Below are 141640 nucleotides of genomic sequence, written 5' to 3'. Positions count from 1 at the left end.
AGAGAGAAACATGCTCTGAATTGATTAGTGCCTTAAATAGTTTTCAGCTGGTAGTATTGACCACGTGTTTTCATCTTGCAGGGACTTGTGGACTGTGTCTCAAATGCCTGCAAAAGTTAACCGTTACAGCAAAGCCAATCTTGAATAATGTGGATGTGTCCCTTTTTGCCCTGGCCCTGTGTTCTCACCACTTTCCTTATATTACATCAAGGCAGACAGGGAGTCAGTTCAGCTGGCTGACCTGGCAGAACATTTTTCCTGATGCTTTTGTTTTCCTATTGGATTTAACTGAAGCTGTTTGACTTACCCAAGGATTGTAAGATCCAAAACAAAGGAGAGGGGTGGCTGGACTGCCCTTGCTAGTAGTTTGTTGCTAGATCACTTCAGCTGTCATGGGAAAAAGCACTAAATTTGTTTTACAGCACATTTCCCTCCATAGGGAATACTTTTAGGCGTTCATCTATAAAAGGAGGGAGGGAGGAAGGGAAGTTGCAGATCATTGGTGTAGAGCTGAGGTGGATGGCTTTCGTTTGGCTTGTGACCGGCAGAGGGCATCTTTGTATAACGTTATCTCCTCTGTGCCTTGGTATTTTTTCCATCTATCTATCTATTTATTTATTTATTTTGCAGGAACTCAAACATGACTTCAGCAAAAAGATGGCTTAACTGTTTGCATATGTCCCAACTTGCTCTGTCATTTGACCTTTACTACCCTGCCAGATGTCGGAAAGCAGAGGGCTGGCAGGAGGAGACAACTGCGTCTTGGGGTTTAAAACTGGAGAAATCTAAGGGAGGAGGTTATATGCTGTTTCTAGTCCCACAGTAAATCAAGGTGCTGCTTCTGTCTTTCAGTGCATGTCTATGTGTCTTGTGTGTCTTTGTACTGCTTTAAGTGGTTTTCTGTGAAAGAGATGGCTCTTGGGGATGGGAAACTACCCATTACATGCAAGAGAGGTCTCCCAGGAAATTGCACCTATCTTTGGAAGTTGACTGCAATTTCTGCCTGAAGGACGTGTCTCAGGAGAACTGAGCTTGAACGTCACTTAGATTCAGGGAATCTGTGTCTTGGCAGATGTCTTTCCATCTCAAAACAGACAAACTTTCCATTCGGGATGCAGGTGCTGGGAAGAAGGGACTCTTGCAGCCCCTGTAAGTCAAGGTCCTTTTGAGCTAGATGGGCCCACAAGGCAGAAGTCACTGAACCCCAGCAACATGATTGAGCTCACAGGCCAACCATATTGCAAGCAGGAGCAGGGAACACAGACTCAACCTAGGTTTAGTACAGTGCTTTTTAGGGCACTGCATGACCATATAAATGTGAGGAATCATTCCGGATCCTGGGCCCACCTCAAGACACCTGGATCGGTCCCTTCCCCTAGCAAGTGTTCCTCTTGCTCCCTTCCCTGCCCACCTACAAAATTTCAACCAAATAGGTAATAGCTTCATGGGGCCCTGATGCAGGGTAGGATCCCCAGGTGCTGCATGCACCCACAGATACAGTAGAACACCTGTGCTGATAAGAAATGCAGAAGGGATGGAGGAAGGGAAGGGAGTGGGAATCTCTCCAAGGTCTCTTACTTCTCAGCCCAGTGACCAGGCTATACTGTTGCTTTGCCCAGCTTCCATCCATTTAATTCAAGTTTTCAGCCCAGTGAAAGGATTGCATGTGTCTGTCCCAGTCTGCTGTCTCTCGTTTCACCTGGGGAATGTCTCTCATGCCTACCAGTCACATGTGAATTGTTCTACAGAAGGAGAAACCAACTAAAGTTTGAAGGAAAACATTACTCTAAGAATTTTTTCACCCTTGTACATTGAGATTACTTTTGACATAGTTGCAATTTATACTTTCCTAGAGTGGTTTAGTACTTCAAAGTTCTTCTTTACCATTGATCTAAAGCACAATTAATTGCTGTAGATGCACTTGCAGGGGCTGGGGACACTTCAAGGAATGTGTTGCAGACACTTTTTATTACTTTTTAGTTTAAGGGAAGCTAAAGGATAAAAGTGTAACATCACTGCATTATTTTCTTGCATTAAAATCTCCCAGTGGCAGGAAGTTTCCAGAACCAAGGCCCAGAACCACAACCTATGTCTGCTTTGTGCCTGTGCACTCAGATGCATGGCATGACACCTCCAGGGTCCAGAGTGAGTGAGTGAATCCCTTTCCCTAGCCCCCCCCTTGCTGGTCTGAGCTGGTGTTTGCCAGTGTTAGTTATTATTTATTTCTTTCAGCTTCCTCCCAGGCATGGCCAGTGCCTCCACCAGCAGCTGGTTGCCTGGTGGCTCAGCTCTGGTGGCAGTGGGGTGGGGAAGGACACGTGCTGTGGGTTTGGCGTGGAGCTGGATGGCATGTGGTGGCACGGCTGGCCTTGGAGCCAGCAGTCCTTGTGGCACTTGCTCTCTGCCATACTGGCAGGCAGGACTGGCGGTGTTGTGCCCACAGAGGAGAACTCACAGTCTGTCTTGCTGTAAACCAGGCTGCTCGTCCTTGATGTCTAGGCTGCAGCTTATGCTATCCACAATCCCGTAGCTGCTCTGCTCCCCTCTCCCGGCTCTGTTGAACTGTCTTTTGGTTAAAGCCTGCTTATCTCTGAGCCAGACAAGGAAAAGTTTCTACCCACAGCCAGCCGGGAGGTTCATGCAGATACCTCAAGTTTCAGCACCCATCTGCAGGGCTGCAGCCTCCCAGGCCTCCCCTCCACCATTCGGTGGGGGTGCAGGGGCTGGACACTGCTTTAAGCTCTTTCCTGCTGCAAAAATGACTTTGCAGCTTTGGGTGGAAATTGTCTGCAGTGGCAAACTGTGGCCAGCCCGAGCTGGCTGCAGAGTGTGGTGGGAATACATGCTGCCCAGAGCGAGAGGAGCAACCCTTCACAAAGCCTGCCCGGAGCCAGTCTGCATCCAGCGGAGCAGTGATGTCCAGGCTGGGGACTCTTCCCCTCCTGGTCCCTGCCCTGGGCTTTAAGAAATGCCTCTAACTGTCCCTCCCAGCAAGAAATCTTTACGCTAGGCTGCTGTGCTCTACCCGGCCATTAGTGTCATTTAGAGCCCCTATAACTTCCCTGCGTGCGCAGCATGGCAGGGGCTGCCCATAGCCCCTTTCCTGAGGTGTCCCTGCCACTTGCTTTCCAATGGAGACCGTGCATGTGCTGGGTTTGTGGGCTTTCATTCCTGGTGGCTTGTGGCATTTGATGTCCTGCTCCTCACTCGCTGTTCCAGAGCAGAGGGGACAGAGGCATAACAAGTCTGCATGGGCCACCTGTCTCTGGTGCCATACCTGAGGGTGCTGATGGGATTGAGCAGTTGGGAAAGCACCAAGAGCTCCCGTCAGCCCTGCTTCAGACTTCCTCCAGTGGCCCCAGTGCTCAGACCCTCCCATCGCATCCCTCTTCCTTTCCCCCAGCCCTGTGGAGAAGGGAAGGGAGCTGCTAAGGTTTCTTCTCCAGCTGAGAGGAGGGAAGCACTGTGATGGTTGCTAACCCCAGCACTCCAGGCACATTTAGTGAAAATACAAAGAACTGGGACAATTCCTATTAGAGCAGGGCTGGAGGATGACACCCAAGCTGCGGCTTGTTTTCTCCAGCAAAAGCCCAGTGGGGCAGCATCGCATGTGCTTCCCCATCAACCTTGCAGGCTTATCGGGGAACAGGGTGTTTCGGCCAGACCAGGCGATCTGCAGAATGCTCTCGTTCTGCCTGCTTTCCTTTCCTCTGGATAAGATAAGGTGTTTGGGGAAGATGACCTGCTGGTCCTGCCTGCAGGACAGCGAGCACAGGAGGCTCTGCACCGATTCTGAAGCAGTGGCTCTGCAGGAGCACAGGATGCCTCCCAAAAGGCTACCTCTCCCATGAATATGCAGCCAGAGCTGAGTAATGACACCCTGTGACAGTCCTTGCTTTGGTGCGTGGGTTGCATTTGGGCTGATTACAGCTGAGCTAGGGAAGTTAAAGAAGGATGATCAGTCTGAACAGAGCAGCAGACCTGCAGGGTGGCTGTCCGAGAGGCTTATGGAGAAGCTTTGGGAGAAAAAACAGCTCTTTCACAGAGTCTAAAAGGATAAGACAGTCAGTATCTAAGCATAGTCTCTTTGCTCCACCACTGCCCAACTTCAAGATCTTCAAAATCTTCGTTCATCAGGTTGCCCTGAAATTGGCTCCTAGGTTGCATGTCGTGGAGAGGGACCCCAACAAGCCCGCACAGCTAACGTGGTCACAATAATTTCCACAGTAAACAATATGCCAGACACTGTGAGGCCGTTTTCAGACAAGGAAATGCTCAGTTTGCAATGCAAACAGGAAAGGGTGGCACTTTTTGGAAAAGGAGCTTTCCTGTACCACAGACACCCTGGCTCTGCAGGACATCCCAGTGACCTGCTGGAAGAGGGATGTGTCAGCTCTTCCAGCTGCAGGATGAGCAGCTGGTGAGGTGCAGTTCAGTGCATTGCCATCCATGAAGATGTCCTCCCAGCAGCAGGAGTTCACTTCTGACTTCTTCACGAGGTTCTCAGCCCAGCTCCAGCTGAACTGTGAGAGTCCGTGAATTGCCTCTAACTGCAGCACCAGTAAGAACTGGGCAAACCCAGAGGGATGGGCTTTAAAGGTTCTTTTGTTTCCCCTGCCTCAAAATTATCTCCCCCCCCCCCCCGGTTTTTCCAACAGAAGGCATTTGCTTTTCTCACCGATCATTGCCCTTCTTGTAGTGCTGCTGTGCTTCTGGGTGTCATTTTTCACCCAGTGTTACCTTCCCCTTCTTTTTAAACCAAAATCTGATTTCAGTGGAAAAGTCTACAGCCTCCAAAGCCCAGTCCTTTATCCACAAAAAAAAAAGCTGCCTTGGTCATCCCAGAGCCGCCTTAAGCACCACTGGCTTTTTGGTGCTTTCTAATTACCAGATGACAGGCACGCGATGATTTTAGCCAAAGGAGCAGTTGTACTCAGTTGAACCACCCAGTAAATGAGAGAATTTCCAAAATAGCACCGCAAGCTGCACAAAGCAGACGAGGGATGGGAGATCCCCCTCGGTGCCTGCAAATGGTGATCCCTGATGGCTTGGAGACGTAAATTGCTGTGAAATTTCAGGGTGGGAAAGAAGGGTTCAGTTTGCAACAATCTCAGGAATTCCACAGGCGTGTCGTGTCTCGGTGTTAAGACTGTTACACAGGGGATTCATTACCAAGAGATGGGGATTTTCTAGTCTTATTCTGCTGTTAAATGTTTGCTGTAAGAAACAACCCGCCTTAGGCTTCCACCTTCGCTCGCCTGCCTGATCCCAGCCCAGGCACAGCAGTAGCAGAGCTGGGAGCTGGATGAGCACCATGACTGATGTTTGACTTGCAGGCAGGATCATACCCCCACGCTTTTGGGATCAAAACCTGCAACGTTGCCCCGACCAGCTGCTTTTTGAACTAGGGCCATGCAGCTGGACCTGAAGGTCCCAGTTGCACTGGGCTGGGTGTCCACAGTCACAAGCATCACCCTAAGTGATCGTACATCTCTGCCTATGGAGGCCAAGCATGATGAAACAGACTGATAATGTGGTCCCTTGGAGGGACTCAAGCTCCCAGGCTGGCTGGAAGAAAGCTTGGCAGTCTTTCTGCATTAAATGTGCTGGTCTTGCATCTTTTCAATATGGTCTACAAAGACCCAATCTTCCTTGTCGTGAGGCCACAGCCAGACTGAGGCCACTCTGTAATGGGTGATGTGCTGAGCTGTCCTGATGCTTGCTGCACTGACATACAGAGCAACACCAAAGGCCCTTGCTGGTTCCCACTCCCCTGCCAATACACGCAGATTCCCTGTGTGACCATCACAGGCAGCTTTCCACACTGCAGCTTCCAAAACAGCAAAACACATGGGGACCTGACAGACTCCCCCTCCAAGACTGTGGCAGTGTAAATAGGAAAAAAAAACCACAAACAAAAAACAGGCTTAATTAAGGACTTCAAGAGCAGGAAATGTGTACATGTGTGCTAGCCAGAGCACAAATATTTTCTTTCGGAGCTGCTTTCTCCAAGGGTTCAGCAAGGTGATCAAGGCTGGGTTACAGAGCGAGGGCAGCAAACAGTTCCCAGCCCCTCCGGAAGGCAGCAGCCACAGGGCACTGCTGTTCTGCCTCCTTCCCTGGTGCTCCCGCTTTTGGCTTTAGCCTCCCACAGTATATACTGAAGCTATTCAACCATTTGGCTAAAAGCAGATGGGGAAGGAGAGAAAACAAAGTCAAATGAGAGGGAGAAAGGCAGCTTTTGTGCTGCCTCTGTTTGCAAAAGACAGCCCAAGCCCCTTTCGGACTAAGGTTTAATTTATTGGACCCCGGAGAGCTGAGGTTCACAGCCCCACAGCTGCTGCAGGCGGTGGCATTTTGGGGCAGCGATAGGGAGCAGGGAGAGAGCCAGCTTTCACGAGCGAGCAGCTCCCTCAGAGGTGCTGTGGGATGCACGGGACAGGATACAAGGTCCCTGGCTGCTCTGGGGAGAGCAGATCTGCTCTGTGACTGTTCTGCTCCATGGACCTGTCCCAGGTCACCTGGAAGAGACAAGGGAAACTGGTCTGCGTAAGCAGGAGCCTTCAGCCTGGCCCTTCCTGCTATTGTCCCTCTGCTCATCATGCCTGTTCCTAAGCACCTTCCGAAAGACTGCTGGGTGCTACATAGCTGGGTTCCGGTTTCCTCTTCACCAGTCCAGGCCAGTGGGTTACTGTGCTGTCACTGGGGCAGGGCACAGCCAGAAGAGAGATGCTGCAGCATTTCAGACTTCCCCACAGTTCCCAATTGGTGTGAAATTCCCCGAGCAGCACCATCTCTGTCAGCCCAGCTGAGACCTGCTCACCCGTTTTCAACAGATGGATGAGAAAATGTTAAAACAACAAACGCAGCTCATTCCCTTGTGAATGAAAGGAGACGCTTGAATGGAGCAGAAATCCACTGTGCCCGAGTACCCTCCTGCCCCATTTCAGATGAACCGAATTCCCCCCCCGAAGCTCCTGCACGGCCGTGGGCAGAGCTTGGCCCACAGAAGCCAGCGTCAGCATGGTGCACAATGCCCAGCAATCATAACAGGGGCCGCTGGCTTAATCTGTTGTGCACAGCTTTTAAAAAAACCAACCCACACAGCTATTGTCGGGGTGATCCCGCCGATTGCATCAGAAGTCTGCATGGGACACGGGGCTGTCTCGAGGGCGGGCAGTGCTCAGTGGGGGGGTGCCTGGGGTGCTGCCTGCTTGGGACAGCATTGTAGGGAGCAGTCCTGGTGTCCCTGGGGCTGGATCTCCCAGGCTTGGCAGATGAGCCACAGGGCAATCTTGTGCTGCGCTGCTGACCTACAAAGAGAGCTAGGGCCCTTTGGCTTTTGCCTTGCCTTTGTGTCTCAGCTGAGCTGGTGGGGGTTAGTTCTTCATACCATCCCCACAAAGGCATGGGGCAAAGAGCTTAGGGTTTCCCTTTGGTGGAGAAAACCCAGATACCAGTATTTGTAACTATATTTCGCTTTATTTTTCCCTTCCCCACTTCCCCTGCCTCTGACCAGTGCTAAATGCTTGTGCCCTCCCAGGAGCAGCCAGCAAAGCAGGCGGCTTGGTGGGAACGATCCAATTTCCAGGGCAACCGGGACGGGACTGAGTCCAGAGCGTCCTCGACTCACAGTGCCGCTCTTATTTCTTCACGGTTTCCTCTCCATTTGCTTTCTTAATTCAGCCTGTCCTTTGCCAGGGGAGAAGCCAAAAAAGCAGAGATGTGGCACATCCAGAGTCCTCCCCACTGGCTTTACAACTGCTGGGGGATTTTTAGCTTTCCAGTTTCAGTCACAGCCCTCCAAGCTTGCCCTGCCCCGAGGTCAAAATATGTCAGAGTATGGTCAAAGCAAGAGCATAGGAAGCCAAGAGGCCAGCTCTGACTCTTTAAAGGCTCTGTGCTGAGCTGTTGGCTTCTCACCAAGGGTCCACGTGCTGAAGACAGGGACATGTAAGCCCAAGTAAGGATCACCGTCCTTTGCCACTAGCACTGGCCACCCAGGGCCATCTCCACCATGAACCTGCTGAGGACAGCTGGAACTACAATTCCTGGCGTGTCCAAAGGAAAACCAGAAAGGTGCGGACCCTGTGTCCCACCTATCATCTCAGGTAAGTGTCTCCAAACCCCTCTTGCCATCCACTTGCTTCCCTTCTCCCTGGCAGAGCCAGTCTGTCCACAACTCCTCCAAACAGGGTCTCAGCATGCCAGTGGAGCGCTGGGTGCTCAGCTGTGTGCCAGGCAGCTCAGCAGAGAGGCTGTGTTAGCAAGAAGCCAGCAAACCTCCGTGAGCTGCCCAGAGCGCCAACGAACAGCAGGAGCTGCACTTGGGATAGATGCTGGAAGAGCCACTTTGAGGCAAAGGGAGCTGGGCACAAACCAGCACCGTGCTCTGCCAGGGAAAACAATAGACCCAACCCCATGCAACCCAACGCGGGAGGGTTTTAAAATTCATCTCTAGAGTGGGATAACACAGAAAAACCTCCAGCTGTTATTTCCAGATTTACAAACCTAAGAGAGGAGCTGCCAATTGCCACCAGAGAAGAAAACTTGTTTGGGTGTGTGTGTGCATAAAAATGAAAGCCAGGCGTTGCTCCCCACTCCTGACATTGTCTCTCTGGCCCCCGACTGGGCAGCGGCTAAGCCCCACAGCTCATGGGAGAGTGGGGAGGGAAAGTGTCCCTGTCCCACGCTGAAATGGGTCCTCCCAGGTTTGCAGAGCAGAGCTTGCTCCCAGGCTGGGGCCAAGCAGCTGGAGCCCGCTCCCCAACACATCAGCCTGGGACCACGCTCCAGATGCGGCCATTGGTAGGTGCAAAAAAAAGGGGGCCAGGAGAGGAAACCTCACTCCCTGATAGTCCCTCCCTTCCTTTCTTCTACACAGAGTTCCAGCAAGGTCAAGGGGAGGGATGCACTTTCTGACTCCACTGGAAAAGGTTGAACATAGAGGGATTCGGGGAAGGGATGGAGAAAGAGATGTCCCCTCCCGTCCAACCTTTTCACACCCCCCCTTTCCATCCAGAAGCAGCACAGATTCCCTCAGTACCACTCACTATTTCTAATTTCTTGGAGGAAGAACAGCATGGGGGGGCAAACCTCGAGCAATATGACATCAGTGTCAGCCCAGGCACACCTCAGGCAGCGAGGACCTTCGCTCTTCAGCGTTAACTGCGGGGAGAGGAGCAGGAAAGGAGCCCCTGGGCACAGCGGGAGCCAAGCTCCCTTGCCCGCTGCAGGGATGCCCTTGCTGTCCACAGCTGCGTTGGCCTCTGTGTGCATTAGAGAAGGAATAGCTGAATATCCCCGCGCAGGTATGGTGCGAGCTGCCTGGATCCAGACGGGTCACCACCCGTAATCCCAAAGCACAGTGTGGTCTCCCTCCTGTTTTGCAGCTGGGTATCTCCAGAGAGGCCCAGACAATTCCTTGCACCATCCCACTCATCGAGAAAGCTGGTATTCCCCTAATGTCCCAGCTCCCACCTTTTCCCCGAAGTGAACGACAGAATTTTTTGGAACATTCATGCCATTAAAAATCCACTCCATTAATCCTGGTAATAAATCCTGGGTGAGATCTCTCCCCGGGGTGGCGTGGGCAGACAGGTTAGTGCAGGAGAGAGGATGCGGCGGGCACCTTTGGGCAAGTCTGAAATTAAGGGGCTGGGGGGTGACATCGCCAATGCTCGTGTCTCACCTCTGTAATTTTCTGGTTACTCTTTGCAGATACCTGATACAATTAATGTTCATTAGCAGTCTCAGCATCACACAGGAAAGAGTCCAGGGGCCTCTCTCCAGGGCTCCCGTTTCAGGGAAGAACATTTTCCATCAGTTTTTTCCCATAAAAGAGAAGCTTAAAAGGGAGTTCTCCAAGTCTGATGTTTTTTTAAACTGTGGTTCTGGTCCCTCCATCTCCTTAAACAGCTGCCGATAACAGATGCAGGGCATACGACGTGGAGAAACATTGCTAATTTTAGTAGAAGGTCCCAAGAGAGGGACCCAGCTCTGGGCCAGGCACAGGATGGAAAGTCACAGCGCTCACTCAGGGCCCCGCACGACCTCACTATTTTGGGGCTGACCATGTTCTACCTTGCCCCAAGCCCACAGACGTGGTGCAGCATCAGCCCCGAGCCTTCCCACAGCCCAGCTATTCTTGCCCGCAGTGCCGCTCCTGCCCACAGCACCGGCTCCTGCCAAACCCCGGCCAAACTGGATGGTGGTTTTTGAAGGGAAGTAAACAAGTTTCAGGGCTAAATCGAGATCCCCAGAACTCATCACACTGAAGCAATGATGGACGGGGTATTTTCTGCATATGCCCTCAGATGGCAGCTGGATTTTCATCCAGCTAAGGGGGTTGTGTCCTCTTGGGTTTCTTTTGCCCCCTGATCAGTGAAATCCCATCAAACTCCAGACAGATGAAGCAAATGATTCCTCCACTGACAGGCTCTTGCAAGGAGCAGAATATTTATGCATATTTATGAATTGTTCAAGGTAGGAAGATTTTAACGGACCTAGACTCCCCAGGATAAAATCCAGCCTGGGCAGGGGAGTTTAAAGGGGCTCAGAAATGCACTTGGAGATGATTTGGAGGGAGCCAGCAAGCAGACATGTTAGGGAGGTCAGTGCTTTTGCTGTTGGTGTTGGCCTGGAGCGGCTGTGTTTATAAATCACAGTCATCAGATGCTAAAATCCTCGAACAGTTGTCAGTAGTGCCCCTACCAGCCTGACCTACCCTGTCCCAACAGCCCTTCAGGCGGCTGCTTCACAATAGGGATGGCTCAGTCTCCCAAGATATCCTGCTCCAAAGCCTTGCTATCAAAAAGCACTTCCTACTGTCTCCCCTGTATCTTCTTTTCTTGCTTCTAAGCCTATCTGTGACTGGCTTCTTCCTCTGTACGAGATCCTCCCAAATGCATGTTGCCAAAATAAATCTCATTTTGTCTTGTTTAAGGGACACCCTGTTTAGGGACCCTCCTGCATCCGGCAGTCTGGCTTGTTCGTCCGGTAAATCTCAAGCCAGGGCTTGTTCTGAAGTGAGTTAAGCTTGAGCAGAAAGTGTCAGAAAGATAGATTGAAAAATGCGGATTCTCAGGGTGGATATGTGCAGGTTCAGCTGGGGGTGGCCTGAGCACGCCAGGCACACCAGTTGTGCCCTGCCAGCTATGCTGGGATGCAGCTGCAGCTCCAGCACAGTCTGATTCCCATCCAGGGATGCTGTAATAGCTCATCCATGAGCAGTGCTGGAAAGGACATGGCCTCTTGGGATCCCTCTGCACAGTGTGAAGCTGCATTTCCCGGCTTAAACAACAGCAGGACGGCCGGGGCTGTACAGCTGGCAGGGGATGGAGACGGTGCTGGGAGCACCGAGCCATACACAGACTGAATTGCTGTGGGGCAGGGCTGGAAGGAGGGAGGATATTTTGATAGGGTTTTGCCAGCGATGATGGTTAATAGGAGGACAATAAAGTCCTGTTCTTCAGCCTCCACAGGGAACTGCTAATTTTTCCAGACTTTAATTTAACAAGCAGCCCAGCATCCTGGTCACCAGTGTGCCTTGCCCTCCCCAAGACCGTCTTTCCCTGCTCCTCTTCACTTCCAGCAGTGCACAAGCCTGGAGCGAAGGCAGCCATCGTTTAAAGCCCATGTTCTCAGCTACCATGCTCCTGCAGCCAGCAAATTATGCTGTGGACAACACCAAGCCCTGCTGCCTGCTTTGCCTCAGCCATATTCCCAATCCATGGCAGCTCTGCCCCTTCCCGCTCAGCCCCACTGGACACTCACCAGTCTGCCCACTGCATCGTGTCCCTGGCAGGGGAGCCGGCTAAATGGCCTCCCAGCAAATCACCAAGGGGCTCCCAGCAAAGACATGGCCCAGGAAAACCACTGATTTCACTCCAAGATGTAAGGTTGTGGAGCTGATTAAACGAAATTGAAAGGGGTGTGGTTATCAGTGATTGTGGAGCATGTAGCCAATTAATCTGAGAATCAAGCTTTTCTAAGAGGACCTCGTGCTCATAAGCCAAAAAAGCAGAGGCAGCTGGCCCCAGAAAGCCTTGTGAACCCTGGCATTTGCCTTTCGGGTCTTTTCCTCAACCATGGTTATTCCCCCTGCTTTCCAGATGGCATCTGGATGTCCTGGAGCTGGCACAGCTTCACCTGGGTATTCCCATCAAGGCTGCCTTTTAGGAGAGACTTTAAGGCTGTGTTTATCCATGCAAAAGAGCTGCCACTGCAGCCCAGGAACTTCCCTCTGCATGTCCCAGGGGCTTGAAGGTGGATTCCTGTTTATTTCCTTAAGCAGCTCTATTCATAGCCTTCAAAAGCTGCCAAGCCGCATCTGTCAGGCCCAAGAAGACTCAAAAGTGCATCTTAGGTAAACACCAGGAGCAACGTGGGACTGCCTGGATTTAGCAGTGTTTGCTGCACTTCTCCCTTGGAAGCTTTATTGCATCTTCTGCAAGTCATAGGCACATCTCCAACACAAGGTCTCGAGCAAAAGCAAAGTCAGGCTAAGACACCAGACTGTATTTCAGGCACACAACATCCCTGTGTTTAGGATTAATAGAGAACAGCCCCCTGCAGCAGGGGACAAGTCCTTTTAGGAAAAGCAATGAGGTCCTTTGGATATTGGAGGTATTGGATTGGGACCAACTCAGTCAGGCTGGATGTGCCCAGACCACTCATGGGAGCTTCAAAGCAGCTGAAGACCTGTCCCATCTGCTGGTGCATGGTGTGACGGCTCCAGGCAGTGCTGCAAGGACTCTGCTGCAGGGATGCAGTGGGGGGCTATGGCCAGAGGGCTTATATCTACCACCCACTCTGGCAGTAGCTGGGGGCATGTACAGCTGCGACGTGCAGACCTGATGCCTGCGAGAGGCATCCAGGGCAGTGTAGGGGTAACTGTGGCACACAGAGCTCCCTATTTGCACCACAGCTGTGGAAGGTGATGGATTTTTTTTTTTTTTCCCCTGCTTCTTTGGATTCAGTTTGGTTTCAGGGAGGACAGATAAGCTTCTCCCAAGCCTGCAGCCCCACACGTGTCCAAGCAAGTGAGATGATCTTTGCAGGGGTAGTTTGAAAGAGGTGGGGGAAAGATCCCTCCCATGGGGCATGGAAACTGCCTTCCTTCGGAGACCCCAGGGGACAGCTGTGAGAGCCCACGCACACCATGGAAAGAGCAAGCCATCCCACAGCAAGCATGCCCTGCCTCCTGGCTCCGCAGCCTGCTCCCAGGTTGTGACTCACCGCAGAGCCATGCACAGCTGGATTTCCACCCGCTGCCCTGGAGGACTCTGGTTTACAGCTGAAAATCTGCAATGACATCCACTGCTCCTTCTCCGCCTGCTTCTGACAGAGCCAGCACCCCATTTGCCTGCATTGCCTCACTGAGCCAGCTCACCCCCAGTCCATCTGCAGAGCACTGAGGCTCAGGCTTTCCCGGTCCAGGCACTGGAAGAGACCTTGGCTGGGTGTTAGTCTGCTCCATCTGAACCAGGCATCAGTCCTACTGCTGAGCCTGGGGGGGAGAGTCCCATCCCACTGGGAAGAAATCCTTGCCCCATGTAGGACAAAGCCACTCTCAGGCAAGTTCCCAGGACAATTTGGGTTCATCCTGCCATGTGCAGATGGTGCTTCCAGTGGCCATGCATCTGCTTAGTGTGAGTCTAGAGAGAACACCCTTTCTACCTCTGATCTGCTTCTGAAATGGAAAAAAACAGAAACCCTCCTGCAGGACCTGCTGACACACTCCCAGATAGCAGGGGAGCTGGGACATTCCTGGGATAAGCAGATTCCTGTCTGCTCTGCACTTACTTGTCTCACTCGCCTTTTCCTGAGCTGGCTGCTGGGCTCCCACCCCAGCGGCCGTTGCCTTTCCCCATGCTGCCCTGTGCCCGTGAGGAGCTCAGCCTCCAGCCACACACCCAGCCATGAAGACTTAGTAAGTGACATTCCCGCAGTGGTTCCAGGGCATCCTGTTTATTTATATGCACTTTGGGTTCATTGTTTTGCAGCAGCATCCACCAGCAATTAATGCAGAAACATCCTCTCCAGAAAAACTCATTAGAGAATCCCTCCCAGAGTAGAAAGAAGGAAAGGCTCCTTAGACTAACAGATTTGTCAATAAGGGACAGCAGGATTATTAATCCATACTTGTATTGCTTCTACCAAGCTGCTCACTTGCGTTTCTCTCCTCTTGCACAGAATTGTTCCCCTTTTAGAGGGCACTGGGGTTTTCTCAACTGCGCCAGCCCAGATCTGCTTGACCCGGCTTGAAATGGGATGAAGAAATTTGGATTTTGAACTGGGGTTAGCTGGAGTTCAAACCTCAGCCCTGCAAACCTATTGGCTTTGCTGTAAACTGAGTTCAAGCCTTGAGGGGTCTTGTCCTGTTTGCTATTTCCATCAGAGTTTGTGCCGTCACTTGAGCTGGGAGCGAGTGCCGGGAGCCCTGGGGTGCATCGGCCGTGCCCGAACCACCCTGCTGACTCGTGGTTGACGAGCCCGAGGTGGCCTGCGAGGCCAGCAGCACTGCAAGGGCTCCCGGGGCTGATGAGACCCCTTGGGCAATCTCCTGCCCATCCAGTGCTGCAGATGGCATAAGATGACCTTCTAAGCATGTGTGAGGTCTAGTTTTCCTCCTGGCAGCGTAACACCAAAATCTCCTCTTTGATGACCCCACTAAGCCTTGTAAGTGTGGAGAGGACTTTTCAGCACTTCCTTTGCAAGCTCTCAGTCATTTCTGGCGCTTCTTAAATCTGCTGAGATCGAAGAATCAGCCAGTTGCTCCAGGCTCTTGTTTCCCTCTCGGTGCGACCCCCCTCCATCCCAGTGCTGACGACGCACACCCCGGCCTGGCAGCGTGCCCCTCCCCAGATGCAGGACCCGGCTTTCCCCACCATGTGCACGGAGGACGGCGAGGACCCCTCACTCCCACCCACCCGGGCTCACCGCCGTGAGCTCGGGGGCCATTTCCAGATGTGACTGCATCACTGCAGCAGGTTGGTTTTTGCTTTCTTTCAAAACCAGGGTTTAAGCCGCCACGTATATAAAGAAATCGCTGTTATAATTATCTTTCTGGCACTATTATTTGTCTAAGCCCTTAGAAGAGGGCTTAGCTTCAGGCTACAGTGAAGAGCACTAAGCAATTGCCACGTTGTCAGTTAGAAAAGACGTGGTTTCTTTTCTGTTTTTTTTTTCCTCCCTAAAATTTTTTCCAGATGTCTTTTTTTTTTTCCTTAGGAGAAGTACCAGCAGCTGTACGATTTCAATGTGAGCCGTGACTAATCCAGCGCAGAGAGCATTCAACGAGAGCATGCAATTCATTGGGGTGCGAATCAAGCAAATGAAACTTTGGCTTAGGGGTTGAGTGACCTCTGGAGCCAAACTGGACCTACGCGTGGCACTGAGCTGCATGTGGGAGCTATGGACACTTGTGGTGGGAGGAGAAGGTGCTCCAGATGCCACAGGCAGTTGGCTGTGTTAGAAGGACCCATGGGGTCTTAGACATGGTCACAAAGGTGTGTAGCCAAGTAAAGAAATGGGTGAAGAAGACTTTCTTCTCTTGTTCTTTCCTACTGGCCTCCCAAGCTGCCTGATCACAGAGATCAACCATCTCACTGGGAAGTGATGATGGTTTCTCACAGCCCCCTCCCTTATCTTTCCCCTCCCCTTTCGCTTTCTGTTTTATTTTTTGTTTCTTGTTGGCCATATGGATGTTTAGTCTTACATCTGTTTCTTTCACATGCAGCAGACGTGCCGCGAGGCCGGATAAGGAGCAAACTGATAAAGAATCACAAATCACGAAGTAACAGGCATCCTACAGAGCAAGGAGCCGGCACGGCCCGGCAGGTCATGGCAGGCCAGTTCCTATGTTGATATCTAAATCCTCAGCAACATGAGTGGGATGAGTTAAGCACCCGATCGGTGTCTCAGCCCCTCTCAAAGATAGCATGTAATCATGAGGAATGAACCCAAACCCCAGGCAGCCAAGACAAAACACGATGTTGCATTTTCTTATGGTCTTGGGTGTCCTTCACCCAGCATCTGCAATCAGACTGCTAGTGCCCAAATGACTTGTTCTCAGTCCTGCTGGCTACAAGAAACACCATCTTTCCAGCAGCCCCTGGAGAGCAACCTTGCATCGCCCTGGTTGGGGTGAGGGTCGGCACCACAGCTGGATCACAAGCTTCAAAGAGCTGGACTATCTGCAGTGCTCAGGACAGCCCTGCATGTCATGGAGACACTCTTCAGGGACGCCTAAATTCCAGCAATTTGACAAGCCTCTTTTTTTGGCTGCTGGTTTTACTTTGCAATGCAGTGCCGTGACCATGCTGGTGCACAAAGGCTGTCTGGTTCTGCCAGGGGAGCAGATGAACCTTAAATCCTCTCAGTCATGGTGAGATGCAAGGAGAGAGGAGCTGGGTTTTCACCCTGAGCAGAGAGAGGAACAGATGGGGAAAGTGAACTCCAACAGCTTTGCTGTCTGGCTGCTTCTGGCTGGGCAGCTGCCTCAGCTAAGTTATGATCTGTAAGGTCAAAATATTTAGTGATGTCTGAAGAGACTGTCAGATTCAACTGATCGGCAATTTTGACGGCGAGTTTTGCTCAATCAGTCCAGATCTGCTGGACGATAACCGCAGCAGAGAGACCAATTTGCTGAGGGTCACATCTACCAGCCCAGCATTTCTCTGCCTACTTGGAGCATATTTTAGACGTGTCATAACTCTCCACATTCTCTGGATCATTCTTTCCTCACCCTCCCCGCAAGGCAGTTCCAGATGGCAGCACTGTTAGGAGAGAGGATAGAGAAGTAAGGACTCTCTTGCCTTCCTCTGCATCTCCCTGAGGACGGGAAACACCAGCTCAGGGACTGAACTACCCCATTGTGAAATGACAGCATTTAACATTTTAATTGCAGTAGACCAAGGCGCTAGGAGCTGCACAGACCAAGCAGAGAGATGGTATTCCTCCCTCCTCCCCCCATGCTGTTAGTCCAAGAGAGCCAGAGAACTGACAAACTCGTTGCAGCAGTGCAGGCAACCGCTGCGACAATGACTCTGCTGGGAAGGTTGCGCTGGGGGCCGATCCGTCCCTGCGAGAGACCCCCTTGATCTCCAGCCCCGCTTGATTTCTCTGGTCTATCCTTTGGACCCAGGCTGTGCCTCAGCCTGTCTTTCGGGCGGGTGGGACTGCCCACTGGGGAGCGAGGGAGAGGAAGAGACCGATTTGGAAAGATAGCGAGGAGGAGGAGGAGGAGAGGCAGCGGGAAACCCAGCCCACCCTTTGGCTTCCTCCTGCCTCCTTCTAAAACCTGCAGATTCCTCCAGCCTGTCCAAGCTCCTGAAGTTTCCTCAGCCCTGCTGCCGGGACTGCGAGGTATGGCCTGAGACCTTCGCGTTTGCCTTTGCTGTGCTATTTCTCCCGGCGTGGGGGTCCCGTTAGCCCCACTCGGGAGGGTCCCTGGTCCGTGGCGTGCAACCGGTGCTGGGCACTGCATCGGTCAGGGTGGGAAGGTGGACGCTCCCCACCCCGAGGAATGCATTTAGAGACCCCTCCTGACTTCTCTTTCTCCTCTTTGCAGCATCTCCGCTCCTAAACTGAGTCTGTTACTGTATTTCGCTGCCAGATTACTGGCTTTAACACTTTGGTGGCATCTGACCCTAAAAGTTTAACCTGGCCTAATTTTTCTCCCTCCTCCCTTTTTCCCCTCTGGGTTTTCTGTTGTGGGGTATTTCCTTAGCGAGATGAGTGAGACCAAAGTCTGGGCACATCAAAACAGTCTGCAGAGCAAATCAGATCTAGTTACAAACCAGTCCCGATTACACCCAGCCCGAGGTGCGTTGGCAGGTGATGTTTTACTCACCAGAATATCTAGAGGAAGAACAAAAGAGCTGTCGACTTCATCTCAGCATTTTTATTTTTTCAGTACAGCCGCTCTTATTTCTCCTAAAAAAAAAAAAAAAAAGACACTCAGCTTTTTGTTCCAAGCAGACTTTGAAACCGTTTCAAGTCCTGTTGCCCTGGTTTGCTGATCCAGCTGATCAACTGTTAAGAGAGACGGAGGCTGCAGGAGAGGAGGAATAAAGCTCTTTGGGGGTTTTTTTTTAGAGTTTTAAGAACTTGGGCTCAGTCAGGCACAATTTTAGTTCCACGCAGAAGAGCCGAGGGCTCGTTTCCTTTAAAGGCAGCCGCTGTCCTTCCCGTGACGGTGACGTGCGTGGCAGTCTAACTCTGCTCTTTGTGTCCCTCCTCTAAGAAAGCTCCACTCTGCTGCATCCAGCCAAGAAAAGGAAACTTAACAGGATGGGGGCTGAATTCCCACCCAAAGCGAAAGGCAACGGTTTCAAGTTGGAGTGAAATCAGGGGCACCGGGAAGGCCGCCGGTACTCCAAGCCCTCAGTTACCACCAACTTGAAACAGCCCAAAAACGCAGCAACCCTCCAAAAGGACAAAAGTAAATTGCAGCCGTTTGTTAGGGTTGATCAGGCGAGTTTTAAGTGGCAATAAAAGGCTGTTGCGTTCTGCGCAGCAGTTAAAGCCAAGCTATTGTCTGCCACATAGGCAGGAGCAGGGATGCAGGCGGTGTTGGGAGGGGGAAGAGGAGAAATAAACTTTTCAGACTTTTTTGCAAGCCACTCCTTCCACAGTCCTCTGCTCTTCCATGACTCAGCCCCAGAGGAATGTCGGCTCCCATGGAAACCCTTTCTGGGTCCTCTGGTCGGAGGGATGTCGGGGCTGTTATCGCTGGAGCGGCTGCGGCAGGGCCAGTCCAGGGAATGCTTTGAAGATGGTTTGCATTTTTGCAGAATATTTAGCGGACAGTTTCTTCTCTCCCTCCTTTGTGAAGCTGTGCAAGATCAGCTTGCTGTATCCCCCGGGAGCCAGAGGGACCACTTGCACCTGGCACAGAAGTATCTGGGCTGCTTTTGGCACTGGCCTGCGTCCAGCCCAAAGAAAAGAAAAAGCTCGGACAGGACAGCAAAATGCTGTATCGCCTGTCCTTCTGACTGAGGTCTGCAAAGGGCTCATCGGTGAACCGCTGCTTGCAGCCCAGGTCTCATCCACGCACTTTTCTTGGTACTAATTTAATTGTTTCCCATTATGGATGCAATTTGCAACCTAGACAAACTATGACAGCTTCAAGCCAGCCCACAACTATAATGGCATATGGGCTCTTGCCCTTATATCAGTAAGCCCTGTAAGATGTGGAGCATTTATAAGTGCAGAGCTGCTCAACTCCCTGCAAGGGAAATGGGTTAATACAGCACTGTGGCATAGACCTGTCTTTAGTGACTCTGCATGGACAGATGTGGTGGATAGATTTTTTTTCCCCTGTGTTTTACTTGGAGCGTGTAAGCGTGTGCATGAGTTAAAAGGAATTTCACTTCCATCTAAACCTAGCTTGGCTTTCTGAGCCTGCACGCTGCATGCGAGGGGACTGCTCTGGTGGCAGGACCCAGGCTGGCTTTTGTCCAGTTCTCTGCTCCTGCCCTGCTCCCCTGGGACCCAGTGGAGCTGCAGCACCTCTGGGTGAGCCGGCACCCTCAGCAGCACGGCCCGGACACGCAAGGACCTGTTCAGCAGGGAGCTTTATGGGGACTCACGCAAACAACTCTGACTTCAAACTGAATTTTAGCTTGGGAGCGGCTGGCTGAGTAAAGCTGAGGGTCTTGCTTGCACAGGGAGGTCAGGGCCAGGCAGTCTGGTGGCTACACTTGGTCACCCATCTGCACCTTGAAAATTATGGCCCACGGTGGGGTTTGTAGGCAGAAGCTGTTTCTGGGTCGGTCCTGCCTTTACATTCAGTCTGAGGTGCTGGGGCATGTCAGACTCTGCAAAGCCTTGGAAGAGCAAGGAGCAAATGGAGGGTGGGTGCGGGAGACCCTGCTGCTCGGGCTTGCTGCCTCCCGCGTGGCCGGGCTGGGGTGCAAGTGGGGAGCCGAGACATGAGATATTTTTTGCCCAACGATTACCCACTCCTGCTCTCTGCTGCTGGCGATGGGAGGTGGCAGCGGGGCCCCTCGCCTGGGTTAGCGGTGGAGGCAGCCGGGGTTATCCCAGTGGCCTCAGGAAGGAGTTGTCAAAGTGGCCAGACTCCTCCCCACGCTAACGTGGCATCCCGAAGGGCTTATGCAACCCTGGCCAGGGCCAATGCCACATGGGCCACGGTCCACCACCCACGGAGCCTCCTCCGGAGCCTGCACCCACCTGGTCCTTGTCCTCCCCCAGCCCACAAAGGGTCCCAGGCTGGGCAGGAGGAGACAAGAAGGACCAAGAGAACCCAGTGGTGCAGACTCTCCTCTATGCATCACTGTGGGGTATTTTCCCCAGCAGAAGAAACTGATGATGGTGCTACAGGATTGGGGAGAGGGTGGTAAAGCGTTTGCCCGAGTAGCCTGCTTTGAATTTATGGAGGTGCTGAGGGTCAGCCTCAGACCTCCCTATACCCCACGGCTCTCTTGTTAGGGTCATGTCTGCAAAATGCAATGAGCCGCTGGCACTGAGGGATAGCCCGGGCCGTGTTAGAAAGGTGAACCGTTGTGAGGGGTTTATGTGAGCCACAAGACTGTTTACACAGTGACTGGGAGCTGGAGTCCCCACTCAGGGTGCAAGTGGGGTCAAGCATTAGAAAGGCAGTGCAGGCCATGGGTCCTGCAGCCCGTGGGTGCCAGGCTGTCTTCTCCATCATCAGCAGCCAGGAGGGCAGGCCTGAGGAGGGGGTGGTGACCATGGAGGCTTCTCTTATTTTATATTCAGCAGCCCTCTCTGTGCCCACAATGTGCTGGTTTCCAGCATCTTGCAAAATGCTGGCTTCTGTTGATTCCATTAGGATACAGAAGGGTGTAAGCCCCTGCTTGCTAAAATCTCTTTCCCAGTCCTGTTTTCCTCTGTCCAAAATGACCCCCTGCTGCACCCCATTGCTCTGTCCCTCATGCTGCCCTCTGCCCTCCGTAGGGCTCTTGCAGAGCTGCGCCAGGCATTCCCAGTTCAGGATCCCTTGCAGGGATCCCCCCAAGCCCCTCCAGCTGCGGGATGGATGCTGAGCTCATGGTATGGCCTAGCTGCCAGCTCCAAAGATCATCCTCTTGGACAGCAGGACCATGGTAGGTCCACAAGGAGGGAGACTTGCACCATGGACCAGGGTCTTTTGCCAGAGCAGCTCTGTGCACAGGGCTCCTGAGCCATTATTTCAGGAGTTTTGGCCACCAGGCATTCAGGAAAGACCATGCCTTTGCAAAAGAGCCAGGGGCTCACAGATGCTGCAATGTCCTCTGTGCACAGCCTCTGCTTCCAGGAGGATGTTGTTTTTCAAATAAACTTGTTTTCCCATCTCCAGGGTGAGACAGGTCTGCAGAGCCTGTTTGCTCAGACTCTTTCGTGCTCTTTCTTCCTCCAAACACAACACTGGCAGCTCTGACTGTCTGCTGGCTCCTAGCAAGCATGTAATTCCCTGACCCCTGCTTAGTACATGCCCAGACTTTGAAATTCAGGGGTTTTGGGGGGGGCTTGGGGAAATGATCTGAGATGGCCTTGGTCTGGGGTTGCATTTCCCTTAATGCCATCTTCCACGTATACATCCACTGTCCTCTGCTCCAGGCTGGGCACTGCCATGTTTCTGCCCAACAAGCATCACTGAACGTCAGAGCATCTTCCAAAGCAAACAAGCCCCTTGGGAGAAGCCCAGGAGGAGCGTTGACAAGCCAGGGGATGGCAGCAAGGGAGGACATGGCCAGATTCAACAGTACTTTTCCACCTCTCCCCCAAACCACCCCTCCAGAAGTGAAGAACCAGTGATGTCTCCTGGCAAATGCCGGGAGAGCTCTCAGCAGCTTCCAGAGCAAATACAGATGAGGGGAAGGGACGGCATGTACTGAGCAGGAGAGGAGGGAGCTGCTCAACTGCAGCCTCGCCAGAGCAAACGGGCTCATCTACCCCCACCCGCAGCCCCTCTCCCCACAGGTCCTCTGTCCCACCACAGCAGCCATCCCCACTACCCCGTGTTCCCAGCCCTCCGACGTCCCTTGGAATCTGCCCTCCATGCCCTGACACCTATTTTGCACGGACACCCCGCCAAGGCTGGGTGAGGTGCTGAAATTGGAAGGAGGATTTCAGCCTCTGCGTGGTCAAACCTTGCTAAATTAGGAAGCACAGCCCAGCCTGGCTGGTGCCCTGGCAGCACAGCATTGGCATGGATTTATACCCAGAGAGCTTCCGTGCATGGGGAGGAAGGGAAAGGATGCACTGGCAAATGAGATATCCATCCATGCTCGCTAAGAGAGAAGAAGACACCTTGTCCAGCGCTTTCTGTCCCAGCAGAGCCATCCATCCACCCAGCCCCAGGGAGCCAGCGGGCTGCAATGCCCCAGTCACGCAGGTGGAGCGGAGGAGGGCGAGCGGAAGGGAGGCAGCGGAAGCCTTGGCAGGGGGACAAGTCCCCTCGCTGGCAGGAGACAAACCAGGGGTGTTTCGCTCTCCCAGCAGGCGGAAGGGAGCAGGCATTCCCTGCTGTCAGGAGTGGGATGCCACCAGCATATTAAGCGGCCAGCTGAGCTCCTCTCTGCCCTCACACAGAGGGGCTCAATCCTGCCAAACAGGAACCAGAGGGGGACAAGGACAGGGCGATTTCACCAGCTGCGCTCTCCTTCTGGCTCGCATCGCGGCCAGTGTTAGCTGGGCTGCCTGGCTCACTCATCCTACAGAGTCCCTGCAACAGCCCAAACCGGGAGGGTGCAAAGGGCTCATCCTCCCGGAGCTCAGCTCCTGGCAGAACACAACCCCAAAGCATCTTGGATCCCTCAGACCCAGTTTGGGGACCCTCGGGTCTGAGCAGGAAAAGGAAAAACTACAGTAGAGACCCCAACGTTTGGGGTTGCTTGGGATGGGGGATTGGTCCCTGATAGCCCTAGAGATGTCTGTGTCCATGTGGGAAGGAGTTTTCTCGAGTTAATTCTCAAGTGCCCCGTCTCCCTGTCTCTCTGTTCTCTCTTTCCTTCCTCCACTTTCATTTTTCCTCTGATTGACAAATAAAACAGTAGAGAGTTTCATTGCTTATATCTGGGGCTCATATCAGGGCCTTTTAACACCAAAAAAAATTCTTTTGGTCCAGAAAAACTCCTGTGAAGGAAAGGAGAGCTGCCATTTTGACTGCATTTTTTCTAAAGCTATCCAGGAAAGCAACAGAAACCTAAACCCCCCACCATCCCATTTTGCAAAATCAAAAGAATTTATCTTGGAAACACGATTTGGTTTAAGGTTTTTGCCTAGAAAAGCCAGCATGTGGGTCTGCAAGATTGAACAGACAAGGCAGGAAACGAAGAGAACGCTCTTTTCTAAGTGTCTGCCTGCCAGCAGTGAGCTCAGCCTGGAGCCGAGGAGCACATAGCGGCCTCCTTCCTCATCCCTCCTTTTCCTCTCTTTTATTCAGGGTCTGCTGAAAGATGAGGGTCTGGATTTTTTTCCTTCTCTGCCTGGCAGGCAAAGCCCTGGCAGCTCCGGTAAGTACGGGAGACAACAGAGCTTCTCTGCTTTCAGGGTTGTCCATCCAGTGTATCTGATGGGGACTTTTTTTAATAATGAATAAAGCCCTGATGGATGGGGGGGCAGCGGGGAGAGAGGAAACCTGAGGGTGGCCCTACTGCTTGTCCCAGCGGGTCACCCCTCCTTGGGACCATCCTTCCCATGGACCCCAGCTCATGGTCCTTTTCCCCGCAGCAGGAGGCTCTGCCCGATGAGACGGAGGTCATCGAAGATCCCACCACGGAGGTAGGTGACTCTGCTTCCTCGTCACCCATCCCTTGCAGCACCTACCGCTCTGGGAAGAGCATCTCTGGGGCCGAGCTCTTTGTGCACCCCCACCAGAAACACTGACCTCTTTTGCAGGAGCCCGTGGGGGCTAACCCTGTCCAGGTGGAGGTGGGAGAGTTCGAGGAACCCACTGAGGATGTAGAAGAGATTGTTGCAGAGAGTAAGTCGCTCTTCCCCTGCCCTCCAGCAGACAGACACATCTTTCTTTCCCTGGGTGGGGGAGATTTAGCCACCCCGAACAATGAGGAACTTCTTTGGGAAAGGCTGTAGCACAAGGATGATGCCAACCTAGATGCACACTTAAGAGCAAAAGAGGTGCATGGCCTCTTTCCAGCACTGGATTCTCTGTAAGCCCTTTTTTTGCAACAGAAAAGCCATTGCATTGTGTGGCTACAGAAAGGAGTCCAGGATTAGCCCGAGAGCTAATGTGGACTTCTGGAAACGCTCACATCTTCCTAGTGCAAGAAGAGATGCTCTGGGCTCTCCCTGGTGAAGTCTCTATCTTCCCTCTGTGCTGAGATGCCCTGGGCAGCTCGTGGGAGGTAAGGATGGGGCAGGCTGTGACTTTGCTCCCTGCCCTCTCCCAGACCCCTGCCAGAACCACCACTGCAAGCATGGCAAGGTGTGCGAGGTGGATGACAACAACTCGCCCATGTGTGTGTGCCAGGACCCCTCCAGCTGCCCAGCCACTGCCGGCGTCTTTGAGAAGGTGAGGGCAGAAGCTGCTTGATGGACTGGAGCGGGGAGGGACCCCACATGGGACATCACCAGAGATGGTGGGGGAGACAGAGTCAGGGTGGCAGGTCCCCATCTGGCCTTAGCCAGTGGTAACCAAGGAGCTGTTGTCCACTCCAGGGAAACAAGTTAAACATCTCATTTGGGGGCTTTCCCTGCTGACTCCCCAGCAAGGCTGGGCTTCGCTGCCTCTCACGCAGCATCTCCCCATCCTGTGCAGGTCTGCGGCACTGACAACAAGACCTACGACTCCTCCTGCCATTTCTTTGCCACCAAGTGCACCTTGGAGGGAACCAAGAAAGGACACAAGCTGCACCTGGACTACATTGGGCCTTGCAAATGTAAGTGGAGCCATTCCCTTAGACAAGGGGAACTTTAACCTGAGCAAAGCCCCCTTGCCCATGGGCTGAGGGAGGGCAAAGGTCCAGGCAGGCTCAGGGCTGAGGTGGGAGGGCACTGGGGCTGCATGTCCAGACGCTGCAGTGACCACCATGTATGGCTTCCAGTCATCCCCGCCTGCCTGGACACAGAGCTGACTGAGTTCCCCCTGCGCATGCGGGACTGGCTCAAGAATGTGCTGATCACCCTGTATGAGCGCGATGAGGACAACAACCTGCTGACCGAGAAGCAGAAGCTCAAGGTGAGGGATTGGGAAGGGAGCCTGGGAGCTCAGCCCACCAACAGACCAGCACACATGGGGAGCCCATCCAGAATGACCCGTGGGCACCCCATGTAAAGGCCCTCCCAGGGCCCCCCCTTGCACCCCATCCGCCTGCTGACAAGGTCTCCCCGGCCTCTCCTGTGACAGGTGAAGAAGATCCACGAGAACGAGAAGCGCCTGGAGGCCGGTGACCACACCGTGGAGCTGCTGGCCCGTGACTTTGAGAAGAACTACAACATGTACATCTTCCCCGTGCACTGGCAATTCGGGCAGCTGGACCAGCACCCCATTGATGGGTGAGTGTCAGCAGAGCAGGATGGGGGCCCCTGCCAAAGACCCTTTCCTGCCCAAGGACCAGTATGATTTGGGGGCAGAAGGTGTCAAGGCAGGCTGGAGATGTGACACAAGTGGATGGCTGATGGCAGAGGCACAGGCAAAGCCCTGTGGAGGGACAACCCCTACACACAACTGGCAGGGGCTGGGGCAAACCAGGCTGGGATAGAGGCAGTTTTGCCTTCTGCAAACAGCTCTTCTGCAGAAAGAGGGGCCTCCCCCAGCCCCAGCTGCTCCCGTCTCCCTTGGGTGTGGAGTTTCTGTCTTCTCAGATTTACTGTCGTATGATAGCTCCCTAAAATATCTTAGTCCAAAGGCCCCGGGATAACTTCAACAGCTGAAACAGCAGCTGCTGGCTTAGCTGCGAGCTGGAGATGGGCACGAGAGTGATCACACACACAGACCTGTGGGGTGGGGGCAGCTGGCGAGGACCCCCAGCTGCTGGCTATTTCGTGACTAGCACAGCCGGTTGCAAAAGCAGACACCGGTCCTTGACCTTCATGACACTCAGAAGTGGATACTGGGAGGGCACTGGGACAGCAGTCAAACCAAACAGAGACCTGGGGCCAGCATCTTGCCCCGCACCCAGCAGAGCATCTCCCCTCGCGTGGGAGGGCGGCTGGCGTTGGTGGGCAGCACGTTCACCGTGCGGTCACCTCGGCAGGTACCTGTCCCACACCGAGCTGGCCCCCCTTCGTGCCCCCCTCATCCCCATGGAGCACTGCACCACCCGCTTCTTCGAGGCTTGCGATCTGGACAACGACAAGTACATCGCCCTGGAGGAGTGGGCCAGCTGCTTTGGCATTAAGGAGCGTAAGTACCGAGTAGGGAAGGAATGGGGGTGGAGGGGACACCGAAAAGCACCCCCAAAGTCCCCACTCGGGATGAAGCAGTGCATTACAGCCTGTCCTGGGGAGGGAAAAGCAGGGGAGAGCGGGGAGGGGGGATTGCAGGAGCAGTGGGACCCTGGCAGCATCCGCCTCCTAACCTCATCTCTCTCTTTTCCTTCCACAGAGGACATAGACAAGGATCTTGTGATCTAAACCCCCAGCTTCCTTCTCTGCTGCCAACTTTGTCTTGTTTTAACCTTCCCACTTCCTTTGGTTCTTAAACCGCTTTTGTTTTGTTTTGTTTTTTCCCTGGGAACAAGGTGCTAATATAGATCTAAACATATGTAGTAACGGTGCTAAGAGAAATAACAGTCCTCATTCATAGCCTGATCTATTACCACTAGATTACTCACTTGGCTGTTTCTACACGCTCTTACCAGCCCTTTCTCTCTCCGACGTGTCTTTACCATTGACCGACCCCATTCCTGTCCTAAATATCCGCTCCGTCTCGGTATCCGCTCTCGGATCGACTTCTCTTAACTTCTTACTAACAACACGTTCTTGGACACGTCAGCGTAGACACAAAGACCTCTCAGCTGATTCACCGCCCCCAGTTACAGACCACCAGAAAGGGAAGGCAGAGCCAGAGGATGTAGAAGGATTGGGCTTTTCGAGCAGAGCAGCTGGGGGTGACATTGTGGTCACCCAGCTCATGGTAGGGGTATGGAGAGGGGTGAGAAAGACATAGAGTGGCAGGATTTCATGTTCCTTTTTTTTTTTTTTCATTCCCAGGGCTTGAATTTAACAATCATTGGGCACAAAAAAAAAGGGCTAATCAAACCAACAAATAGGAAAGCGCACAAAAATTAAAACAAATAAAAAGAAACGCATCCCATCCTGTAAAATCCCCTCAAAAAATAAAGGTTTGAAAGTGCTACGTGCTTTACCATTACTCAATGACCATACTGCTGTTGTGTTTTCTGTGCTGCAAAGGGAGATCGGGTGCGGCCGCCTGTTCCCCCGGGGTACGCGTGGCTGACCTTGCTGTTGCGATTCTGCGATTCTGCTGTAGCTGAGATAAAGCTCTTGGCTCTCCCCAAATCACAGTGCCCTTGAGCACTTCCCACCTCTGCCTTGGTCATGCTTAAATTCCAGCCCTGCTTTCCCAGGGAAGCTGTGTCAGGCTTGGAAGGGACATTTCTGCTCAGAAAGAGGCATGCTTGCCACACGCTCGAGGGAAAGGCTGTAATATTTTTTTCCTGTTGTGGATTTTGGGGGTTAAGGAATGGGCAGGAGGGAAGGGAGAAGGTATTTGGATTTTGCTTTATAGAGAGGGTCCTGACAGGAGCAAAGGTATGGTTAAATCTCACAGGCTGAGAACTCTTTTTTTTTTTTTTTTACCTCTGAATGTTCCCTGTGCCTTATGTTATTAAATTCCTGCCACAGTGTGAGCAACCTGATGAGTCTCTGTAATAAAAAATACTGATTTGAAACACTGACAATAAACAAGCTTGCAATGTTCCTCTGTTTCATCCCATCCCGATGAGGGGGATTCCACACATCATGCATGCGTTCAAGTTGTAACACAGGCATCCCAGCCCAGGGAAGAGTCTGGTCCAAGGTAAGCTGAGATACCTCTGCCAGTCACAGCCCATCACCTCACTGTAAATGGGCTTGTTGGGGGATATCGGATGGGTAATGCATGGGCAGATGGAGCTGGAGTGATGGAGGCAGGCAGGGTCACTGCAGCAGCCAACACAGACACTCGCATGGCTCTAAGGCCCTTGCTTTCACGAGCAATAAAATCTCTGGGAAAGGTGAAAAGGCACAACAGTAGAAAATAAACACTGCCATTTGCAGAGGCTAAAAATATTCATGTTGCAAGACCTCTGGTTAAGCTGTGAGGTCCCCCTGTTAACAGCCCCTTGCCGGACCTGCTGTGCTCCAGACGCAGGCTGCAGGGTCAGATCCTGCACAGGGTGGCTCCCGGCTGCAGAGCCTGGGCAGGTCCCATGGGAGACGGTCACTTTGCAGGTGCTTTGCCAAGCTGTTTGAACCCAGTGGGAAAGCTGGTGACCAGAGGGGCCAGGCAAAGGTTTTTCACCCCTGCCTTGAACCCCAGGGCTCATTCCACCCAGCCACACTGCTTTAGCCAGAGGGGGGTTTCTCAATGGAGTGACAGCAAATGCCTCCCCCCCTCAGAGGCTGCCACCGAGATTTAGGAGGCCTGGCACAGCAAGGGACACTGCTGCCCATGACCCCCACCTGCAAGATCCAGCAGGCTCCAGCAGCCGTCAGCTGCCAAACCACCTCCGGGCCAGGAAAGCTGGTGAGAGAGGATTTGGGCAGCGGAGAGGATGGGAAGACAGGCAGGGACCAGAGGAGATTAGCCACCCTGTGCAAACCTGCTTTCCAGTCGCTCCCTCTCAGCCAGAAACTCCCGCTCGCGCTCCTCCGCCAAGACGCAGCCACATTCCTTCCAGCTCCAGCCCTCCCCACCAGTGCCGCCGGACAGACACGGGCGGCTTCGCTCCCATGCAAGGGAAGGCTTTCCAGCCCTCCTCTCCTCTGCCTTCCTCTCTTGTGCGGGAATCTGCTCTAAATCCCAGCAAGCTCAGGAAAGTCAGCAGGCTCCACCAGGAGAGCCGGCGATCACGGCTCAGGAAGGCGAAGGGATCCATCTCTAAGGCCATGTCCCATCCCAGGTGACGATACTCATGTCCCCATAGTCTGGCAAAGCCCAAAGGACCCAACTCAGTGGTATTACAAGTGCAGCTGTCCTGGCTTTAACTTGAGCATCAAAGTGAGCTCAGGAGGTTGCAGCTGGGCTTCCCTTAACCCTTCAAAGGTCACAGCCTGAAGTATCAAGCTGCTGGAATTTCACTGCCTTGGGGCAAATGCCATACATGGGGTTACATCAGGACTTCAGGAATAAGCTGGCCTTTTTAAGCTTTCAGACCTAGACAGTCAGCAAGGGTGGAATAGAACAGCCCTTTCCCTGTTACAGCCAAAATCAAGCCTTCCCGTGCCTGCACAGAAGAAACTCGCCTATACTTTCCAAGTGGAAATTCTCCCTGTGGTTAGTGCTGACTGAGCAAACAGTCTGCAAACTTGGAAAAAAAAAAAAAAGAAAAATAACAGAAAGATCTGGATCCAAAACCAGCCTGACACAAGCACAATCTGACCTGAGTGCTACAGTGCATCTGCAGGCAGAGGTGGCTAATTTTGCTGTAGTTACCCAGGGCAGCACCACAGAGCAGCTCACTGAGCATTGTCCTGCATTCAACAAAGAAAAGATGGGGAAAGATAAAGATTCCTGAAGAGATTAGTGCTTTCCTGTCTGTTTTCTTGACCCTTACTTTTACAAAAGAAACAAACTGTGCCATAAATGCTGCATTAAGGTTTGTGGCTTAAATATTGCAAATGCAGGTGATGCAAAAAAGCCTGGGCTCCAAGGCTCACTGTTTGCAAGATGTAGCTGCACCTGGAGATGCTTCTGCTTTAGCTAATGGTGCCACTGGAAACCTACAGGGTTAAACCCATCCTGCAACATGTGCGAAGGCTGGTTTCACACAGGATCGAGCCTCATTACCTAAAATCAGTTCTGCAAAGGAAGATCGAGCCATATAACTGCAGGCTTTGACCCATATTCAGCTGACCCATGGTGGTGGGGTTGATGGAGTTGTTGTTGCCCATCGCTAGGTATCTCTTCCAGCACACCCAGACTTGCTGGTAATGGGGGATCCCATCACGACCCGCTGGGTCTCACACAGGGTGGGTCCCACAGTGCCTGGCGGGGACGGTGCCAGGACCACCTCCATCCCTCTGCCCGGCTCCAGCTCTTTGAGCACCTCCTGAACTACCCATATCCCCCGCAGAGCCCTTTCTTTTTGGCTTAAACCGGCCCATATATTTCAAAGACAGACAAACTCGCTAAAACCAAGCCCTACCTCCAGCGAAGAGACAACGCCAGGGAAAAACATCTCAGGGGATGCATCTCCCCGGCCTGGAGCGAGACGAGGATGGAGGCAGACCCCCCTCTGCCGCCCCAAATTGGGAGAGACACCTCCTCCTCCTCCATCCCCAGCTCCATCTCCAGCCCCCGGTGCGGAGGCAGCGGCGCGGCGCGGCCGGCGGGGGGAGCGGCAGGGCAAGGGACGGAGCCCGGCGGGATGGAGCGGGGAAGAGCCGGGTGTTCCCGATCAAGGAGGGTGGGTTTGTAGCTGTTGTGCTGGGGCAGGGGCTGCCCGGGCACAGGGCGGGAGGAGGGACCTGTTCCCCTGGGTGTAAAGCCCAGGGCTTTGTCCTTCGTAGGGGAGCGTCTCAGCAGCAGCAAGATGTGGCCTCGCAAAATGCAGCCCTGGTTCCTTTTGGGGCTACGTCTCTGCCCACGCCTGGTCATCCCATCCCATCCCATCCCATGCCCACTCAAAGGTGCCCAAGCTCCCCCCAGCCTTTCCTGGAGCACAGACCGCTTTTCAGTCTAAAGGACACGTGGCTTATACGATCCCAGGCTTTCTGTTTTTCTGATTGGTCTGCCCATCCCAGTGCCATTCCCTCTAATTTTTGAACCTACTGTCTAGTTTTAACCTGATTTGATGGGGTATAAAACCACAAGTATGTCACATTCCTCCAGGTAGCATTAAGACAGAGCGAGGACACACACATATGGACAAGTACTTCGCCACACAGTGATGCTGAAGTCTAACAAGAGCTGGGCTAGGTCTGCCTCCCAGATGCTCTGGTGCCAAGATAATTGCACGGTAGGTAAGTATTTGTGTCAGGGACTAGCCAGTTTCTGCATTGGCCATGGAGAGTTACATTACTTTCTGTATCACAGCCTTCCACGTAAACCATGGCTATTTCTCAATTCAGCCCACTTTTTGTCAGCCTTGGTGTTGTGCTCCTAACTCTGATTCTGTGATTCTTGGGAAACGACTCGCCCCAGGACACATTTTTATGTGCATTCCCTACATTTTTCTTAATTTCATATTCCTTTTGATCACTGCTTCAGTTGGACTCAAGAGGCTATACAAGTCTCTTGTTATTTCTTGTCCAAACACCTTGCTGATCACCTTTACTGTCTGGGTTCTGGAGACTTTGCTGCCGTCAGCTACAGGGCCGAAATTCCCCGTGCGCAAAGCCAAGCCTGACCGCAGCACGATGGAGACTGTCTGCGGCCTGCCCAGGGCAGCCACAGCACTGCAGCCATGCCCGGAGGGACAATCCCTGGTGGCTGGGGCCATACCAGCCACTCGTAGGAATTTTCACAGCCAGGACTGTAAAACAACACAGGACTCCTAGAACGAACATCTAGTGCTGACCAGCCACATGGTGCATTTCCCTCCCATGAAATGAAAGGTCTCCTGGAAACTGAAAGCTCTTTCTCCCCAACACTAACATCCCCAGAAGAGCTGCTTTGGCTCAGAAGCACCTGAGCTGGACACTGGCTGGAAGCTGGGTTAATATCTGGGGCAAGTATCGCCACATGTTTTCTATGCTCCCTCTTCCTGAAGCATCTGCTGTTGGGTTCAGAGATGAGTCAAGGCAGACCTTTGGTCTGACCCAGTCCTGCTGCTCTTCTGCACTAACCGCACCTGCAATCATACCCTGTCTGCTTGGGCTTGAGCAGGAGGATTCATCCTGTAGGATTCCTGTTGTTTCCTCTCAGTCACGGTGTCCCTAATGAAATCCTTGCCTTATCTACCATCAGATGATTGCCCCACCACTTGGAAGCCAGCTCCAGGTTTTAGTGCTGGTACAGATTTTCATGCCCTTCAAAGAGCCTATCCCTATTCTGAGCACTGCCCACGTGCAGTCTGTTTGGTGAGCCTTTATCCTGCTCCACAGGAATAATTTCCTTTTCCTTTACAGCTTGCTCATCCAGGCTGGATGCTGGAGTATTTTACTTAACATGTCTTGTTTGCATCCTTCTCCTGAGCCTGGCAGTTGGCATCTGATGAACTACCTGTGGCAGGAAGAAACATGCTGCAATAATCAGGGGGAAATCTGGAGGGCTCTGGTTTGCTCATCCTCAGAGGCCGATGCCCATATCCCTTGCACGTTAACCATAACACAGGGCCTGCGCGTACAGATGTTCTCAAGCCAGTGCTGGCAAACTCCAACCCCCGGCCATGGAAGCTCACTTCCCCCAGAGATCCTGGCACACTGCACAGACTGGAAGGAGGGGGAAGATAATATTCCCCCTCCGTACGCAAAGAGCAAAAGAGAAGAGGAGGAGAAGACCATACTCCGCTCCTTGGCTGCTTCTACCTAAAAACTGGCAAGGATGAAAGTGCTCCACATACAGCTCACACCTGCAAACCCCTGCCCGTGCTGCTGCCCACACGGGCAAGCCCTCTGGGGAGGAGCACACCGGCGAGTGCCAAGCAGCCTCCGCAGCCCCCGGCGCTGCTGGGCTCAGCCCATCGCTCCCACGCCGCTGTGCCCATCCCTCCTCCCGCTCCCTCCACCCCTGCCTCCAGACCCCCCCCACCACCATGCAGCTGCAACGCTGTGGCAATGAAACCCCTGGCAGATCAAGCCCTCCTCCTCTGGATGGGTTATCTCCCCAAGGATGCTCAATCCTGACTTGAAAAGCCAAACGTTAGATGAGGAGGAACTCTTCTGGAAAGGAGCTGTGATGGGAAGCCGGGGTACGCGTTGCTGCTCCAGCAGCCAGCCCCCCCTTCCACACTCATCGCTGGGTGCAAGCGCCGAGCTCTGGGCTCTGCTGATGGCTCCCCTTTTCCTTCACGCTGGAGCTGTGGCTGGCTTTCCCTGCTTTTCGCCTCCAGCCCTACCTTTAACATGTGTGGGCAAACCCAGGCTCTTGAATGCAATTCGGTTCAAGGCAAAGGTGTCGGGGCACGTTCCGTTCGGGAGAGGAGGAATGGTTGAATTGCTGGGGAAAGGCCAGCCTTGGGCTGCCAAAGCTGGGAGAGGCCTGGCTTCCCGATCCGGCCCTGTCTGGGGAGGCTTCTGTGCGGACCAGGGAGGAGCCAGCAAGGGATCGGCTCTGCCTGGCAGGCACAGGGGCAGAGGGAACGAGGTGGGGATGAGGCAAGATCCCTGCTGAAAAGGTGCCTTCTACAAGGGTGCAAAAGGATCTGCAAAAAGAGTGAATGAACCTGCCTTGGCAACCCTGCAGTTGTTTCTTTGTAAATGCCTCCTCTTTCCTTCCAGGTGGGAGATCTTCCCCTTCCATGCTGACAGAATGAAGACCACATGGCAGACACGTGCTTAACACACATGCGCACATACAAACAGGGTTTCTAGGGTTAACTGATAAGTTTCCTCTTCTCTTCCCTTGTTCTGCTCCCTCTCTTCTTTTTCCCTGGCCTCAGCTCACCCTTGCACAGCTCCTTCCATCCCAGTTACGGTTACACCAGAGTAAAGCTGACTCCAGGCGGTCGTGACTCTTCCCGGCTCCACGCCAGCCCCACGGCAGCCCCCGGGCACCTCCCCACCAGCCCCACAGAGAACAGGAGCTGAGTTTGTTAACCCGAGCTACAACCCTGTGGGTGCCTCTGTATGGGAATCATCTGTTCAAACCCTGCTGCCAACCAAAACCCATGCCCACTGCCGCACACCCTCTGCCTGTCTCCTTTCCATCCCGCTGAGCCGGCTGCACGGGGCTCGGGGAGGCAGCAGCCCCCCAAACTGCTCCCTGCACAGGGCCGGAGAGCTTCTCCGAGTGCCCCAGGCTCGGTGGGGTTGGACACTCATCTCTCCTGCCCGTTTCCCAGCCTGTCTTCTCCAAAGCCCACAAGGCTTCCCAGGAAATGCTGGAAGGGATTTTTTGCCTCTCTCTGCCTGGGTTTCCGGGAGCCAGAGCAACCTCTCCCGTATCTCCAGATCTAAATCACCAGAGACGTGCCACAGCCAGTAGCCACCCCAGCTCTACCCCCGTCTCCCTGGAGTGAAGTCAACCTTCCCCCAGAGCTAAACAGGAGGCTCTCCTCCCCACCTCTTTGGCAAGCCCATTGCTCACCCACAGGCAAATATCAGCTTTCATTCTCCTGGCTCCATCAGTCTCTCCTTCCCCTCTCAGCCACCGGTGCTGGGAAGGAGCAGATGCTGATCTCTTGGGGCTTTCTCCTACCAGAAGCCTGCCTGTGACCTCTCCCTAAAGACCTGCAGAGGAGCAAGGGTGAAAAACGTGAGCACAAATTGAAGGGTCTCAGCTGCCCACCTAAGTCAATTTATATGCAGGCACCCCAGGAACAGGATTAGCTGCGGGGTTCAGAGCTCTTATCTAAGTGCTTTTAGTTTGATCCTGAGTTGCCTCAGAAGAGATGGGTGGATTTCTCGTCGATTATTTAGGGGATCAGAATTAGCCTGGCAACAAAATTTTTTCTTCCTTGCAGAACTCAGAATTAAGCCACGTGCTGCTTTGGAAGTGGTGAAATGATGATCACGTAGGTCATCATTTACAAAAAAACCCAAAAATTCAAAACCTCCCACTGGCTTTTACTCATTCCCAGTTTTGCTCATGTTGCTCATTTCCAGTGCCTGCCATTCCTCCTGACTCTGATGAAGACAAGAGTGATTCCAGCACAGGGAGGCATTGATTGACCAAGTTCTTCATCCTTTTATTTACTTTCTTATCCACCCACAAGTGGCCAGGCTTAGATTGTCTGAAGCATCAGCCCCTTGGCATTCTTGGAGACCCGTCTACAGCGATAATCAGCACAGATGCCCTCAGCAGGGTTGAACCGTTTGCGGGAGGGAGTGCTGATTTCTTGGTGGGAATCCAATGAATGATCTCATCCTCGAAAGGAAGCCAGAAATCACCATCTCCACCAGGCAAATCATGGTGTTTGCTGTCAACTGCACAGACAACCCCATGCTCTCTGCAGATGGCCTGTGGTGCCTCTCCATCCCACAGTCCCACCAACACCTCCACCTCCACATTCTTCAGCTTTGCTTTCTTGGCAGGAGTAGACGGGACTGCTGTCACCGCTGTGACTACTGTCAGAGCCACTGTACCACCAGACACCAACAGGACATCAGGCAAGCTGGCCAAAGAGTAGAAGAAAACCAGTTCAGCGCTGGAGTGGCAAAACAAACCTCAGAGGGCAGCACAAGCAAGCGGTCTGACTGACAAGGGCTGGATTGGCATGTGTGATGTGGTAGAGGCTGCTGGGCTGGAGGCAGATCATGTATCTTTGCAACAGTCCCATCCCCACGCTGTCCCTTCCCCATTTCCCTGCCCTTGTGGTGGCAGGGCAGCCTGGCCATCACCCGCAGAGCCGGGTGCACCCCAGGTATTGTCCCAGTCACCCCTTCTTTCCTTAGCTGTGGGACTATCAATAAGACTTTCCTGTTGCCTGCTTAGGTGGTAGCACGTCAACAGCACCATGTTGGGGTGCCATGTCTCTTGTGAGGCCAACTGTCCTCAAGATGTCCCTTCTCAGCCCTTTGGGAGGAGGGCAGCAATGCAATGACTGATCTGCCTGGCTCACCACATACTGCTTTAATTTCTTACAGGAGTCCCATCCTGCCCCCAAGCCCCTGCCTGTCTGCCTCCCAGCTGTGTTTTTCGAAAAGGAGCTTTAAGCCCTGTCTTTGAAACTTAGGAACCATCCAGGTCTTACGACGGTCACTTAGCCTCCATCACACTGCAGCCACAGCTCTACTTTAGGCTGAGCCCTCAACTTTTTGCTTGCTGGCACAGCCTGCTGACCTCCTGGAAGCAATGTGTGAGAGCACCCTGCCAGGGTCGCGGAAAGGGTAGAGAAGAGATGTGGTTTGTCCATGTCCGCAGACACCCATTGCAATGCTTTCACTGCCCGCAGGTCAGAGGCTCAGTCCGGTTGGGAAGAGATCGCTCCTCAAGGTCCCTCCCCGATCAGCCACCCGTGTGCACCCTCTGCAGCAGGGATGCTCCGCAGTGGAGCGGGGCATTCCTGGCCCTGCCCCACCTGCCTCTCACAGTTGCTCATCCTCCTAGAGAGATCTCATCTTTGTTCTCTGAATCCTTGTGACCTCTTGTTTCCCCTCCTCTCTGTGTCTCCATCCAGTCCTCCAGACCTCTGGCTCTTCCTTCCAGACTGCGTCCCACATTTCATTGTTTTAATTCTCCATTCCAGTGCCTCTTGCCACAGCCACCCATTTCACACGTCTCACCTAATTATTTTTGCTCCATTTCTGTCACTCACAAACGTATCCCTCACCAGCAACATTTCCCTTCCCAGTTCCACCCCCAAAACCACCTCCACTCTCCTTCTGTCTGCTCTCGGCTGCGCTCTCTGCCCACCTCCACCCACAGCTTCCGACTACACTGTCTACCTCACAGGTGGCTTTCCCAGCCCATGTTCATACCTCCCATCTTCAAGATCTTCAGGAAGGCGTGGAGCCACTGGAAGAGGTCTGCCCCTTCGGAGAGAGATCAGCCTGCCCAAGATCCCCTTCCATGACTGTAAGAGCCAGCCGGAGGGACGAGGAACTTGAGATGGGTGCCTCCCTTCGGTGGGAGGAATTGGGGTCCACAGACAACAGCTTTTTGTCTCCTGGGCTGGAAAGCCCTGTGGAACCTCCTACTCTCCCTACCTATCAGCCACTCTTTCCGGAGAGCCCGGGGTACTCTCTGCCTAATGCAGTGTAGCTCCTTCTCTTTGTTTCTATTCCAAACCTTTGCAATACCTTTGTTCAACTGCAGATTTCAAATTGCTGAAAGATTTATAAGACCGCAGTAAATAGCAAGACATAACACCCAAACGGGGCTTTAATTATCATCACAAAGGTATTAAACGTACATCCAAAAAGACAGGGGGCTGCTCATCTCTCCGTAGGTATAATTCCCTGTTTGTGTTTGGGTACATCTCTTCCCCCCTACCCTACATATTTGTATACCAGTGCATGAATTCATCTTTGAAGGCTTTACAAGAATGTGTAATCTCCCTCTTTTATGTGCTTCCATATCTTTTCTCATCTTGATTAGCAGGAGTACTCCCCCTTAGCCATGTTCATACTATGTCATGAAAGGCATCTGTGCACATACATGGAGAAGAGTGTAAACTGGTGTTTACAAACTCAAGATGTATTTCCACACACATACATTCTGCATAAACTTCTGCTTCAGCACCTTACAAAGATGTTTTGACATATGTGCGTGCTCATGTATTTATTCTATGTACCTAAAACCACTCATTTCTGTACATGCACAACTTTGGCGTTGTCTTCTCTATCATTGGTGTCATATGTTCATATCAGTACTGTTCACCTGCCAACCGACAGCAGATGCCTGACCCTCTCTGCACATCAGCTGCCTAGCAGAAGAGAAAGCAGAGATGTGAAGACCTGGTGTATTTTCAGGTCACTTATTTTATTTACACCACCTACCCTAGGTTAGCACAAGATGCCCAACCAGCTTTGAAGGCAATCCCTTGATCCTGAAACCACCCAAACATCTATGTTCTTTCCCCTGGAATTAACTCTGCCTTCAGAATTAGCTCTCATCAAAGGCCCTGGCAGAGAACAGACTTTCCCCCACCTTCAGTTTACTGTCTCCTGAGCCTCACACAGGTCCACATGTCTCCCTGAGACTAAAAGCACACTCAGAAAGGTCAGCTCTTCTGTGTAACACCACCACCTGCTGCCACTTTGCCTTTACGCTCTGTTTACGCAGTCCATACATGCATAAATCCACAGCAGAAGACGACTTTGGCCAGGTACAGCCATGTTAAGAGTTTACGGGGTATTTGTCCATCTGGTGCTCACGTGCCCACTGAAAACCCATGCTCTAATTGCCTTGCGCATGCTGGTCCATTCCTGTATAAGCAAGAGCAAGCTGTGTCCATGCTGTTGTTATTTCCATGTTTCCTACAGTCATCCTGTCCTCCGGTAATTTTGGACAGAAATACTTCAGAAATTATAAACCACAAGGTAACATAGAGGGCCCTTTCAGTGCTGCTGGCAGTCAGATAAGAGGCTTTCTTTTCTCTGTCCTTAATGATCTCAGGCATTTAGAGGAAGGAGATAAATCAGAGATATCAGAGCTCGTGAGGATCCACATAGTCTCCTGTTCTGCCAGAAAACAAAGAGCAGAAGAATTTCAAATCCTGCAGACGAGAAGCAAATGTCCGTCCCCCTTGCACGCTGTGGGGCTCGTGTCCATGCACACACACTATGCTGGGTATGCTGGACCACATTTGGCCATGGCTTCAGAGCTGAGCCTGGCTGGCCGGCTGCCACAGAAAGCCTCCTGGCCTGCCCTGCTCTCCAGTAGCACTGCAAGCTTTGGCTCAGTGCACGTGTTTTTGGGAATTAGGGCCTGTCCCTCACTTTACACCAGCCTTGGCTCAAGGCGCTTATGCTGATGTATGTCCTGCTTCTCAGGATTCACAACCAGATCCGCAGTGCATGCCCAGCACAGTCATCGAGCACCTGGTTTACCCCTGAAACCACATCTACACACCCAGAGGGGAGCATAGCCCAGCAGGTAGTTTCTGTCCACCTTAAGCCCCTTGGACTTAGTGGTTTAAAGCAACCCTGAATCAGGGCCCTCAGGGGTTCAGTCAAAACATGTGGTGGGCTGATAGCTCTTCTCCTCACCTGAGGGTTTAGTCACAGTCAGTGATGCCTCACGGGTCCCAGCTTTCCTCAGTCAGTCCCAGGATCTGCAAAGGCTGATCTGCCCTGGGATGGGCTCCTGAGGGCCCGGAGAAAACTTTACGTAGCCAGAGTGCTCAGCTCTCCCTCTTCCAGCACTGGGTACCCCTGGGCTTGCCTGTACCCCAGCCCAGGGAGCTTGCACAGGTGCCCACAGACACAGAGTCCAACTCCACTGTGCCTTCATGTACTGTTCTGCTGCCCTTTCTGCCGCAGAGGTGCATTCACTCCTAATCCCTTTACAGCTTCTCCCATTAACACAATGTTCTGCTTTTGCAGAAACAAACCCTTTCCAAGCGCCTAACAAAGCTATGCCCCATAATTTTCTATTCATTTGGGAATCCCGCATGTTGCTGAAACTGGTACTATGATGAGCTGTGCTAAGGACTGGCAGGGAGCGCACGGTAGTGTCTAAAGTAGAATTTCCTCTATAACCAGCTTAGGGAGTATTAAGAAGACAAAAATAGCAATCTGGGCCTGTTTAATGATCAGCCAGTGCTGATCCACATCTGAACGCCTCACACTGCCAGATTACCCAGCAGCAGTGAGCAGCGCGGAGCCAAAGCGCATTGACACGATGGGGTGTGTTCCCACCTGCAGCCATTCTGGGCTCCTTGCACCCTGGGGCTGTAAGTGTGAAGTTCTCCAGACTTAAAACTGGATGAAACACTTGGCCCCAAGCTTATCCGAGAGCAGTCCTATGTCTGCTGATAGTGTCTCTGTGCAACAGCCGCAGCTCCCGTGCCCTTGCTCAGCTCCCACTGATGCTAAATGAAGGGACGAGGGGTGGCTGGTGGACAGAGGGACAGGCACCTCCATCAGCAGCGTGTCACTTAGTGACAACAGTGCAAAAGAGATAGGGTGCAGGATCTGTCCCCTGCACCCAGAACAAGAAATGACATTAAGGAGCACCGTGTGCCCTGCGTTGTGCTCCCACAGCATTGCTCAAGCAGGACTCTAAGCTGAGCAGAGCCACAGCCGAGGCACTGGGACACCTGAAGGATTACCCCTCCCTGGTTGTGCAACATCTGTGTTATTCGTATAACAGCAAACTATTGCTCAACAATCATATTTAGGCTACTCATAGTCATGTATACATATGCCACAACCATGTCAGTATTGGCCAATATGTATTAGAAGATCTCAACCATCCATCTGCCTGCCTACATGGCTGCAAAGCTTGTGCTGAAGCTAACCAGAAGGCTGGCTTTCCCATGGGCAGTCAAGGAACTGGTTATTTCTCAATTCTTGCTCTCCTGGTGCTTGGAATTCCTCTTTTCGAGGACTTTACCGCTCTGATTTGATACCCAGGATGTTCAAGCTGCTTGCCTGGAGCACAGCTAAAAATACCTGTTCAATAAAGAGGTCATTTACCTCCTTACCAAAGACAAGACAAGTTCAGACACTGGTGCTGAGGAATAACCTCATACTCTGAGGATGCACGTGACCCTAGCAGGGTACCTGATTTATCATGACAGCAAACCTCAGATTTGGTCCTCCTTTCCTTTCCATGTCAGTATGTCCCCAGAATTACTTATTTTCCATGAAAAGAAACTAACAGCAAGAAAATGCAACTGAAAGGAGATGTTGTCCAGGTACCAGGGAAAGCCCTTCAGAAGGCAGATTGACCCCAGTGGTCAGCTCAGCCACCTGAAGCACAGACACCCCCTCCAGAGCCCTGGTGTGTAAGCCTTTAGGTTAATTCCCTGTTAAAAGCCACCTAATATCTGATGACCTGTCCTAAATCTCAGTGGCAAATCTCTACCCTCAGCCCAACCAGGGCAGTGATGGTACACAACGTTCATTTTTTAGTGCAACACTGGGCCCCATGGAGCTAGACCCTCCCTATACAGCCATGGACAGAAAAGGCCCACCAGAGTCTGGAGGAAGTAGGAATGCTGAATGAGAAGATAATTTATGCCAACATACTGGCCTAGGCTTTAAACCTCAGCCCAGGATGCTTTAGAGCCCAGGCAGATGGTCCCTTTGCTGCTTCAGTGCCCTCTGCAGAGCCCGTTTGCTGGCACCCGTCCGAACGTAAGTCAGCCAGGCACAAAGCCTCGTACTAATGCACAGAGCGGGGTGATGCAGGCTTTACAGCAGATCTTTCTTCAGGCAAGTTGTTAGATGTCCGGGAAATAAAACCCAGCAAGAGCTTCGCCCACAGGAGATAATTGCTGCTGGATAATTGCCTGGAGCAAAGGAGAAGTTCCTACATCAGCACAGCGGAGCTGCTCCACAGTTACCCCCGGCTCCTTTACATCCACATCTTCCCCTTCCAAACTGCACCGGGGGCAATTCAGACACATCGTGCCACCGTTGCAAGAGTGTCCAGCAGCCTCAGAGCAAGGCCAGGTGAGATGGGTTAAATTGCAGTTCCAGCAACAGGAGCCCACCACCTGAACGAGCAGTCCCCCGTACAACCTGGCTCCCCCTCACCTGGTGGCTCCTGCCTTTTCCCGCTTCCCCCAGACGAGTCCCGGTTTGTCCTGAGGTTTGCTTGCTTGCCTTGTTTATACGAAGGATAATTTTGGATGTGGTAATGGCAGAACTGTAGCAACATGCCTCCCTCCCGCCCCCCAGCCTCCATCGGCGGTGTGGGGCACAAAGCTGCACGCTGCCATAGCCTGGCCATTTCAGGTCCTGGGAAGGACCAAGCTTCTCACAACTCCCCTCCCAGCCTCCTGCTCATGTCCTCTCTTAATCCCAGGTCCCATCAGCAGACCCCATCCTGGCCAGCACTGCGGCATGCCCATGGAAAGCCTATACCCGCAGGCTGCCGTGCTCCCATTGCCCTTGCTGCAGTAGCAGGGGTTGAACCAGCTCAAGGGCATTTCTGGGTTTCACCTGATTTATTCCATGTGTCTTCTATGGGCCTGTCCCACACAGGTCTAATAAATCATGAACAAGATCCTCTCAGAATAATATTAATGGTCATGTTTATAGTCAGCAGTTTGCAGGAAATTCCCTACCCACACCTATCAGTGTCAGATCTACCATTTAACTTTCAGGGGCTGTAATTTTATTGGGACACTTGATTCCTGTGCCAGAAATACATGAGCTGCAGGTCTCTTGCCTTGCCCCTGAGATGTGTATCTGAGATTCATCCTCTGCAGTTATTGATCGTGTGAATTACCACGGCACCTCGCAGCGCTCATCCTGGGATGCCTCAGCACCAGCTGCATGCACGTGCATGCGTCTGCCAGCGGTAACAGCGCGAAGAAGGTGCCTGAAGGATGCTGACACCCTTGGGGGGAGGTTGGGAGTCTTCTTCCCAAGCTCATGAGGCAACAGCCCATTGCTTGGTATCAAATGAGGGATGCTAGGCTGGGTGAGATGAGCCATGATTCACCTTGAAAATGAAGGCAACGAGCTGAGTCTGATGTTACACAGGGTGGGGACATACAGACGAGCACATCAACGCTATCCTTTAAGGACCTGCTTCCAGATCAGACACAGCTTTGCTGTTGTCCGGATCGCTCCTCGGGTAGACTGAATGGAGCCAGTAGTGAGGCACAGCAATCCCGGCTGATATTCCCATTGGAAAATTCAGGTCGGACCCATAGCCAAGTATGGGACCTGGCAGGCACCTCAGAGCACAGCTCTGCGTGGGACAACCCACCGGTGGGCTGACTGCAGTCCCTGACACCTGGGTCCCTGCACGGGTCCTGCCCTTTCTCTAAGTGCTCCCAGGCTGCACCCACAGCTTCCCAGGGGAGGGGGCTGTTCAGTGACTGGCCAGAAGGCTGCTCTGACCTGATAGGGACATATTTTTGCAAATCCCATCTAAATAGGTGCTCACCAGACTCATCCATCACATCAGCTTTTTGGGGAGCCCAAAGCAGCCTTACCCTCAGCTCCCTATGGCCAGGACCTGGTAGCGCAAAAATTATTTTGCTCCAAGTGAGTAATGCTTGCCATGCTACAGAGTGCTCCAAAACAGACAGGTCAAAGAGGAAGACTCACCAGGTGGCTTTCTTTTAAAACTGATGTCATTGCCACAACTTATATTTATTCTAGTAGTTCTTAAATTAGATGCCCTTAACTGCTCTGGGCCAGTGTACAGCAAATGCAGACCTCAGCAAATGAAATAATACAGCAGAAAGAACACGACGAAAGCTCGCTCCTTCCACTCAAAATGCCACCCACTGCCTGTTGGAGATGACAGCTGAGCAGGCAGGATGGCCCCGTACCAGCTCCCCTACTTGGAAAACCCCCAGCCTCTCGCTCCAGAGAGCAGCTGTGGGAATCAGCAGAGAGATCAGCCCAGCACCAGCTCAAGGCATGACAAAGCAGACGTCCTCTCCACGGTGGCCGTGTCCCAGCTTGCCTGAAGCATCAGCAGAGAACAAGCCACAGGGCTGGAGACAAGCTGCAGCCCATGCAGTCGGAGCGGGGCAGGCACCGGCTGCTCTCCGCTCCGGGAAGACAGCCACCAGGGTGACCTGCAAGCCTGTACAAGAGCAACCAAACGCTGCATCTCCACTTGGCTCTTCTTCCTCTGCAACCCAAAACCGGAGCGTTGCATTGCAAAGCGGCCCCGGTCTCAAGCACAGGAGGAAGGCTTCCCTGCCCGTGAATTCCCAGCGATGTTCCCCTTCTCCGCTCCTCGCGTTCCCCTTCCTGCTCGCAGCAGGCAGGGCTGGGTAAGCCACTCCTGGGTGATTCACTCCCCACCAGGCAGAAATGCTTTCTTGGATACACACAGCTGGGCACAGGGAAGAGGCGCAAGTCCTCTGATCCGAGCTGAATCACTGCGCCCCGAATGAGCTCCTGCATGCAGGGACACGGCTCCCACAGAGGTCGCGGCAAGGTGAGTATTGCAACAGTACGACGCGTGACTCACCGGCAGAGAAGAATGCAATTTGGGGAAGGAATCGGGAACGCAAGGAGGAGAGCAACCTGCCGGGGCACAAACCAGGGGTGCAAGTCATGGAAACACCCAGGTCTGTCTCAGGGCGACGAGGAGAGCAAACTTGTGCGGAGCGGTGAGAAAGCGTGGGGAACGGCATCGGGTGAGCGAGCCTGCGCTGGGAGCGACAGGCACCTCGTTCCACTGACGAGGCTGGGGCATCCAAGCCCCGGCTGAGCTAAAGTGGAAAAGATCCTCATCCAGCCACAGTGCTGGGAGCTTTTTCTTCTCTTTCAGGACAGGATCTACCCACAGAAGTCCCCACGTGAACAGGATGGTCACCTAAGGTTTCGGGTGGATGATGCCAGGGTGCATCTTGCTGAACGCTGTTGCAGAGCCAGGCTCTGGCAGAGATGCACCCATGCGTTGTGGTTTAAGTCCAGACAGCAACTAGGCACCAAGCAGCTGCTCACTCACTCCCCCCTTCCCAGTGGGATGGTGAGGAGAATTGGAAAAAAAAGTAAAACTCGTGGGTTCAGATAGGAACGATTTAATAACTAAAGTAAAATAAAATTTAATACTAACAGTAATAAAATATAGTAATAATAATAGTAATGAAAAGGGATATAATAAAATAAAATTTAAAAAACCCCTCAAACAACAAGAAAAGACAAGCGATGCACAATGCAGCTGCTCACCACCTGCTGACCGATGCCCAAGCAGTGATCAGCCCCTCCCGGTCAATTCCCCCCAGTTTATATACCAAGCAAGACATTCTATGGTATGGAACATCCCTTTGGCTAGTTCGGTTCAGCTGAACTGGCCATGCTCCCTCCCTGCTTCTTGTGCACCTGCTTGCTGGCAAAGCATAGGAAACTGAAAAATCCTTAACTTAGGATAAGCACTACTTAGCAACAACTAAACACCAGTGTGTTATCAGCATTATTCTCACACTAAATCCAAAACATACTGTACCAGCTAAGAAGAAAATTAACTCTATCCCAGCCAAACCTGGGACAGCAGCACTGGCCGGGCTCTGGGCAAACAAACCCATGGCACGTTCTTCCTCTCGTTCCTCCCCGGTCTCTGGGGCAGCAAGGGCAAGATCTGCACCCGTGCCCCAGGAGTAAGCCAATGTCCCCAGTGCCCAGATGCCTCCATGGGCACTGCTTTGGGTAATTCCAGTTGCACACCCTGCACCTGCCCTACAGGATAACAGACATTTTCCCCACCCCCATGTTTTCTTGCTTGTCCCTGAAGGCAAGGCAGCCTTGGTCAGCATTTCCATTTTGTGTTGCAACAAGACAAAAGCTTCCTGAAGTCAACTGTCCCAACAGCTTTGCCAGTGGCAACAGGAAAAATGGGTAGATGTTCCCAGTAAGGTAACAAGGCTTTCCTAATCCCTGCTAGGAAATGCACGTCCCTAGTCCAGGGCATAGCCTGGTCCCTACTTCCAGCCGGCTGCAGCCGAGGGGAAGGTGTCGGCTGGGAGAATCAAAACTGAGATGACAACAGTCATGATGGAAAGCTAACAGGGCATCCTCCCGCACCCCTCCAAGCCAGCTGGATTTCATCCCAAGGACTGCAGAGGAAGGGAAACAGGGTGCCCATGATTCATTCACACCCCAGCTAGCAGCAGGGGCTCCCCTGTCTCCCTCTAGCGACTGCAACTCTTGAAGATTTCAGGTTAATTAGGCTGGATTGTTAGCTCGAGCTGCAGCTCCTCTGGTTCATGGGGCCCTATGATTTATTCTCCCAGAGGGCAGAGCCCACAGCATTCATGGAGCGGTTGAGCAGGAGCGTCCCCAGACCAGTGGGAGTGCTCATGTGCGTGACAACAGCATGTCAGAGCAGGGGTACGGAGCCAGAGCCCTATTGTGCAAGGTGCTATACAAAATGGAGAACAACAACAACAGCAACAAAATCTCTCTATATAAATAAACCAGGCGCATCTCCACTGGGAATTTCTAAAAAAATCATCCCCCTTTGGGATGCAAAGCAGCTAGGCCCGGAGAGCAGCTAAGCAGCGTTATTAAATAAATTAATTAGCTCAGCAGAGCCCGCCAGGTACTGAACACTTTCCACTTCCAAGCAGGTAAATGAGTCCGTGGGAACAGAGGCTGCTCCATGCTTGCCAGGCAGCGCAAGCTGCATTTTAATGGTAATGCAATTTCTGCAGCTCTGCCCCTGGACGTGGGACACGAGGGTGCTGTGTGTCCCCCCAGGAGGGTCCAAAGGACACCCCCAATGCCAGGAGCCACAGCCACTTCTCTGTGGGCCCTAATGCAAGAGAAAGAGTTGGTGGCAAAGGGATGTCTATCGTCGGCATAGCCCAGAGCATTCCCGACTCCGGGGAGCGGCGCTGGGAGCAGGTCTGGAGCCAGCGCTGCGGTCAGGGGGAACCTCGAGTAGGGCTGGGAGGGCGAGATGTGCCCGGTGTGCAGGGCTGAGCATCGCCTCGGAGAGCACAGCCCTGAGCTTTGCATCACCAACTGCTTCTGTAGGCAGGCAGGATGCCTTTGATCCCCTCCCCAGCCCTATCTCGCTGCCTTTAAAAAACCAACTTTCATCACCCTGGGGTCTGGCAGGAGCAGGCTAAGTAAACTCTCCTCTCCCATCCTAATTGCAGCCGTCAGACGACACTGGCAGGCACAAGTCGGGCAGGCAGCGTGCAGGGCAGGAGACAGGGCAGCGCTGCCCTCCCTGCCAGCACCGTAGGTGTGAGCTTGGCTTTGATCCCCGATTAGGAGGAGGTGACCCAGGGCCAGGCTGTGGGTCAGAGCTTGCTGAGAGGAGGCAAAGGAAGTGGAAAACAGGAGCTGGGGAGGAAAGGCAGAAGGTTGAGGAGGTAAGAGGGGATTATCCTCCATCCTCCCTGTGGGGCAGGTCCAGCTGCGATGGCCCTTCGTGCATCTCTCCCTCCAGATGTTGTGCAGCAAAAGGTGTCCAAGTCCCTGTCCTCCTGCAGCAGCTTTGCTAAAACTCTGGGAATTTCAAGGGGACTAGAGAAAACCCACTGAAAAACACCAGCAGTGCTCCAGCGTCCATTCCCAAAGTGAGTGTTCACCAGGGAAGTGGGGAGGTAGATCTCTGTTGTAAGAGGAAGTTCACAATTATAGCACAAGTTGTTACTGGAAAATAAAATTCCCTGGCATGTTGCAAATAAAATCTGAATTCCCCAGTCTGGGGTACAAGACAGCCCACAGCGTTCATTCCAGGACCCATTTGAAAGAGAAAATGAGATGATATTTACGATGGCGGAGACAGATAAAAGTCGGTAGGGGAAAAACTCCAGGAGGGCATTTCAAACAATGAATATTACATCCAAAACAGCACAAGATTCACTTGCAAAAAGAAGTCCCCTGTGAACATGCATTGCTGCCAACTCCTGAAATTAAATCTCTGCACGCACACACACCTGTAATCTGAGCAGCACTATTGCAAACAGCTCCAGAGAGCACGATCATACCATCTCTTCCTCCACTCAGAGGAAACAGGGTTATTCAGACCCTGAAAGTCTTTGAACAGCCCTTATTTTTCACCCACAGGTGAGAGCAGCCGTTCTGCAGGCAACAGCTATGTCCAGGGCACGGGGCTGCTTGCAACCTGTCGCTGCAGCACACCAGGGTTGGGATCTCTGCCTTGATTCCGGCTCCGGAGTACAAAGACTGACCCACGAACAAGCAGTTAGTTCTCTTCCCACCCGGCAAGGGATGGCCGTTGACACTGATTCCTTATTGCACCCCGATTCCCACCCCAGATCAACCCTCAGCATTCCCTATGGGGGCTGCCCTAAGAGCAGAGCATGACCCACCCCTCCCAAGCGCTCCTGCCTGCCCATACAGATGTGCCCACCTGTACAGATGTGCCCATCTGTGCAAACACATCACCTGCCCTTTCCTCCCAGCCTCCTCCAGAACCACAACAAGCCACAGGAGCTCCCCAATGGGCTGCAGAAGCATCCCGTGTCACCCCACAGCTGAGCAATCCACAGATTTGCCCCAGCTTGGGCAGGATGAGGCAGAGCTGCTGCAAGGCTGAGCCACCCAGGGAGGACCGATTATTCCCGCCAGGAGCCAAGGCTCTGGAAAGGGACATTGTTTCAAGGATGATTTGCTGTTTCCCCCTCACACACACAAGTCTGTAGCACCAGTCTGGCTTTTTTGTGAGGCACCTGCTACTACCTGCGGTCAATGATAAGATCGGAGAGGGACAATCAAGGGAAGAAGGGAGAGAAAGCCGGGCTTGTCAGCTGAACCCAAGATGCTCTGCAGAGGGGCTGAGCCCTGCCTGGGTGCTCAGCTTTGCCTGAGCCTGGCCAGCTGTTCCAGGTGTTGTGCATTGATTTGAGGGCACCCCACAGCAGTAGATGCCCTGGTCCCCTTTCAGGCCAAACCCCGGCTTCGGAACAGCCCCTGCTATTGCTCACGAGCCATGTGTACGCAGTCATTGCTAGAGGGAACAGGTTGCAATACCTCACTCCACCTCCCCAGCCCATCTTGGCTCAGGGCACGCTGGCAGTTGGGAAGAGGCAGTGTTGAAATGGTGACCTCAGGCCCTGCAGGAGCTTGATTTGGGAAGGCGATGCACTCCGGGCAGCATGGGAAGTCCACACCGAGGACTGCCATGCTGTCCTGGCCTCCTCATGCACAGCCTCACTTCCCAAGGCCAAGCCCTTTACTGAGCTGTGAGGAGCGGGACAGAAGGCAGCCTCCACCTCTTTTCAGCAAATAAACTGTTCCTTGGGGTGTGATCTGGTTTCAGGGGCCCTACAACAGCATCCCAAACGCCTCACCCCAAAACACAGTCCCTCAGGGCTGTTAGTCACAAGCCTTCCCCAGGACAAAGTAATAGCTTAAAGGTGGTTTCACATACATGCTCCGGCTGCCGAGCCCCATTCCTATTGCGTTGTGAGATCCCCCACACCCTTTGTTCGTGGCAGCACTTTCCTCCACTCCTGAGGACAGCTAGTCCCACCAAAGTGGACTTACCCTTATCCTTCTTCTGCTCCAAAGCCACCACTCCATCCCAGCATTGATCACACCAAAACACTCTCAGAGAAGTGATGAACAATCTCGTCTCCTGCTCCTGCCCTTAACCTCCTGCCAGCCACTCCCCTCCTCTTTATCAGGCAGCAAACTCCCCACCTGCACCAGCCACCATTTCTCCTAACCCTTTTTCTGCCAGTAAGGTCCCTGCCCAGAGGCGATGCAGGCAGACCCACACCAGCATGGAATACATCAGCCTAACCTCTAAACGTTGGGAACTCAAATAAAAATGCACCTGAGAGATAAACCAGCCTCCCAGGTTTACTTTTAAAGCTCAGCGCAAATGAATACAGAAGACATTTTGCAAAAATCATCACAGCTTTCTGCTGCAGCATTTCAGCTCTGTTAAAAAAAAGAAAACCCTGGTTAATGGGACAGCTTTGTACTGGATACTGTCAAAGGGTCAGAAGCATCTGTCAAATGTGCAGCCAAGTAAAGAGGTTGGAGGGTGCCTTGAGGTCTCAGCAAAGCCTCCTGCAAAGGACTTGGTGCCATCAAAGCACTGGGGAGGATTTTCATCTGCTGAGCAAGGAAGAGTGCCTGGGGCTGTGCTCCTGATACCCAACTGTCCCAGTGGTCGAGGTTGCTCAAGCTCCTGGGCACCAGGGTTCACCCCGCTCTGCTGGGAACAGAGCAGGAACGCTGGGTGGAGGAGTCATGTTCGCACCCTGTGCTACCTCCAAAACACGCACGGATAATTTGGAGCGGGATGCCAGAACCACCCATCATACTTCACTTTTTTTCCTTTAGTCTTTGCTATAATCCTTTAATGAATTAAGTGGAGCAATTAAGCAGGATTTTTATTTTTTTTTAAAGTGAACGCGCATGAAAATGGAGATGGGTATTTTTGCCGTTCAAACGCTTGATATAATTAATGCAAAGCCCCTCAGCTTTGGGGATTCTCCACACCTCTCACTCAGCCCTTTTTCTGTTTATCTTTCTGGCAGACTGCCTCTCGTATTTATTCTAATGAAGGTCGACCCTTCCTCTTGCTCATGCTATGTCCAAACTGCACGAGAGGGGGAGGAGGGAAGGGTGGAGACTCAAAGCTGCTTTAGAGCAAAAGCCCCAACCCAACATCAATGGTGAAGAACCCTGACATAGCAGAAAATGGAGAAACCTCCTTTCTGGGGGAATTTAGAGGGCACCGCAACCTCAGGGCAGGGCCAGCATCATGAGCAAAGCCCTGGCACCATGGAGCTGCTCTGCAGCCCTCTCAGGGCCACGTTGCTTGGTGTTACAGGCAAAGCAGAGGTGCCTGCTGCCTTCATCCATTTCCCATGCATGGCCTCACTGCACACATCTTTCACAGATTCAAGGCAAAGCAGGAAATCTGTGTTTAGAGGGAATGCTGAAAAGACACTGTATTTGCTATTCAGTAATGTATCCAGCCTTCATCTCAAGCGGCTGAGTTGATTTCTCATGCCCAGCTCCCTGTGGAAGGATCTGCTGGACAGGGTGACAAGGTAATCACCTTCGCTAACCCTGACAAAACAGAGAGTTTGGCTCTGCAAAGGAGGCTGGGCAGGCTCACCTTCCCAAGGTAGCCCTTTGGTAGCCTGTATCTTCTGGTCCCACCAAACCTCCTAGTCCTCAGGCCCCTTCTCCATTCCTTTGCTCCCCCTCACCCACCTAATCCCTGTTTGGCTTAAAATATTTGTAAGTATAGCTGAATATCTCTGTGCCTTAGTTTCCCCACCGATGAAAAGGAGGTTAACAGATGCCCCTGCCTCCCTTGGAGGATGCAGGCACTGGGACATGACAGACATCTAGGAGATATGGTGGCCCCAGGTCAACATCTAGAGATGCCCTGCCCCTCCTGCTCTCATCACAAGTGTTTTACCAAGAAGACTGTCAGCCCTACACATGTCCTTATACCCCACACACCAGCAACGACGGGAAGGAGCCCAGGACTGATAAAAACCAGCAGCATAAGTCCAAGGGGAAACCTCTCAAACATTTCTCTGAGTGCTTGGACAAAGCGTTTCAAAGATGGGCAAAGTCTTACCTGTAAGTCCATGGGCAGTTAGCAAATGTGGCTCGCTTGAAAGCAGGCAGTGGGTCACTGGTGAATCCCAAACTGACTGTCCTGACTGGGCTGGATGGTATCCCTCAGCACTAAGATTTGCTGTTTGGGTTGGGGAAATGCCTCTGCAATCCGTATTTCTCTCACTTTTCACTCTTTTTTTTTTTTTTTAACTTCTTCCTGTTTGCATCAAAACACATTTCCTGATGCAAAAAGGTCTTGGTAAGTGTTCTCTGACTCATCGAACTGGCCAAACAGATCTTCTGCCTCCACAGGAACTGGACCATCCTGTTTGTGGGTGCAACAGCCGCCCCCAGCTGTGTGCAGAGGGCTGAGGAAAGCTGTTCCCATTGTGAAACACTCCCTGCCAGATGTGGGCAAGCCCTCCCTCACATCTGGATAGCAGTCAGCCATTTTGATTTTCTCTCTCAGTTCTTTGTTGTCTTGTCCCAGAGCAGGACAAGCCTTGGAGATGAGGCTCTTCACCCATTTCTGCAGAACAGTCCACCAGCTTTTTGCCTGTAGGACCACAGTTTTGTAAACCCAGAAGGAAGACAATAATACCCCCAGAAAAGTAGCTTCACTGTTGGGAGAGAAGTTTGTCTCCTTTTCTTTGATACCCTGTGAGAAATCAGTGGGAGTTTGGACAGTGGATTTGTTCAGTCGTACAAATTCATGGAGATTTGGGCTGCTGGTGCTGTGTCCGATGATGGCCACTGCCCTTTACAACATGGCTGAGACCCTGTCTTTCTCCATACTGACACAGAAAGAGTGCTGCATAGGTTGCAAAGCCTGCAGTGATCATGCCAAACATAACAGTCAATAAAGTTGATGACCCTTGCTTGATTGTCCAGTTCAGCCAAAGCAAACACTTTTCCCCTTGGGCTGCCATGCAAGATGCTTCAGAAATTAGGGAAATTGCTCCCACAGCGTCCCTGGGAAATCTCAGGGACACGCCATCCATCAATATTTTGCAGTCTGAGACAATAGCAACATCTCCTGCTACACTGGTACAAGCCCAGACACTGTGCTTTGGCTTCCTGTAAACAAGAGCTGTTTAGTTCTAAATTTTTCTTTTGGCTCAGGCTCCTGTGGTTCAGTGAGGATGGTATCGAGATAATCATCACATGGATTATGTTCCTGGTACAAGGCTCTGTTGCACAAAGGCACCCCTTTATAATGCCCTTGGAGCAAGGAAGTTCCAGGCTGGCTTCTCCACCAGGCATGACTGGACGTCAGGTCTCGGCACCAAGCCGAAGGAGAAGTGGTCAACGGTGAAGATCTGAAAGGGGAGCAGGAAAATCTGGGGTTGAGGCAATTGATTAATAGAGAAACATTTACAAACTGCTGTTCAAAGGAGAAGAGGGTACAAAGGATCAGGGCTGGAGTAGAAGAGAATTTTTTTCCCAAAGCAAGCTAAAGCAGGAGGGGAGTGGTCTTTCCTAGGGAAAAGAGTTAGTGGTCCAGGATTTTTCAGGCCAGACCAGAACAAACGCAAGTTATTTCCCTACTTGCAAATTAACCTCCACTTTGAAAAGTTTCTGCTTGAGCCAGGCGAACTGGAGACCTCTGACTGAAGGAAGACAGCAGGCAGCCCCCCGCTCTGCCTGATCCCCCAGTGCCTGTACAATCCCCAACACACGACCCAGTGCACTGGACTAAAAGTTAAACATCCAGTCTAAGCTAGTTGTGTGGGGCCAGTGAGGGGAGAGAGGCATCTTCTGGGAACAGCTCATTCCCCCTGGACAGACACCTGAACTTATGGGGTTGTAATTTAACATCTCATCCCTGCTCTGCCCTTCAGACAAATTAACTCGCTGTCCTCTTTCCCCACCTCCTAGCAAAGACCCAACCATTTCCCATGTTCTCCCCTCCACCCTTCTTCACTGCCACCCCCACCAATCTCTTTCTCCTGCACAAACACCAAGCTGAAGCTTGGTTTCTCAGCCAGGATGATGGAAAGGCATGTCTGCGTTCATCCATCCACCACAGCCCCAGCTCCTTCCTGAGGAGCAGGTCACGAGGAGGGACTTGCTGGGGCCCTGCCTTGACTGGAAGCCACCATGCCTCGCAGTGCGTGGTGGGGAGAAGGGGCTCCAGTGCGGTAACTTCAGAAAGACTTATGGTGGCCTGGGACATTCCTGGTGGACCATAGCATGACCCAGTGAAGTCCTGTGAAGAGCACCAGCTCCTTAACTAATTAAGCTAGGAGGGTTAAGGAGTCTGTGATACAAGAGGCTCTGGGAACGGAAGGCCAGTGATGCTACCTCAGAAACTGAAGAGAGAAACCTCCTGCCAGAGCTGGAAGCGAGAGGCTGTCCTCTGGGCACGCCGGCAAGGACTTCACCTCGTCCCCCAGCACGCTGTGATGATATCACCTGCTCAGGTCTGGTGGGCAGTTTTGCTTGAGGTCACTTCCCCATGCCTCGCAGGGATGTGGCGGCTTCTCTCCCCGCTCTGCCCCGATGGCCGCCCCGCGGAGACTGCAGTCACACAGCTGCTCCGGATTCAGTCACCGCCACCCCAGCCAACGATGAGATCAGTCATCCGGCACGCGGTGGAGACTGATTGGCTTGAGATGAGCTAATGCCTGCTCCGTGCAGACGGATGGAGGGGGAGGAGGAGACACGCTGACTCGCTAGCTCATCCCATGACGAGAGCAGTGGTCCAGCCCGTGCCCTCCCAGGAGGACAGTGCGCAGCTCCCGCCTCCCAATGGGGCTCCGCTCGGAACGGACGATGGAAGCGGAGCTGTGGTACCTCCCGGTACTCTCTGCCGACGGGTCTTCATCGCCTTCCCTGAAACAATGAACCTTCTCCTGCGGTCTTGCTCAGCATCTCACCCCATCCCATCAGGGTCCCATCTGTCTGTAGAGCAATGACATCCCCTCTGCGGGCTGGCATCCCAGCCTTCTGTTGCGCTGAGCTTCTGACTCTGTCCTGGTGCCAGATGGCTTCGGAGGCAGATGACTTCATCTCTTTTAAAGGGGTAAGGGACCTGTCAGCAGTACCCTGTAAGAATTGGTGTGCATCATCCTTGGTGGGGAAGCCAACGAGAGGAGCACGGCACAGCAGTGGTTATGACCCCACAAAGGGCCCGCAGAGACTTGGATTCTGCTTCAACATTGCCAACAACCTCGTGTCCTTCACTCTTAGCAATCCCTTGTGTTTGATCTGTCTCACACAATAGCCTTGTGCAACACCATAGAGAGTGGGGGGCCCGATTCCAGCATGAGCTCTGTGGTGATGCCCTTCTGTGCCTGTAAGGGCAGGGACTACCCAGCAATCAGCCTCAAAAGCCAAAGACATCTTAGTGGAGCCTGCACTGGATGCTGGGGAGACCAGAAGGAGTGGTTTGCATTGCACCAGCCTCTATCCCCAAAACTAAGTATGATGGGTGGCCTGAGTCAAACCCTCTTGGACTCCTCTTGGACCTCAGGCCACAGTAATGCAGAGCTGCTCTATGGAAATCCCAGTTCAAATTTGTATTGGGTAAAAAGGGTGATTCTCAGAGTGAGAATCAGTTTTGCACAAAGAGATGTGGTTCAGGGCCTTTGGTCCCATGCAAAGGGAGAGATGGATCCACCCTGTGCCCCCTGGCACAGAAGAAGAAGATGAGAGAGATGCAACCTGCCTGTCCCTCTCTGCAGACAGCACCTGCCTCACTCCCCCACGTGTTCTGCCCAGCTGGGAGCTGCACAGTGGTTTGCAGGTCCACGGGAACCATCCTGACTCATCTGAGCAGCTTCACGGAGGGTTATTATCAGCGCTGGTCAACGAGGTTGCAGTGCACACACAAGCCCAGGGAGCTGATTCCTGCACAAGGCTGGATCCTCCCCTCCCCCAGCACACGCTCCCGCTTGTTGGGGAAAATGCTGCTGTTGTTCCAGGCAGATAATCGCCCCTTCCCGTGCAAGTCCCTGCACGCTCCCGTGCAAACATACCCACAGAGCATTTCAGCATAGTAGATGCTGAGGCTCAAAGGCCAGACCCATGGACCGGCTCTCCTTTTTGCAAAGGGGAAACAGAAGTTGTTTCTCCCTGAGGGAGGTAACTCTCAGTCTGGCTTGGCTCTGCCTGGGGGCCGTCAGATCCCAGCACACCAGTGAGCGGACATTTGCTGTAGATTTGGAGGTGGCCTGATAAATCAGGTCAGGCACCATGGGAGAGCAACGGGAGCTGGGACCACTTATGAAGTGCCCACCACAAGGTTAGGAGCCCACCCTCACCACAAAGCTGGAGCATTTCAGTCCCTAGCTGGGCCAGCTCGCTTAAAGAGTGCCAAACCCTCAGCAGGGATGATAAAGGGGGTAGAACCATCAAGTCTGTTTCTGAGTGCAGGAGGGTTTGGGGAACCACCCCAGTACCACATCTCAGCAGCACTGCCCTGACCTCCAGAACCATGGAGGCAATGCTCTGGCGGGGCCAGTTGCAAGTGTTGGCCAGGAAGGGCACGTGTTTAGGAGGATGAGCTGGAAGATGGGCCTGCAGGCATGTGTTCGGGAGGCAGGCAGATCTGGTCCCCAGGGCAGTGAGTAGGTATAGCCATTGGCAGTGAGGCCCCTATAAGTGTTTCTTGTCGGTCCAGAGAGGCCCGTAGTGATTTCCCTACCCTAGCCTGAACATGCTGCTTCTCTGCAAAACTCTTTGCATGCAGCTAACCCACAGCAGAACATCTTGGCTTTATCAAATGGAGATCTTGGGCGGAACCAGGAAATGAAATCTCTCCCCGTGATTAGGGAGAAAGGAGCGTCCTTGCCAGCCAAGCGATGGAGCTCTGACATTCCCCGTGCCCTGGAAAAGGGCCCATTGCATCCGACGGGGTGAGATCCCGGCAGCGGGACATGACGGCATGAAATGTTGACGCCAGCTTATGGAGCTTTTGTTGGCTTGTTTGATTGACTGAGTGGTGTGAAGCAGCGCTCAGGGCAAAGCCAGGCATCATGCACGGCTCTGTCTTCCTTCTTTCTTTCCTCCTGGCGCAGCTCACCCAGCCAGGCCAATCCTCTCTCCTTGCAACCACAGGTAATTCTGCAACCCACCCCTTTCTGCAGAAGCAGGAGCTGCTCCCTGGGACAAACACAACACTTCTCTTCCCAACCCAGCCTGATTTCAAGCTGAGTAGGAGAGCTGAGAAGGCAGATCCAGACCGTTTTCACCAGTCCCAGGCTCTCACCCACCACTGATAGATAATTAACAGCTGGACCTCAGGAGAAGTTCTCCTGTGCTTCTTTCCCTTCCTGGATCACTGGGGTGGTAACCAATCCAAATGAGCCCTAAGAGCCCCTGCTTGCCCTTGTATGGAAGGCAAGAGTCCATCTTCTATGATCTTAGTGTCCTAACCAACTATAATCTGAGGATTTGAGGGTCTCTTCTCCATAGCTAAAGCATTGCTCACCCCAGTGCCATGATTTAATTAGGAAAGGCAATATTTCTTATTAAACCATCCGGTACATTTGGAAAAATGGACCAACTTTTGGACAATCAAGTCCTCCTTCACTTGTGTACCCAAAAAGCTTGTCTATTTTTTTTTCTCCAGCTACACCTGTTTGGCTAATATGATGTTTCTCTGCTCCATATCCAGGGAGTAAAGTCTTCTCTGAGAACTGAAACTAAGTCCCCTGCAGCCCCCTGCAGCCCACAAGACTGGTACCATGCTCTGCCACTGTTGTGGAAAGGAAGACCTGGTGTCACCAACCTGCTGGCAATGCGGTGGAGTTGTCAGTGGCTTTTGTGCTCACTGGGCATTTGTACATATATTGTAAGAGGATCAGGTAATAACCATCCCTAGCTTATGCCCAAGCTTTCTGGAGGGTCTGCCTGATACATGGCTCTTCCAGGAGAAGCAGCTTCCTCAAACAGCATTTCATCAGCAAAGCACGGCAAAGAAAAGGGACAGAAAGAGTGCCTCTGTGATCACCTGGAAGAGCAGTGAGTGCAAAAAGGAGAGCTGTCTTGAGGGTGGCATGATAGTCTTGCCTTGCTGAAGATCAGCACTGCTAGCCTCGCTAGCTGAGAGTTCATGCCTTGCCACACTAGATGACACCAAGTCCCCAAGTCCAATGTCTCCAGGGTTACCCGCTGCTCCAGATGCAGGCGAAAGGAGCAAGGCACCTGGCCAGTTCTGAAAGGCTCCAAACACAGGGAAATGCTGGTTCTTGTAGCAATCAGCTGATGCCCTGAAGCCAGAGGTTTGCTCACTTGTACCTTGGTATGTCTAAGTATAATACAAGTATTGTTCTGAGTCCTGCCTCAGCCCCATTGAAATCCAGCCACCAATACCTGATTTTCTCGCCTTCCATGGCTGTGAGAGACACAGCTGCATGAAGGAACTTTTCTTTTCATTCCTCCCAAATGCACCTCCCATTGCCATTACTGACTGGCCACCTGGCCTCCTCTCATGAGACATCTTAAAGAAGAGGAGCTGATTTGCAATTTCAAGGTACTATTAGTTCTACTATCACTTTTATACTCCTCAAAACTTCCCCGCAAGTTCCCTTACAAGTCATCTGACTAAAACAGCTGGAAAAATGGACAAGCTGCACATGTAAATCTAACTGGATTTATGCCTCCTTCTCATTCCGTTCCAACTATTTCTGAAAGATCATGATGAGCTTGAAATCAAAGTCATTTTCCAAGTGGAGTTAAGATGCTGTGAGGAGAGCACCCAATAAGAACATTAGTAGCACAAAAGCCAGCAGATCAGTTCTCAACCCAGCACTGTCCCAGGGTGACCCCAGGGAGATCACTCAGTCTCACCATGCTGTGCAAATTTCCTCTCTCGTTCTTGGTATGAACTGTTCACTAGTTTTAATCTAAAATGCTGAACAATTTTGATTCCATCAGAACTGCATTTTCTGGTGAATTTACCAGATTGCTCTCACTGCCCTCCAAAAACAACCCCAAATAGTCCAATATATCATGCGTCAACCTCCTCACAAGTTTTTGTATTTGCACCATGAAATCACATGGATTTTCCCAGGAATTGGTGTCCTGTGATTTAATTTGACAGTGTCCAGTCTGAGAGAAGTTCCAGTTGAAGCTGTATGTGTGGCTGGAGGATTCACAACCTGCTGTCCTGGAGGATTTGCTGGTGACTAGTAAGGTGCAAGTTTGCACCAACGACTCCTCCTCAAACTGGGTGCTAATGGAGTCTGTCTCTCTCCTCTACCTGCTCCTGTGCTCGCTTCCATCATTGTCCCTGCATGGAGCCTCAAAAGGAGCAGTTAGGCACCTATTCAGACTGTTTAAAGTTAAAATTGTCCAGTTTTCATATTCTTTACTTGTTTTTGTTTTCCTAAAACCATACAGAAAGCTTTCTGGTCATTTCCTCTGCAAAAATGCTCTGGGGCGGGGGGGGGGGGACGACTTCACCTAAACCTGAACATTGATTTCCCACATTGAGACCTACCCCAGTGTCTGTTCAAACCCCACTGCAATCTAAAGGGGGTACTGAGGGTTGGGGGGAAAAGGAGGGGAGGGGGAAGGGGACTGGGACAAAGAGGACTGAAGCTACCCACCAACTGCCCATGTTCTAGCCAACGTGACAAGGAACACCCACAGAAGGGGCTGTGTCCCTTCCCCTCTGTCCAGCCCCCAACAACACCCACAGTGTTGGGATGCTCTTCCTCTGCCAAGAAAAATCCCCCAAAGCTCTGGTACAATGTTTGGTCTCCCTATGCTGCCATCTCTCCTTGCTACTTCCCTCTCTTTTCTCTGTCTCCTGCCTTTTCAGGACAGGGACCACCTTTTCATCCTCTGCCTGTACAGCACCGAGCACCCTGGGGCTTATTGGCGGCAGCTGGGGTTTCTGGGGGCTCCCCCAACACAAACAACAACAACCTTCAAAGTGTCTCTCCACACGCAGCTGCTCTGAGGACAGATTCAGGTTTCCCCCACCCCCTTCTCCCCATCCCTCCTTGCAACACCCACCTGGCAGCTAGTTAAAAACAATCTTTGGGTTTTCAGGTGTGTTGGAGGGATTTACCTGACATATTCCACCACCACCCCCCCCCTTGCAGTTGAGGTCCTGGATTTCATGGCAATATTAGTTAATCTAACAGTAAAAAGCTCTGCAATTATTTGTCTCTAAGGCTTGGGTCCTTGCCCAGCTCTGACATACACACACACACAAGTTCACTTCTCCAGCGAGGGAGCAGGCGATGCCTCTCCTCTTCCTCCTCCTCCAGTCCGTCACGGAAGGGCTGGCTCTTCAGCAAGAGAGTTCCACCTCCTGCAACTTTCTCCCTCGCTGCTCTCAACCTGTGCTGCCGGAGTTTCAGCCAGCAAAATCGCTCCTTGCAGGAATTTGTCTGAGCCCTCGCCTCTGATTTGCAAGCACCATGGATCCCCGGCAGCCAGCAAGGTGCTGCTGCAGGAGAGGATTTTCAGCAGCGAGAGCAGAGAGGCAGTAAACTTCAGGAGAGGTCTCTCTCCTGTTGCAACAGGTAAGGCACGCTGCTTGCTGGTGTGGGAAGTTGAAATGACTCAGGGAGCAGTCTGTACAGCATGAATGGAAGAAGGCATGGAGGATGCACAGATTTAGTCATGAAACTGCTTTAGTCATGAAACTGCTTTTGCATGCGAGTAACTTTTGCTGGAAACAGCCTTATCCTAAAGATAGGGCTTTGGGATGCAAAGGGAGAGCCTTTCATCTTTTCCTCCCCTTTGGCAGCCCTAGCATGGGGGCTTATGGAAGGAGCCAGGAAAAGCTTCAGCCACGTTTGCACAGAGTTTGCATCTGGTCTTAGGTGGAAAACTTCAGCATGCTGCAGCCAGCGCAAGCAGGTGGGCTCCAGGTAGCAAACAGGAAAGCCACACTGCTGACCAAGGCAGGCAAGGAGGGGCTGAACAGAGAAGGGCTCCAGGTGTCTGAACAGGGCAGGATTTCTGCAGGGAGCATGCTTGTGCTGGAGTAAATGGATGTGCTGCTGCAGGAGCAGCGATGGCGTCCAGCTGCAGGCTCAGTCGTTGGCCGTATACAACCTAACTGGAGTGATGCGGTACCGCTCCAAGCTCTGTCTCCTGTGTTCCCCATTAAGCCGCTTCCATTGTCACCTCGAACTCAGCTGTGCTTTGGTGATCTCTAAGCGTAGGCACGGTGCTGGTGTTTCCCAGTCCTCTATCCCTGTACAGCCAGGCAAGAGCTCCTTGCCTGCCCTGGTCCCCTCCGTGACAGGCAGCAGAGCCGGGGAACCGAAGCAAAAGCCACTGTCCCTGCTTCGCGCAAGACCGCGTGTGTAAACGTGTCCGTGTTTGCATCAGTGCAACTTTGTTCACTGTCAGGTGTCTGATGGCAAAATAAGATGAAATCCCAGAGCAAATCCAGTCCCAGTTCAGGGCGCGCAGAAATTATTTCCCATGTACATATTCGGCGCTGAGAAAAGAGGTGAAAATGCAGGGAGGGAGGCCTGGGCACTTGGAGCAAATGGGGCCCTTCCAAACAGCAGTTATCAGCTAATCAGCCTCCCGGGGGAATTAAAGGCAGACTTGGTGGAGTGCAGCACTCCAGAGGGGCAAAGATCAGTTGTCACACAACAGGGGTTGCTTTGGACAAAACTCTTTAAAAAAGCTGGTGCTCGCTTGGGTTTGCCGCTGCGAAGGGCCGAGGGTTTCCAGGACGAGTGGAAACTCCATTTGTGCGGTGGCCAGAGCTGAGCAGCTTCGCCGGGGCAGGCAGGGCTGCGGCCGACGGGCTCCCGCTTCGCCCCGGGTGCCCTGGATCCTCTGCCCCAGACTCAGGGGAGCAAAGAGCGGGCATGGGATATGTAGGGAGCTGCCACGGCTCTCCAGGTTGTCAGCTAGAGAGACCTGGGAGGTTATCGGAGCCTCGGGACAGAAAGCAAACAGTCTGTATCGGGCTCCTGAGGAAGGCTGGGCTGTCTTGGTATTCGGGGAGGCAAAATCACCGGGCTTGGTATTGTGCACCCTTATCATCGTCTAATACACAGCACACCTCACCTTATCAGGAACAGTTCAGGGACATCCGCCTGTCTGATAAGTGACTGGGGTTCCTGAGGGACTGAGCAGGCAAGAGGTTTCTAACCCAGCCAGGGGCTTCAGCCTCTCTGCTTCTCCCCATCTGCTTCTTGCGCTTTAACGTGCTCCGTAACATTGCAAAAGCGAGCCCAACCACCCTGCCCGCGGAGGGGAGAGCACAGCAGGATCTGCTTCTCTCCTGAGCTTTTCCCTTAGCTACAGCTTGTGCCGTGAACGTATTTCAAATCCTAATGCTCTCAGAAACCAGTGCGTCTCCCAGCCCTCCAAACAAACAAGCATCATTCATGTACGAAGGGAGAGTTCAAAGGAGGTGTAACACCTGGAATCAAACATCTGTTAGAAACTAATGCATTTTGCATCCTACGCTCCTGCCAACTGCTCCAAGGCAAGTCCTAGAGGATCTTTCCAGCTACCTCCATGCTACAGAAATGGCATTCCCTGCTCCGCGTACTTCGCTTTGTTTTTTTGCCACGTGTGGAGTATGCAAGTGCAGCTGCACCTCGAGCAGTAGTGGGCTTTCTTCTGTATCATGTGCAAGCATAAGAGGATTAAATACCCTCAGACTTTTTTTTTTTTCTTTTTCAACTGGGTTGGCAACACTGATGCTCCATTGTCTATTAGCAAGCTGATTTGCTGAGCAAGCAATTTTTCTCTCAACCACACTTTTTCCTTGGCAATGGGGCAGGTACTGGTTTATTAGCAAAGAAACTTTCTTTCCTAATTCTTGGAAGAAGGAGCTCCAGGGAGGGGCAGGCTGCAAGGGCTGTTAGGAAGGTTTGTAGCTCAGAAATGAACAAGCAGCAGGTTCGAAACAAACCAGAGGAAGTAGGGTTGTGTGTTGGTTTTTTTTTTTTTCTCCACACAGAGGGCATAATTAAATTCTGGAACACATTGCCACAGGATATTGCAGAGGCCAAAAGTGTACTTGGCTTCAAACAAGGTTTCGATCCATTTGGGATGGATAGCTCCAGTGGCGGTTATTAAATGCAACAGCCCAAGAACAACCGTGTACTTGCACTGATGCTGGAAAGTGGGAGAAAGAACATGTTACATGTGCCTTGTTTCTTCTGCTCCTCCACTAAGCAATCAAAACTGGCCATTTTGGGAGAGAGATGGCCAAGCATGGTTATTTTGATGTTCTTGTGTTGTGGCACTATTTTGGACTGACCGGGTTGTACCTTGGATAGATGCTGTGACTCAGGCAGCCTGGGATACACTGGTTATGCCATGAATAGATACTCCATATGGCTCAGGTTGACAGGGACACTGTGTGCCCAGCCTGGTATCTGGTTGTCGCAGGTGCTGCAAGCAGTGTCTGCACACCACTGCCTGCTCCGCGGAGTCGTTGCGATGGCGAGAGCTTTCGGAAATGCGTTTCCAGCAGACAGTCCGGAGTGGGAGGTAGCACCTTGTGCTGGGAGTGTAACGAGAGCTGACAAGGACACAAGGACACGCTGTGGCAATGAGACCAGCCTGGGCAAACATGCCTGTCTCAGGGGTTAATCTTTTCTCCTGTGAAACCCTGAGCTCCCCAGGCCAGGAGCTGGCTTTGCATCAGCTTGTATGGCACCGTGGATACAGCAGAGGAGGTGGGCTGCCGTAGGCAGGTTTCCCAAGAGCAGGCAGATCTGGGAGCTGAAGGTTTTCTATCAGCTTGCAGGTATCTCTTTGCATTCAATAAATGTCTGCTGCAGGGAATTTCTGTGGCACAGCTATTGGCATGCTGGCCAGGCATCCTTTTACGAGGAAGGATCGTGCCCTGATCATCTCATTCATTCTCTGTCCTCTGTGTCCTTACGCTGCCTCTGAACAGGGGAGAGGGATGGGAAGGAGCAGCGCAAGGCAGACAGATGGCAACAGAGTGAAAGAGGCTGCAGGCAGAGCGGAAAGCTGCTCTCCGTGCTCACCTTCAGGCACCAGAAGGGAAAGACCAGCAGGGTGCTGGGCAGGGGAACGAGAAGATCTTCGTCTCAGTGCAGGGACAGGTCTGCGGGTGAATGAGAATTGCTTGGTAGGAGAGAGAAAGGTGAGGGAGGAGGCGTAGTGGCCAGGGCTGCGCTGCAGGGCAGAGAGAAATCGAGCGGTCCACATCCTGCTGAGCGCCGGGGCTCCTCACCTGCATCCAGTGGGGCACACAGTCCCTCACCCAGCTCTTCATGCCAAGATGCTCTTGGACTCCTTCCCAATAAATTTTACTGATCGTAGGCTAACATGTATGTTCCCCACAGGGAATCGCAGAAAGGGTATCGGAGGACTACCGGCACTCAGGTGATGTAGCCAATGTCCTTGTTGCAAGCATCCAGGTTGAGTTAAGGTGCGGATGAGGACTTACAGGGACAGACAGCTCAGGATTAGAGCCCCTTCAAACACTGGGCAGAACGGCTCTTCTCTCCAGGCTGGGGTGGGAGCTGAGCCCAGTCTGGATTCCCAGCTCTGGTGGGTCAGATGGGAGTTGTGTGCTGGGATCCCAGAAGGGATCTCACAGGCTTTGCAGCACCTAAATAAACAGCTGTTTTGCGAGCAGCAGAATTCATGAAGCTTGGTTGCCTGGGGCGGTCTCTCTTGTGTGGATTCTCTGATGTCTAATAATCGGGTTGGGCTCACATTAGAGCCTTTTCTTCCAGCTGGGAGTCCTAATTTGGATTTCTCTTCTCTCTCCTGCTGCTTTTCACAAGCTTGTGCAAACCTAACTCCTTTCAAGTCTTTACCTATCTGGTTAAATTTGGCTGAAACTGGCCAGTAGATCCAAAAGGTAACAGGGAGGACTGATAATGTGGTCCCACACACCAGCTTCCCTCAGCAGTCTGCAGACAGGGGAATGATTATCAGTGCAAGATAATTTGCATCCCAAGCATGAGGAAAATGTGAAAGGCTCAGTATGAGTTTTGGCAGGAGAAAGCAATCAGGAAAGAGCCCGGGATCCCTTGTGGGCTCTCACAGCCTGTGCTGATGGCCACGGCATGCCTGCTCGGCCAGCTAGTTTGTAGTGATCAAGGTATGTGGCCCTTGGCACTAACAGCCTCCATGGGAGCTGAATCCCAGAGAGAGAGGTGCACAGTCCTGGCAAGTAGCAGAGTTGGGGCATGCTCACGTGAGTACCTGGCACGTTGCACCTGGCTCTCGTGCCAACAGGTTTGGGCTGTTGCACCGCGGTGCCCAGCCCCTGGGCCCCTCGCACCCTGCCTGGTGAGCAGCTCCCACCAAGTCTCCTTCCCACTGGCACTGCCCGCCTCCAGCCCCCAGGGCTGTTTCTTTTCACAAGCAACAGGTATCCCAGTCCCATCAGAGCCACCAGTGGGATCTGCTGTTTCTTCCCTGTCTCCTGGCTGTCCTAGCTGCCCTCCTTGGCCAAGGAGGTAGTCAGCACCCCCCAACACCTCCCTGGTTACCTGTGCAATGGCAGCTTCTGGACCATGAGCAGGATTTACCCCCCTGCTGCCAATATCTGGGGAGAGCAAGAAGCGATCAGTGAGGAGGGAAAAGCAGCTGATCGTTTCATGGGAGAGCAGAGGAAGGGCGTTAGGAATAATGTATAAGGATGCTTTCCCCTGTCCTTGGCACAAGCAAGTCAACTTCCATGATGTCATGCTTTCTCTGGGACAGGAGCCAGCAGCAAGGCAGTTGGCACTGCAAGGTTCTCTCACCCCCCTGACCTCCTCCAGTGACCCCAGACCCCCACTGAGGGCTTCACAGCTCTGGAGCTGTGTGATTAACTCTTGCTCTAGAATGATGTTGCAACGCCAAGACAGATAAAGATCACTGACCCTTATAACTCTAGAGGGAGTTCAAGTCTGTTCAAGTTCTGTGCCTAACAGACGAGCTCCTGGAGGCTTACAACAATGACAGAGAAACCTCAGCTATGTGACATATCTGAGCCAGGCTTAGGTGTTGGCAGCAGTACAAAATCAGGCTCTCCCTGGCTTCCTCACAGAGCACTGGACAGAAATGCATATCACAGGTGGAAAGGTGACAAGAGAAAGCCTTCAGCTTCACGTACAAGGTGATGCCTTGCTCATGGGCAGAGAACGGCTTGGAGGCAAAGACACATAGTGCCTGCTTGCTCCAGTGGAGGAGCAAACCAGGGCAGCAGGTAGAGCAGCAGGGCACAGTCAAAGCCACGAGGATGGGGCAATGGGCAAGATACCCGAGGGGGAAGGAGGTGAGCGGCTGGCTGGGGGATGCCACAGCAAGATGTCATGGAGGAAGGTGCCTTTTAGAGCCAGTCTGGATCTGAATATCCAACTTGTGAACAACTGGCACGGTGACAAAGGTGGCAAAAGCAGCTGTATGGGGAAGGCACAGTTGGACATCAGAGTAACTAAACACTTCCCAGCCACCCTTCCCATGTGGAAGACCATCCCGCTCTCCTGTGCAACTATGTCTTCCACATTTGCCTTCACCACTCCAGGGACAGCATCCTACCACACTCCCGCTGTCAGCCATGAACAGTGGTCCTAGCAGGACCCCTTGCAGGTCCACTGGCTGCAGCAGACTAGACCCAGGGAATGCAGTGCTGTCTCAGAACAAAGCATTTTTTACCAACTCCTGCAGCAAGGCAACCTGACTAGACAAAATGGGTGTCCCAGCATCATGCCAGGCCTACCAACCTGGGGCCCAGATTGCCCCACACAAGTCAATGACTCATAGGCTTCCCCAAAACTCCTTCAAGAGAGTCTCTGTTTCTCCAACACCCCTTAGAGGCTGCCAGTTCAAGCTCCCCAGGGAACCCAAACTCCCCAGGGTTAAAGCACCTGCCTGGCCCAGCTGGCAGATGATGGGAGAAGCATCTCCATGGTGCTTGTAGGACTGTATTCATTCTGCTCCGGGACATGTGTGTGACCCCCTGCCATGCTGGGCAGTCCAAGCAAGAGTCACTGCTCCACGCACCAGCATGACACTTATTACTCCCATGGCTTTCCATGGCTCTGCAGATGAGAAGCCCTTGGTACAGCCCACCCCATCAGCACACAGCGATTTTACCACCAGGAACGGAGCTGAACCATGAAATTGTTACAGCATGGGTCTGGGCCCTGCCCATGGGCCACTCACTGTGCAACAGGAGCAGCATTTCACAGGTCATTCCAAGCAAGGGCAGACCTCGGTTGTAAAAGGCACCAGGTTTTAAACCATCAGCCTCCTTGCTCCAGGCTGTCTAGCAATCTGGAAACAATTTCCAAAGGTCTGTCCAAGCCATTCGGAGATTGGCAAGTCAAGATGGGGAAGGAACAGCCCAACTGCGCCCTGGTGGAATCTGCAAGTCTAGCAAAAAGCCGTACCCACACTAACACAGCCCCCAAGCAGGCTGGTGCAAAACACAGTTCTGCAAACATCAGCCCTGAGAAAACCATCCACAGGCACTGGAAAACCCCGAGATACATTGAGGAAGGAAACACCGTAACTTCAGGGGCTCTTTTCGTTAGTTTTCTGGCTTTGTGTAGTACCTCCAGGATGTATTACTTCTGCTTCACTGCAAAACCAAGCAGAGACTGCACAACCGAAGGCAGGAGCAGGACCTCCAAGGACAGTGCCAGCCACTAGCCTGGATTCAGCATCCCATTCAGACAAACGTTGACAAGATCATGGGAACCGCTCCGTGTCATGGCTTGGGAAGGGATGGGTTTGTTTGTTTTTCAAAGTCCAAGAAAACAGTTCAAAAAACACCCATCTCCCCACAGAATCCAAGCCCCACAGGCCCTGCTTTGTGACCAACTGGCAGGGAACTCATCAAAACTAAGCAAAGCACCAAATGGAAAAAGATCTAATTCCCATCAGCACTGCTACAGCAGAGGAGAGGGCAAACATTAACCAAGCAGCCCAGCCCCCGCACAGGGTGTACATGGGTTATTTCAGTACTGAGAATCAAAACATCTCACAGACATGGCTCAACACCTGTGCAAGAAGCACACTTTTTAATCTATGACTTCCCAACATTAAATACCCAGGGACTGCTTTCTGGTTGATCCTATTTTGGCAGGCAGCTGTAAGGATATTGCCCCAACTGTAGCTGAACCCCTTCTGCTCAGCTACCACCCAAGCCAGAAGACGACAGAATCCCAACTCCCATCCACTTTCCCAAAGCCTTGCACCCACCATCTTATATGATTTACTTCCTTTGCTCTCTGTCTCTATTCCCCAGTGACCATTGAAATTCAGACCCACCATTAAACTGCCCCATCATTGATTATTCGAACAACCAAGCACACCTCCCTTCTCCTACCCAGCTCCTAGTGCTTGTAGCCTCCAACAAAGGCATTAATGTGCTTGGGGACGGTTTTGATGGGTACCTATCCAGGGGGGACACGACTGTTTCTTGAAGTGAAGAAAAAGAGGGAGGGAGAACAGAGGTGGGAGCAAGAGAGAAAGAAAGAGGAAGAAGGTTTGGGATGTGTGCTCACAAAAAAGCAATAAGGGAAGAGTTGTCCTTATTTTCCCATGAAAATTATGATTTTTTCCTTATCTTCTGGTCTCAAAACTTTGGGCCAAGCCCCTGCCACAGCTAGCAAGGGGAATGCTGCTCTTGGTGCACTCAGCACTTGCCTTGTTTTGGGTTTTGGGTTTTTATTGCTTTTAAATGCTCCTCTTGAAGGGAATCAAAAGGTGGGGCTGGGGCCACACCTACTTTGTGGCAGGCTGACATACTTTTCTGCGACATGGCCAACAAACACAGCAGCCCGCACGTTGCGGGAGACCCCCGGGAGGACCCCCAGAGGACCCCCCCAGGCCATGCCACAACCTCTCGCCCTAGGCAGCCAGAGTAGCTGTGCCCTGCACCAATCCCCCCAAATCACCCATCTCCACAGTCTCCCCACGCACACACTTTGAACCTCGGTGCTGTGTTTGTTCCTTCATTTCAAACCAACAGATTCGGGCATGTCTTTGACAGAGGATCACAATTTGGATGTTAAATTTAGACGCACGCTTAGGCTCTGATTAGAGATACACAGAGTGTTTACTCGCTCTGTGGGGAGCTTGCATCTACAGGGCTGAGGGCGAAGCCCCTCCAGGCTCTCTGATCCTTGCCTGGTGATTAGGGGAGGAGGCTGAATCACCAGATAATGATGCCCTGGTATTTCCCTCAGTCAGGAGCATGCCTTACCTTCCTGGCTCCATCCCACTGATGGGCTTTCTCCAACACATCTGCCTCCCCATGTGCAACCAGCTCCAGAAGGGCATCTACGCCTAGGGGAGCCATGAAAGAGAGAAGCAGAGAGCTTTCAGGAGTAGAAATAACTGATAGCATGATGATGAGGGACCAGAAGCAGGTGAGGGTGTTTAGGTGTTTAATGCTTGCAGCTGATCTGGCAGCCCTGAAGTGGGTATGGCCCTTGCCACAGGTCCCATGCATCACACACTAATTACTGTCAGCACAAGGACACGGGGTAGCACAGCTCAGAAAAACAGTAAAAATGTTTCTCCTAATCAACACAAAAAATCTCTCAGGTGCAGTTGATTTCACCCCATTTCAACATTGAGATCCTTGAACTCAATTGCAAGGACCCTTGAGCTTGGCAGCACTGCCCCTCCTTGGCAGCCACCTACATCTGGGATTTTAAGGGCTAGTAAACTGGTTTTATGCTGTTTTCACGTTATACACAGCTTTCCCACCCATAGTACAAGAGCCATAGAAACCCACCTCGTTTCTGCTAGTTCATTACTGACACCTTCCAGGGGCGGTTCCAACGGGACTTTCCCTGGAGCTGAGCCAAGGCTGTAGTGAACCAGATTTGCCCTCCGTTCAGAGCACTGTGCCCCATTTTTTCTTTTGAGCTTCACCATGACCTTTGGAAATGTCCCAGTCCCACTTCTGGATGGTTTTGCATTGTGAATATGGTGTAAATGATCCCAGAAGCAGGAGACAGAGCAGGGGCTGCATGGTTATCTCCTGGGAGATCTACTACTCTTCAAATTACATTAAAACCATGCTGGAGAAAGAGAAACAAGATAGCCAGTGTGTCATCGTTTCCCAGTGCAACCTACTAAAGAAGAAACAACAGGCTACAAGTAGTAGGTGATGGTTTCCCGTCCCGGGTTGGGAAGCTGTGAGCTCATCTGGGATCCTCAGGACACACAACTGGAATAGGTCAACTCTTGAAGGACACTAGTGTGACCAACCCTCTCTGTGTCATTCTTTCACCAAAGGATAAAATAAGAGAGGACAAACATGGGCTTGTGTGGAATTGTTCCAACAATGATAGGATTTCCCAGCAGTATTGGTACAGAAATTGTCCAAGCAGATGCACATGCAGTAATAAAGGTGATGAAATAGGACGTCTCAGAGCAGTTGCTGTCAGGGGACACGACAGGCTCTCTGTGCTAATGTTGGGGCTTTGGGCATGGGTCCTGCCACAAAGACAAACTGTTAGACTTCAAAAGTTGATAGTGATGCCTTCTAGAAAATTCTCCCTAGGTTTTGGCTGTGCCTTTCAAAGTTTCAGATCATTTCCAGAGGAAATGAGGCTTCTGTCTCATGCCCCATGTGCGTAGGTACTCTCCGTCCTTCATAATAACTGCTGAAGCCATTGATTGCTTTCAGCCCAGCTTGTAATTGAGAGCAAAGCTCTCAGAAATATGAGGTCATGACAGCATTTGCAAAATAATTAGCTGGACAGGGGAGTAAAACCCTGCTAATGCCCCCACAGAGGGCAAAACAGCAATGTAAGTGCAGCCCTTCTTAGGTGTCAGGAAATCTACAGGGAAGAATGAGGTTAAGGACATTCCAGGAGAGATTCAGAAGAAAGTTTGCATCTTGTTAAACACCAGAAAACCCACTCCTTGCTCAAGGTTATCCTCCCATATTGAATTGCTGGTGCCCAAGAAGGCATGTGCTCTAGCTCCAGCTTTTCTTGTGGTTGTGGAGTTCATAACATCTCTGCCTTGTGGGTTCTCTGATGTCTTATAAGAGCTGAGTTCACATTGCCATTTCAGTACAATTCAATTAAAAAGTCAATTAGCCCAGATACAAAGCGATCACCTTCATTAATTCTGCTGTTCGTGAACAGCACTGTTTTTTGTTGCTGTTTCATTCTGCTGCCTTATTCTACTCTGAATTGTATGTGACTTTTCCTGCTCCACAGTCCTAGCAGACACACGCGCACGCAGCGTGCATACATCTTCTTTCCAGGTTCAGCAGTTGAAAATGTTGGAAGGGAGCAGCTCTAGGCAAGTCCCTACATGCTGCAAAACTCTTAAGCATTGTTAAGTAACATGCAGAGCTTTTAAGAACATGGTTTTCAACTTCTCAGAAGGAACCACTTGCCTTTCTGGATCACCTAGCCCTGTCCTCCAAGATTTTCTTTCATTTGCTGTGCATTTGGGACATGTTGTATTTCCTAGAAGTGAAATGATGTCATAAAAAAATGAGTTTGAATTTTGTCAAATCCAAATTGTGTTGATTTCTCTACAAATTCTTGTACTTTCACTTCAGCTTCGGACTGTTTGTTTCAAAAAGTAATGACCACAGCAGGGAAATTGCTGGATGGTTGGCATCTATTTACCAAGGAAAAAGGGATCTGAAGGAAGTATGTCATCTACAGCTTTGTATTTATTGGTAATTAGGTATCTCAGTGAGAGAATATGACACATAGTTAGTTAGACTCCAATAATTTGTTCCTAACATTCGACTTGACTTATAAATTGAACTAGTTCTGGCTTTTAAAGAGATGAGTCTTGAAAAAGTGTCTGGAAAAACAAGTCTTCCCTGTTTAAATTAGGAATGTGCCAAATGACTGGCAGGTACTTGATATATAATTTAAATTTAAAAGAGGAAGAAACAGTTCTAGATAAAGATCTCCTGGGATATCTAGGGGAAATATATGCATCTATATTTAGCTTATCCCTGGTTTCAACCCCTAACTGCACACACAGCAGCATGCACTTAGTTTTTGAAAAGAACAGGCCTTGATCCTTTAACAAGCTCTGCAAAGCTCACTAATAAAGTTACATCCTCGTTAATCGTGTATGTGCTATCCAGTTCCTTCTTTGATACACCTTGTTCACAGAGATAAATCATGGAACTGCAGATGCTCAGGAGCCATTAGAGAAGGAAGTTGATGGCAGGTGATCATGGATGGCAGATCCTCCGCAGGAATCCTGACCCTGGGGCTTTGCCGTGAGACGGGAGGAACCAGAGAGATTACTCAATGGCTGAGGGTGACATGGTCAAAGTGTCTTGCTAGAAATCTGCTCTCTCAAGCAACACAGAGGAGACAGCCAGGGTCAGACCTGTGAATTAGAAGAACTTTGCGGTAACTGAGATACAACTTGACTAGGACCTGAGCTAAAGCTGTCAAAAAGGCCACATTGTAGAGCTGGCCATTCGGAAGGAATTTGCACAACGTAGCAGGGCATCCCTGCTGGGGAAGGAGAAGAGATTGCTGTGGCAGGGGGAGAGGAAAGGGAAGACAAGCCAAGGGGAGAGACATCAAATCACAGTTTATATACCGACTCCTGAAAATACTTTGCAAGAACTTGTATGGAGAGAGAAGTTAAGATGGAGAAGGGAGGATGGAGAAACAAAACAGAAGTGAGGTTTGGATTGGGGGTGGAGAGTTCGAATATGTTGTTTGACTAGGGAGAAGGCAGAATGAAGGGAGGGAGAGATCGTTCACAGAATAGGAAGTCGGCCTGATCAGAGTATTTTGTATGGCTTTTCACATTTTGGCCTCTACAAGGGCAAAAACTGAAGGAGAGAATGTGAATGGATCTGAGCCAGCATGGGGATGTGGGAGGGCAGGTCTCTCACTGGGAGAGAGGGAAGAAGAGCTGAGCTAACAACCGCAGCAGCAAAGGTCAGGGTAGAGAGAGCATGGAGGTGAGGCTGAGCCCATGGGGACTTTTTCTCTAACACATGGGGACTTTTTCTCTAACACATGGGGAATTTTTCTCTAACACACGGGCCTTAATAAAAATTACTAATGTTCTTCCTTTGACACTTGCAGGACCCAAGGAGACACCACACCATGGAAGTCACTATCAGGAGGCACTTCCTGAGTTTTGCTGTTTTCCTGATGCACTGTGTGGTTCACAAGGCGAGCTGTGAGAAAGGCAACACTTCCCCTCTGCACTTCACCCACTTCTTCTACAATGCCACCATCTATGAGAATTCAGCCCCCAAGACCTATGTGGAGAGCTATGTGAAAATGGGTATTTACAAGACAGACCCTGAATGGGACATCAGATACAGAATAGCCTCTGGGGACAACACTGGTCTCTTTAAAACAGAGGAGCACGTGATCGGGGATTTCTGCTTCTTGAGAATAAGAACCAGGAGCAGCAACACAGCACTTTTAAACCGGGAGGTCAAAGACAGTTATATGTTAATAATCAAGGCCACAGAGAGCACCTTTGCCTATGAAGCCTGGGCCAAAGTCTTGATCCACATTCTGGACAGAAATGACTTGAAACCTCTCTTTTCACCCCCCTCCTACAAAGTGTCCATCAGAGAAGACACTCCTCTGAAAACGGTGGTCAGCACTCTCAGTGCCACTGATGCTGATGCTGGCCAGAATGCCGAGTTCTACTACGCCCTCAACACCAAGTCGGACCTATTCACCGTCCACCCCACCACGGGAGCAGTTATGACCACTGGTAGGCTAAACAGCACCCATCGAGGCAGGCATCACCTGCAGGTTTTGGCTGTGGACAGAATGAGAAAGATCATGGAGGGGAACGGCTTTGGGAACTTGGCTAGTCTCATGATCCAGGTGGAGCCATCTGCCAGGAAACCCCCTTCTATCTCCTCGGTGAAGGTGACACCACCTGACTCAGCTGAAGACTTTCTCTATGCAACTCTGTCTGTAGAAAGTGGTGACTCAGAAGCAGGGATAGATTCGGTTGACTTTGTGGATGGAGATCCGGGAAGACATTTCAAAGCCATCAAATCCTACTTTGGGAGCACTGAGTTCATGATTGTGTCAACCAAAGAGATCAACTGGCTACTTTACCCATTCGGTTTCAACCTCAGTCTGCAAGCCAAGGACAAGAGCAAGCCACCACTGTTCTCTCCTATTAGAGTTATCCATATACCTCCCTCCAAGTATGTCTCTGCCAGGTTTGAGAAAGAAGTGTACCGGGCCCAGCTCAGTGAATTTTCCCCAGCTGGAAGCCAAGTTGTTATGGTGAAGGTCACACCAGTCTTCCCAAATCTTAAATATATTTTGAGACCTACTCCTGATAGCACAAGCTTTAAAATCAATCCTCACACTGGACTGATAACTACAGTCAGACCAATGGACTTCCACGAGCAGTCTCATTTTGAACTTGAAGTTACAACCATTAACAGTCACATATCCACAACTGTTGTCATTGACATCACTGACTGCAACAATCATGCTCCAAGTTTTAGTCAGTCTTCATACCGCGGGGCCTTTGATGAAAATGTTCCTCCTGGTACCAGTGTCTTAACAGTAAGGGCTACAGATGAAGATGAAGGAGATAATGGCTTTGTCACCTACACCATAGCCAACCAGAAATCAGTTCCCTTTGTCATTGACCCCTATTCTGGCATCATTTCCACCTCCAAGTCAATGGACTATGAGTTAATGCAGAGATGGTATCATCTGCGAGTGTGGGCATCAGATTGGGGCTCACCCTTCCGTCATGAAACGGAGGTGTACGTCTCCCTCATGCTGAGCAATGTCAATGACAATGCTCCTGTGTTTGAGAAGGCAAGCTGCAGTGGCACCATCCCACGGGACTTTCCTGTTGGGAACCCTGTGGCCACAGTCTCTGCAATCGACAGTGATGAGCTGCAGCATATCAAATACGAAATCAAGTCTGGCAATGAGTTACGGCATTTTGAACTGAATCCCATCTCTGGAGTAATATCCCTTAGAATATCTCTGCGAGATCTTCCTTCTGAACAGCCACTTTTCTACTCTTTGAAAATAACTGCAACAGATGGAGAGAACTACGCTTTGCCAACTTCTGTAAATATCACTGTGGTCAGCCAAGGTCTCCCTGTCAAAATGCAGTGTGAGGAAACAGGAGTCTTGAAACAGCTGACAGAAACTATCATACACTCTATTGAGTCTCAGTCTCAAGGCCACGGGCAGGATGACGAAACATCTCTGAACTTGCACCTTATAAACCATAATGCTCCAAAGTTTGATGACAGCTTTCCACGATCTATTGATATCATAGAGACTGTTCCCATCAACTCAACTATTGCTGACCTTTCAGCTATTGATCCTGATACCGGTTTTAATGGAAAATTGGTCTATGTGATCTCAGATGGAAATGATGACAGTTGCTTTACCATTGACCTGGAACTGGGTTTCCTTCAAGTCCTTTCTCCTTTAGATCATGAACGAACCAGCTTCTACATTCTTAACATTACTGTGTACGACCTTGGCACGCCACAAAAATCATCTTGGAAACTCTTGGCTGTGAATGTGTTGGATACCAATGATAACACTCCTAAATTCCCACAAGGTGCCTACTGGGTGGCAATACCAGAACATGTAGCAACTGGGACAACAATAGCTCAACTTAAAGCAGAAGATGCCGATACAGATGACAATGGGAGAGTAAAATATTCTCTCCTAACCCCTACTGATAAGTTTGCTATTAACAGTGTCACTGGAGAAGTGACTGTTACAGGTGCCCTGGATAGAGAATTGTGGCCTTGCTACGTGCTGAAAATAGAAGCTAGGGACCAGCCCAAAACAGGCTACCAGCTGTTCTCCCTTACGGATCTCATTGTGACTCTGGAAGATGTAAATGACAACACCCCGCAATGCCTCCCAGCCCTCAACAGTGTGAAGGTCCCAGAGGACCTGCCCGTGGGAACCATTCTACTGTTTCTGGAGGCTTTTGACCCAGACGCTGGCTCTGGGGGTGAGGTGAGGTACAGCCTCATTAATGACGAGGAGATGATGTTTCATGTGGATAAGCTGACTGGGGCACTCCGGTTGGAGAAGGAGCTGGACTATGAGAAGAAGGACTCTTACAATCTAACCGTGCAGGTCAGTGACGGTGGGAAGCCCTTCTCTCGCTCTTCCCTCTGCCACCTGGAAGTGAACATCCTTGATGTCAACGAGAACTTGCACCCACCACGCTTTGCCTCCTTTGTCTTCAAAGGCTGGGTGCAGGAGAACAGCCCTGAAGGCACATCAGTGATGATGGTCACAGCAAAAGATATCGATAAGGGGAAAGATGGAGAGGTTCAATATTTCCTCCGAGAGGGCACTGGCCTGTCCGTCTTCCGCATTGAAAAGGACACAGGTAATGACAGCTTAGTTTAATGGTGTACCTTAAAGGCTTAGACTACATGCTGTGTTTGGCCTGACTTTTTGACCCAGTAGGACATTTCTATATTATCTCTATTTACAAAGTTCCATGCATTCAAATCTTTCTTGCTTGTGCAGGGATATACAATGTGCATGTATCTGGGGAGGAGCAAGCAGGGTTTGTCTCCTTAAAATAATGGAAAATCTGTGTCTGTCCTTCCCCAAAATACCAAGGTCTTCCCTTTCACTTGTGTACCAAATCCCCCTCAGCACAAGCAAGCCCTCACCTTCCACACAATCTCGCAGCCATACAAGGTTGGTGCCAGAGTTTATACCTGCAGCAAATACCAGGAAGCAGACTAGAGACACAGACTGGTCTGGCATTAAGGACAAAGTGTTTTGAGTTCCTTAAATCCCTCACAAACACTTTCTGTCATTCTTCTAGGCACCATCCGGACCATAGGACCACTCGACCGAGAAGGAACATCTCACTACTGGCTGACAGTGCTAGCGCTTGACCTGGGAACAATTCCTCTTTCTTCTGTGACTGAAATTTATATTGAAGTCACGGATACCAATGACAACCCACCTCAGATGTCCAGACCTGTCTTCTATGCCTCTGCGATGGAGAATTCCCCACCAAACACATCTGTCCTTCAGCTTGATGCCTTAGATCCAGACGCCAGCTCAGAGGGAAAACTGACTTTTCACATCCTGACTGGAAATCCTCAAGGACTCTTCACCATTAACCTCATTACAGGTAAGACTGACCCAACTCAGCATCTGTTTTTGAGGCTTCCAAGTGCCCAGAGGATGTTACATATTCAATACAAACAGCCCACACAGCTGCCTTTGTCACACCTTCCTTCTGCAGCAAAAGTCCCAGACTCCGAATACACTGTGTGGGGAGGCTAAGGATTGAAACCCTCCACCTGAGGGCAGCTATTTGCATCCAGATGGCTCTTAGAATGACACAAAAGTGCTACTTTCAAAGCCCTAAACAGAACTAAGCAGCTGCTTTTAATCTTCCCCCTTATAAACGACTGCCCTATTGCACAGCCTGAGCCAGGAAACACCCTTCTGGAGGTGACTATCTGTTCCTGAGACAGACCAAGGCAGGATTAATAAAAGTGAATCCCACTGCATTTAAAGGCTCCACCCGTTCTCCAGCGCTATTAATGTAGTAAGTGTAGTAAGCCTCTTCTGCCATCTTCCTAGACTGTATCTTTCATCTGAGGATTAATTACCAGATCTTTCAGAGCCATCAAAAACCCGCTGATGTTTTGTGTAAACAGCTTCCTCAAACCATCCCAGCAGAGCTGACATTGGGCCAGTCTGGCAAGGAAAGCTGTGCTGAGCCCTTCACGCCATCAGCTCCTGGGAGAAGAGGGAAGGGAGGGCACAGAGCCTGCGTATGGGAGAGGATTAATTGCATGACTTTGATCTCCTGCAGATGATAAAAGCGGTTCACCTACTGCAGCAGGATAGAAGCCTGCTCTCAGATGAGAAAGGAGCTGGATATATTGAAAAAGGCTAGTGCAGCTCTCAATTACATGTTACCTGTGGTGTAATGGCTCTCTGGCAGTCCTCTACAGCTGGCTAGGAGGGGGATGTTTAGAAAGAAATTGGTACGCTGAGACACTGAAGTCCTGGTTGTAAGAGATTCATAGGGTGTCTCTACACAGCACCATACAGATACACCTGGAGATGTCAACTAACTGTGACCACTGCTACCCCCCGTTGTAGCGCTCTTCACCGTTAGAAGCTTTTTAGCTAGGTCAGGGCATTGCTCTGCATCCAACTTTCCCACATAGTCCAAACAACTATGCACAACTCAGCCACACGGACAGCTTGCACAAATGCAGGGTTCCACGGAGAGGTGCCTTCAGAGGCCCTGTTTAAGAAGACCACTGCCTTTTCGATGGGATGTAGACCAGAAATGGATATCAGGACACCAGACTAGCTCCCCTCATCTGCCAAGGTCCAGCTTGCACCCATGAACCTTGCAGGAAATTCAGCCTTCTCTGTGCTGCAGGCAGCAGACAAAACTGACCCCAGTGTCATGCTCCAAGGCTGTCATGTTTTACAGTAAAATAAGCAACACTGACAAAATCTGAACATTTGCTAATGAGACACCTCACCTCTAAGCCAACCCTTTAATTCCCATCTTGGACAAAAAAAGCTCTCTTGGGTATGAGTCATCTCCTATCCATCTCTCTCTACAGTCAGGTAATCTGCATGTGAAGAGCGATAAGTTTGTCAGTCCTGTAAGAAACCCATGAGCTGATCTTATCTCTTGGACAGTTGCTGGAGGTCTCTTATTTAAACCCTGATCTTGGAGGTTGTTTAAGGACCTGCTTCCAAGCCTGATGAGGATTCAGTTATCTGTTGTTTTACTTGCATGTCACCCAAAAGAACAAATAATTACCTGCAAACATTGGCATAAACTGAGCAGTTTATATCCTCATGCTTACAGCATCTGAAGAGAAGTTATCTGCTACTACTGCCAGAAAGAATATCACAGCTTGTCTAAATTTCAGGGCCATAGGCAGCTTACTGGAAACCCTGTGATATTTTCATTCTGCAGACAAGGGCATGCTAGTTGCTCCAATAAGTAGAATAAAAACATAATCTTTGGTCTCAGCCTGGTAGTGCAGCATTGGAAGATGAACTGCTGGTCTTTCTCTTCCTGGTCATTCTCATCAGTGCATGGTTGTATACAAAAAAAAGGGTTATCCCAGTGCAGTGCAAATCAAATGACTTACATTTGAACAGGAGAAGAGAGAAAACACTGCAAGTATCTGAGCACTATAGTGCTACAAGATCACTGATGTTTATTCTGGATTTTTAGTTAGGATATGTCCTTTGTTTTTCAAATGGAATAAATGTATCTCTTCTTTCACTGCCTAGAGGACATGATCGCAAAAAGACCCAGAAACATTTCAGTTCTTGAAATGCCAGAGGTCTATATGATCCAGATTGCCAATACTGCTTCCGTGGTCAATCCCAAATCCTATGACAGCAAAAGAGTTTGAGTAGACAGAGCTGCTTATCTGTGATGAAGCTGAATCTCTGTCACATTATTCAACGGTAAACGTTGAAGTTTCAAGAGGAAACCACAGAGGCTGCTGCTCTTAGTCACACAATTTGAGCAAAGGACAGGATGGTCTGCACGTGTCGGGAGTTCCTCCAGCACCCGGATCAGAAGGGAGGTTCCTACCTGGGGAGAGGACTGTGATAGAGACCTCTCCCCTTCTCCTATTCCACACTGCCATCAAAGGACAAATAAGTCACATTGGCCCTGAAATAAGTCAGAGCACGAGAGGGACAGAGGTCAGTCTGGGTCTCTCCTAGGCAGGGCAATCCTGGTAGGAGCCCGTTGGCAGAGGGAGAGGATGAGGAAGCTTGTTCTCATCCTGTGCACTAATAGGAATTAAGGTCCTTATTTACTGTTACAACAGGCACGTCTACACCCAGAATAACCCTGCAGAATAGCCCTGGATAATTATTCAGGGCACAGTGCCACACTATTGCAAGTAACCTATTTCTGGTCCTGGAGCCGGCTTGTTCTGCTTTTGATCCAGTATCTTGACATGGGGGTGGCTTGGCTGGTGGAGACATGACCATCAAGGCCCCTTTACTTCTCCTCCTGAGGTCTTGCAGGGAGACAGGAACAGCCGTGATAACTGTCCCTCAGCAGGGCTTGGCTCCTCCAGCATCCCTGAACTACCACAGAAGGGCTCTAAGCTCTTCCAGCTCTCAGTTCCGTAAAGAGGGTGGAGAAAAAGAGGGAAAATAAATGAAAGGCTAATGAGAAGAGGGAATAAAACTGCGCAGTGAGATGAAAGCTATCTGCCATCGGCAATGGAATCTCTCCAGCCCAGCCTGGCAGCTGGTGCACAGCAGTGTTTGTGGGAGACAGAGAGATAGAGAGATAGATACATGGAGAGATGGGGAGATAGTAGGGTTTGGGGTATTCTTTAGCTGGAATGATTTTCAGTTTGTTTTGTGCAGGGTTTGCAGTCCCTGATGTGAAAAGGGTTCTAGTCCAGACAGAACTGGGAGGAATTGGGAGGCTGTGTCAGGAAGAGTCAGGATGAAGGCATTCATCTTGCTGAAAAGCTGTTTGGAGAATCCTTTGACCTTGGACTATTCATCTCCAGCTCTTATCTAGTGCTTGTTCTTCTGGTGCTTCTCCTGCTGTGTCAGTGTCCACGGGCTTCCCCAGGATGCCTGTGGTTCCCTACACTTCTCTGCATGGAAGGACATCCAGACACAGCCTGCTCTTTAAATCTGAGGGATGGCTGCACTGCTGCTCCCTGAGCCAACGTACCACAGGCTCCAGCTGAGCATGGACTGGTGCAAAGCAGGGTCAGAACAAGAGGGGAGGTGGTAGGAGGAGAAGAGAAGGTGAAATGGAAGCAACAGTGAGACAACAGAAAGAGGATTTCAGAACAACCTCTTCCCTTCTCAGGCTCTTGTGAAAGCCCCAGTGCCTACAAACCTGATTCTGGCTATTTTAACTATCTTAGATTTTCCTCCCTGCAGCCAGGGCAGGGGGCCAGCAACCTCCACCCCAGCCCTGCTCTTGCCAGCAGAAGTTATTATTATTTTTTTTTCCCTGACAACAATGCACTGTTAATTTTGCTGCTCCTGTTCCAACACGACCAGCTTTCCTCTCTCCCCTTTCCAGGCAGCAAGCAGGAAAATTGCAGATAATCCTTTCCCATTGCTGTGTGTAGATAGGCTACCAGAGCAGAGTTTGTGCCTGCCTGTATGCTAGGAACAGACGGGATTGTTTCTGGATCTTCAGGTGAACACAGAGCTTGGCAATTTGGCCAAGTGCAGTTAGGACCTTTGGCAGTTTTGTTCAGCCTCTGTAGGACTCAGCAAAAACCTTCAAGAACACATACAAGAACACAAATAAAGGACACCCACTCGATCGCAAGTCCGTGGGACTGTCTAGCTGGTGTTTTCCAGAGGGGCAGGGATTGCACTGATAACTCGCACATGTGCACACACACGCACAAAACACTCTCATTAAAAACTAAACTTCCAGATCCTTGTAGGGGGCAGCAGAAAGAACTGAGGAACTGTTTCCCCAGGCCACGAAAGCTGAGGGCAGTTCCCCTTTAATAACAGTTTCCACTTCCATTATAGCCCTCTGGCTTCGCAGGGTGTATAACCAAGTAGCAACAAATAAAAATATGCATTAATTCCAGCTGGCTTCTCTCGAGCACCACGTCCCATCCCCGTCTCCCTGTCTCTGGGTGCTCAGCGTGAACACTGCTGGCAGTTTGTGCACCTTGGCAGCCGCACAGCACCACGGCTCCGTACAGAATTAGAGTGATTAACTGTTAACGACAAGAGCTTTCTGGTCTCAAGGCAGAGTGGTAATTGGCTCTGGAGAGGAGAACTGGGAGCCACGATTGAGCACAGGGTAAGGGTCAGAGTGATTTTGCCTGGGGTCAGGCGGAGAAGCCAACCCTTTGACTTGTGACTCAACAGATACAAAGCTAAACCCAAAAATGCCATCCATTAGGACTCCCAGCTGGGATACAGTACAGGTCTGTGATAGAGAATACTCCCCAGGAGATCTGAACATCTTCAGTGGTACAGACATTCATGAGAGTCATTAAGTTCCAGCTCATCTGCCTTCACCACAGTCCTTTTCCAGCTCTAGAAAGCTCAGCTATGATCCTGTTTTCTTTTATTTTTATCATTAATTAGGCCATGAAAGAATTTCAGGGTGTGTCCAAGCAAATCCAAATAATCACTCCAGAGTGGTTTAAGTTACCTTCCATCAGCTGGCATGCAGTAACCAACTGCAAACAAGGTATTAGTCTGTTGCAACTGAATTTTGCAATCCAATAGACTAGAAATATCCCCAGTGTGCACACAGGTATTGGGCGGCTCCTTTGTCAATATCTAGCTATATGTCCTATGGGCTTGTTTGGCCAAAATTATGAACCATCCCCTGAGGTAGCTGGAGTTTTAGGCTTTGCTCCCCTGTCCTTGCCAAACTATCGGCAATGCGGACAGGAGCATCAGAGATCTCAGTGAATTGCTACTGCGATTCCTTCTTTAGGCCCTCATTAAGCGAGCATTTCCATGCATATCAAGAGTTTTGCTGCTATTGGAGCCCTATAGCCTCCTATGAGCCTGGGAGAGGTTCAAAAGCTCCTCAGCCAGTGTGCTCTCAGGCCACTGCTGAGTCCTCTTCACCTGCCGAGGAAGGTGAAGGTCAAAAGGAAGATTAGGGAGAAGAAAAAAAATCCATGATACACATGCAAACAGAGTCTTTCAAATCATCTTGTCATAACACATTAAGGAGTGTTGATTTATGATTGTAAAGGCATCAAATAAATGTTTAGTGCAGTGGCTGATGCCAAATATGAATAATCCCAGAGATCATGTGGCAAAGGTCAACAATAGTCTTGTTCCAATCAGCTGCACCTTGCTCCCTCCTTCAGCTGCCTGGTGTTTCCTTGCAACCATTTGAAATTTTTGCTCAGACAGCAATACACTAAAGTATGATACAACTGGAAACAATACTATTAATTAAAACTTTTTGGCTTTGGACCAGGAATGAGAGTTGTGTTCACGCAACTCTGATTTACAAGTCTTTTAGGATGCACAAGTGCACGTGCTCACACCACTGCAAATGTACGCTGCCTCCCATGCAAAGCATTTCCCAGAGTAGCATGAGCCTGTATCACTGCTTCCAGTGGTCAGGAAAATTCACTCTGCCTTTCGTTTGTGCGAGGAAGCAGGGCTTGCCTCCACAAGGAATAAACACAATGATAACGGCCACCACGGGGAGCAGAGCAGGGAACGGACAAAAACACTCGCAGGTATCAGACTTGATGACTTTCAGAAGATAATGCATTATATATACAATTTCCATCATCTGTAAAGCAGTTGTGAAAATGGTGTAGAGCTGCTTTTCCCCAAAGGCGAAGGGTCAAGGCACTTGATAAAGACTATTATCAAACCAGACGTGGAAACACAAGCCTCAACTCCATCCTTTACACACTTGCATCTACTCAGCTTAGTCATTGACAGGCCAAAAAGAGGTAATTATGATGATTTTGTTTAAACTCTAGTTTACTATAGCCACAATTCCTCCCTCCTGCATCCAACCTATTCCCTGCAGTTAAACTAGTGTGTATTTTTTAGAAATCCCTCAAATCTTGCAACTATTAGAGGATTCAGCCTGTCTCTTAGCAAGGCTTAAATAATATACTAACATTATTATCAACTGTATACCTTATTTTTAGCCTGAATGCATTTGTTCTAGTGGTAGAATAGAGGGTATTTCCCAAGACAGAAAACAAACTTTTGTCAAAACACTGTAAATTACAAAGAGCAAGGTTCAGCACAGGGAAAATAGGAGTCAAGACTTGTTAAGAGGCCAAACTTGTGCCAGCACATGCAGAATGTTTCTTACTTAGAGGCATAAGAAAAATTTTGTTTTCATGGTTCTGCAGCCTTTCTCACCAAATGCCTTCACAACCTTCAACTGCTGTAGGCACCTGGTAGGTGTCCCACCTCCTCCATGGTCTCTGTAATCAGAGGAGTGAAAGCAGCACCTCCACACAGGGATTCACACTGGAAGTGGACAACTTGCCCTCTGGGGGTATCTGATTTTCTCTTCTGATCACAAAGGGAACCTGAAAGAGGATGGGCGGGCAGACTGATGTGGGGCACGCGGGGATTTGATCAGCCCTAGCTTTCCTCGGACGCTGAGTCTTGGAGCTCAAAGGGTTTTTTTCTTGGCAGGTCTGATTTCTACAACTTCACGGCAGCTGGATCGAGAATACAAGGCTGAACATATCCTAGAGGTGGGTAATGAAGATTGTAATTAGCTTTATTTACCTACAAGTGTATTAAGTCCTCAAAGAGCTTTCCTTGCAAGTTGGAGCACAGAGAAAGAATCTCATCCCATCAGCTCCCAACTGCTGGGAAACTTAATTAAATGGTGTGTGTTGCCCTAAGAGACAGCTGCAGCAGTACTGCAGGGTTTATTATTTCCTTACTGAAGACTGGAGCAAAAGGCCTGTTCTGGAAGCTGTGGGAATGCAGGAAGAGGACTGGAATTGTCCTCTAGCAGGACGGATAATAAGCTATGGGGGAAAGAGCAAGCCAGAGAAATCCACCCTCATTTATCTCATTGTATCAGACATTGCTGTGTAGTTTTGTGTTACCGGCCCCCATCCTTAGCTGCTCCAAGCTATGCGTATTTACATTAGAGGGATCTTGAGGGGTTTCAGTCTATCAGGGTGATTGAGGATAATACATTTCCCTCTGCAATGTAACAAGCTGTGAGCATGCACAGGCACAGCGGAGTGAGGATGGGTGATAACTTGCCGAGCCATTGCAATACAAATGTTTTCAGTTGTGTGACCCCTAATGACCAATCTGACCCACTGCCCGGAGCAACTGCAAAGCAGGAGCCCTGCAGATGCACCTCCCTGTGCATGCACAAGCCTTGCACAGTGCCAGCTACAGCCACCAGATTTTACCCTGCAGAGAGGAGCAATTGCCTCTGAAAATGTTGAGATACAACTGCAGATCCACACAAAACCCCTACTTTAGTCATTGCCCATCAGGATGAAGGCTGGCTGCTCGGGTCCTAGGTCACGACAAATTGCTCTGTCACCTACTCCCTTTGCTTGCTTGGCAGGTGGCCGTTTCTGACAACGGAGAGCCATCCCTGAAGTCCACCAGCAGAGTTGTGATACAAGTCCTGGATGCCAACGACAGTCCTCCCAGTTTCCCCCACAAGCTCTTCATGGTGCAGCTCCCCGAGAGAGACGCCTCGGAGACGCCGCTGCCAGTCTACAGGCTGATTGCTTCAGACCGTGACCAGGGCCAGAACAGCCAGATCACCTACACCATTGAGGAGGAGGAGGAAGGGATATTCACCATCAACCCCACAACCGGCATGGTGTTCTCCAGGAAAGCTTTTCCTGCCTCCGAATACAACATACTCACGGTGAGAGGAGAGGGAAGGAGAGAGAGACAATGCAAAGAGATGGGTGGAGAGGGAAAGAGAAGAAAGGCTGCAGAAACAGAAAAGATAAAAGAAGCAAAGAGATGGAGAGAATGCAGCAGTGGGAGGAGAGCTTGAATGAGACAGACTTGGGTTACAGGGAGAGAAACTGGGAGGGAATGATGGGAAATGCAGAAGGTAAGAAGCTACTAAAACAGAGGATAAATTAAAATTAACTGCCTAACCCACTCTCAGAGATGAACACAGTGATTCACGATCCTATATGGATGTGACCCGAACCTGAACAGTCTTTGGGTTTCAGCGGTGCCTCCACTTAGCAGTCTGATCAGACCATGGGGCTTGGATATAGGTTTAAAGCTTTCCCATACTCTGTGGGTCCTTGCAATGAGGCTTGTGATCCAGGTCTCTGCTGTGGATTGAGCTTGGCAGATTTGCTTGATGTTCAAGAGGAATTTGGGTTACATACATGGCTCTGCCTTGGAAGCAGCCAGAGCACAGGCCACTGGGTCAAGATTTGTTTTGTGGGATTTTGGGCGCACTTGGCCCTGAAATTCCTGGTGGGTGGGAGAAGCAGCTTCCCGTGGGCTCAGCCAGCCTTCTCCTGACTGCATGTGCATTTCCTGGCAGGTCAAGGCAACGGATGGCGGCAGCCCACCACTTTCCTCCCACGTGCGGCTTCACATCAGCTGGGTTGCCCGGCCTGGCCCTTCCTCGGAGCCACTAGCTTTCGATGAACCCCATTTTAACTTTGCCGTGATGGAAACTGATCCTGTAAACCATATGGTGGGAGTGATCAGCATCGAAATGGGCCCCAGCCAAGTGTGGTTTAATATCACAGGTGAGACACAGAAATTAAACCAGGGCAGCAGTGTCTGGGAGCGTTTGCCCCAGCTCCCTTGGCTTTCAGCACTCACATGCCTGCGCGAATGAAGTTGGTTGCTTTAGGTGTAGGTGAGCTACAGGGACAGCTTTCTCACAGACACCAAAAGGCTTAAACAGCCATAGACAAAGCTGCCTGTCCAAGGGCTCTGGTGCCAAGTGCAATTATCTATCTAACACACTTTTTAATGACGTTCTGGGACTTGCCGGTGTTTGAAGTGTTCTCCGATGTCGCGTGAAAGGCAGGGCATACCAGTCCCAGCTCCTCCTGGGAATCAAGTGACACTGTTGGTTGTGGTAAAACAGCCTGTGAGGATCCAGGTGTCTGGCTGGGGCTTGCAGACACACACCCCCTCCCCCCGGCATGTTCCCTCCCTGCTGAGCCCATAGTCTTGACGGAGAGCCAGGAGAGAGGGATTCCTCAAAAAGCTGGTGTGACCTAACTGGTGGGGCTCTCCTTTCCACCTCATGGCATCCCAGGGATGACTTAGACATGAAACATGAAGAAGCTCTAGGGCCTTCTCAAACACACACGATGCTAGGGCAGAGGGGATGTAGGCTGTCACCCCAGGGGACTCATCAGGCAGTGTGTGAGCAGAACTGGTCCTACGAATGAGGGCCAATTGTGCTCATGTAATTTGGTGTTTTGAAGTGGTGCCCCAATCTGCCTTGCACAGCCTTTCCCTGACACTGCCTGCAGGGCTTGCCCTTGTCAGACAAAGCCTTAATTGGGTGAGTGAATAGTTTTTCCCGTTACTACATTAGGGCAGGGATAATGGTGTATAAATACAATTAAGCAACAAGAGATACAATGCTAGAAGGAGCAGGCAATATCAGTGCCAGGCTTATCTGGCCTTAGTAGTGTCTGCTTGGGTTTGCAGAATTAACAATATATTTCTCTGAATGTAATCCTATCATTTCCCTGCTGAGTGCTTGCCTGTATGCTCAGCCCCATCTTTGCCAGTTCCTAGTGCACCAAGTGCTACTCAGGGCTCTCTTAGTTTCTATACTGGTGGAAGAGGACAGGATTTCATTGTCCCTGCTAGGGAAGAAAAGCATCACAGTAGCTGGCAACCAAGCACGTGATGCAGAGATCCAGGAGCCTTCAACACCTCATTCAAAAACTCACCTTTCCCAGTCCACGAAGGCTCTTTCACTGGGGTTGATGGTGTCTGCAAAAACTCTGACAAAGCAGCATCTTTCTTCATCTCTCTCCTTTCCTGGGCTTCCTCTTTCCCTTTGGCACCATGCAAAGGGTGTCCTTCTCTCTTTTCTCAGGGAAAGGCTTCCATGGGTCTCTCTTTTCCTCTGTCTCTGCTTCTTTCTGTCTCCTTCCCAGCAGAAAAATGGTGGTCCAGATGGCTGGCAACCACTGCCTTTCTCCCACAAGGCAAGATGTGTAATTTAACAACCAGCCAAGATTTTCCTAGCTGGTAAGAGAATAAAGCAGAATCCAGAGCATCCAGTAGCCGAGAAGGGAAAAGTTGAGACCTGGGATGAATCGCAGAAAACTGCTTCTACCTCTCCGTATCTCAGAACAGCGTAGCGGGTGTTTCACGTGCAACAGGGAGCTAACACAGGCCTCCAGCAAGCGAGGCATGAGAAAGGAGCTACCACGCCAGGGCTGAACAGCAATAGTGTGAGGTACAGCCTTCTGCTGCTGAGCTGCTCAGGCCTGCGGTTCCCTGCGCTATGCAGCCATCTGGGTTGGAGGCAACAGGCTCTGCTCACCCTGGAAGCGCCGTCTGCCTCCCCAACTGTTCAAGAATTGGGCTGCTTCAGGTAGCTCACAGGCTCCCAACTGTGGCAACGAAGACCATCACTGATATGCCCACAGTGTGACCTTGAATTGGAAGCCAGCAAGAGCGTCGTTCAGCCCTGCGGGTCCCTGATCCATGCTAAGCCTGTGATGCTGCATAGCTGGATGCCTTGTGCAAATAAATCAATGTTCAAATGTGCCTGTTGCAAATCTAGCCAGGACATCATATGCATATGTGCATCCGTTCCTCTTTTCTCCTCCTCCTCATTTTCTCCAGTTCCCCTCACCTTCCCTTTCATACTCCTTTGTCACCATCTGTGACTACCTCTTTGTCCAGTTTCTCCATGTCCTCCCTGTCTCCTGTGTCCATCTATCACATTTTGTATTGAGTTTCCAGATTTGGGGGAAACCTCACCTATGGCACTGTCCCCAGTCTAGCTGTGGCCAAAGAGGTACAGCTGGAATGAATGCCTACACGTCCTCATTCAAAGTACATTGCCTGGCATGCCACGTATCTGTGGCTGGGCATGAGCTCCTTGTGTGGTTTGTGTATGGTGTCTGAAGGGGAGATCCTCATCCTTTGGATCTCCAAGCAGCTCCTAGAATCCCTTCCCCTGCAGAGGCTGCCAGTTCCTGCAGCTTGCTCCAGACAGAAATCTAGCTATAACTGCCTCCCCATTTCCTTTTCTCATCCCTCCCTTATCCCAGGTGGCGATGATGACATGGATTTTGACATTGAAAAGAGTACAGGCAGCATGGTCATTGCAAGAGCCCTCGATGCAAGGAAGAAGTCAAGCTATAACCTGACGGTAGAAGTCACTGATGGGTCCACTACTATAAAAACCCAGGTAATGTCTTCTTCTTTAGTAGAGACCCCATCTAGAGTGAGTATATGCCAAGGGAATCTTTCTTCTGACTCTGCTGAGCTCTGGATCAGGTCCCAGGCACAAAAATCTTCTTACACTGTGATCTTACATTACACAGTGACCCAAGCCTTTCCTAAGTACCAAGCTAAGATTTTTTTTTTTTTTTTTGAAAGATGTTGTTGGAAACGCAAATGATCTAGGAAAGCCTGGGTCTTTCCTGTTGATCACAGCCAGCACACAAGGACACATCTACACCACCAGCCAAGCTGGGGTGGCAGTTCACACTCCGAGACCTCAACTTGCTCTCAGCTGCTCAGGCTGAACTACAACATGGCTGGGACAAATGCTAAGACATAAGGGAAATGCATATGCAGTTAGATCAGGCTTGGGTCCATGGTACCATGTCAAGGGGCGTTCCTGGGACTTGCTAGCCTATGTAAAGCCAGCACAGATGCATCTGCAAGAGGTGAAGTCAGGCCCCACCCTGTGCTGCTCCAAGTGCATTGATAACATATCAGTACTGAGGTCCAGTGGGCGAGCGGGGCAGCTGCAGAGATGCTGTGTCCTCTGAGCGGTCACCTGAAAAGCAAGCACTGGTGAAAGGAGGCACTGTGCTCTCAGGCATGTCCCTGAGCCCCAACTAAAACGGCTGCTGAGATTTGCCCATCTTTACCTACAGTCAAGAAGGATATTCAGAGCTTGATCTTTCACCAACCATTTTCTCCACGCATAAGCAGCAGCCAAAAATCCAGCCCGCACTGCACAGGAAGACCTAGAACGTGAGTCACCCATCAGTGACGCTTATTGTGGGAAATTCACTATGGAGGTTTGCAGGGGATGATGATTGAAGAACACTACCATTCCTGTGAAATGCAATGTCAACTACCTTCAAGTATTGTTCCAAATAAACAAACAAAGCCCCACCTTGCCTGGTGTGCATTCCCTGCCACCTTGCATCTCATCCCTACATTTATTTTGGCACTCGAGGCTGCTAGCAGATGTCAAAAAACCTGCTTGTGCAAAACACCCATGCCATGTTCAGGTTTGCTAAAGGAAGAAAATTCCTACTCTTGGTTGGGACTTCCTAAGACGCAGTAAACACATCGGTAGGGGAGTGAGGACAGTCAGGGAAGGACATCAAACAGGAGAAACTAGGTGACTTGGCAGGCAGGATTCAGGCAGGACATTCACAGGGGTTTGCTGTTAAATGCAGAGGGGAAGATTTGGCTCAAAAGTGTAGACCACAAACTTTGCTTCTGCATACCTTCTTCACACATGTGCTGCTCTTGAGATAGGCCAGCCCCTCCCTTCCTTTACCAAACATCCCCCCTCTGTCAGCTTTCTGGCATGTAATTAATGAGGGCTGGTGTGGAGGCACCAGCCAGCAAAGCTGGCACCACAGCTGAGCGACTATTACTTTTCATGGCAGGCTGTGACGGTTTCCCTGTGTGCCAAGTGCAGGCACGTTCACTCTGAATGGATTGCCAGATCGGGGAAATTAAAAAAAAAAACAGAGAGGAAGCAAACTGAAAATCGCTAAGGGAAGGCACAGCAGGAGTTCCTTGGGGAGAAGGACAAAAGGGCTCCCAGTCACCATGGATGGCAAAGCCCCAAGAGTTGGAAAGCTGTGACAGTTACAAGGTTCAGAGCACGGCTACACCCAAAAGGGGTTCGTAGCTGAGATTTTACATGGCTGCATAAGCCAGGTTGCTCCCATGTCTCTGCTGCCCTCACCGTGCTGTCTCCCGCACAGGCATTTATCCACGTGATTGACATTAACCAGCACCGTCCCCAGTTCCTGGAGAACCATTACGAGGTGAGGATTCCTGAAGATACCCCCTCGGGGAGGGAAATCCTTCAAGTCCGTGCAACAGACAAAGACAAAGGCAAGGGGCTCATCTACACCATCCATGGCAGCGTGGACCCCAAAAGCACAAGACTTTTCCAGTTGGATCCAAGCAGCGGGGTCCTCACAACTGCAGAAGGCTTCAGTTCCCAGCCCATGCCTCAGCACACCCTAACAGTAATGGTGAGTCCTAGCCAAACCCTGCTGAGTCCATCAGCTTGGCCGGGACATATGGGTCGCTGGAGAAATTAAAACTGGTTCTAGTCTTTGAGGGAGAATTTGTCTAGAACAACAGGTAAGAGGAAAGCAGGGTGTTAACCTTTACTATATAACCATCCTGGATAAATCTAGGTAACACCCTGCTTTCCTCTAACCATGTGCTGAGCCCTTCACCTGCTAATTTCATTGGAGGGCCACTGGATTCTTATACAAGAAAGCATGGTGAATAATTGTTAATGTTTGGTTTCAAGTTCAAGGCTGAACTTTGGTGCTGAAACTTACAGGCTCATTCCCACCCCAGGGGTTGGTACCACTGAAAAATTCCACTCTCTGTAAGAGTCCTGATGAGCTACTTGGAAGCCTGGTGCAGGCAAGGCTGCCTTCTCCCTGAGTGTGACTGTACCTGCTTTTCCTCTGTCATTCAGGTACGAGACCAGGAGGTCCCCATCAAGAGGAACTTTGTTCGAGTCATCATCCACGTGGAGAACTGCAACCTTCACCCTCCGCAGTTCAGCAGCATCCATTACGAAGCAGAAGTGCTGGACTCAGCAGCGGTGGGCACAGAGGTTGTACAAGTCAGAGCCCTTGATCAGGACCAAGGAGCCAATGCCGAAATCCACTACTCCCTTCAGGCAGGTGAGAGCCATGCAACAAGACAGTTTAGGCTATGAACATGCCTGCATTTCCATGCTCTAGCTGGGGGGTCAGAGAGTGGATCAGTTTTCTCTAGCTGTTGCAAAGAACAGTAAATGGCTGCACAGATTTCCTTCCTATCCAGAGGAAATCTAGAGCAAGCAGGTAATCTCCATATTATGGGATAGCAGCATCCTTCCTTAAGAGGACAGTTCAATGTTGAGTCACTGGTCTAAGAAAAAGTGTGACTGGATGAGTTAGAACAACTTAAAATCTGCTCTTCTCATCCATGGGACCTGAGGGAGGGATCCCTGTTCAGTTGTTAGGCAAAAGTACTCCAATTCCCACAACAGTCATCATCACTTTCACCATTTCTACCAAGAAATACACCCTTGAGGAACAGTGAGACCCTCTCAGCATTGGTTGACAGTGGTTTGGGGTCATACAAGCTCAGTGGGCAAGTATTTTATCATTCACTCTACAAGTTAAAACTTAAATATTTATGGCTGTGCCACACTGCCTATTTAGCAAGTAAATTCGTTGCAGGAGACAAGCCATCCTTTGCTCCATCTTTCTCACTGCAATTTAGATCAAGGACTGAGGAATTTAATTGCTCCTGAAGTATTGGTAATTATAAGCATGACAGGGCTTGAAGGAACTAGCACAGTCTGTGCTACCATGTTCTGCACACGAGGCAAAAGCTTCAAGCACATGCTCTGCCACCACTAAATATGCTCAAATTAGAAGCGTATTTATCTCTAATTTACATTTTGATTGATTTAAAAGTTACCTCGTAGATCTCAATGAGTTCATTGTTCTTAGAATGAAAATTATTTAGAAATTAATGAAGATTGTTGTCTCCCAGTGAAAGAAACAGATGTTAATTAGGTCTGAAATCAGGAGCATCTATGGAAAACAGGTTCAGAAAACCAAAACCAACAGGGCGTCTGCATTCTTCACGTTGTAATTTCTCTTCTTGCAGGTAATGGGGAAGGTTTCTTTAGCATCGACCCATATTCTGGAATTATTACAGTTGCCCAGAAACTGGACCCATCCAGGCAGGAACGATTTACTCTCATTATAAAGGCAGAAGATCAGGGGTTCCCCCAGCTTAAAGATTCTGCTACAGTACATGTCCACATTAGGCCCTCTGATCGAACCCCTCCAAAATTTCCCGAGGCCGAATACATCACAGAGATCAGTGAATCCACTGCTGTTGGCTCTCCTCTGATCCAAGTTTCAGCCACAAGCTTGTCACCAGTCAGCTATGAAATAAAAGATGGAAACGGAGATGGAGTGTTCTCCATGAACTATCAGTCAGGCCTTATTTCCACTCAGAAGAGCTTAGATTTTGAGCAGGTATCTTTTTACCAGTTGAAAGTCCGTGGCACCAACATGGCTGGAGCATTTACGGACACAATGGTACTTATCTATGTCATAGATGAGAATGACAATGTGCCTATCTTCGTTAAGCCTTCCTTTGTTGGCTGGATCATGGAGAATGCTCCATCCCAAAGCATGGTTCTGGATGAAAGCAATGCCCCCCTCGTGACCCATGCAACGGATGCTGATCAAGACTCCAATGCTCTGCTGGTCTATGAGATTTTGGAACCAGGGGCGCTAAAATATTTCACAGTAGATCCCAGCACCGGGACACTGACCAGTCGTGCTGATATAGACTATGAGCTCACCCCAGTTTTCCACTTCAGTGTACATGCGCATGACAGTGGAAGTCCCAGCTTGTTTGCATCCAAGCCAGCCAAGGTCACAATCCATGTTAAAGATGTGAATGACTCACCTCCAGTCTTTTTCAAAGACACTTATGAGCTTTCTGTCTTGCTGCCTGCCCACCCAGGGATGGAGCTTTTGTCAGTGCAGGCAAAAGATGCAGATTCGGAGGTGACCTACAGCATCGTGGAAGGGAACCTTGATAATGCTTTTTATATTCATCCACTCACAGGTCTCATCTCCATTCTTAATGCTACTGGCCTGGGAAGCTATCGTGAACTCACAGTCAGAGCTGGTGATGGCTTATATAAGAGTACTGCTCTGGTTAAGCTAAATTTAACTCAAGCACAAGGTACTGGCTTAAAATTTGATCAAGATGTATACACAGCAACTGTGATGGAGAACTCTACAGATGAGAAGACTCTCACTGTTCTTGGGGTCAAGGGATATCAGCTAAATGAACCACTTTTCTATTCCCTTTTGAATGGAAAGGAAAGATTCAAAATGATCCAGGCATCGGGAGTACTCCAGACCAAGGGTGTGAAATTTGACCGCGAAACACAAGACGTGCACGAGGTAGCTGTGGAAGTGAAGGACAATAGGAAACCACCAAGAGTGTCCCAAGCCACAGTCAAGGTTTATGTAGAGGATGTCAATGACAATCCACCACAGTTTGAGAATGTGCCATATTACACCTCGGTGCAGGACGGCACAGAGCCGGGTGATGTACTTTTTCAGGTGTCAGCAACAGACAGAGACATAGGGGATAACGGAGCCATTACCTACTCATTTGCAGAGGACTACAAATACTTTTGGATTGACCCTTACCTAGGAGACATCTCACTTAAGAAGCCTCTTGATTATCAAGCTTTAAATAAATACAACCTCCGAGTCATTGCTAAGGACAAAGGTGAGCCTCCCCTCCGTGCTGAAGAGGAGGTTGTGATCAGCGTGAGGAACAAATCCAACCCTCTCTTCCAAAGTTTGTACTACCGAGTGAAGGTGCCAGAAAACATCCCCCTGTACACATCTATCCTCCACATACAGGCTCGCAGCCCTGAAGGCTTGCGCCTCATCTACAACATTGTGGAAGAAGACTCCTTGAAACTGTTCAGCACCGACTTCAAAACTGGTGTCCTTACTGTCACAGGTCAGCTGGACTATGAGCTAGAGACAAAACACACATTCTCCGTTAGAGCCACGGACACAGCGCTAGGATCCTTTTCAGAAGCCAGAGTAGAGGTGGAGGTAGAGGACATTAATGACAACCCCCCCATATTTTCTCAGATCATCTACACGGCATCTGTCTCGGAGAGTTTGCCAGCACAGACCCCTGTTATCCAGCTCTTTGCTTCTGATAAGGATTCAGGCAGAAACAAAGTGGTTTCCTATCAGATCTTGGATGATGGTTCAGATGCTGCCAAGTTCTTTAATATTGATGCCAGCACGGGGCAAATAACAACAGCTCAAGCACTTGATTATGAAAAAAATCAACAGTTTCGCATGAAAGTAAGAGCTGCAGATCATGGGATGCCTCCACTTAGCAGTGATGCCCTGGTAATCATAGATGTGACAGACATCAATGACAATCCCCCTGAGTTCAGCCAGCTTCAGTACGAAGCCAAGGTAAGCGAAATGGCTACGTGCGGGCACATTGTGATAAAAGTCCAGGCCCTGGACCCCGATAGCGGTGACACCACCCGACTAGAATACGTGATACTCTCAGGCAATGACAATAGGCATTTCACTATCAACAGCACTTCTGGAATAATATCCATGTTTAACCGCTGCAAAAAGGACTTGGAGTCATCTTACAATCTCAGAGTTTCTGCTTCAGATGGAGTTTTCAAGAGCACGGTGCCTGTGTATATCAATACCACAAATGCCAACAAATACAGCCCCTCTTTTCGGCAGAACGTGTATGAGGCAGAGCTGGCAGAAAATGCTGAGATAGGTACCAAAGTGATTGAGCTGCTGGCTGTTGATCCAGATGGTGGCCCATACGGCACCATTGACTATACCATCATAAATAAACTCGCTCATGAGAAGTTCTCCATAGACAATAAAGGCCGTATTGCCACACTGCAAAAACTGGACAGGGAAAACTCAACAGAGAGAGTCATTGCCATTAAAGTCATGGCCAAGGATGGGGGTGGGAAGGTGGCATTCTGCACTGTCAAAATAATCCTTACAGACGAGAACGACAACCCACCTCGGTTCAAAGCCTCTGAATACACACTGTCCATCCAGTCCAATGTAAGCAAAGGCTCCCCTGTCATCCAGGTACTGGCTTACGATGCTGATGAAGGTGCAAATGCAGATGTCATTTACTCCGTTGACTCTGTGGAAGATGTGGCAGAAGACCTTGTGGAGATCAATGCTGCCACCGGGGTTGTTAAGGTCAAGGAGAGCCTTATTGGTTTAGAAAACAGAGCCTTTAACTTCAAGGTGAAAGCTGAAGATGGCAGACCCCCTCACTGGAACTCCCTTGTCCCAGTGAATCTTCAGATTGTCCCCAGGGAGGTGACATTGCCAAGGTTTTCTGAGCCCCTTTATACATTCTCTGCATCTGAGGATCTTCCAGAGGGATCAGAAATAGGGTCAGTCAAAGCTTTTGCAGAGGATCCCGTCATATATAGCCTGGTGAAGGGAACCACTACAGAAAGTAACAAGGATGAGGTGTTCACAGTGGACGAACAAACGGGGGCTTTGAAAATCAAAAAAGCCATGGATCATGAGACCACCAAGTGGTACCAGATTGATGTTATGGCTCACTGCTCACATCAGGAGACGGAGCTGGTCTCTCTGGTCTCTGTGAACATCCAAGTGCAGGACGTCAATGACAACAGACCTGTTTTTGAGGCAGATCCCTACAAAGCTTTTGTCATGGAGAACATGCCGTCAGGAACCACAGTCATTCAAGTGACAGCTAACGACCAGGACATGGGAAGTGATGGACAGGTGACCTACAGTCTAGAAGCAGAATCTGGCAACCTCCGAGGACTCTTCACCATTGATGGTGAGAGTGGGTGGATCACCACCCTAAAAGAACTGGACTGCGAAGATCGGGAGATCTATCGCTTTTATGTGGTGGCCACCGACCATGGCAGGAAAGTCCAGCTGTCTTCTCAAACCTTGGTGGAGGTCACTGTCTCTGATGAAAATGATAATGCTCCACAGTTCACCTCAGATTTCTATAAAGGATCAGTAATTGAGAATGCAGAGCCAGGGCAGGTTGTTGTCACACTGAGTACCATCGATGCAGACATCTCTGAGCAGAACCGGCGGGTCACGTGCTACATAACTGGTGAGTTTTTCCTGACTTTAAATCTTCAGTGAGCAAGAATAGAGTATCATCTCAAAGTGAGGATTTGATACCATGTCTTACAGAATAGTAATACAGAAATAGCATTATACTGACAGTCCTATCAGAAGCAGGACATCAAACCCAAGCTCTGTCATGAGCTGGACTCTTCAGTTAAATGAGTCTGGGGTATCCAAAACTCTTTAATAATTAACCGCAGTGGGTAGAATTATCATTAACTGTCTCACCACTGAATCATCCTATTTATTTAGAAATAAATAAATAAATAAAATATATATAAGTAATTACACAATACTGTAGATATATTTATTTACACTTTCTTAACAGAGGAATAATTAAGACAGTGTAATTGTAATACCTATTGGAAGGACAAAGTGGTGGTACAGCGGAAAGGAAGGTTTTTCTCACATAGACACTGTGATCTGCGTTTAAGTTCTTTGACCCAGCTTTTTCTCCTGCAAACACTGCAGGCAGTTTACACATCACGCATACATGTAGCCTGCCTGTATTTTTAATAACTATATATATGCACATATGATGCATATAACTTTCTGGTATGAAATATGTTTCCTATGAAGCCACTTTGACTCTCACTTAGCGAACAAGTAGACCTCACAAGGCTGCAGTTAACCACTCCACAGACTGGTGGATATTAGAGACTGTCATGTCAATCTTAGTGAGGGTTTTGGCTAACAAGAAACACTAAAGATGACTCTTGCATCCCTGAAACATCAGTTGTGCCAACTAAAATTAACCACTGCTGTAAAACAACAAAAAAGTTGTACTGGAATGTTTGTTGTGCATCTGCACAAGTAGAAGCTTGATTTTACAGTACTTTTTAACCCCAAAGGGTCTTTCTCAGACCTGGAACAGATACTTCAAATTAAAATGTTTGTTCAAACTCAAGTGACGACCCTTCAGGGTCAACACATTTAGCCAGATCATGCTGCAGCCTGTTATCTATTATTGTAACCATCCAAAACAGGGGAGGAATGCTGGTACTTTCAATTGGTTTATGGCGTGCCTAGGTATTTGCAAGCCTTTGGGAGGAAAGATTCAATCCATTTACGTATTCATATTTCTGCCATCTTAAAGTTAGTAGTAACTTCTAACTACTTTAAACCTAAAAGAGCGCATGCTTGTACTTACAAGCCCAGGTCAAACTCTACCCATGAACATATAAATACAACTGCAGCATAGCACTGCAGCAAAAGAAAGGCGGTGAACAGAGAGCCTGGCTTTCCATTGTTTTCAAACGCACAGAAACTAAACCTGAGCATGGGCTGGAGTCTCCCAGCATGAGAAGAAAGGCTAGCAGAGCTCTCATTTTGTCTCCAGATTCACAACCTCATCACCACAGCACAAATGAAAGCAGAAAGAGAGTGAATTTAATTTACCCGGCTGTGCGAGGCCCTTCAGAGTCTAACACAAACAAGCCCTGCAGCCAGCTCTCTTCATTGCCTCCCATTACCTAATGTGCTCCCTCCTTCTGCCCAACGGCATGGGTTCAGCAGAGGACACCAGCTCCTTGCCAGAAGAGAAGGATTCTCCAGGGGCAGCATCCACCCCGTTTAAAATCTACTCTGTGTAACATCAGCAGAAGCAACATGAATCTGGTGGACCAGAGAGCCTGCCTAGTCTGTCTCAACATTTGGCTCTTACAGAATCAAAAAGTAACCCCAGAAAGCACAGCTGTATATTAAATACATCTATAGGATAAAAGGAGGCACAACTATACATGGTACTGCAACAATAAGATCCAACCAATGTCTGCAGGGTATTTGCAACTCTCAGATCCCTTTAGGAACATGCACCAAGAAAAACTGACACACTTTAGGAAGGTAAGATAATGTGGTTTTGAGGCAATGAATATGCACGTCTGCACAATATTTTTGCAATCAGGAGTTGTTTCCTCTTTCCAGTGTAATATGCAGACAGTGAATAACAGAAACAGGCAGGGTGTTTCTCAGCCGTGCAGTGAGGTAGATCAAATGCTCCTCACCTGCCTGATAGGACACCAATGCCCTCTCTGTGTCACCACTGCAAGTCCTTCAGCTCTCCTAAGGGACCAGCAGTGGACACACCTATATCCCCTTTCCTTATCACTTCTGATTTTCAGCACTCAGTAAATGCCTTTTTTCCTTGCCTCCTGCCCCCTTCTAGAAGGAGACATACTGGGACAGTTCACAGTTAACCAAATCGAGGGCGAATGGACAATTTCTTCCAAGAAACCCCTGGACAGAGAAGACACAGAGAAATATCTCCTCAAGGTTATGGCCTCCGATGGGAAATTTCAGGCCACCACTGAAGTGGAAATTTTTGTTCTGGATATCAATGACAACAGCCCTGAGTGCGGCCAGGTAAGATGTCTGTCCTGGGACATCGGGGACATGAGGGGAGCATCTGGGAAGGAGAAAACACAATAGCAAGAAAGAAAGAACAGAAAGAGCGTGTTAAGAGGGTTTGGCTTGTCATAATTCTTCTCACACAATCCTGTTGCTTTGATTATGCTTAGCAATTTTAATTAAGCTGCATGTCAAGCAAGAACATTAAATCTAGCCTCCAAGCATGTTTGCCAGCAGTAAGTGAGTGCCTAAGCATTATGAAGGATAATTTTTGGAGATAAACAATGCCAGGAAGCCTCCTGGGTAGGGGCATGTAAATTACTGAGTTTTATATCCTGCTAAGCTGAGAGATTCCCATCAGGAGGTTTGTTACTGTAGAGAGCTGATTGCTGGTATGGATGTTACCCATGGTGAGAAAGAACAGAGGTGGTTGCTTCCCAAAGGAGATTCAAAGGCTTGTGTGAAATGAGCTCACTGGTCCCAGTCCACACCCCAGCAGCCGGCAACATGAGGCACATTGTGTTCCCCTATAAACCGCATGGTTTATCCTTCTCTGCAAAGCTTCTGCTAGTCCATTCCTCCCCATACAGGATGAAGGTATTTTGGAGACAACTCAGATGTCAATAACACCTTCTGTCTTTGCCAGATATTCTACACTGGGAGAGTCTCTGAAGACGCTCTGCCGGGCCTTTTCATTTTGAAAATATCAGCAACTGACCCCGACGTTGGCAGCAATGCCCAGATAACGTACAGTCTCCATGGCCCTGGCGCAGAGGAGTTCCGTCTGGGCCCACATACAGGTGAGAGCTGGGCAATGGGATGCTTTTAACCTCTTCCTCACCTACTCCCGAGAAATGCCAGCTCCCAGCGTGGCTCAACATTTATCTCCTCTTGAGCAAACAAAATGACTGCTCATTCCAGCTCTCCCAAGCTAGGAGGGAATGGCAAACAGGCAGGTTTATTGCAATGCGGTATAGAGGAGACTAAGCTCTGCGTCTTCCCACTAGCTTTCTTTACAAATGTTGGCATTAGCATTGTTAAAATGAAGGGCAGATGCTATTGCTAACAGCCGGGTCTCAAGGAGGAGAGATCAGCAAGTATTTGGCTTGAGCCAAGACCCAAGTTCTACACTCTAAAAAATGTCCTAGCGGGTCTTGGGCAGTATATTTGCCCAAACAGACATGATGATCATTCTAGAGATCACTTGGGGTTCGTTACGTTGCAGAAAGCTTAACGCAGCGGGGTTTATAAAGGTGTTTGAAGTACAATTTATCTGTGAGCACTTTTATCCCATGACGGCATCCCTTGCATGAAGTTCAGCTCGACTTGCAGGACTCCCCGTGCCAAGCCTTGCCAGGGATCCGAGAATAGCCCCGAGCAATGTGGTGTGGACACATCACCGCTATTAGCTGGATTACAAATGGTGTTCAAACCTGGTCTGTTGTCTCCCACGGTTCATCCAGGAAGGCAGCGTGCTTGAACCTCTCTGAGCTCTCCTGGGCTGCGGCTGCTGTTGCAGGAGACAAGACCATCTCCTGTTCTTTCCAACAGGGGAACTGACCACATCTGCACCTCTCGACCGTGAACAGAAACCTATGTACCACCTTGTTGCCAAAGCGACTGATGGCGGAGGCCGTTCCTGCCAGGCAGATATAACACTGATTATAGAGGACACGAACGACAACGCACCGAGATTCTTCCCCAGTCACTGCGCCGTGGCAGTTTTTGACAACACCACAACAAAGACGCCCATCGCCGTGGTTGCTGCCAGGGACCTTGATGAAGGTGAGTCAGAATGGGATTTACTTTTTAGTAGAGTTCATCTTTCACCCCAAATATAAACCTTTGAAACCTAGGGAAGGGCTACAGCAATGGGCATAGATGACTGAATCTTGGCAAAGATGTGCCTGGATCTCATTGCTGACATGTTCTTGACTAGCAGGCTGGCATCAGCATTTTTGTGACCCTGTAAGAAGTGCAATATCTGCAGAAACACACAAGGACAGACTTTGAGGACACACACAGTACCTGTAACTGTGATGCACAGAGCAAACTGTGACACACTTTGTCTGGGATCCAAACCGGACAGAAACTTTAGTAAAGATGGAGATCAAGAATGAGCATAATAAGGATAAAAGGAACTTTAGATCTGGATAGGGTAGATGATATGGATGGAGAGGTCCTTCTGAAGACACAAAGATTCTCAGAAACATAGGTAAGGCTCCTAAGAAAGGAGCTTTCAATAAACATCTCCAGCAGAGACTGAATCTGAAGCAAGATCATATTTATCTGCTTTGGAAGCAGATATGAAGGGAAATTATGTTTAAAAACAAAGGAATTAAAAATGGGAAGCACCACTAAATACAGACAGGTGATGCTGATGGATGATGGGGAGGGTGGCTAGATGTCTGAACCTACAGATGGACGGGGCACACCTGATGTTCATACAGCCTCCATTTTCCCTAGAAATTTAAGGTCACTAAGTACACATAGTTCTAATGGATTAAAAGAAAAATTAAAACCAACAACATCCCTGCCCATGAATTAATGCAGCCTGTCCTTTATTCTTCCAGGTCTCAATGCTGAGGTGGTCTATTCTCTGTTTGACTCTGCCAATGGACACTTTTCAATTGAGGAAACCACAGGGGTGATCCGTCTGGAAAAGCCTCTGAAGGATTCGCAGCATTCAGCATTTGAGCTGACAGTCTGTGCTACTGACCGGGGCACCCCAGAGCCCCTCTCTGCTCTTGGCACTGTCACTGTCTCCGTTGTGGATCTAAATGAATATCTGCCTGTTTTCCTGGCCCCTGAATATGTGGCCATGGTAAAAGAAGACGTGGCTGTGGGTACAGAGGTTCTCAACTTGTCAGCCTTGACAAGGGACAATGCAGAAAACACAGAGATCAAGTATGAAATTGTGAATGGCAACGACCATGGGAAATTTCAGCTCAACTCAAACACAGGTAACACAATCTTGTGCCCAAGCAGGTCCAGGTTGACCCAACATCAAAGGCTGTCCTTGTATGTGTCCTCTCTGGTTCTTCTCCATTTGGCTTGCAACTCTGCTCCCCTCTGTCTTTAGCCAGCACAAGGGTAGTGAATACAGTCTTCTATTCTACCCTAAATTTTGCCAGCCAAGTCACTTAAGGAGTGATCCAAATCTTACTGAAATTAATGGAAAGATTCCTGTTACGTGTCTGGGACCCGAGACACATCCATGGGAATGACAGATATATAGACAACAGGATGGGGAAATTTTTCCACTTCAAAATGCAGGAGAAGGTTAAAAAAAAAAACACTTTTAAATACACTTCATTTAAAAAGTTTCTCCATCCTGATCCCACAAGGAACCTGCAGCCCAGGGTAAGAGGCAGCTTTATTAGGTTGCACTCAATGAATGTGGATAATATCAATCTGTTAACCATAAGCAGGTGTTGAGCCAGGTTTACTAGCCAAATAAAGCACTGCTCTGTTTGCACAGCGATTTGATAAGAGCTGTTATCGGAAGGCCAACGTTAACTACCTGAAAAAAGCCTTTGGCTGTGTCATCAATGGTCTTCTGCCCTTGGCTGTAACATCTTCATCCATGGCACCTTCCTCAGCTTCTCTGTCCCCAAGGCTCTTGCTAATTTTTCCACACCAATCTTCTTATTAGTTTGTATGTCTTAAAAGACACAGAACAGTGTCGTTTCCAGGAAATAATTTTGTGACTGTGTCAGTGCTGAACGCAGGAAAGCATTCTGTGTGTCCCCCCGCCTTTTTTTTTTTGCTTTCACTTTATGTCTTCAGTCCATGATCCTCACTTTTTTTTTTGAGATTAACAGCCTCCTCCTTTCTGTGTTGTATCCCAAGCCTCACTTGCAAATCACAGCATCTTGCCGCACACCTTTTTTCCTGTACAACTGTGCATCTACATCTCACACCTTTTCATCCTACCTATGACGCATTTCAGTGATGCTCTACTACTGCCTTGGTCACAGCTTTCAATAGCACTGTTGGACTCTCATCCTATTTTGTCCCAGATCCCCTCCAATCAAGATTCCTGGGTACCTTTCAGAGTGAAAGTTTATTTCACCTCTTCAAATACTTGGTACCAGAATGAGGCAGGTTATAGCAGAATCAGTTCAATCATAGTTTATGTGATGCCATGACCTTCAGTATCCTGATTTAACCAGAGAAGGTCAAAGTTAAGTCAACAGTACCTTTTCAGCTGGCAGTTTGGCAATCGTCTCAGTATATCTCTAGTATTCCAAGAAACCTCACATACCATTCTGTCCTTTTCTATCCATCGGCCAATGCAGGTGCCTTATACATAAATGGGAGCTTGGACTTTGAAGCAAGTCATGAGTATTACTTATCCATCGAGGGCACAAGGAAGGGCTCAGCTTCTCTCAGCGATGTGACCATGGTGGTGATCAACATAACCGACATCAATGACCATGCACCAGAGTTCATCCAAGACCCTTACTTCGCTGATATCCGAGAGGATGCTGCAGTTGGAGAAATCATCCTCACGGTACAATTATGAACCAGGCCAGCTGTCTTTATCTATTCTTTTATTTGTGCTATGCATTATTTACTTTTGCACTTTACTTTTCCTTGGACACAGCCACCTCAGTAGGTTTGTGACATTGAACATCTAAGATTTAAGCACAGCTTTAAAACAGAATGATTGCCAGAATTCCTGACACTCCATAGACAGGGAGAACACTTTGCCTTATAAGACAACTTTAAATGAAAGCTTGAGATACCTAAGGGGGGCTCAAGAGCTTTGGGGACCTCCCAAGAGAGCTAAAATGCCTGCAGAAGGCCAATACCCTTGCAACCTGGGGAAGGCAGAGACTTCCCTGGGCAGAATAGCAGAGCCCAAGGTATTTCCATGTGAAGTTCCCTGCCCAGCCTGTTACCACCACAAGGGTGGTAAAATCAGGAAAGGGACAAGGAGAAGGCCATTGGTGTAGCTGTGTTGAGTTTTGTCTTGAAGAAACTAATGAATGACACTTATGTAAACCACCTTCCTTCCTCCTCCTCATTTGAGGCAAGCTCAAACCAATACCCGTAAATGACAAGGAGGTCCTGCCCCCACTCCTCCACGACAAGGCCTTTTTGGGCCAGGGGTCCTAGCTTTTTTTCTCCTAACAGGTGTCAGCTGATGACCTGGATGGAGCAATGAACAATCAGATCACATATTCAATCGTAGGAGGGAACCCGCTGGGACACTTCACCATTCAACCCAAAAGCGGGCAAATCAGCATCGCCAAGCATCTGGACAGGGAGGAGGTGAGTTCAAGAAAATGGGAACAGGAAGGCTAAAACAGATGTGCCCCAAAAGACTGAGGGAGCATACCTCCTGTTTTCTGAATGATCTACTTGTAATACTGTAAGCAGAAGGCAAGTCTTTCATTCATTCATTTTCTAGACTCATAGATAATGCTGTAGGAAGGCTGGGCTTTAGTGAAAGCAATATAGCCTTCAGTGGTCACAACTCTGGGCTTTGGTCTGCTCCACTGGTGCTTCAAGCTGGCTGGGTGAGAGTCAGCCCCAAACTGGAAAGCAGCATGGTTGGTTTCTGCTTCTCTGCATCAGAGCATTACAGAAAACAGGTATGGGGAGGAGATGGAAAGGTCATCTGGACGATCTCTCATTCATAAAACGTTAGTGGCTTAAACCACTGTTGACAGACGTTTGCCCAGCTTAGTCTCATCCATCTTTGGCAAGTTGTTTCCATTCTTTGCAATTATTGTGAGGCTGATTTTCTTTGGAAATGTGCTTTGAGATTTATGGATGGAGAGCCTTAGCCAAGGGCAAAGCTATTGTTATGGTGCAACACATGGCCCCAAACATTTCAACAAGCTGCAGCAGAGTAAAACATCAATGTGAAAAAGCCACCATTCCTCTGTTTCTCCAAGTAATCATGCACTACAAATCCTCCAGATCCCCAGTTATTCCCTGACAGTTCGAGCCACGGACAACGGCCACCCTGCTCAGTTCAGTGACGTCGCTGTGCGTGTCCATGTGTCTGATGTCAATGACAACCCTCCTCGGTTCTTCCAGCTCAACTACAGCGTGGTAGTGCAGGTAAGCCAGGCGGCAGTTTGTTCTCCCAGTCTGTCTCGGGGTACTAAGATACTCGTGCATGGGCCACTGTTGGAGCAGAGGGGTGAGGCAGCCATGAAGCATGCTGTTGCTTTATGCTTATTGCCACAAAGAACTGGTAGCATCTGCAGGGCAGATATTCTGCAACAGATGCCATTTTCTCTTTCCAATAGCTTCAGGGACCTCCTGTCCTTTCAGTACAGAGAGCGCAGAGCTTTTCACACTTCCCAAGCCTGACCTGCAACCCATTTCTCCCTTGCAATCATCCATGTCTACACCACAACATAAAGAGCAGACCCAAGCACATGGTCAAGCATCATCATGTCTGCTGGATGCAGCCCAGTTGTCGCTTGGACTCAAAACACCTATACATACTCAGAAAGAAACATACACAAAACATGCTTTCATCTTCCCTTGTGCTGGCATGACTCAAGGGGAAAGCAAGGGCATCAGCTCAACTGTATATGCTTAGCTGCCACATAGGTAATACCACGAAAGGGAGTCCCCTGCCACCACTGGGTCTCTGCCATTTCTGGTAAGAGTCTCAGTCTGCATGTACTAGAAATGCACATGGGGTATGGGATTTGTTTCCCTGTTCCTGATCCAGGAGCTCTAGGGGCATTATGGGTTCCCCTGGGCCTTTTCTCTTTGCTTCCCTTTCTCCACTAGCATCTTTCCCCATTTCAGGAGAACGCTCCCGTGGGTACAAGCGTCCTGGAGTTGATTATGAGCGACAGAGACTCCCCAGAAAATGGACCACCTTACTCATTCCAGATCACCCAGGGCAACGATGGGAAGGCTTTTGATGTCACCCAAAATGGTCTGCTGGTGACATCATCCATCCTGAACAGAAGAACAAAAGAACAGTACCTACTACAAGTCCAGGTAGAGCCTGCCTTACTGTCCTGAATTCCCCAGCTAGATTAAGTAGCAACAAAATGAGCTTAGGATGGCACAGGTGGGTGGAAATGTCTCTGGCTTTGGAGAAATCCAATCCAGGCACAAATTATGCAATTTGGAGCCAGCTCCAGAGGTCATTTCTCCACACAGTCTGCCCACAAGAAGCTAGGAGGCAGCTGATAAAATCAGATAATATGATAATGAGAAATACTCTGTCAACTGTTTTCTTAGACAGACGCTTTTCCCAGCATCATTCTAGCGACTTCCAGTTTAAACTGAGACCTGGATCTGGTCCTACAAACTTTCTCCAAGTATCATTGTCATTTAAGAAGTGGTTTAAGTTCCTCTTCAAAGAGGATTTCTATTGTTGCAGAGTGAATTAATTAATATTCAATGTTATCAGTAAGGATAATCCATTACAAACAAAAGGATAATAACATGTAAAGTACATACTTCTTCAGTAATGGTAGTTGTTCTAAAAGCTAGGTACTATTATATTATAAACCTCAACCACTAACTGCCTAAGATTAGGGAGAAACTTATGCAATAATCTGATTATTCACATTTTTCTATTTTGAGGTTCCTTGACTTATGCTAGAGAGACATTGTCAGAGGTGGGACACGGGCTTAAATAGTCCGGAAGGTGAGCAAATGTGTTGATGTGCGTAACTGCCTTATATCTTTGTACACTCAGTTACGCATGGAACCCCCAAAGATTGGCAACATCTCTAAAGATGATTAATCCTCAGGAAATCAGAGCCAGTCAAGTGTGCCTCAGCTGCTGATGAGCGCACGTGGAAATAAGCACGACCCCACCACTAACAGAAGGTCTCAATCAGTCTCCGTGCTGGAAGGCATGCTGCCATTTCCCTGGGGCCATCTCCAGGCAGAGGTCCAACACTGCTGCCAATTTTTCCCATTGCTGCTTCATTCCCAACCCGCTGCCTGACAGCTTCCACCCATTGCTACCTGCAAGGCACTCTCCTTCGCAAGACCTTATCAGCCCGTCCAGTCAGGTGAGGTGATAGTAAGTCAGCATGTGGCTACAACAGATCCTTCTGTTTCCCTTGACAGGTCTCCGACAGTGGTATTCCTCCCCTGTCCTCATCTGCATTTATAAATATCGAAGTGACTGAGCAGAGCCAGTATGCCCCCTCAGCCCTTCCCCTGGAGATATTCATCACCACCAACGAGGAAACCTTCCGAGGTGGCGTTCTGGGCAAGATCCACGCCACGGACCGAGACCCCCATGACACGTTGGTGTACACTTTGGTGGCAGAAGTGCCCCAGGAGGGGCTGTTCTCTGTTGGGGCTGCGGATGGGAAGATCATTGCTGGGGACAAGCTTCCCCACGGCCACTATCTTCTGAACGTGACGGTCAGTGATGGTACGTTCACAGCCACAACCAGCGTCAACGTCCACGTGTGGTGCTTCACGCAGGAGGCCTTGGACAAGGCGGTGGTGCTACATTTCCGCCACCTTTCCCCTGAGGAGTTTGTGGGGGACCATTGGCGCAACTTGCAGAGATTTCTGGGAAACATCCTTGTGACCCGGCGCCAAAACATCCACATGGCCAGCTTACAGCCTGCAGCTACCTCTGATGGAGTGGACCTGCTCTTGGCTGTTGGAGAGCCACATGGTTCCTTGTATGAGCCTCGGGTCCTTGCAAATAAGATCACTGTGTCAGCTGGGGAGATGGACCAACTCGTCGGTCTCCGGATGAAGAAAGCAATTCACGTGCCATGTCATGGGTCAGATTGTGCCCATCGTGTCTGCAAGGAAACCATTCAGCTAGATCCAGGCATGATGTCTACTTACAGCACTGCCCGACTCAGCGTCCTCACCCCACGGCACAGCTTGGAGCAAATCTGTTCTTGCAATGGTGAGCAATCCTTCCTGGCAGTGTCCCACCCTATAAACCTGAGCACATGTTTTCCTTCAGTACACTGTAAAGCACCTGGACTTTCCATGGAATTAGGTTGCCCAACAACCAACAACTCTGCCTGCAATTTCAAAGCCAAATCTAGATTCTCAGAGCTTGAAAGGTTCACATAGTTTTTTCTTTTTTTTTTTTAATTAATCTCCTGTGGCATTTAATAACAGCAACATCTATCTAGCTCATTAGGAAAAGTCACCCACACCTAGCAGGTAATGAAGCTCTCAAGTGATCAGAATTTTGATCTCTGAGCTCCTGTGTTGATCCTAGACTCAGCAAAGCACAGACTAACTGATAAATTTGAGTAAAGCCAAATAAAACACATTTGTTATACTCAGTCTAGAATACTTTGAGAAATAAATGGAGGGAGCGGGGATAGAGGTTAGCATGACTTGGGCAGGTATGGTAAGGGGATACCATAGAATAATATAAAGACTTATTAAGGATTAGGAAATTCAAGGGTGTTGTAGACCACGCTGAAGACACCTTGAAGGTGCTATAGGACAGAAATAGCCAGGCTGCTATTGCAGGATTGTTTTATAGTTGATTACATAGAAGAAATACTGGGAGCTCCAAATGGGAGCTGTGGGAGATGCAGTGCAGTGGTACATAGGTTGCCATGGTTGGGTCTGTTCCTGGACAGTTATGGTGTCAGGCTGGGAAGAGAGGCAAGGCTGGATACAGTCCATAGCCTCAAAGTGTGACAAAGATGAGACCTTTTGCTCATTCTCCTTCCAGGAACAGCTGTGAGGTTTGGAGGCCACAGCTACATTTGGTACCGGCACTCACAGATCGGCTCCTGGCACATGCATTTTCGCCTGAAGACCCACCAGCTGCACGCTGTCGTGTTCTACGCTAACGGGACTGACCATGCCACTTTGGAGGTATATATTGCAATGCACGGGGATTTCTTTCCAGCATAAAAAAACACCTTACTCTTTGTGGGAAGGGAATCACAGAAAGAAGATGCAATAATATGTACCTTTAGTAACTCATCTAGCTAAAGATAAGACTTGGGAAGACCAAGTGAGAGCTAAGCACAGTTTGGCAATTGCTGCAGCCACAGCTAGGGAATTTTCTTTTACATCTGTGAATGAATGTGCTAGTCTCTGGTGTGAAGGCAGCATATGCTCATATCATAGATCTACATCATCGTATTTCCTTATGGCTTGCTTCACCATCCTCTCTTATACCACACCTCTCAGTGCAAACAATTTACCACGTGGAATTTTCCCCAGACCCATCTGCTTCCAGTGTAGCAAAGGGAATACTTCCCTGCAGACCTTAGGAGTGGAGCCACACTCCCACTAAACACACAAACCCTTTGCTGGACCACGGTATGGCTCAATCCAACACAGAGGAGGCAGCCACATTGGACTAGAGGGTTGGGGTAACAGGGTAGAGATGAGGAGGGCACAGGTGAGCTCTGCGGTTGGGAATGATATCACCAGCCTTTACCTGCATCAGAGCATATGCCAGTCAGGTCATGCATCTAATCAAATAGACCTCAGTTTAAAGGTCCTTTGCAGTAACGGACAGAACAGACAAAGTAGGAGTCTTAAATGCTATTTCTCAATGCCCCACTCTTTTTCAACCACTTTCTTCAGGTGGTTTCACTGTTTAAGACACCTGCAGAGCCAGGAACAGTTCAGTCCGATCGCTCTCCTCCCTCTGGCTGCAAACCAAATCTACCCAGCATTCAAAGATCACTCCCCTCTTCCACTTTGGCAAGAGAAGGAAAGCAGCAGATGACTAAAGAATAGGGGTTTTGTATATTCCTCATCAATTAAATTCAGACTAATTGGAGACCAAGATCATAAGACATACTTACCAGCTGACAGAGATTTGTCCCTGAGACTACTCATGTTGAGATCTATCCACTGTAACCTACCTGGAAGTGCTCATCCTGTCCCTGAATTCCCTCATCCCTTCTCATGGTTTCACAACCTCATCTTCCTATTTTGAAATACTTCTCTTTCAGCTGTTATAAAAGACCCACACAGACAGGGAGCTGCACAGCAGCCAACACCCAGAGACCTGCCCATGGTACATACTGCAAGCTCCTGCTGCTGCAGCCATCGCTCCTGAAGAGCAAGAGCAGAGAAACATCATCCATATGTCCTGTACCCATCTCTGAGAGTGACTTTAAGCTGCATTGTAAAGGGCTGATGAGAAAAACTTCTCAGGAAGGGTCTCTAGCTTTCCACCCTGTCTCTAGGAAGGAGAGTCAGCAAGTAGCTCAGCAGCAGGAGTCCAGCACTCGAGATGGTGTTCAGAAAGGATGAGATGGCAGGAAGCTCTACTGAGCCAGGCCTACCACACAGAGTCAAGGCAGAAAAGACTCATTATTGATGGAGTTCAGTGTGTTCATCATCTCCTGTACCCAGATGTCTCCACAAGCTTTTCAATAGAAACTATCATAAAGCCTCTACCATCAAGTTGCTTGTGTATAATTTCTTCCCCAACTCAATTTATTAACAATATCTCAGGGGTCAAATCTTTTCTAGACCATCTGGCCTGAAAAAAACTGAAGGAACCCCTCAAGATTTTAAGCTTTGTAGACTGCAGTACTCTAGGTGTGAGCCAAAGCTTTGAAAGAATCATAAGCAATGGTTCATAGATTTGGTAAAGAGGATGAGCTCTCCCAAGGGCATGCATATCATCGCCCTTCCAACCACTAAGCTCTCCTGATGTTCAGAAATAGGTTGCAGCAAGAGGATGGCAAACCAGGCAAGCTGGGAAAGACTTGGCAGTCTGTCAGTTCTTGCTCCAGGGAATCGAGTTCTCAGCTGTCTCCCAGCCCCAGAAATTGATAAGCCCAATCTACAGACCCATCTGAAGTGAAATCATATTCCTCCAGATAAAGTGAAGTGACAAAGTTCTCTGGTGCACTTGCCAATTGTGCAAAGAGATTTACACACATGTTACCCTGAGGCCTTTCCATGGCGTGTGCCAGCTGCATGTAGTTCTTCCTTCTTTCAGCAGTTGCTCTCTCCTCCCACTGGGATTTATTCGTACTGTGGGCTTCTCTAAGAGTTAACTGTTGTCCTGCTCTGCTTTTGACCCATCCAGCGTAGCCCCATCATATCGTGTAGTAGGTTCCTCTAGAGTTCAGCGTAGCCTGTAATCACTCCTCCTCTTCTAGCCTCTTCCAAACATCACTAGTCCTCGCTGTCTCTAATGCCCCCCATAGAGATCTCTTTTGCCTGGAATGAATTGCTTGATGTTATGTAGCAAGCTCTGCAGGTTTTTCATGAATGTTTTGTTCCATCTCTTTTCTCCTTCTCCATAAGCTCTTGACTTCTATGAGAGAGAGGTTTTATCAACAAAGCACTGGGAAGAAAAAGGTGAAAGGGAGGTTTACCCCTGACTTCACCCTGAAACAACACAGCTAACCTTTCCTTTCTCCTTCCTCCATATGATTTTTAAAGATTAATCTTGGGCCACAGATAGGAAGTTCTGACATCCCAGTTTAACGCAGAACACACTGGTGTGGTTCACTTTTAGCAGCTCAATATCTAGTCTCCCTCCCATCTGCTGGAGATCAAGGATTGGATTCCAACACCTATCAGCAGCTTTGGCCTGGCTTTCCAGCCTGCTGGTTAGGAGCTGGGTACAACAGTAATACCTTTCTCTGCCTCCCAACTTCTCCTTGCCTCCTCCAGAGAAAGCTATCGGTGCTCATCCTCGACGAGGTCCTTTCAGCACCCTCACCCATGCCAAAGGGGCAACTGCTCCGGCACCTTCCCCACCACTAATGAGACAGCGAGAACAGAATAAAGGCCCAGAACAAGAGTCCACCTGTGACTGGTGATGGAGTTATGGATAGCCTGAATACCAGGACTCTGATTAGGCTCAGGAAGAGGGGAGAAGGGGTGAACAGCTGCAGGAGTATGATCACACGGCTCTGCACCCTGTTATGTGGAAAGATGAGCTTCCCTCCCTGCACACTGGTCAAAGGTTGCAGGGAAGGACCACGGGTGAAATTGTGCCAGAGAGATGAAGGCGTTTTGCAAAATAAAGGAGGTTGCAGTCACTTAAACAGACTTTAATTGATCCATGCATAGCTTAATATGGGTGAAAGGGGCTGCATTTGTGTAGCTGGTTAATCCTTGGAAAGTGTTGAAAGCCTCCATGAACAGCAGCCACCCTGTATCACAGCTAACCGTGACGCCTGGGACATGTTTTGCAGATGGTTAATGGAGTCCCTCAACTTGGGTACAGCTGCCGGGGGAACTACAGCGGGAACGTCTCCTCCTCACGTTTTGTGAGCGACGGTGAGTGGCACTCGGTGTTCCTGGAGGTGAAGAATACATCTGTCCGCCTGCTCATCGATGGCCTGGGAAACGCCTCTCTCCAGCTGCCGGGGACCTGTAGTATCTCCCAGGGCCGACGAGACCTGCTTTTTGGGGGCCTCCGACAGTCACCTCAGTCCCAGAGAGTCACATGGGGCTTCAGGGGCTGCCTGGACGTGATTGCAATCAACGGCAGAGAAGTAGTTCTCCTGCCCGGGAAAGGGCAATCAAAGGAAGTCATGGAAGAGGTGGGGATAAAGCAATGTTGCTCCCCCACCGGTGCCTGCAGCAGCAACCCATGCCTCAACAACGGGATGTGCTCCGAAACTCACGGAGGAGGTATGTGAACATCCCATGCAGAGCAATAGGAGAGCAATAAGCACTGAGGGGAGGGAAAGATGCAACCTCTTCATTCATCCTCATGGGAGGGGCTACTCCAGAGAAGAATTAGAGGTCCCCTGTCCTGGGGGACCTCAAGTGATGGCTGACTCAGTCAGCAGCAGCTGGGGGGTATGAGATCATCATCTTGGCTCTCACCAGCGGACCATGGCCCGGAGGGCAGGAAGGTGTTTCTAAGGAGTGTGCATGACCTAGGAAAGCAGTGCAGCCTTGCCAAAAACTCAAATGCAAATAGAAATTCCACCCACCCCTCTGCATCTTCTTTGCTTAAGGAGCCATTAGCAAGGCTGGAATCAGGCAAGATGGGATCACGCAGCGATGATATCTGGGCAGAAACAAGCCAAGATGTTGGTCTATTCCCACTGCAGTCAGTGACTCCCCAGGGCTATGGGAAGGGATATGGGAAAACCGTAAGCTCAAATCCAAGCGTCTCAGGCTAACATGGGGCACACATGCTCAACAGAGGTTTGATACCAGTCTTTGCCCAAGACAGTCTCACCACTGCCCTGTTCCTCCCATCAGAGAGTCTCCCCGCAGTGAGCTGTATCACAGGGACAGGGCTAGTTTGCAGTGACCTCGAGGGGAGGAACTGCTCCCAGTGATGCCCACCCTTGTGTCACTGCCCTACACCCATGTCCTAGCTTCCAGCACAGCAGGGCTGCACCCTGTAACACCTGGTCTATCAAGATAGATACTGTTTGCACTTTGGCCCTTCCTTGGGGCAGAGGGGTGCTTTCCAGGCTGCTGCGTGGGGCAGAAGCTCCTCCTGCAGCTTTGTGCTCTTTGGGGCCATTGCCAAAGCCCACACCCTGCCCAGCAAGTAAGTGAGGACAGAGGAGGGAGCACACCTCCTCCTGCCCTGCCTGCAGCCTCTGGGAATGAGATTCCCAGCCCTGTCGACTCAGCAGCTGCCTAGTTCAGGTGAACTTGTTTGACACAAGATGCATCTATACTGAACAGTTAACCTGGCTGGCACTCACATCTCAGTCTTACCCTTGAGACCCTCTGCACAGAAAAAACCCTCTGGCTGGGCTGGAAGGGGCTCAAAGCCCATGAGGTGAAAACTCATCTCTGCTTTAAGTCAAGGCATCACCTTCTTGCTTCGCAGAGAGCATACAATGGGAGGAGGGAGTTTAAAAAAAAAAAAAAAAATCACTCCCTCACTAATAACCAGCCAGTGCCCTTCGCATAGTTTCCTTTCAAGGTGATCAACTTCTCCTGCAAATGGCCCAACTGCCCAGGAAAGAGCCTGTGGGACACAGCCACAGGCAGAAACATGCAGGACACTGCTTCAGGGAAGGGGTTGCTCAAGGGACATTTAGTTTGTGTGGTTATCCTGGGGCTTGGCTTCCTTGAGCATTGTGGGCTCAGTCCTGGAGACCACAGGCACGCAGCGTGAGTTTATGCAAAGCTCTGCCCAGGGATCTCAGGCATGGGATTACATGCACAGGCAAAGACACGTCTGTGCAAGCGAGCCCAGGTAAGCCACGTGGCCGCGTGAGAACGCATCTGTGCAGAAAGGGTCAAAGCCAGACAAGCCACCACATCAGCCACAGCACTCAGGACCACAGGTGCAAACACATGTGAAGCCCCGCATCCAGGAACACATGTTTTTGGGCACACACAGCCCTACGGGCAACGTCCAGCACCTGCTGTGCAAGTGTCAGCACGTCCTTGTTGTACAACCACTAACACACGTGAAAACAGGTCTATATTTGTTCACCCTGTGTTCTAAAGCAGGGATGTTTAGCTTGTGGATGAGTAGCAAAGACTTTTCAAGCATGCTGCAAGGTGGAAGCTCCGACCAGCCGAGTGACTAGCAGGAGCTCAGCACAGCCAGGGACGTTCCCATGCTTAGGGCTACACTAAACAGCAGCCAAAAATGCAAAGAGCAGCAGCCCCCTCCAAGTCCCCGGCTATGCCGGGTTTCTCTCTGGCTGTGAGCAGACACCTCCTGTAGGCAAGAGAAACCCGACATGTTGAGACAGGCGCTTCATACCGCGAGAACTTGCAGGACCAAAGACATCGGAGAACAATAAGTTACAGAGGATTGCATTTAGCAGAGTCAGAAACTGTGAATCAGCCAGCCAGGCTCCCCTTCCTTTAATCTGAATCTGTCCCCCAGCTTCTCCATGCAATAAAGCTGTGCCCTGAGCACATTCCTGGCAGGAGAGGGTCTGTGTTGAGAGAGGACAGGCTTGACTTGTTGCTTAAATAGCTGTCCAGTGCCATTGCCTTGCTCCAGAGTGACCACCCAGCCTCCAGGTCCTGCAATGTACCCACCAGCCCTCCATGGGTGGCTTGGGTGTCCCACAGCCCCTGCTGTGGCAGCAAGTACCTATGCTTAGGTAGCCGGATTGAGCCCCCTGTGCTCAACCAGCCATCAGCACCAGGCCCTGCTCCTCCCTGTTCTTGCTAGTTCTTCTATATGGATACGGTCTCTGTATGGCACTCACTCTTTCACCCTCTCCAGGTTACACCTGCATCTGTCCTGGGCTGTTTTCTGGTGAGCACTGTGAGATAGGGGACAGTCCCTGCGAGTCCAAGCCCTGCCTGCACGGGGGAACCTGCAGCCTCTCTGCCACCGGCTACTCCTGCCACTGCCCTGACTGGTACCTGGGTGAAAGGTAAGGTCCGGGAAGGCTTCTGGACAAGCCATCACCCATGATGGGCTGAAAACGTGATCTCTACCAACGAGCATTGCACATTTCTGGAGCTCAGCAGATCCAGACACTCTGGGATTAACTGCAAATTGCATGTAGCTGAACATTGCAGCAGGGAAGTGTCTGAAGGCAGAGCTGAGCAGACCAGGACATAAATAGCTCTGCCATCGTGTGGTCACTGCCCCTCTGTGCCCATCTTCTCTGAGCAGCAGGAAAAAAAAGAAAAATCTCTCCTTACAGATGCTTTGAATGCCTGCAGATGCTATGCTTGGTGCAGGTTCAAAACCTCTCGTTGCAGTGTGAGCTGAGCTTGGCTGGGGTGGGGGCACCCCAGCAGCAAGGTACGGGCAGGCACTGAACTGGGTGGCAAGAGGATGCCCCAGGGCTGGCACAGTTGCGAGCTGCCCCCTCTTTCAGTCTCTGGGACACCCACCCTGGGTGCCAAAGGGGCTGTTTCTGCCCAGGGCCCGCTCTGCAGGGCTCATCCAAGGGGAGTATCTGTGCCAGGTCACAGCTGCAATTCATCCAGTTCAAAGCTGAGCTCAGGATAGTGGGCTACGCCGAAAAGCAGGTACAGGATGCCATTCCCCCTGTCCTGTCAGATAGCCTAAGGATCCCCGTTATCACGAGGCGTCAGAGTGTTTGGCTTTGGCCCTGAACCCTATGGCTCATATCGCTTTGAAGTTCTCACCATCAGTGTTACGGCTTGGATACATTTCTCATATATGAAATGTCAGTGCACGCTTGGAAATATCTGCAGCTAGAGAATTAACCCAGGCCCAGAGGCTGCTCTGCTGCTCAGCATTACCCGCTGCAACCAGGTACCCCCTCCAAGCCCCCTGCCCTGCCTCCAGCCCAGCCAGATGAGAGATGCCCAGCACAGGCTTAAACAGCATCACGTCCAGTTCATCCTTCTGCCTTAGCCATTTAGCCAGGATGAACACTGATTTGAATCAATGCAAAGGCAGAAATAATTCATGCAACTCTTGGACTAAAAGTATCTAGCTGAGCATTAGGTGGCAGTGCAATATCTGAAATCACTGGTCGTCCAGCCAGAGCCTGCGGATGCTTGTTGCATACACCAGTTCACACATCCTAAAACACTAAGAAACAAGAGGAGCCCAAATCTCACAGAGTTTGTTCTGTAACAAGAAAAAAAAAGGAAGGGAAGCCAACAAAGCACTGCATATTCCCCCTAGCACAGGGAGATCATTACTGTTGGAAGGCAAGGTCCCCTGTACTGCTGGGGAACATTTAGGTTGTGTGGGGTGGAGCAGGACAGAGAATCAAAAATTCAGTCTCAGTTCCACAGATGCTCCATTAAATGCCAAAAAAGCCTCTCCAACAAGGATGCCCATTCACCATTTCTCAGGCTAGGTGTTCCCCAAATGTTTGCTGCAACCTGCAAACATCCATAGATCATTCCGAGACCCCACAGAGCCTGGAGGACACATGAGACTTCATAAGAGGTTAAGACATCTCAGAGTGACCCTGGGCTCCCTAATTTAACATGATGGGAGCATGTCTCTATGCAGTGTTAGCCCTAGAAACTCCAAATACTCCTCTGAGGCAGGAAGCCCCTCATTTTAATTTGTTGCACGTGACTGAAAAATAGGACCATCCTATAAAATATGGTCTCCTGAAAAGCATCGTTTTATACTCTAGGATCACAGTCCTCTGCCAGGAGAGGCAGGTAGCACGAGTCTAGCAAGGGAGGGAGCGCAGACCAGGATGGAGCATCCTTGGCCAGTGTAAGTCAGAGCCCTGAATAGGTTGACGCAGATTTAGCTACATCCCCAGGTTGACGGCGTTTGTCTCCAACCTTTCCTCCCCACAGGTGCGAGAAGCTGGCCGAGGAGTGCAAAGACAACCCATGCCGAAACGCCGGGCGCTGCGTGAGCAACCAGGGCTCCATCCGCTGCATCTGCCCGTCGGATTACCAGGGGGACTACTGCACGCAGCCCATCATTACCCCCGCCATCGTGCCCACGCAGTGGGCGGTGGGCCCCGAGGAGATTGCGGAGATCGTAGCCGGCGTGCTGGGGGTGGTCATCCTGGCCGTGGCCTTTGTGTTCATCCGCAAGCGCTACCGCCAGCGGTCCAAGGCCCACAAGCCCGTGGCTCGGGAGGACCCTGACCTGCTCACCAAGAGCGAGTTCTCCAAAAGCGTGGGTGTGGGCACCCAAGCCGTGCCACCCATCGAGCTCAACATCCTCAGTGACACGGCACACAACAACCTAGACCGGGCCACGCCAGAGCAGCGCAAACCCACCAACAGCCCTGAATTCGTCACCTTCAACTCAGCCAACACCCCAAAGCACCGGGGAACCATCGTGTGCAGCGTGGCACCCAACCTGCCCCCCGCTGCACCCCCCTCCAACTCCGACAATGAGTCCTTCATCAAGTGCACCTGGGCCAGGGAAGAGATGGGTCAGTAGCCAAAGCTTTTTCTTGCTCTTACACATCCCTCTTCCCCTCGTGAAGTGGATCCAAGGTTTGCAAACATGAGGGACCAACAGTGTTGGTTAAAGCCAAGCAAAGCACGGGCAAACACTGCCTGAGTCCTGCTATAGGTCCTTTATTGGCTTTTCCCTCCCTGCTCACCAGTACATCCCAATTCTCAGCTTTAACCTGCTCAGTCTTGTACACAATCAGCAGGGAAACCATTAATGCATAGCTTGGCTTCCCACACATCCTGGGTCAAAAGACCCCATAAAAGAGAATAATGAAGCTAAGGGGAAAAAATTAAGGTCCTAAAAGTCAGCGTGAGTTTTAGTGATGGCATTTGCATCATTGCTCCTAGGCAGAGGGATCGCACCCTCAGGGGAACACCTTGCTTGTCTCCGGACAGCAAGGTTACGGCTTTCTCTCCACGCAGGAGTTCATCACCAAAGTACACTGTTAGAAGAGAGTTCACACGAGTAACTACAGGGAAAGGGAGAGATCCAGTGGATCACTTGCTCTGCCCCCATCCCTTCATCATGCAAGCTCTTTGCATCCAAATGGCATGACGCAGTGTGTCTTTTGAGTGCTAGAGTAGGGGATGTCTGAAGGCTGGTGGGAACACTGCCTGGGCACAGCCAGGGGTGCCCTCAGGTACCTTCAATTCCCAAAGAAGCAACTACATCTCCCCTGTTCCTATGTCTCCTCTCTTCCCTGGTCTGCCACATCTCCTGCAGGCTCAGAGTCTACAGAAGGAATTAGCGGGAGGGCAAGAGAGGGGAAACAACAGCTTGAACCACAGCTAACGCAACTCTGTTTTGTTCCAGTCTACCCAGCAGAAACGACCTACTGGCCTCCCCGGTACCTGTCATCAGACGTCCAGGAGTATTCCCACTACGAGATCATTCAAGGGCCCCCTACGTCCTCCTCCCACCCTCCTCTCCCCCCGCCGCCCCCTCCACCGGCGGATGCGGAGCCAGTCGCTCTTTACGGGGGCTTTCCCTTCCCGCTGGACCAGAGCAACAAGCGGGCCCCCATCCCACCCCGCTACAGCAACCAGAACCTGGAGGACTTCTTGCCGCTCGGCCCCGTGGACACGGGAGCCTCCCAGTGCCAGAACGAATATACGGCCATCAGCTACTACCCAGCCCAACTGGTGCAGGGCGAGGGTGTCCCATACCAGCCCGACCCCGGCTACAAGCGGGTGAGCATGCGCCTGAGCGTGGCCCAGCCCTCCTACGCGGACTGCGAGATGGGCCACCAGCCCAGCATCCGAGCCCAGCCCCTTCCACCCCCCAACTACGAGGGCTCCGACATGGTGGAGAGCGACTACGGGAGCTGCGAGGAGGTGATGTTTTAACGGGGGAGCTCGTTCTCGAGATGAGAAGAGAAGCGCGTCTCCACGCGGAACAGTGCGCAGGGGGCTGGCACGTGCCGCTGAAGGGAGGCTTACGTGTCCCGTCCCCCCCCAGCTTGTGACATCTCCCCCTGCACGGCTGGGTTGTAATTTGGCTGGATCTTTCCCCCCGCTGCCCTCCACGGCGCTCCTGCTGCAAATGGAGGGGAAACGCTCCAGCCACTGCCGGGACACGGAGGATGCTCCTGGGATGCCAATGACTAACCTGCCTCCTTGCCAAGGAGACTTTCTCCAACACCGCGCAGGACCGCAGCATGCCACCTCCTCCCACCCCGGGCTCCCTGGTCACAGGGATGATGAGGAGGAGGAGGGCAAGCACTGCAGGCATGGCAGCAGTCGTGGTGGAGAAGGTGCGAAAGGACTAGCGATGCACAGCCTAGGAGTGTCCCAGGTGGGATAGCATAGGCTCCTTGCCCCCAGCTCTGGCTCCGAGGGCTTGCATCAAGCCCACAGTTTGCCCAGTGGAATGGATCAGCTGGTGCAAACCCTCTTCCATGTCTGCTCCCCAATGCAGGGAGAGAGATGAGGGAACGCAGCTAGTCCCATCAGTACATCCCTCACTTGGCCAACGGAAGTCCAAGAAAAAAAAAAAGAAAGAAAAAAAAGAGTCCATTTCTGTAGAAAAACCGAGCAACAAGCTTCATCACACCAGGAGCCACCCACAGACTCAAACAGGGCAGCTAGCAACAAAGCAACCCCAGCTGGGCTGTGCTCGCACGAGTAAGGGAGAACCTGCCCCAAGGACGTGAGTACAGACACGTCCCCGTGGCTGTCGTGGTCCCATGCTGAGTGCAGTGGTACGTGGTCCTGCCATGCAGCTGGGGCTCCCCGGTGTATCCCAGAAAGACTGGCCAGCACCACATGGCATGTCCTACCTGAGTCAGGGCACCAAGGCTATTGAGCGTGGGTTTGCCTGTATGTCCTTGTGCTTGGAAATGTATCGTTTCTTCGTGAGAGGTTTTCTTTGGTTGGTTGTTTGATGTAACTTTTTTGTTGTTGATTTTTGGAAAGTATTAAAAGAGTTCGGATTTTTTTACTATCATGATTTTATCTGATAACTCAAGGATTCCCTTATAAACAGGACATCCCTGCCTAGCTCCAGCCAAGGGCAGCCCAGGGAGTAACAACTTATTTTGGACACCAGCACCCCCAGCCTCTTGAGCCTTCAGAGAACTACCAAGACAGCAAGTTCAATGCATCTTTGAGGATCCTATAAGAGCCAGGAGGCAAACCCACAGTAGCCTGCCTTGCTTTGGGAAGGCAAGAGCTTCCTGTATCTGTTAGCTCAGCAGCAAAAGGGTTGAAAGGACCCAAATCCAAGCTCTGCCTTGATTCCCATCCCCAGCCAAACACCCTTGGGAAAACAGAAATTCATCTCATTTCTGAAAGTAAAGCCACAGCCCTTAAGGAGACGACTATCACCCAGTTAATCTGGAAAACACACCTGACTCAAGCATATCTGCAGAGAGTTCCCTAAAACACCCAGCACAGACCCTGTGGGACACAGCAGCCAGCCCCAGAACCTGTAGACCCTACCCACAGCCCCACTCCCCTGCCCGAGCATCCCCTGGGCATCAGGGCTGCTTGCCACTCCTCCAGCACCCACCAGCCCCCCCCACAGCCCCACAAAGTACTGCCTGCTTTACCTCTCAAAGTTCTCATGCACTTTGACAATTTTTTTCACCAAAAACCGCAGGCTCGTCACTGCTGTCACTCCCCCACGCTCACCAGGCAGTCTGCTCTGGAAGGGCTTGCCGTCAACTGGAGAGCACGGTCCATCTCACAGTTCCCCCAGCAACAGCTGATGACGTCACTAAAGCTCAGCAATGCTTTGAGTGTCAGTGATGTCATTAGCTATCACCATGGAGACAGCAAAGGGAGGACCGGGGAAGCAATGCTTCCAAGGGCCAACACCTGCATAGGGCAAAATGCTGTGGGGGCCAAGTGACCCCACCAGTGACCGACGAGGGGGGACCGTCCCAGCCCGGGGCAGTGACTCAGTGTCCCCTGCCCAGAGATCAGCCTGCTCAGGGGGAAAGGCAGGACCCCAGCCACACCAATAGGTGGGTGCGCACAGAGGTTTGCTTCAGACTCCCCAGACTCGGCCCCTTGGTTAACATGGTGATGAGGGTTCACGTTGGTACAACGGACCCCTGGACAGCAGAGAGGGCAGGTATGGAACAATGTGTCTGCTCTGTCCTCCTGATAGCAGAGGGATGGCCAGCTATAGGGACTCCTTCCCTTGTGTTTGCAACAAGTGTGTGAGATAAATGTTCCCACCTCCCTCTGTCTCCAGCCACCTGAGTTGTGTGTGCACCTGTGACCACAAAGGAAGGTAAGTTTTACACAACCTTTTGAATGGATTTTATGGCCAAGGATCACAAGTGAGCCTAAGCCACAGCTGGCCTTCAAAGAGATCCACATGTCATTTTGGAAAATCTCCCTCCTAATCCTGTACTATTTGTTCTGCAGCAGAAGAACAACCACAAGGCAATGGGAGGTTGTAAACACAAAATCCTGTTTGCAGACATGGAACAAAGTATTTTGACCCCCAGATAACCTGCCCCAACCCTCTTTGCTATCCTTTCCCGTTGCTACTGCATCCTGCTCACCCCACAGCACAACAGGAGGCCTCATGCTCAGCTGGGCGGCAGCAGCTAGAAGGGCAAGACACATCTTCCAAGGTCTTCAGAGAATCGTGCAGAACAAAGCACCTTCTTATGTTTCCCTTGCCACACTGTGCCCAGAGATGCATTTATGTTGGCTGCACACAAGCATCTAGCAGTTATGCCATGGCCCAGATGGCAATGGAGAAATACTGGCAAAACACTGTTATTCAACAGCCCCGTCGGGAAGATGCCAGCATGCTATGCTAGGGCAAGGGAGTAGCACGTTGGTGCATGTCAGCCCATCCTGTGTGTCTCTAAGTGTATTATACAGCAGTTGAAAGGAAATACAGGCAGTACAAGTGGGAACACCTCAGAGCACTAACACACAGGGGCAGGAGGGCAGATCACACAACTTCTTGCTCACAACGAGGACCAGAGCATCATCCGGGAGCCCTGAACCACCGTTTGGGTGCAATAGGTGGATGCACGCAGAGGTTTGCTTCCGACTCCCCAGACGTGTTCCTGGCCAAAGAGGAAGCCACATTCTCCCCCCGTGGCAGCCAAGCACCTACAGCCGATGGGGTGGGACAGCCTTCACCACAAATTCATGCAGGCCCAGTTTACCTGTTCCTCATTTATTGCTCCTAAGAGCAAAGACATGTGAGATCTCCCATTTGCTCATTCTCCCCAGACCAGAATAAAACAGAAATCATTTCCTGAAATGCTCTCGTTGCATTTTTGCTGCAGCAGCACTAGGAACACACCAGGGTTGTGCCTGGGAGGTTCAGAAGGACCTGTCCATACAGCAGCACTCCCAGGACCAGTGAAGCGATATCTCTGAGTCTTAAACACCCACCACACACCCACAGCCCCCAACTTCATCAGTATTACGCTTCCCACCAACCCCATCCCAGAAACTCCCAGTGCTTACTGACCCAAGCTTCAACTTTTTGGCTTTCTCTCGACTGCTGGGTGCCTTAGTGCTGAACTGGGGGAGGGCACACAAGAAAGGGCACAAACACAGGGAGGCTTGGGATACCCAGATAGATATGCTTGGCTCAGACAACAAGCAGATGTGAAAAAAATGCTACTCACATCCCCTTCTGGGACCAAAATCAGGGAAGGGGGATTCCATTTGGGACGCACAGGGATGTTGTCACTGAACAGCCCAGATACAAACCAAAACCAGCCCCATGGCCAGCTGGCCCAGGTCCTGAGTTACCCTGAGGTCTGCAAGAGAATACAGCCTCCTTCTTTGAAAGCCAGCTCTGCTCAGCACAATTCAGTCCCTGCGTGGATTAGAACTGATATTTTAGCTGTTTGGATTTACTTGGTAAATCCCTCACAACACTTCCATCCTAAAAGAGCACAATCCCTGCACATCAATTTGGGCACAGCATTTCTAAGCCCAGACATCAGTGGGTTGTGTGGAGAAACACAGGAGAGATCCTGGGGGAGGTGTGACAGTAACAAGAGCTTTTTTTTGTAATTCCAAAAATTGCTTCAGGCTGGAGAAAGTTGGAGGAGAGACCTCCCAAGGCCTCAATTACCCTACTACTCTAAAGCACTTTGTAGACAGAACACAGCAACATCTCTGCCAGGCCCAAGACTGAGACCGGGGCTGCCTCTGGGCAAGAACAGCAAGAACAGCATAAACAGCAAGAGAAAGGAAACCCACCAGTACAGCACGCTGCTCCAAACCCCCAGTCTGACCACACAACTTTTATGCTGCCCCGGCACCTCGGGCTGCAAATCCTGCCAACAGCTCCACGTCCCAAACCAGGGACTCACCCGGCTCCCCAAAACACCCCCGGGATACCACAGCACCCTACCTGCTGGCTGGAGGGGGGCTCATCATGCAGAGAGGCTGAGAAGGGAAGAGAAGGATAGCATCCCTCCTGCCTGAACTGCCGGCACCAGGACAAGCATCACCTGGCACAACCAGACCTCCCACCACAGCTGGGGTTAATCCCAAATTAAAGCCAAGGGAGGCACCACTTGGCTGCAATTATGCAGGTCCCCAGCTCGGCTTTCCTCTGCCGGGATGGGTTTGTGAACTTTGCAGTTCCCTGTGGCTATTTTTAATAAAACTCTAAATGCAGATATGTCCCCAGAGAAGGCTCATCCCCCTGCATGTTGATGGGACATTGTGAAGAGTAGGTTGCCATCCCTGGGCTTGCTGGAGGAGCAGCATTTTCTTATGGCCAAAGGGAAGGATGAGGTTCGCCTGCTCTGCCCCTGTTTTCTGCTCATAAATCCCAGTTTGTGCCTTAGCTCTCTGGCGCATTCAGCAGAGCGGGATGGCATGAGCCCTGGCACAAGTGGTATCGCAGTGAGGACCCACCAGTGCTGCTGGCTCCAGGTCTGGGCAGGTTTCCGAGGGGTGGCCAGGCTGCCACCCTGCTGGCTTCCCACCCTTGCTCCAAGATTGCCACAGTTTCTCAGCAAAATGCATCGCTTTTTGCCATAAAGCAAACCCAAATTATTCTTCCCAGCATCAGAAGCAGTGCAAATAACAGTGATGATATTTTCCTTTAGACTTTTAACTCCCTAGGGTCTCCTTGGCTGGCAGCCACAGCACAGGGGAGGGCAAGGGCAACAGAGATGATGCTTTGCTAAGTGACACCTGAGACAGGGCAGCCTCAGTAAAGTCATTTCATAGAAGGGGTGCAGCCCTGCAGTGTTCAACCCTTGGAAGGAAAGGATGGTCGTGCATCCAGCCATGGTGACTCTCCACAGGCAAAAATACCCCGACCACCAGGAGCTGCCTGTGCTCAGCCATTCCTCCCACCCTGGGGTTCAGGTGGCCTCAGATCCCCCTCCAGCAACCACACTCCCCATCAGTCCACATACTTTAAGGAGACTTTTCTGCCACGGCTTCAAGAGATTAACTTTTTTTAGCACTGATTACCCAAACAGCCCTGCTGCTGACACACCGCTATGGCATGAATTATTCAGCAGTGTAAGGATAAGCAGAGCTGCAGCCACGCTGGCATGGCACCCAGCCATCTCTGAGCATGGGCTGGCTTTTCCTCCTTTGATCTCTTGGGCAGATCAGCAGCAGCTCAGCATCCACCACACTGTGGCCATCGGCACATGCCAGGCTCTTTTTCCAGCTGCAGCCCCGTTTTCGGCATAAACCAGGCTGCTGGGTCCCAGGACACAGCCAAGAAGCCAAGGCACAGCTTTGGTGGGGCAGAGAGAAGAGCCAAGCCCATAAAGGCTCTGCCCACAACCTACTTGCACAAATGCATTCAGAAGAAAAATTATAATTTTCAGAGCAGCAAAAGTGAAACGCTTTTATTTGAAATCCTCAGCAGAAAAGTCTTGTATGCTGCTGCAGGGGTGGGAAAAACACAGGGTCTGACCCCAGCTGCCTGCTGGGCTCCAGGTCTCCTGCTCTCCCATGGATGCCCCCCTCTTCCCCAAGCCCTTGTACTTGAGAGGTATTTGCAAAAAGGAAAAAAAGAAAAAAAAAAAGTGATGAGTCCCAAAAGTTGTAGCATGTCCACTGGCATTAATGCCACACCACTGCCCCATCCAGCCTGGCACAGTGGAGTCCCCCCTTGGAGACACCCAGACCTGCTCCAGACCCAGCCCAGGCCCTGCCAGGTAGTTTTACACCAGCCTCATGGAAAAGAAATCCCCATCTTGCATCCCAGAGCCTTTTCACATAAAAAATAGATCATATTTATTGATTAAAGTAAGATACATGATTCGGATGCAGCACCAGCTCTTCCACTGGGCAGCTACACACGCTGTATGCTGATAATATCCATAGGCACAAGACATGAACATTAACCATTCCTATATTTACACAGACAATTTCCTTGGTTAGAGCAGCCTATGATACACAAGTGTCAAGTTTTCATGTCCATCAGGTCCTGTGTCAGGTCATCCCGGCTCGGCAGAGCCCCTCACGCCGCGTGCCCCACCGGCACGTCTGGCCCCATCTCTGAACATCCCCAGCTCACCCTGATAAAGGTGAAGAACTGCAAAAAACATTTAATGCTTCTGTGATATCCCAGTCTCCTTGGAAATGAGGTCTTCACCGCTGACTGCAAAATGCGTTTGGATGTTAGGAGCCCTGTCAGCAAACCCACTGACACCCAGTGCCAGACTGGGGATATGCCCTGGCACACAGCTGTCCCCCAAAACACAGCCAGCCTTCTCACAGGGTACTGACAGAGCTGAGGGCAAGCATCAGACGTCCCCTGCTCCTCACAGCATGCTCTCCTCTGCCAAGGGTGACATTTCTGCACTCAAACCCAAGCCCCAAGGGCCACGTCAGGGTCGGTACAGAGCGATGGATGTGAATATTGCACTTTTCCCATTCGCGGCATGCCGTAGAGCCCCCTCCCCCTGCCAGACCTGGGTGTTTGCTCTCTATCCCCATGGTGTCCTCCAGATGGAGGATTTGACTTAAAGCTTTGCTCTGCTCATGACCAAGTGATGCCAAAGCATGCCGAAACCTTCACAGCACAGATTTGGAGGAGATGAGGTGAGCACCAAGAGACACAGCGAGCAGGTGAGGGACTGGAAAGAAGCAGCGACGTGGCACAGACCTACCCTGCACCTGGCTGTGGGTCCACATACCAGCACGGGGCACTCAAAGCAGAGCTAGGAAAGGGGACACAGTGCAACACACTGAAACACCACATATCGAGGAGGCAGGCTGCAGGGACACCACTCTGCACAGCCTTCTCCTCCCAGAAGCAGGTCAAACACCAAAAATAACCCCAAGCCTCACTCACCCTCCATCAAAGATGGGAATGCAGCCCACCAGTGCTATATTTGCACTCCTCTCCCACCACAGCCAGCAGCCTTTGTTCACACCCAGGGAAACACGGCTGTATGGGATGCGGGGATAAAGGCTCTCCAAAGGAAGCCACTGCGCTGCCGGCATTTGGGAGATGCTGCATTAGCAGGGAGGAGTTTGGCCCAGACACGGGGTTGTGGAGGAATGGATCAGCCAAAAGCTTTTTGCACCACTAGGAAAAGATATCCCATGGAGGGTGTATTTGCTCTCTTGTTTTAAGGGGAAAAAAAAAAAAAAAAAAAAAAAAAAATCCGGCAGAAAGGCAAGGAAACTCTTTAGGGAAGAAGCTGGGCTCACCGAGAAGAAGGAAAGCAGCAGCGTAGTGGGGACAGTCCCTCCCAGGCATGCACCAGCCACAACCCAAGAAGCAACAGGAGCACAGGGAGAAGTGCCAGAGAGCTGCATCCTACCTGGGGACAGGAGCTGGGGTGGAGGCAGAGGATGCAGAGGGAGCGGGACCAGGAAAGAAAGGGGGAAAAAAAAAAAAAACCAACCATTATGGGGTTTTTGTACGTGATTTGACATTCAGTATTGGCCTGCAGATGCAGCCAGAGCGTGCCGGGGCCAGCTCGGGCACTGTAAACAAGGTGATGTATTTTTGCGGCGTGCGGGCAGCATGTGGTGACCCCCAGGGACACCGCATCCCAAACAGGGAGAGGGCTGCCAGCCAAAGGCAACCGGATCGGACCCTTGTTAGGGCAGAGACCATTTGGCTCTGTGCACACCTCAGTTCTCTAACGCTTCTGAAAGCGACACGTTAGGTATGTGTGCTAGATGGGGAAAAAGAAGTGTCACTACTGAAAGCATGGGCCAGGGATCAGCAAATCCTCCCAGGCCAGGGAGGTGCTGTGCCCAGTGCCCAGCTCCAGGCACTGCTCAGCCCCCGAGGCAGCTGGAAACAGAGCTGGAGCACAGCAGGACCCAATGCCCACATCTGGGGATCCCACTGTGGGAAAGCTGGGGGGCCCCAGGGTGCTCCACACCTTGGGCTCTGCCCGCTCTCCCCACAAGGCTGGGGTGAGGAGGCAGCTCCATGCTCTCCAACCTGAGCTGAGGTTTTTCTGTTGCTGTAAAAATAAAGTGCTGAGGGGAAAAAAAACAAACAAAAAAACAAAAAAAACAAACAACTGGCACAAAAAAGAGCAGTCCCTGTTCCCCGTCCTGACTGAAGGGACAGGGGAAATACAGAAAGGTTGGGATTTAAAAAAAATAAAATAAAATAAAATAAAAATCTACATCCACAGGATTCCTCACCTCTCAAAGTGACTATTTACACAGGTACCGAGGGGGCTGTTTTGCTGTATCACCTGCCCAAAAAGCCCCCAGGGAAGGCACTGCCCCAGCCCAGATCCCACCTTCCCAGCCGGAGCCCAGCACGGGACCCTGCCGCAGACGGGCAGCCGCGATGGTGGGCAGCCCCGTCCTCTCACAGACCAAACCCACCGCGTTTCCCGAGAGGGGAGACCGTTCCCAGGAGACCAGCAGCGCCCGGTTCCCGTGCACCCCCAGCACGGCATCCGGAGGGGCCGGCAGGGCAGAGGGACCGTTACTGCACCACGGTACTGGTGCTGTTCACAACGGCGGCAGCGGGCGCTGCCAGCTCCACTAGCGCCTCGTACGTCCCCACCACGAAGCCCACAAAGCCGAAGAGGCTGATGGCGATGTCCTTGGCGATGACGAGGGGGTGCATGCCTTCTGCATAGTAGGTGGCGATCTCCAGCAGCGGAGGGAAGATGAGAGCCAGAGCGCTGCTGCTGACGGAGCCCACCAGTGAGATGACGATGTCCAGGCGTGGGATGAGGATGGCCAGCACGCCTGGAAAAGGAGCGGAACACGATGTTAGCGCTGCCAGCTCCCAGACAGCAGAGACCCTCCTCCCCCGAATCAAAACAAGCAAAAACCCACTGCAGGGATGCCATCAGCTTGAATCAAACCTCTGCCCTTTTCCCTGACACAAGAGCTTTGAAGACATGGCTGCATATTTTTCCAGCGACTCCTCTCCAACAAGCAATTAAGCCGTTGCATTGAGTTAACAAAGCAGCATGTGGACCAAACCCTTTTTGTTGCCCTGGGCACCACCACAGCAAGCTCCAGGGCTGAGCAGGATGGGTGCCCCGGCAAACAGATGCCGGTGGCAAGAAGAGCTGCTGCCGGCATCCCCAGCCCCTTGTGAGAGCCAGCATTCCTGCTCCCCACACCTGGGGAGCTGTAAAGCCTCAGAAACCCCATAAAAAGCAGGAGACAGGAGGAAAAAGCCACCTCCCCCCACCCTGAATAAATTCGTGTGGTTTGCATGTGTTTAGAGCTGCTCCAGCAGCCGAGCACCTATGGCACAGCCCGGGGGAGAACATTTGTTAGGTAAAAACTACAGCCAAGGAAAATCCCCCTGGGAGACTTCTGACAGCTCACGCTTAGCGGTGCAAACTCTGGCATATTCCTGCTCCCCCTCCTCCTGCTCGGGGCCAGGGGAGGACAGAGGGATGGTGCTTTCTCCTTCCAACAAGCCCACAGCCACCACCGCCTCCAGGCTCCTCTCAGAGCAGCACAGTGTTAGCATTTGGGGAGCAGATCTAAAATAAAGGATTATCAAGGTCCCATTTTGCAACCCGGAGCGGTGCCCCTCTGCACGCTCACGCACCAAGCAAGGTCCCCATCCACAGCAACCATGGCACTCAAGAGCATCGCTGCTCCTTTTTGGTCAAACAAAGCCTGAGGAAAAGGCAACCAGAGCTTTGCACAACAGAAGAGCACCCTCTGGCAAGCAAAGCAGACTTCAGCACTTAATAAGTGACCAAGAGAAATAAATTGGTTTATTGCCTTGAAAGCTCTGCTTAGAAATAAGAGACACCTAGAATCGTGGCAGCTACAGCCTCGGTGGAGAAGGGATGTCTCAGGGCTCCTTACTGGAGGGATTTGTTCACTCCCTGGCAATCGGCCACAAGCAAGAGAGGCTGTTGGAGCATCCCTGAGCCAAAGATCACCCACGGCACTGCAGGAGATGGAAGGCTTGGGAGACTGACAGCAGGCAAAGACACAAACAGGAGATGCTCCTGCACATTGCCACCACTCCAGCCCTGTAGTCATCTGGATAAGCCTAGAGACGAACCATCCCTCCACCATGGGGAACAACAGCAAAGGTCCCTGCTGAGCTGACCTGGAGGAAGTTTATGCCAGTGCTCAGCCCTGCACAGAGCCAAAGGTGCGCTCTGCCAGGTCTCTGCTGCAAGCAGCATCCCCGCTCCGGCAGCCTGTGGTGAAAGCCGAGCGCCAACAGCACCCTCAGCCCACTCCACACTGCTCTTTGGACTCAAAGTAAACAAAATTATTAACTCCCCTCTAAACCAAGCAGAACTGAAGCACCAGCTGCAGTCCTCAGCCTCCAGGGGCAACGGTCGTGCTTTCTGCAGGTATTAATTCAAAGGGTTTTTAAGTGTGCTGGTTTTGAAGTCTAAGCTTAAAAGACACCCATACACCAAATTGCATCCTCTCTTTGGAAGCCAAAGTCATGATGCGGGCTTGTTCTGCAGCCACGCAATCATCCGATGAATATTCATGCAACTCCCCTAATTACTTTTATCCTCGCCAACAGCCACAGTGATCTCTTACATGGAAGGGTAAGGGGAGGAGGTACAAAGGAACCAGCATCCTTCCACCAACACCTCTGCTGCCTCCCTACCCCCAAATGGGAGGGTACAGCCACTGCCGCTGCCTAAAGCCATCCCATCACTCCAAGCCTTTGCTTCCCTGGACAGGCACACCCCAACACCCTCCGGGAGAGGCTCCCATCCCACAGGCAGGCTCTGAGCCCAACCACAGCACCAGGGTGGCCAGAGCACATGGTCCAGCACAGCAGGATTTCATCCCTGCACCATCCCTCCAGCTGCAGGCATCGAGGCAGAATGTGCTTCAGGAACTCAGCACAGAGGAGATGAGGCTTTGTCCACCTCTGTTAATGAAGCGCTTCTGGCCCATCATTAGCAAGAGCCCAGAAGCCAGCAGCACCCTGCTCTCAGCCAGCTCCACCACCCTTGAGTTAGCACCACACTCCTCTCAAACCCAAACCAAAGCCAGGTAGGATGTGGGGCCAGGTCCCCGACGCTCAACTCTGATGCATCAGCAGCATCAAGCCATGGAGAAAAGCTCTTTTTCAGCAGATGATGCCTGGGAGCTCAGTCAAGCGTCTCAGCTGTGCTGATAACAGCAAGGATTTAGCCTTCAGGAATCAAAGCCAACCAAAATCAGATACTCCTGCACCTGATTTGCTCCACATCTTTCTCAAAGTTCCCCCAGGCTTGACCCCAGCAGCCTGCTCCACCAGAGCCTCACTTCAGGCACTAAACACCATCAAGGGAAAGGGACCATTTGAGGCTGATCCAGCCAGACCTGCCCTGTGGCACACGCTCCACAGCCCAGCAGACTGCCACAGGCACGCTGGGGCTTTGGTTATGGGTCACGTACCATTGTCAGTTGTCTTCTGCTGTGCTACACACTGCAATGAACGTGTGTGTATGAGGACACCCACTCCCTCATGGTCAGTGACCCTTTTGCAACCGTGCCCTCGTCACGAGGAGCCTGGCCGCACACTACCTACAGAAAACAGCCTCCAGTCTGGGCTGCCCTGGCACCAGACCAGGTGCTGGGAGCGTTTCAGACAAAGCTTGATGGGACCCGATGGCCCCCAAAAGGCCCGAGGCTCCACGGGGATCTGCCACCTCAAAATGATGTGGGAAGTTTACTATTCCTCAACTGAAAAGACCAGTCCCATATGGAGGGGGCAGAGGACCACTGCTGCTGCTCCTCGGAGGCCACTTTGGCCCTCTGGCTTGCATTAGCAAGGGCCAGGAGACTCCCTGCTGTGAAGACTTTAGCAGCAAGGCGAGGGGCAGCAGGGCAAGGGGCAAAGGCTCTCAGCACCACCAGCCCACAGCGGGAAGGAGGTGCCACATCCTCACAGGAGAACTCAGACAAGCCGCTTTCTACTCACAGGTCACGCTGACCAGGGCCACCCTGAGGAGCAGGTTGACCAGCCAGCCCCAGCGCTCCGACACCCGGGCGACGAGGGGAGGGATGATGATCTCAGCAGGCACGTAGAACTGCACGGCGTACGTGAAGAAAATCCCGAAGGAGAAGAGCAGCTTGACGGCTTGGTACAGCCTGCAAACAAGAAGGAGGAGACCCGGTGAGACATGCTCTTGCTCCAGCCCCCGCGGCATCAGTGGCAGAAAGTAGAAGGGGAACACTCTGCCAAGAAGGACTTTTGTGTGCCAATGGTCTGCCCTCCTGAATGCTCTCCTGGAAAATTAGGGGTGATGCATTTAATCCACAGAGACCTTTCTTGGGCAAGAGACAGCAAGGAGACAGCACAACCTCCAAACCACAGCAACGCATGCCCCCACACCTAATCAGAGGCTTTAGTCCTGGCTTTGTGTAAGGAATCGTCGGGCCAGGAGTTGGGCCAGCAGCCTCTCAAGTGCTGCTTCCCCTTGGGAAAACTCACAGGCACAGATATTGAGAGCTATTTGAAAAAAACAAAACAAAACAAAAAAACCACACACCCCAAAAAAAACCAAAACCAAGAAATATGTAGGCTCCGTACCACCCTCTCCGCTTGACCAGGCTGGACTCTGCAAGGTCTGCAATGACACAGGACAGCCTTCTTCATGACTGTCCCCCACAGACAACACCCAAATACCCACTAGCACTGGTACTGCCAAGAGCCTGCAATCCTGACTTTTGACCAGTGACCCAAAATGAAGTTGCATCCATCACCCATCCCCAGAGGTTCCTCACCTTGACCTTCACTAACAAAATTTCTGAGCTGAAGCATGAAAAAAACCTCCTTTTCTCCTACTTGTAACCAGCTGGATTTTATTCTCCATCTTGAAACAGGAGATAAAGAATATCTTAAAATAGGCTTATCAGCTGCAGCCATGAATATTTCACAGATTGCAATTACTGCTTGGCTTCTGAGGAGGGGGAAGAGGACAGCACCGCTGGGATAAGTCTGGGCTTACAAAGCAAATGTGATGCAAACGTCACCATCGCCACCTGCAACTCAGCCTCCTCCATAAAACAAAAAAGAGTAGCTATTTTTGGAATGCTGCATAATACATGTTCGGGGGGAAGACAGTTAAAAGAGCAGTTTGGGCTGAGCAAAAGGAAGGCAGAGTGCAGACAGGCTGCAAACAGCACCTTAGGCTTACCCCGAGTCAGATCTGACTACATCCTAAATCCTACAGCAATGCAGCGGGAGGCAAGTGTGGCTGCAGGAGAGCGCCTGTCAAAAGCCACATCCCAGCACCATCTCTGCCCTCAGCTCCCCAGCAGCAGAAAAAGCCTCTCCGAAAGAGGAGCAATATCTAGTCACATCACATATGGTCCTACCCGTTCCCCAACTCAAGACATGCTGACCAAGCAGGAAACACGGGTCCTGGCCATACCACTTGGGTAAATATGAAGTGGATCCAAGCTGAGGAAGGTATCTGGCTCCTCCTGCCTTCTTACACGCCTTTACCTTCTTTGGGTCCAAGCCAGCGCCCCTCTGTATGCTGGCTCTCAGCATCCAGCTGCTACAACAACAGTCTCAAACCAGAGAAGTCCAAGTATTCACATGCAAAACAACTTTGAACACTAGTGGCAGAGTTTGGTGGAGTCAAACATTTCCCACAATCATGGGGGATAGAGTTAGGGATCACCTAAGTGAATAGGATGTTATGCAAGTCCATGGGACCAGATCAGATGTATTCGAGGTTGTGGCCAACATCAGCCTGAAGCCACTTTTATCATCTTTAAAAGAGCAGGGTGATCAGGGAGAAGTCCCGCTGCCTGGGAAGAACATATCCACTTTCAAGAAGGATGAGGGAAGCTACAGGCTAAACAGCCTCACCTCGATCCCCAGAAAAGTATGGGCTAAGTCCTCCTGGCATCCATTTCCAGGCACATATTGGACAGGATGAACAGCCAGCAGGGATTTGCCAAGGGGCAGTCATGGAAATATCCTCACTGGTGACCTGGATGAGCTCTCGGTGACACAGAGCACGCTCTCAGCAAGCTCCCAACAAGACCAATTTGGAGGGAATGGCTGACACACCTTGGAGCAGAACCTAAACAACATGGCGGCACAGGCAAAGTTCAAATGCAAACACAAAATCCCACACATGGGAAGGGCTGGGGCCCGGCTTCCCATCTGGCCTGGAGAACAGGACCTGGAAGTCTTGGTGGGCAGCAAACTGAACATAAGCCAGCAGCAGGACCTTGCAGTGATTAAGGTCAATCCCATACCTGGCTGTGTTAGCAAAAGCATAGCCAGCAGGTTAAGGGTAGGGATTACTCTCGTTTGGGGCTTGTGAAGCTGCATCTTGAATGCTGTGTCCAGTCTTGAGACTCCCAGGACAGGACACACATTGACCTACCAGAGCAAGTTGAGTGGAGGCTACTAAGATAGTTGGGGCTCAAGCACATGACATACAAGGAGAGGCTGCGAGACCTAGGCTCATTCAGCATGAAGAGAAGGTTAAGGGGAATGTTATTACTGTCCAGCCACCAAATAGGAGGGCATGGAGAAGACAGAGACAGGCTCTTCTCGGAGTTGCACAGCAGAAGAACCAGGGGCAATGGGACAGAGTTGCATCCCAAAGGGTAGTCGAGCACCAGAACAAGGGTCTGGAGAGGTGGGCAACCTTCCTCCTTATTGATACTCAAACTTTAAGCTGGCCCTGCTTTGAGCATGTGAGTGGACCGGGTGATCTCACAATGCCCTCTCCAACCTAAATTATCTTGTGATTCCATGGACAAACTAAGGACAAAGCTATCACAGAGTCCAGAGTGCGCCCACTCAGCCACACATGACTTGAGTGCACAGTAGCCTTGAGCCACCTACCCCATGGCCTGCATATCTTATCATTGTATTTTCAGTTAAGTGATGCTGTAAAGCCATAAAGTGCTCCAGGGCAATCCACGATTAAGAGGTATTATTAAAAAAGGTACAGAATAAGGTTGGGTACCAATGCTGTACAGGTCAGGAACCAGGACAACAAGCTCAAAGGGCATTTTAAATATCAAGAAGAGGAAAAGCTCAAGCACTAGCCTGGACCCACAGAAAACACAGGTCCACACAAGGCCCTGAAGAGGCACTGCTCTGCCAACCACAGCAATCGCCTGCTTAACCCAGAACGCCACACCAGGCCATCCCAATAAGCTGCAAAAAATGGCATATCCTCCTTTGACCGTAAGCTCTGTCATTACCTACCTCCAACTGGCCATACGCAACCAAACATCTTCCCCCTCACTACAGCATTTCTTCACTCTTCAGATGGTGGGGTGAAGCAACCCTTCCGAAGATGCGAGGAGGGATTTCTGCATAACAGTGCGGTATTTCGGAGGCCGTGGTTAGACCTGGGCACTGGGAACCGACACACTCCTCATTTGAGGAAGCTGCGGTTATAGAGAAATGAGGCTGGAAAAGTCCTTAGTCATCCTGTAACTCAACAATTCCCAACACGTTCATTGAATCTGTTCTAGAGACCTCCGGGCAATGGCTACAGCCAAGGAAGAATGCAGCATCTCTGCCACAACGCTCACCTTGTCTCCCACGCTGCAGGCAAACCCATGACTTCTCACCCACAGCCATTATAACCAGCTTCTGCAGCCCAACACCTTTTACTGCTGGGGAGAAAACCCACAGGCAAAGCAGGATGTGCAAAACACTCATTTCGAGAGCAAGTCTTCACCCATCACCTACAGTTTACTGCATGGGAATACAGTGGTCAAGGCCTTAGCCCAAGTATCCCAGCCCTTACTTTAGATAACCCATTTCCAAGTCCAATATTTACAGCCTCCATTGAATGTTCTGCCAGGAAGCAACATGCACAAACACCCAAGTGTTTTGCTTGCTGAGTCACAAGGACCACAGCACGCCTTCCCTGCAGGCAGCCCGCAGGAGCCCTGCCACGTGTCCAGGCTTCCCCACGTGCTGCTTCCAAAGGCCTATTCTCTTCTCACTACCTGAAAAACCCTACAGTTTTTTTCAGAAAAGTACTTTTGACAGAAAGCGTGGATGCTCCTAGAAACATGCATTTGAAATAGGATCTTTCTGTAGCCTAGCAAGTCACAGAAATCCCATTACCCTCTTCTAAGGGAGCATCATCCTTTAGAGCAAACAAAGCTGAGATTTCCTGCAGAAGCCCCTTGGCCACGTTACAGGTCAGCAGACGTCGTTGCAGGCTGTGATGTGACTTGGTGCCCTGCAGAGCCCAAGACCTGGATCTGACCTGCTTTCCACCTTCAGGAGAAGCAGCAGCATTTCAACCCCTCCACACCTCCCTTTAACTTGCTGAGCAGATGGGATTCATGCCTACTGTGCCTGGCACGGTGGGATTCAGATCTCCCTGCAACACAGGCAGTTTTTGCACCAGTCCCATCCCTCCTCGCTGAGAGCAGGGACCTGGCAGAGCTCCCAGCCTCTGCAGGGGACAAGGCAGGGCTCTTGGCAGGAGCAGGACCTTCTGCCACACCAACATCCAGCAGTTCAGTCACTACACAGATCCAGCATGAATGAAAGTCCATGCACTCAAACTGAAAGAAACCCACATAGCAATAACTAAAGCAAAAACAGGCTCTATTTTTTTTTAAATCTTTGCTTTCTCCAGAGCCCCAGCTGTGCAACTTTACAAGGTCAGCATGCACAAGCCCACCAGTGACTCAAGATTTGATTTCTGCCCAAATCCACTTCAACAGTGGGGAAGAGGCACCAAGACTTGCTGCCCAGTGTTGGGCAGCTGCTAACAGCAGAGAGGATGGGCTGGGGAGGGGGACAGGCACCCCCAGCTCCAAATCTCACTCTGGTGTCTTGCAGGATTTCAAGCCAGCAGAGACCTCAAAGAGAAGCTCTTGAACTTCAGAGTGCTCCTAAGCAAACCCGGAGAAACTGTGTTGCCGCAGGACGGCTTTCCAAGAAGCCTCGTGGCATCAAAGCCAACCCTCAGCCCCAGCTCCACACCAAGACACAGGAGGTGCTGCTGTGCAAGTGGTACCTCTGCAGTGCATACAGAAGAGCTTCTCTCCAGCTCCTCCTCACCTGTCAGCACCATGTCCTGCCACATAGACACCCCAAAGCAGCCTGTCATAAGAAGCAACAGAGATGGGTTTTTTCAGGACTTTCTCAAATAATCCCAAGCAGAGCAAGCTGGAAAAGGCATTTGTTCTTGATAACTTAACGCTCCACTCTTCTTGTCCCAAAGGCAAGAGAAACTGTTTATATTTCTCCTCTGCGATGAATATGGAGCTGTGACACTGAGCAACCACTCGTGCCCAGGGACAGACCAGCAGGCAGCCTGGCCAGCTGCTGCAACAGCTACCAGCCCCAGCAAGAGGAGAAATAACCCCTCCCAGTACGCAGGTACAGGGTCAGGCCACGTGTATTTCCGCAGGGCTCCAGCCAGCAACTGGAGCATCTCAAGAGACCTCGCCAGATCCCAGAGGAAGACAGACAGGTTTGGGGAGCTGCAGAGCTCACCCCCCATGGGAAGGAAGGGGTATCCTCACGGCACCAGCGCTCGCAGGCAAAGCGTTGGCTCAAGACAAGCTGCATCCAGGCACAACGCAGAGCCCAGGAGTGGGAGTTTGAGCTCCAGGACTGCAAACAAGGAACGCAGCCCACGGGTGCAAACATCAGATCTCACCCACTCTGGGAGCTCCCAGCTTTGGGTTAATTTTCCATGTGCTTCATTTGGGGAAGAGAAGCGGTTCAACAACCTTCTGATACAGCTGCACAGGGACTGTGTTCAACATCTGCCAGCCAGAGCGCTGCTTAGCACCCAAAAAGACACCACAAGGCTCCAAGAAAAAGGCAGGAGCCACACCTACCCAGGCAGAGACCACCAGGGACCCCGAGGAAGCAGCCTGAGCCATAGAGCCAAGATCAAGCTCAGACACCGCAGCAACAAGCCTCTCTCCACCCCATACATCAGACAATCCTCATCAAGCTCCTTTGGATGGTTTGACTATGGCACAGTTGATCCTTCCCCAAGCTCACCCAGATTAGTTCTCCTAAGGAACAACGTCCCCTGCTGCCCCCTCTCCCACCTCCCTGGCCGGGACCCTCCTTCCTCACCCCCCAGCCCCTCCACTCCCTCCGGGGACTCACCAGCAGTTGGGCAGGTTGAGCGTTATGCTGGCCTGAATGTCTGCCCTGAAGCGCAGGTACCCCAGGACGCTCAGGCTGATGTATAAGATGGTGACAATAGTCATTCCCACGTACAGGATGACTGGGAACTGCCGGGGGTTCTTCATCTTGTTTTCCAGAGGCAGCACCTGGGAGAGGAGGAGGAGGAGGAGGAGGATGATGACGACTGAGCAGCGGGTTGCCCCCATTCCTCTACACCCCTCAGCCCTGGAAAGCAGGAGGGGCAGCCCATAGCCAAGCACAGCCCCCCATGCCAGGGGAGAGGATGGTCACATGTGGAGCCTGGAGAACCCAGCTGAAAAAGCCTCTGTACTGGAAATCCAATTTCTGTGCTCCCATTTGAGACCTTCATGCTTGGCATGGCAAGTCTCCAGCAGGGTCACTCATGCCCTTGTCTTAATGAAGGGATCTGCTCCCTCCCCTTGGCAGGAGCCGTGCCCATTGGTGCCTGGCATCTTGGGGCGATGCCATCCGCCCCATACCTTGGTTGCATTATACTCTGCGCCCCAAAACAGCGCAGCCATGCCCACTGGGACAGGCCCATCGTGTTACGTTGTCTTACTTTCCCCAGCAGACCCCGGAAAGACCAAGACGCTTTCTCCTCTCCTATCAAGTTTGTCCTGATAGATTTCAACCAGGCAGGACAATAAAAAAAAGGAAGGACAGTGGCAAGTCCCTCACTTCTATACTACTAACGCTTGTTTTCAAATACAGGACTTCAGCAAACATTTTTATAGCAGTCCTTGGATGGTGGGGATTTCAAGAAGAGACACAGTGGCAGAGCTGGTGAGGAGGCAGGGCCAGAAAAGCTTTTATTTGCTACTCCACCTCCAAGTCATGTGAGGAAGAGACTATTTGTGCCTCACTGCCAGCAAGAGCCCTCTGCCCTGGGCACAGCATTCAGTAAACACCCCTCCTGTAATGGATTTGGCCCTCTCCAGCCCTTTGTTTACACAGCCAGCTTATATTAAGAGATGAAAACATTTTTTCCTCCTTTGAAGGGAGCTCCTGGAAACAACCCACAACATCTTATGGAGCCATTAAGCTCTCCACCCACCCACCCAGCTTCTTTCACAGACACAGCCGGTCTATTTACAGCATCTTGTACAAGAGCCACATGCAAATCCAGCCCCACAGCAGACTGGGGCCACGCGGCTGCCGAAGGGAGATCTCAGTGCCTCCACAGCAGGGTGGGAAGGAATGGATCACATTTTTTTTGTGCCATGCTTTTTGGCCTCCCACTTAGGCAGCTTCAGGATCCAGCCAGGTAACAAGACTCCGGATGATTCCTCGTCCGCTGGTCAACCAGCGGAGCCAAAGGCAGCTGCCAGCGCGATTCCCAGCAGAGCCCAGTCTACTGCCAGATACAGCCACCTTCAAAGGAGCAATCAACCTCCTGAGGTTTGGAGCATGTGCTCCTCCAGCCTCAGATGGAAGCAACAGGGTTTGACCCAGGAGATAGCCTGGAGGCTAAAGCTAACAGCATCATCCAGAACTTGAGCTACTGTCAGAGAAGTTCATCTGCAAATACAGCTGCAACGCAGAGCAGGTGCTGCGGCAAGCCCGAGCACAGGCTGAGCCTCCTGTGCAGGCAGCCCCGCTGCCACACGCCGAGACTTACCACCCCGATGCCTTCGAAAGCAAAGACCGCGGTGCCAAAAAACAGAGGGTAGGTCTTCCAGGCTGCTGCTAGAGGCAGGTCACTGGGATCAGGAATGTCCTGGAAAAAAGCCCACTCAGAGTTCAGATGCGGGGACGATAGGGAGGACCTGGCCTGCTCCCATCGCTCCCTGTCGCAGCCCCATGCCACAGGGAAAGCTCTGCGGAGCAGAGGGTAACCGCCGTGCCCACAGGAGAGAGCAGCACCCCACCGCATGCAAACACCCCACTGTCAAGCTCCCTCCACCTGCCAAAACACGAGACATCGCAGAAATGACAGAGGGGAGCCATACATGCATACCCTGACGATGTACTGGTAGATCAGGACGAGGCTGACAAGCATGGCCACGTTGGCCAGCATGGAGAAGATGGACAGGACCTTGAGATTCTGGATGAACGTGAGCAGCACCACGAAAGGCAGGAGGGAAAGCATGTATAGCCGGGAGTCCATGGTGGGGGTCATGGCCACTGTCCTGTTCGGGTTGCAGTCATTGGTGGTCCCGTTTGCTGCAGATATGACCTGGGGAAGCACAGGAAGGCTTGATGAACTACATCACGCAGGACTGAGAGCCATGGATCTTGGCGGCCCATCCCAGATGGGTCAGAATACTACCCCATCAGCTCACTTTCAAACACAGCTAGTCGATTAAAATCAAAGCAACATGGGTTTTCAGGTAGTTTCAAAGCAAATCCTTGTTACCTTGCTAGGGGCAGAGGTGGGACTAGCTACGGCATCTGAGCAGAGAGAGCAAAACCTGCCCGAGCCCAGGCTCGCTGAGCACATGAACCCAGCAGCCAAGCACACCAAGGGCAGAGGTTGGTTTGCGCTGCCCACATGGCCAGTTGAGAAGAGAGGAAAGAGGCGTTAAGTGCTGTTGCCTCAAAAATGGTTTTCCTCTTGCTGCACCATGTTACACTCAACAACACACACCCCTTCAGTCACCCAATGCCCTGTTCCCATGCAAGGGCATCTGGAAGCTACTGCTGGCCCCCAGCTTCGCTTTCTTCATGGAAAATCATCTTTCCTTGGGGTCTTTCATTCCAAAGGCACTCTAGGCCATGTGCTCGCCTCTAGAGACAGTTCTGCCCCAGGAACTGGGTGGCTGAGCCCTCCCTCCCAAGGAGCACGGGCATGCTATGGATCACCAATACAACCACGACCAAGCTGGTTCAGGAACCAGGTGCCATCTGGCCACTGCAGCAAAGGGCTGCCTGCAAACTAATTTAACCTGCTCCAGAACAAGTCCTGCCCCAGAGGAGAGGCCAAAGAGCTTCTGTGCAAATCAGCATCCTCCATGGGAGAGGGCAGCACAGAGCCACACACCCACAGGACAGTGCTGCTTGAGCCCTGGCCCGCCCTGCCTCTCCATGGTTTGCTCCAAACCTGTCTTCCAAACCAGACCTCTGCCCAGCACAGCAGCACCTAGCCCAAGGTACCAGCTGCACCATTGCTCCCCATCTAACACTCTATTCCCCACCACAAAAGAAACAAGCAAGAAACTCCCCACCCAAAAAATTCCAAAACCAAAGCCAAGGGGTTTCCCAGCTGTGACCTAAAATGGGCTGGACTTGCAGGTTTTTGCAAATTTCCCTTACGGCTTGAGCCAGCCTTCAATCTCCGCTGCAAGGGGCCAAGCAGAAAGAAGCCCACCTTCAAAAAGCAGCAAGGGGCCAGCAGCAGCCCAGCCCTGCATGCTCACCCTGCTCGTTCCTGCTCTCAGGGCTGTTGGTGTCAGAGCACCGATGTTCACCCATTTACTCCTCCCAGCCATCCCACAGGGCAGTACAAAGGGAATCTCCTCAGCTGCTGCTCCCGGAGCAAGGGCAGAACCCATCCATCCTCTGCTACCCCCCTCACTGCCCCAGGAACCACCTCTGAAGCTGATGGGTATCAGGGAAGAGCTGATGAAGGGTACGGCTGCGGTGGTAGTGACCGGACCACTGCTGCAAGAGCAGAGCAGGAGCACATGGGGGAACAATGCTGACTGGTGCCTGCGAGGCACCGAGCTGGTGGAGGCTGGGAACAGGGACTCGTTATTCCCAGTTTCTTACAGCACAGGAGCCAGCCAAGCCGTTCAGGGTTTCTGTTTATTTCCTCCTGACGCCTGGCAGAAGGAAACTCTTTCCCTAAAGATGTAATTAAGCTCCAGAGCCACAGGATGAGGAAAGAAACAGGAATGCAAACAGGTCCAAGAAAGGGAGAAGAGAGGTTCATGGCAGGTCCTGGTACCCATACGTTACCATCAACAGAGAGTATCAATAAACTAATTAACTGAGGCACGCAGGACATCAAAGGCACAGTCCCTCTGCTGTCACCTCACTCCTGTCTTCCCTCACTAGGAACAGCCCCCACTTCCCTGGGGCAACACGGATGGCTCCAGTGCCTCTGCACATGGAGCAAAGTCACAGGGACTCTCAGAAAAACCTGCCCTGTTTGAACAGGAAAACCAATCCTCCAAAATACCCAGACAGAGGAGCAGTACCTTCCCGAGCAGCATCAGCTACAGAAACCAGACCTTTGGTGGAGAACAGGGCCATAACACAGGAGCTAAGAACAACCCAGGCACCTCCACACCCCCTCTCGCCTTCCCCTTGCTCACAAAGGAAGGACTAAGTCTAACCTGTTTCAGATTGTCAGCCAGGAAGACAAAGTAGACACAGCAGAAACCCAACTGAGTGATGATCAAGAAAAGTCCCACTACACGCCTAGAAAAGAAAAAAAAAAGACCATTTGTTAGTCAGGCCATACAGAAATAAGAGCCCACTTCGGTTGCTTGGGGCTGCACTCAAACACTGCAGCAATGCTGCTCTCCCCAGGGCTCGAGGTGTGCAGGTCAGAGCATGCCCAGGTCGCTTCTCCTCAGTGATCGGGAGAGAGGACTGTATCTCCATCTAACCTCACAGACCTCGGGCTCCCTGGTCACAGGAATTGGTGGATGTTTGAGCACCTGATGTGCAATAATCCGCGTGACATCCACAGGGCTGGTAGCATCCCTGAGAGCAGCCATTAGATATGCTCAGTGTCTAACAAGATGGGCCAGCACTGCAGTACATGTTATTTACCCCTTTGTTACGCTGCAGAGACTTACTTCCCCCCCTCCTTTAGTATAAGCCACATCTGGCTGGGGACAGGACTGGGTCAAAGACCTCAACGTTACCCCCTGGGGGACGCTGAGCACTCAAGGTAGGTGAGCCAAATAACATTTTATGTCACTTGTGCTCATCTGCTGACACAGCTCAGAGACCAGCCAGCTCTTCTGTCCCAGCTGCAGCACATGCTGGGCTTAAAGACTAGTCCTCTGCCTGGAGCAGGGGAACAGGTACCTTCCCCAGACAGCATGTGTCCGCAGCCAGGCGCTGGGAGTTGACTCCAGCCCATACATCACGGCACCCCCGTAGTCCACAAACTGTTTCTGGAACCTGTGCAGAGAAGAAAGAGAGAAGGAATGTCACATCAGCCCTGTCTGCTGGTTCCCAAAGCA

At 50.9% G+C, this 141640-nt stretch overlaps 4 protein-coding genes across 5 annotated transcripts in view; 3 read left to right on the top strand and 1 right to left on the bottom strand.

Moving 5' to 3' along the window:
* Positions 1-870, top strand: part of ATOX1 (antioxidant 1 copper chaperone) — a 4825-nt gene extending 3955 nt beyond the window's left edge. Inside the window, exon 4 of the mRNA XM_010578957.1 lies at positions 631-870. The gene's annotated coding sequence lies outside the window, so the exon portion shown is untranslated. The remainder of the gene's footprint in view (positions 1-630) is intronic.
* Positions 871-17285: 16415 nt separating this feature from the next.
* SPARC (secreted protein, acidic, cysteine-rich (osteonectin)) lies at positions 17286-27186 on the top strand. 2 transcript variants are annotated; one of them, XM_010578956.1, is made up of 10 exons: positions 17286-17370; positions 23420-23489; positions 23707-23757; positions 23875-23959; positions 24387-24508; positions 24755-24875; positions 25041-25174; positions 25343-25491; positions 26193-26341; positions 26543-27186. In XM_010578956.1, exons 2-10 carry the CDS (start codon positions 23433-23435, stop codon positions 26569-26571), a joined length of 897 nt encoding a protein of 298 aa, XP_010577258.1. In that variant the 5' UTR covers positions 17286-17370; positions 23420-23432; the 3' UTR covers positions 26572-27186. The 2 variants fall into 2 exon arrangements, with proteins under 2 accessions (XP_010577258.1, XP_010577257.1); XM_010578955.1 differs by lacking the exon at positions 17286-17370 and having other exon boundaries at positions 23433-23489; positions 23707-23769; positions 23878-23959.
* A 32103-nt stretch (positions 27187-59289) lies between these two features.
* FAT2 (FAT atypical cadherin 2) lies at positions 59290-117976 on the top strand. The gene is made up of 24 exons (XM_010578954.1): positions 59290-59345; positions 71835-75120; positions 75571-75885; positions 82908-82969; positions 83812-84123; positions 84769-84979; positions 87488-87627; positions 89399-89674; positions 90136-90346; positions 91326-95378; positions 97560-97756; positions 98388-98541; positions 99293-99526; positions 100315-100704; positions 102043-102257; positions 102884-103021; positions 103676-103819; positions 104525-104722; positions 105812-106619; positions 107412-107557; positions 110866-111307; positions 113841-113994; positions 115868-116460; positions 117300-117976. The coding sequence occupies exons 2-24, from the start codon at positions 71856-71858 to the stop codon at positions 117830-117832; spliced, it is 13191 nt and encodes a 4396-aa protein (XP_010577256.1). The 5' UTR covers positions 59290-59345; positions 71835-71855; the 3' UTR covers positions 117833-117976.
* Positions 117977-125823: 7847 nt separating this feature from the next.
* The window catches only part of SLC36A1 (solute carrier family 36 (proton/amino acid symporter), member 1), an 18245-nt gene continuing 2428 nt past the window's right edge, over positions 125824-141640 (bottom strand). Inside the window, exons 4-10 of the mRNA XM_010578953.1 lie at positions 141483-141578; positions 140780-140864; positions 138460-138678; positions 138121-138219; positions 136461-136627; positions 130302-130471; positions 125824-127132 (exon numbers count right to left, since the gene is read on the bottom strand). Of these exons, the coding sequence (XP_010577255.1) occupies positions 126864-127132; positions 130302-130471; positions 136461-136627; positions 138121-138219; positions 138460-138678; positions 140780-140864; positions 141483-141578 (1105 nt within the window). The 3' untranslated portion in view covers positions 125824-126863. The remainder of the gene's footprint in view (positions 127133-130301; positions 130472-136460; positions 136628-138120; positions 138220-138459; positions 138679-140779; positions 140865-141482; positions 141579-141640) is intronic.

This window comes from Haliaeetus leucocephalus, unplaced genomic scaffold (assembly GCF_000737465.1).
Source record: "Haliaeetus leucocephalus isolate CR32 unplaced genomic scaffold, Haliaeetus_leucocephalus-4.0 Scaffold656, whole genome shotgun sequence".
NCBI classification, from domain to species: domain Eukaryota; kingdom Metazoa; phylum Chordata; class Aves; order Accipitriformes; family Accipitridae; genus Haliaeetus; species Haliaeetus leucocephalus.
The sequence above is the reverse complement of the archived record's forward strand: the minus strand, read 5'-3'. Positions and strand labels throughout refer to the sequence as shown.

Coding starts and splice junctions, on each gene's coding strand:
- FAT2 (XM_010578954.1), top strand. CDS start 71,856: ATGGAAGTCACTATCAGGAGGCACTTCCTGAGTTTTGCTGTTTTCCTG. Junction 95,379..97,559: donor GGTCACGTGCTACATAACTG/GTGAGTTTTTCC, acceptor GCCCCCTTCTAG/AAGGAGACATACTGGGACAG. Junction 116,461..117,299: donor CTGGGCCAGGGAAGAGATGG/GTCAGTAGCCAA, acceptor GTTTTGTTCCAG/TCTACCCAGCAGAAACGACC.
- SPARC (XM_010578955.1), top strand. CDS start 23,433: ATGAGGGTCTGGATTTTTTTCCTTCTCTGCCTGGCAGGCAAAGCCCTG. Junction 25,175..25,342: donor CCGAGAAGCAGAAGCTCAAG/GTGAGGGATTGG, acceptor CTCCTGTGACAG/GTGAAGAAGATCCACGAGAA. Junction 26,342..26,542: donor CTGCTTTGGCATTAAGGAGC/GTAAGTACCGAG, acceptor TTCCTTCCACAG/AGGACATAGACAAGGATCTT.